The 139,557-nt window shown below is 44.4% G+C and overlaps 4 protein-coding genes across 29 annotated transcripts; 3 read left to right on the forward strand and 1 right to left on the reverse strand.

Moving 5' to 3' along the window:
* Positions 1-890: 890 nt before the first annotated feature.
* MAPK8IP3 (mitogen-activated protein kinase 8 interacting protein 3) lies at positions 891-60,436 on the forward strand. 21 transcript variants are annotated; one of them, XM_056503314.1, is made up of 32 exons: positions 891-2,431; positions 9,373-9,493; positions 10,220-10,290; positions 11,112-11,203; positions 12,945-12,968; positions 16,811-16,955; positions 22,176-22,425; positions 24,985-25,087; positions 28,108-28,226; positions 32,272-32,283; positions 36,236-36,293; positions 37,250-37,402; positions 38,697-38,751; positions 40,523-40,653; positions 41,229-41,285; positions 41,777-41,947; positions 43,371-43,497; positions 44,783-44,878; positions 46,088-46,249; positions 47,190-47,355; positions 47,790-47,975; positions 48,583-48,766; positions 49,552-49,671; positions 49,927-50,007; positions 50,694-50,761; positions 51,843-51,991; positions 52,814-52,985; positions 53,086-53,199; positions 54,420-54,458; positions 55,996-56,175; positions 56,431-56,574; positions 57,578-60,436. In XM_056503314.1, the coding sequence occupies exons 1-32, from the start codon at positions 2,114-2,116 to the stop codon at positions 57,697-57,699; spliced, it is 3,990 nt and encodes a 1,329-aa protein (XP_056359289.1). In that variant the 5' UTR covers positions 891-2,113; the 3' UTR covers positions 57,700-60,436. The 21 variants fall into 21 exon arrangements, with proteins under 21 accessions (XP_056359289.1, XP_056359279.1, XP_056359280.1 ...); XM_056503304.1 differs by lacking the exon at positions 32,272-32,283 and having other exon boundaries at positions 36,200-36,293; positions 38,697-38,778; positions 40,505-40,653; XM_056503305.1 differs by lacking the exon at positions 32,272-32,283 and having other exon boundaries at positions 36,200-36,293; positions 38,697-38,778.
* A 1,844-nt stretch (positions 60,437-62,280) lies between these two features.
* On the reverse strand, positions 62,281-65,265 carry MRPS34 (mitochondrial ribosomal protein S34). Its single transcript, XM_056503333.1, has 3 exons — positions 63,938-65,265; positions 63,802-63,844; positions 62,281-62,959 (listed from the first exon to the last, which is right to left on the reverse strand). Exons 1-3 carry the CDS (start codon positions 64,250-64,252, stop codon positions 62,682-62,684), a joined length of 636 nt encoding a protein of 211 aa, XP_056359308.1. The 5' UTR covers positions 64,253-65,265; the 3' UTR covers positions 62,281-62,681.
* A 66-nt stretch (positions 65,266-65,331) lies between these two features.
* GLYR1 (glyoxylate reductase 1 homolog) lies at positions 65,332-91,633 on the forward strand. Of its 5 annotated transcripts, none has more exons than XM_056503327.1 (16): positions 65,332-65,612; positions 67,656-67,692; positions 68,610-68,689; positions 75,894-76,032; positions 76,603-76,845; positions 79,773-79,859; positions 80,740-80,796; positions 81,840-81,890; positions 82,029-82,102; positions 83,831-83,930; positions 85,152-85,262; positions 85,552-85,653; positions 86,684-86,846; positions 87,252-87,431; positions 87,897-88,021; positions 88,360-91,633. In XM_056503327.1, the coding sequence occupies exons 1-16, from the start codon at positions 65,341-65,343 to the stop codon at positions 88,432-88,434; spliced, it is 1,896 nt and encodes a 631-aa protein (XP_056359302.1). In that variant the 5' UTR covers positions 65,332-65,340; the 3' UTR covers positions 88,435-91,633. The 5 variants fall into 5 exon arrangements, with proteins under 5 accessions (XP_056359302.1, XP_056359303.1, XP_056359305.1 ...); XM_056503328.1 differs by having other exon boundaries at positions 85,555-85,653; XM_056503329.1 differs by having other exon boundaries at positions 65,528-65,655.
* A 964-nt stretch (positions 91,634-92,597) lies between these two features.
* Positions 92,598-106,680, forward strand: ROGDI (rogdi atypical leucine zipper). 2 transcript variants are annotated; one of them, XM_056503335.1, is made up of 11 exons: positions 92,598-92,776; positions 95,038-95,109; positions 96,392-96,474; positions 97,804-97,858; positions 98,373-98,453; positions 101,140-101,235; positions 102,519-102,593; positions 103,075-103,188; positions 104,619-104,668; positions 105,181-105,307; positions 105,810-106,680. In XM_056503335.1, exons 1-11 carry the CDS (start codon positions 92,735-92,737, stop codon positions 105,849-105,851), a joined length of 837 nt encoding a protein of 278 aa, XP_056359310.1. In that variant the 5' UTR covers positions 92,598-92,734; the 3' UTR covers positions 105,852-106,680. The 2 variants fall into 2 exon arrangements, with proteins under 2 accessions (XP_056359310.1, XP_056359309.1); XM_056503334.1 differs by having other exon boundaries at positions 92,611-92,776; positions 102,495-102,593.
* Positions 106,681-139,557: the final 32,877 nt, after the last annotated feature.

A 139,557-nucleotide genomic window follows, 5' to 3' on the forward strand; every position in this document is an offset into this window, starting at 1 on the left:
CTATAAAGTTTCTTATACAAGACAGTGTGAATCAAGGCCCAACATGAGTGACTTGGATTTTAAATTTTGAGCAGGAGTTTCTTCACATTTGTTGCACATTTGTTTCTTTTATCTATGCACGCAGTGCCTCTGAGACAGGGCTGGGCCTGCTCTGTGTGGAAACATTTGAAAATCTGTCTGCTACATTCAGATGCCTCATGATCTACTGGTGATCCATCCCATAACTAAATTACACCTCAGCCTCAATTATTGTAGGACCCTTTCAAGTGAACTACACCTATTTCATTCAGTACCATTCCATTCCATTCCATTCCATTCCATTCCATTCCATTCCATTCCATTCCATTCCATTCCATTCCATTTTCCCTTTTTTTAGAGACAAATAGGTTTTTGCTATACAAGCAGCTATCTAAAAGCTGCTATGCTCTGAATCTATAGTCTATCAGTATGTAGTCAGCTATAATGATGTAACATGCAACAGAACTGTCATAAAACTTAAAATTCTTAATTACCAGTGAGATGTGATATTCTCATTGCAACTAGGCTTTCTGGGTAGGGTTAATGTTCTTTGTGAAATGTTTTAGGGTCATTGCTAGTCACGATTTTGGAACTGCACTCTTTTTCAGAGCTCTAAGCCAAATGAAGGTGTGGGGAGCCTTTTCCCAAACCAACCCCTTATTTCTCTCTCCTGCCAGGCTGGCCTCACTACAGAGAAGAATGATTCTTGCTGTCTTCCTCCAGCTCTACAGCACAAACTCAGCTGAGCCCAGGATGTGGCAGATGCTGACTTCTGTGTGTCACGATCCGCTCAACGCGAGTGGGAGTCGTGATGGTTTGTTCGACCCCAGGGTGCAAAAGACAAAAGTAAGAGACTCAGGTTTGTTTAGCAGAAAGCAGTAATACAGTTTATTGCATGCTAACAATCAGGTTTTGTGAGAGAGAGAGAGAAAGGAGAGAAAGAGAGGTAAAAAGGAAGTGAAGTGAAGTAAAAGGAGAGAGGGAGAGAGAAAGGAAGGATAGGATATAGCTACCAACAGACGGGACACATCCTCGTGGTCGTCCGACGAGACGAGATGCGTCTTCAATCCATTGGGGAGAAAGAGATCTCAAAGTCTTTTTGGGGAAAGTCACTTTTTATAGCCCTTTTCCAAAGCGAGTGGCTTCTGGCCAAAAGGTGAGAAGATTTATGGACTATTGTATGTGGAGATCGTAGCCCCGTTACGCAGGTGTGGGGACAGGGTGCGATAACCAGTACCCTGCAGCGTACCATGACAAGCACCAGGCACAGCTACAAACAGTCCTTGGCCCGCAAGCATCCACCTCGGCCAGGCCAGAGCTCCTGTTCAGGGCAAGTGGTGCAATCTCAGGTCCCAGTCTCTGATGATGGTCGTGAGGCAGATCAGAGAAGACTTCGGACCGACTCTTACACTGTGACACCTGCTGAAGTTATTGGAGACTTCCGAGGGTGTTGGAGCTGCTGCCCGTAATTTGGTGTGTGTTGCCGTTGTTTTGGGAAACCTACTGATGAAATTCGGTGCTTGTGCTGGATTTTCTTTTAGAATTTGAGATGGCCAATTTGGCCCTCTGGCTTTCAGTTCATCCCTGACTGGACAGGTCCTTTTCTGCTTTCTCTGTAGCAACTACGGCTGCCTGATCGTGGAAGTACAATTCCCGCGGCTGTGACGGGTGTATAACGCCACTCCCAGAGCCAGTGCGTGTCCGACCCGGGCATGCGCTGGCTCCTGCTCGGTGTCCCAGCGCCTGACGCCGCAGCGTGGGGCCCCAGTGCGCGGCGCTTTGTGTGCCGCGGCGGCGGCGGGCTCGCTCCCGGCGGGCGGGCTCGCTCCCGGCGCGCTGTGCTGCGCGGGCGGCTCGCCGTCACCGCTGCCGCTCGTGTCTCCAGTGCAAGAAGCGCTGCGGCGCCGGGCCTCCTCTCAACACGAGTAGCTCACGCCCCCGATCCAGCAGCTCTGGGCGGTGCCGCCGCACTCCGCCCCGACCGGTGCCCGAGGATCGTGACGCGGCGTGCGGGGAGGGGCGGGGCAGCGCCCGGTGGCGGCGGCGGCGGCATTAGCGGGGCGCGGAGCAGGGCCGAGAGTTGTCGGCCGGCAGGATGCTGGAGATCCAGCTGGACGATGGCGGCGTGGGAGGGTACCCGGGAGATGATTACTGCTCGGGGTCGGTGATGTCGGAGCGGGTCTCGGGCCTCGCCAACAGCATCTACCGAGAGTTCGAGCGGCTGATTCACTGCTACGACGAGGAGGTGGTGAAGGAGCTGATGCCGCTGGTGGTGACTGTGCTGGAGAACCTAGACTCGGTACTTACCGACAACCAGGAGCACGAGGTGGAGCTGGAGCTGCTGCGGGAGGACAACGAGCAGCTGCTCACGCAGTACGAGCGGGAGAAGGCGCTGCGCAAGCAGGCCGAGGAGGTGAGTGCCGCCGCCCCGCGACCATCTTGGCCACGGCCGGGCGGGGGCCCCAGTGCAGGGGAGCGGGAGGGCCGAGGAGGTGGCGGGGCGGCTTAGGGCTGCGGCTGGGCCAGCTCTCACAGGCCTTCGCTCCGTTGCCCCGATCGCCACCACTGGCGGGTCCCTGCTGCCCGCGCCGCAGCGGTGGACGCGGCTTGAGGCGGGGAGGGGGAGCCTGGGGGCAGCGGCCGCCGGTACCTTCTAGAAGCGGAGTGCGGGGGCGGGCCCGGGCCTGGCGAGGCGCATCTCTTCCCGCGGGAGCGCGGGGCTCCCACCCTGGGACTTCTCCGGCCCCGGCAGGCCCGGCCCGGCCCAGCTCGGCTCCTCCGCCGCGCCGCGGGGCCGGGGCCACTGCGGCTGAGCTGCCCCGTGACAGCGGGAGGAAAAAAAAAAACCGAACCAAAATAGCTGCAGTCGTGTGGAATTCCTGTGGAATTAGGAATTCACTTTGCAATGCGAACAGCATCCGGAGGGGTCGGCATAATTTGTGGTGTAAAAATTAGTATTTAAAATTTGTGCAGCCGTCCAGCATTCTCAATGTCAGCTGTAAGCTGTTTCATTGGGGCAAGGAATTGCCTTTAGAGTATAACCTCTTATTTTTGAAATTTATTTTTATCAAAACTGTGCCTTGAGTTTTAATAATATTGTTCCCAAGTCAGCACCTTCCGTTTCCTGGAGTGTGGATGCGCTCCTGGGAGAGTCGAGGAAGGGTTGCCCAGCTGGTGGGGCTGTTTGGAAATGGCTCATGAGAAATCCAGATGGAGAGGAAGGAGAATCCTAGGGTTGCAGGGACTCGGATGTAGACAAGACAGAGGAGAGGTGATCTGCATTCTGTCATCTTGCTGCATCTGCACCTGTCCGTGCTGACATTCAGAGCATCCTTTCAGCCTTGAAGGCTGGGAGCCATAGGGCTTGCTGTTCAGCCTCTTGGAGTGACAGTCTGTGAGCTGGGGTAGAGCTTTGGTGCTGAAAAAAGTTCATCCTCAACACATCATCTCCTTTAAACTTCTTAAAAAGTGGGGTTTTTCTATCTTTTAGATTAAGGAAAAGCAGAAGATTTAAGATTCAGTTGCTTTCCTAGGATTCAAGTTCTGATTTGATATGGGGTAATTCATCAAATGAAATAAGTGGTAATTAATGAAATAGTTCTTGAACTGGAGAATGGTGTAAAGCACATGAAAGATTTTCATAGACATATATTCTTTTTGCTTAATAATCATGTGTGAGAAGCTTGGTAACTCAGTGGGGAGGACACTTGTGGTCCATTATTGATACTGAAAGCAAGAGTCAATTAAAAGTTTTACTCCCAAGTTCTAATTATGTATTAATGGACTAATAAATGGTCCTAAAATTCTTTTCAATGTTGATAAATTTATCTGAGTACAATAAGCTTATTTATGTTGTGTAGAGACAGCATTTCACAGTTTCTAAGAAACGTTTTTCTAAGAAAATTTTTAAAGTGCACTATTTGTGGGAAAAAAATGGGACTGCAAATGGGGGTTGGAACAGTCCAGTCTTGTATCTTTGGACTGAAATGGATTTTTGTTCTGGGTTTACTAGATATGGGATGAGTTTTCCAGAAACAACTGTACTGATAGCTGTTACATTCCCTGCAAGGAAACTTGGGAACTGTGGCAGAATACCATTTGCCAATGGTAATTTTAAAAAGTGAGATTTTAAAAAGTGCCAGTGATGATACTCTCTCATCTTTACACACAGTTCAGCATAAGTGGGAGAAATGTCTGCAAGGAGACTTCTTATCAGAAAGGAATAGAAAATGTTTTTCTTATAAGAATAAATGAGCATTCTGCCTCTACAAACCCGCTGTTACAAGGTCATACATGAAATGCACAGCTGCTGTTTTCCTCAATATATAACAAAGTACATTATTTATTTGCACCTGTTTCCATGCACTGCTTACTCTGTAAATTACATGTTATGGGGGTGAAAATCTGTGTATGACAAGGAATTCTAGTGTCTACCAGGTAATTGTACACAATGAAAAACCAGAAAACTTTTTTCTTCCCAGAATATGTATTGCTGCTCAACATGTGCTCATGTGCTGCTCTTCCCAGAATGTGCTCATTGCTGCTGTTTCAGTAGTGCCATAGTGACCACTAGTCCATCCCACCTCTCCAGCAGCATCTGTTTCCTGGGCTGTGCCTCAAGCCTTGGATGGGATCTTCAGTTCTGGGAAGAACTGGGAAGATCCTCCCCTGGTAACAGTATTTGACCTCAATTTTGATTCCTCTCTATGTATGAGTGCCAGTTACAATAATTAAATTGATACTGAGAGGTTGGAGATGAAAAAGAGATCTGTTCTTTTGCAATACCCTGTCAAAGGATCCTGAGTTATAGTTGCTTTATATTAATTTATTAAACTCAAAGTAACTGGAACCACAGGTGGGCATTGTTCTGGCATTAAAATGTGCAGACCCTGGGAATAAGAAGCTTTTGAAATCAAGGGCAGCTTCAGTAGCAGGCTCAACCTGGTATGCTTCACCACCACCAGATTTTTCTCTTGCCTCTTGGCAGCACTAAAGTGAAAGAATGCAGTCAACAAATTTGCAATGCAGCGTTCAAACTTAGTAGCTAGCCTGGGCACTGGAATTGTGGCATAGTGCTTTGTAAAGAGTGTATTGAGTTATTTCTAAGATGTGTTTTAAAAGTCCGTGAGGCAATGCTGTTGAGTTGTTTCTTTGGGTTTTTTTGGTCCCCTACTTGGCTTCAGACTGACAGAGGGCAGGGTTAGATTGGATATTGGGAAGAAGTTGCTTGCTGTGAGGGTGGGGAGGCCCTGGCACAGGTTGCCCAGAGAAGCTGTGGCTGCCCATCCATGGAAGTGTTCAAGGACAAGTTTGGACAGAGCTTGGAGCAATATGGTCCAGTGGAAGGTGTCCCTGTCCATGGCAGGGTGTTGGAGCATGATTCTTTTTAAGGTCCCTTTGGACCCAAACCAGTTGTGTGATTGTATGCTCCTGTTAAATGTTTATAATGAAAGAGCAGTATTTGTAGAGTCTACTTTCAGAAGTTGTTGGAATTGTACTATTCTGAGGCCAGAATTGTGAATTTGATTCCTGTGAACATTCCCTGCACTTAGGAAGGCTTGCTGGTTAGCACAGAACTTTGGAATTTAATCTTTGGGCATCAAATGTCTGTACAGCATTTAGGAAGGATTGGCTAGACACAGATGAAGAAAATGAAAAGTGGGAGAGTAAATCATAAGAATTCTTTCTCTATTATAACGGGATTTGATGCTTTTTGTAAATATTACAGCCAGAAAATGTTCTGATGGGAAGGAGACTTGAAGGTTAGTGTTCTCTCTGCCTGGTTATTTTTAGGAGGTTTAAAGGGTTGGGGTGATATACTGGTTCCTCTTGAAGTTACTGAGAAATTCCCACAGCTTCAATGGGGCCAGGATTGTACAGTCCCTCTGAAAGAAAGGAAAAAGTGAAATGCTGATGGATATTTGTTTACCAAGTTGCATTCAGTCAATAACAGGCGCTTGCAGTATGACTGCCTCTGGGAGTCCGGTTAGTAAAAAAAAGTTAAAAAAAATTAAAGCACTTTGTGCAGTTTATGTTCTCTGTTTCTCCTGCCCTGCTGTGCATTTCCAGCACAATGGAAAATCAAAGTTTAATGTAGAACGTACTGTGTGACTGGGGATTTCGCATGTGCTGGGAATACACTTGGTAGATTGAGTTCAGGCAGGAGAGATGCTGTAGCTAGTCTGGCTGCTCATCTGGGCCACCTGCAGCCACACGCCTTGGACTGCAAGCCACAGCTTTGGGCCTGTGGTCCAGCATTGTGCTGAAGTTCTGCTATCTGTCTCTGGAGGCTCGGCTCTTGTTCAGAAGAGTAACTCAAAATGAACACCAGGTGCCTGTTTTCTCCAAAATTTGGTGCAGTTTAGTTGTACTTTTGGGTATGCTCACGTCTCTGACTAAAGTTAGTTGAATCTCTGCTGCTTCTAGTGGCTAGTGAGGTGTTTCTCTGGGTTCTGTATGGAATGTCTGTTGTAGCTTACTGGAAAAAAATAAAGCCTGCCTGGATACTCTCGTGAGAGCTCACTGGTGCCATGAAAGATGAGCAGCAGTGACATCTGGACATTAGGAACATCTTCCTTAGTCAAAGCCCTGGCAGGAATCCTCTACCTTATTCTGCTGTGTTGGCTGCTCACTTTACTCTGCATTTGGGACTTTTTCTGCTGTCAGAGCTTGTGATGAGCATGGAAGAGCTCAGGTGAAATGAGTTCTGATGTCAGAGCAGGTACAAGGTGCTGTAGAGGCAGAAACTGGGTCAAGCCCTTGGGCCCATGCACACAAATGCCATTGTTTGATCTCCTCAGCACCAGGATGGGCCATCCTGCAGTGCTTTTATCCAAAATGCTGTTCTGCCCTACAAACACTTAAGGCAGTATTCATTTTTATTATCGTTGTCTCCATGTCTCTTTCTTTTCCAGGTGCTTAATTGATCTCTAGTTTTATGTTTCTTTGATTACTTTTGGGTTGCAAAATAGACAGGTATGAGAAAAAAGACCCAGCCATATTTGTAGAAGAGTTAATCTTTCAATCAGTTTCCTCTGAATTAAACCAAAACAGCAGTAGCAAATCTAGGAATCCTATTAAAGGTGACCTATGTTACTGGAATAGAATTAAGCTTGTACCTTCTTTTCCTTTTTAATTTACTGTTGAGAAACCCGTAAATTATTTCCCTAATGTGCATTCATTTTTATGGCTTCTAAATCCCTCATTCCTGCTTCCTGCTGGGTGGGTGTGGGTGTGTGTGTGTGTGTGTGTGTGTGTGTTACATTTCCTGGTTGGAGAAATGGGAGCAGGAAGGTGGTGCAAGTTGAGCCACTGTGATGTGATGGGGATTTAGCCCTTGGCCGTAATTAAAAGGGTTCATCAATAAAGCTTTAGCACAGAGTGCTTCCAGCAAAATCCTATGAGGAGATGGAGATTATACCAGGAAAAGATGCTTTGCTGGAATAGTTTCCATCAGCCTCCAGATGGAGCAAGTGAAAGTGCTTTTTCTCAGTTCTGTTGCTCATTGTCAGCATCTGTTAGGACTTCTTTTCCTTTTTTATTCATTCTGAAATTCTGGTGTTCTGAAGAAGGTTTCAAAAATAGTTCACAAATTTACAAAGCAGATTGTTTTATAAAAAGTTCTCAGAATCCGTAAAACAGGTTGCTGGGTGAGTGACTAAAGGATGTAAATGTTTAATTGACTTCTCAAGAAGAAACGCATACTTAAAAATCTAAAACCTTGAACAATTTAAAAATATAATTAAAAAGAAAAAAGTAAATGTTTAGCTTCAGATGACTTCTTTATAGAGGAGGAAAGGTGCTGCCATTTGTAGAAAATTCCATGCAAAACAAAGTGGAAAAAAACCCGAACTCTTATTACAAAAAATTTGAGTAGGAAGGGGAATAAAATTAAAAGCTCAGTTAGAGGTTAAAGGCGCTGCAGAATGCTGTGAGTGCAGGGAAGCAAGAAGTGGCTAAAGTATCTTAGATTGTTTCTATAAATACAGGTATGTAGGAATGCAAACTGAGTCATTGCTCCCACCAATTTAGTAAGCAGTTCTAAAAGTTTGCAAGAATCATAAATAACGTGGCTTTTAGTCACCTGCAGAAAGGATCTAATTTATAATGATGGCTCCAGTGTTCTTGCTGATAATTCCAGTAAAAGCAATAGGGAATGTGCAATAGGGGTCTACCCTGAAAAAGCAATAGGGAATGTAACTCCTGGGGTTTGCCCTGAGAGTGCAGCAGTGCGGATTGGTACATGTGCAGGATTTAACAAAATAATCCTACTGAGCATTTAAATGTGTTCGTTTCCCTGGGAGTCTTCACCAGAAAAGATTCTTACGGGTTTCTGTCTCTTTTGGAGTAAAACAGCTTTAATTTGTTTAATTGAAATTCTCATGCCCAAAAGCAGTGGCGTTTGTGGAGACAACACTTCCCTCATGCAGAGGGAGAGGGATTTTCCTCCTCAATATCCATGCTTTTTGACAGAGGAGGTTTCTCCAGCTGATGTGCATGTGCTGGTCAATCTGATGGGCCTGGGCCTAAGAAGGATTTGGCAAACAGACAGGGAGAGAGAGGGGCAGGGTCAGAAGCAGAGCCTTGTGGGCTCTTCACAGCCTTCTGTCACTTCCTGTGGGCTCCTCTTGGCCCCATAAACATTTTTAAGGCTGGATTAAAGCCTGCATGGCTTAATTTCCTTCTCGCTGTCATCCTCAGCAGTTCCAGATCCAGGGCTGCTCCCAACCCTAGCTGTGCTCATGCAGCTCAGCTATTGGGTTGGTGCTCTAGTCACTGAACTGGTTGCTGCAAATAATGCTGTACTTCTGGCTTCCTTGGATGGAACTATTCAGTCGTAATGTAACAAGACTTGAATTTTTGGGTTTGTAAGCCAGCCCAGAATGTGTACTGCAGCTGGTGGGATAGCTCTGCAATACTGTGGCCTTGTGAGCCTCGTGTAATGTTTCTGGCATAGGTATTTTTAAATACGTGACTGTGGAAATAAAATTTTCCTTCTGTGACATCAAATTAACAGGAGTCAAAATTCAGCCTGGCACAAAGAAGACCAGCATTGCTGAAGATGATAAAGTTCTGCTGGTTAACAGAACTCAAGTTGGACCATAGTTTATATATTTATTATGCATTAAAGATAATACGTTTCTAATATAAAATAGATTATTCAGTTTGATTAAATACTATGGTGCTACTTACAGTACTTAAAAATGCTTATTTCTGATTTTGTAATTTATATTCCCTCAGTTTATATTCTCTCAAATTTCTGTTTTTGTGAGGAGGAGAAGGGTCATGGTAGGGCAAACCCACTTTATATATAATCATCATCTGTGCTTCCTTCTCCACTTCTTCCCTATGCAGAAGTTCATAGAGTTTGAAGATGCACTGGAACAGGAGAAGAAAGAATTACAAATCCAAGTGGAACACCTTGAATTTCAGACTCGACAGCTGGAGCTGAAGACCAAAAACTATGCAGACCAGAGTAAGCAAAGCTGTGCACTAGACAACATTGTACACATGCCTTTCACACACTTACAGAGCTACTTTAAAAATAATCTTCATACTTTTTTGTGGAAAGCTCAAAATACCTGATGGTCCCTTACTTTAATGTAAAATTCTGAGCTTTCTGATGGGTGGGATGTACCCACACTAGTTTAGTAGAAGCTACATTTCTTCTCTTTTATGGTCCGTCTGTCCAGATACAAGGTGCAAGATTCGGGCCTTTGGAACCTAGTTTCCAGTTGCTCCTTGTAGAATCTTCCATTCATATTAATAGTCATCATATTAATTAGTTAGTAAGTTACTTAGTTTGTGGGTTTTTTTTTTTACAAATACTTCCTTAATATGTGCAAGTGAAGTTCCCCTCAGAATTTGTTTGTGTTTTATCCAATACTTCTGCTCCTTTAGTAGGCAGAAGAGTCAGTCCCAGAGGACTATAAATTGTTGCCAAACTAAGATGCTTACAGGGCACCAGTCTACTGCTAAAAAACTTCTGTGGTTTTATTGCATTTGTGGTACAAAATCGCTGGTATTGGGAACATGCAGGTACCATTAACTAAGTTTGTAACAAAGACCAAATCCCACAATTCTGTTTCTGTTTGTTTTATTCAGTAGGTGTAAGTTAATGTCTAAAAAAATAGGCTTTGTTTCTCAAGTAGTTTGAGAGCCAGCTGTGTGTTAGCTAATAGTTGGGATCTTCTCTTGGCAGTTTCTCGGCTGGAAGAACGTGAATCAGAAATGAAGAAGGAGTATAACGCTCTACATCAGCGTCACACAGAGGTAGGATATCATCTTCCTAAATAAATAAACTCTTTACCTCTATGCACATGACTATATCATGTGTCACACAGAGGTAGGATATCGTCTTTCTAAATAAATAAACTCTTTATCTCTATGCACATGACTGTGTCATGTCAAAGAATTTGGCTCTGCAATCCTAGTGATGGCTAGAGCTTCTGAACTTTGGGAACATCTGAAATACCTGACTGGACAGTGTAAAGAGGATGGAGCCAGGCTGTGTTCACTGGTGCCCAGTGGAGACAGCTGGCACAAACTACGACACAGAAGGCACATTCTGAATAAAGTAGTAAAAACTACTTTACTGCGAGGACAGTGAGCCCTGGCACAGGTTGTTCAGAAGCGTGTTGGAGTCTCCTTCCTTGGAGATAATCATAAGCCACCTGGATGTGATCTTCTGGCAGTCAGCTCTGTGTGGCCCTATTTCAGCAGGGGGTGAACTGATGGACCTTAGGACATTCCTTACAATCTCAGCTGTTGTGTGATGCTGTGCACAGTGCCCTGCTACCTTATCTGCCATTGCCAATGAGCCTCCAGGCTTATGTTGTTTTGGGATATGCTATTTCAAGACTCTTTGGTTATGAGATTTAGCTGAAGTGATTTCTGACACTATTTGCTGACAAATTTTCTATCAGATTAGACCATTCACTTACATCATCAGCTTAGAAGTCAACAGTAAAAACAAGGAAGTGTGCAAAAAAACCCCAGGGAATTTGAAATGGTTGCCACAGAAAATTAAGCAAAAGCAGAAAATGAGCCTTTCCTTCTTACCTGTTTGCCTCATAGATTTTTCTCTCTCACAGATGATCCAGACCTATGTGGAACACATTGAGCGATCTAAGATGCAGCAAGTTGGGGGAAATAACCAAACTGAGGGCAGTGTACCTGGGAAAAGGTAGGGCCATGACCTCTCCATGTAACACATGTCACCTGGGAACTTACACACTGAGTATGTGTGTTTGAGAGAGAAAACAGAGCAGGACCTTTCCCTGGGGACACAGATTGTAGCTGAAACTGTCTTTTAATAGGTTCCGGGTGAGTTGTGGACACTTGATGGTGAGGAGCTTTTTATGTTGTTTTACAAAGGTGAGGCTTTATCATGCTGCTATTAATGGGGCCTCTGGGAAACACATTTATATTCTTAGGTAGTGTGTAAGAGTTTATCTGTAGAATGGGTGGAGGTGTCAAATAAAGTGTTTGTGTGTGTATGTGTCTTTGTATGTGAGATAAGCAGCAAAACCATAGCAATTAAGTGCATTAGCCGTTACAGGATTTTTTCACCTGTTGTTCCTTCAGAGAAAGCTTTCTGTCAGTCATCAGAAATCCTACTGATGTCCAAAAAATGGATTTTCCTCCCTTTCTGCAGTGTTTGGATTCTGACTAGAAATAGATTGTCTCAAATATATATTTTCAATTGAGAAAAACAAAAAAAAGCTAAATGTCAGCTTTCTTAGGCAGAAGAGACTGGTTCTTTTTGAACCAGTAGTTTGTGTTGCTCATCTATTCATAAAATCTCCCTTACCGGATTATTTTTCTTCCTTCTCCTATCCTCACAGTCTGGAAATACAGAGTATGCTCCCAGAACATGATCTGAATCCTAGTGTTAGCAATGGAATAGGATAAGTGTGTTAGGCTTGTTTCTCTCTCAGTTACACTTCTGGAAGTAGGAATATATCTGTGGAAGCTTATACAGTAAAATCTAAAAGTACCGTAGGCAAAAGCAAACTTAGGTCTTAAAGGGTGAGTCCTCTGTGCATCTGCCAACTTTGAGTCATAGAATCATAAAATGTCTTGAGTTGAAAGGAAGCCACAAGGATCATCAAAGTCCACCTCCTGAACTGGACTGCATAGTAGAAATGGTTTTTAGTTTCTTCCTTTCTTAAAAGCTTCAAAGCTTTTCCTTCCCTGACTCTCAAATAAGCTGATATTAATTATGGGTTTGTGTTAACATTCCATGAAAGAGCTGCTCAGTGAAAAGTGTTGCTGGTTGTATCTGCAAAACTGCCAGACTTAGTGGTGAAGGGCAAAATTTTCATCAAGAATTACATTTTCATGTCAGAGAAGTTAGTCTTTTACCCTTTGAGTGTGGCATATTGCTAATGTCCTTGGAGAGAAACACTGTATGTCTGTGAATAGCCCATGATGCGACTCTATAGGAGCTACTAGTGGGAAATGGGAGTTTTTCCTGACTTTCCAGCTTTGCACTGTTTGTGTGGGTGCATGTGTAGCTCTCTGTTCGTTGTGCTTGTTCACAAGCACCTGGGACAGGTGTGTTTTGATGTCATTGCACAGCTGGAGGGAGGAGCACCAGTGTTTGTGGATCATGGTGCACTGGGTGGGGGGACAGGCATAATTTCTCATGACCTGTGAAACAAATTTGAGTGCATTTATTTAAAATAAAGGGGACTAGGGAAAGTTTGTGCTGCAGCTTTTGTGGGGGTGGTATGTATCGATGGCCTTCCAAGAGGTGGTAATGAGTTTGTACCCACTTCCACATGGTGTGGGTTGCAGTGCATTCATACCTCGTGTCGGTGGTAGGTCGCGTGTTTGCATGACATTTGCTCTCTAATGGTTGTTCTTTTTGTCTCGCTTTTTGTGGGATTGCTGCTGTTTGGCTGTTACGTTTGTCACTGCAGTCATCGCCAGTCCTGGAGGAAAAGGTAAATCCTATTGCTGCATCTGAACTTCATTAATCCAAGTGTTGGAGGTTGCTGTGGAGTGGTGACAGTGTGATGCTGGGAATGTATTGTACTCTTGTGTTTGCTCTCTGTGTCTACTGATACCTGTGCTGGACTTGCTGGTTCAGGGGTGCAGAGGGAACCATGAAGTTGGGATAACACATCAGGGAGGAGTTGTGCATGCAAATGCAGAAGGTACACAAGTTTGGATCAGATGTCTGGGATGGGATGTTTACACTTCGCATCCCCTGATGTTTTAATAAGTCATAGAATCATAGACCTGTAAAATCATAGAATATCCTGAGTTGGAAGGGGCCCATAAAGATTATCAAATCCAGCTCCTGTCCCTGCACAGACACCCAAACAATCCCATCCTGTGCCTAAGGGTGCTGTCCAAACACTCCTGGAGCTCTGGCAGCCTTGGGGCTGTGACCGTTCCCTGGGGAGCCTGTTCAGTGTCCGGTGCCCTCTGGAGGAAGAACCTTTTCCTGAAATCCAGCCTAAAACTCCCTTGACACAGCTTGATGCAATTCCCTCAGGTTCCAAGAAATTTCTTCTCCCGTAATTTACTCTAGAGAACAAGCCATGCCTGATTTCTGAGTGCAGCAGAACAAATGTCAATGTCATTAGGTTTCTAGAGGTACTTTAGGTTGATGGTTGGGCAGGAGTGCTTTGCCCAGAGCTTTCAAAGAGATTAGCTCTCCTCTTTAAATGCTGGATAACAAACTGTAGTTTGTTTTGTTTTGTAAACTTCTGGACGTTGCTTGTAGAACATCTTAATCCCAGGGTTTGGCTACTGCAAACTTTTAATGGAGAGCATGCTTGTAACTCAAGGTGGAATTAACAAGTGTTAAGACTCACCCTAGCTGAGTCCTGGAAAGATTTGGGTATATGAGGGCAACTGCAGCACTCAAAATTTAGACCAGCCCTAAGGATACTTTAAATTTATTTGCATTTAAATTTGGTAGCCAACTCCAGGATTGCAAAACTGGAGTTAGCTCTTCTGGACTGTTTGCTCTTTCCCCTTCCCTGGGAGGTTTTGAAAAGGCTTGAAGGTGTTTCCAAAGAAATTTAGCAAGGAAATGTCCTAACAGTCTGTGCTAAAATTCTTTTCTGAATATTCTACAGCTTCTGATGCTACAGAGACCCTGTACTTCTGTCTCTTTAACAGGGGCTGTGAAATTCACACATTTCCCTTCCATTTGGTGGCTCTTGTATTTCCTTGTGTGTTAAGTTTGTGTGTATTTGCATATCAACAAAAAAAGGAGAAGGGAAGGTATAATTTGATGTCTCTCAGCATACTTCTGGGGCAGCTTTTATGTCTCAGTGTTGTCATTGAGTTACATCAGATCATTCCAGCATTGTCGCTAAGATATTCTGGCTGCACCAGAGGTGCAGACAAGGACTGTTCTGCAGTTATAGGAAACTTTCTCCTGCTCCATTCACCCATGAAAGCAAGACTCTTAAAACCAGCATTCAGTCCTGAAGAAAAGGGAATATACAAAACAAATGGTTAAAGTTTTTTTTTTGTTTATTTTTTTTTTGGAAGTAGACTCTTGGGGACCCTTGGGTTATTTCTTAAACTGTAAAACTAGGAATTTTCTGATTTTTTGGCGTAAAATGGCTCTGATTCTAGTTTTGAATCCCTTCACAATCTCTTACACATAATTAACTCTGCTTTCTGTGGTGCTTGTATCAGTGCCAGGGTGAAGATTTCCTAGGAGGGGAAACATTTGCCTAGTATGTTATTTAGAAACTTTTGGAGAAACTTGAATCTCAGCTCTTAGAAACTTTCAGGGTCTTGGAATGATAGCAGTGTGATAAAGAGAGGTACCTACAGCAGACAGGCAGAGGTAATTGTCCTTTGGCATCATCACCTAATAGGAGCAGGTGTAAGTGGCATGTTACAGTCATAAATTGGGATTTAGACAAACAGCAAAGGAATGTTTTCACTAAGCCTTCAGCAGTTATTTAAGTCACAAGCAGCAAGATGCCTTTGATAGTGGAAAGGAAAAGCTACAAGGAAACTGACAGTTCCTGTCACATAGAAGTCTGGGTTTGAATTTGTGGAGAAAGAATCATTAAGGTTGGAAAATACCTCCAAGATCATAAAGTCTGACCTTGAACTGGATACCCTCGTGCCCACTAAATCATATCACAAAGTGCCACATCCACACACCTTTTGAATGCTTCCAAGGATTCTGACTCCACCACTGCCCTGGGCAACATGAAGAAATTTTCTGCAATATCCAGCCTCAACCTACCCTGGTGCAACTTGAGGACATTTTCTTCTGTCCTATTGCTTGTTACCTGTGAGAAAGTTAATGATATTTTATCAGTGATCTGTGTTCCTCCAAAATCCAGTTACATGCCTCCTTTCTAAGAGGGTTTGTGTATGAAACTTCCATGCACAAGTCTGAAATCTTCAGGAGAGGATTTTAATGCAGATTCCTAGGAAAAGTGCATCCCAAGCAGGCCACACTGGAAATACCTTTCTGCCCCATCTTGCCTACCCAGGATGGCCACAGTTGCTTATTCAAGGAACAATGCTGTGTTGGCTGGGCAGTGCTGAGAGTGAGAAGGTTGGGCATTGTGGTTTTTCTCAGCAAACATTGTCTCCTCTGCTGGACACTCCATCTCTGTTCTTCCTGAAAGACCTGGCTGGTGTACCATCCCCTGTGTTAGTGTGTGCTCTGTGCCAGTGGCCTTGTAACAGTTGTTTGCCATGGTCACAGGTGAGGTGGCTCTGCTTATTTCCCAGCCTGGGCGTGACACCCAGTGCTGATGATCATGACAGAAAGGCACTTGGAGGTGTGCTGTTACTCACAGCTACAGAAGGGCAGGTTTCATCACACCCCCACAATTAAGGAAACACTGTGCAGAAGTAGGTGAAGTATGACTGAATCCAAGTGTGGGTGCACATAACACAGAGAATCAATTTAGTTTAGCTCTGCAGGGACTGGAGTCAATTAGTGATACCCTGAACCATTTGCTGGGTTCAGCAAGCTGCTGCCACAGCCTTTCCACCTCCACTGCTCTAGATTTTCTCCCACTGAAGCTTGGTCTCAAAATCTGTGCCAGCTTTTATGTTGAGAATCAAACCCAAAGCTAGTGAGTCACTGCAGTTGCCAGAAAGGAGAGGATGAACAGAACACACTTAGAGACACCTAGCAATATGCACATTTATATATTTTTTTTAGTTTCTGAATTGCAAGTGCGTTGTAGTATGGGTATGGAGCAAGGTCAAAGAGCACAAATACTCTCCTGCTTAAAATTGGAAGTGATCCAGCCCCTCTGGTTCCTGTTGTTAAAGCTCACCAGATTTGGAGTGGAATGTCATAAGTTTCATGTTGATGACACTTAAAAGCCTTATTCCTCACCCTGTGATGACATCTCTAGAAGCTATGTAGCTTTTATTTTTTTGCTGTGAGGGTTGTTTGCCATGGCTTATTTTCCTCCAATATCTTTGTTTCTCAGGAGAAACACTGACTTAAATTGGCTGGTGGTTCCTTGCACTTGTGTGTTCCTCCAAATTTCTCATACTGATTGAGCAGTCAGTTTTACCTGTTAGGGCCACTGACTCCCTCCCTCTTAGAGTTTTTTCAGGAGGAAGTATTACTCCAGCAGTAACACCATGGGACTGATCAGCCAGCACCAAGGAAGTGTGGAAGCTGGGAGTTCAGACAGCTGCCACATGAGGATAACAGTTGTAGTCCAATTTCTTGTAACTAGTATTTCACATACACTAGTGTGCTGTTTGTTTTCTGTCAGAACCTTGTACACGGCTAACATGCTTTCCTCTCTCTCCTTGTTTGTCTCTTTAGCAGGAAGGAGCGTCCCAACTCCCTGAATGTCTTCCCCCTCGCTGATGGCATGGTACGTGGGCAGATAGGGGCCAAGATCGTCCCAACACTGGACCACTGGCGCCTGAGTGACCTTGGCCAGCTGCAGTCCAACTCCAGCTACAAGGTTTTCTAGACCATCACAGAGCAAGGGTTTCCCACTCTCTCGCTGTTGATAACATCTCACATTTTCATAAGCTAGAAACAGTCTGTGTCCGTAACCCTTTGCAGCCTCTCCCTATGTGTTTGCTCCCATAGTAGCTGTGCTGGAGGTGGGAGGATATTATTCTGCAGATCTGGCATATGGTGCAGGAAGGATTTGACACAGCTCTCATGCTGCTTTGTCTCAGGGATAATCTCCTTTACTTGGCTGGCCCCAAGCTAAGAGGGATGTGTGTGGAGGCTGTTAGGGATTGAGCGAAGAGAGAAATCCTTCACTTCTTAATAGCTTATTTGGGAGAGGATATGATGGAACCTGTCCCTTCTCTCCACTTTGATAAGAGTAATGGTTCTGCAACTCAAGTGTGGCCAGGCATTGGGTTGCCCTTAAGTGTTTGTCATTTTTGACTGATCTCCTGGCCTTCCTGTCTTCACTAGTAAGGGCTCCTTCTTACCCTGTCTGGATGCCCAAGTCTTGCACTGCACTTGAAAGTCTTATGTTTCTCCTAAGTCTAGTCACTGCTCTAGACTTGCACTGTCTACCTTCAGTACAACTGTCACTCTTACTGCTCTGCCTTCTGCACCAGGTCTTCCAAAATCCTCACAGCATTGCAGCTGCACTGCTGCTGCCTGACGATCTTGTGCTTTGCTCTGCCATTCAGGGGTCTCCACTCCACTATTTCAAGATTGGTGTGAGCTCCAAGGCACAAGTGGTGTGCTTTGAGCTGACAACTCACTGCAGCTGTTAACAGATCAGGTTATGCATAGTGACCCTCATTTCCCATGAGGTGTATGTGTAGACTTTGCAAAGTCTTTGTGCTCAGGATCCCACCAAATTCTTCTCTTTAAATGATTTTCCACAAATGCCTGGTGACAGGTCTGAGAGCCACTGGTTTCTCTGCTGGGTGCAGCTGAGTGTGTCCACTGGTATCTCACAGAGCTTCTGCTCTAATTCAAAAATGTCTGATTAAACTTATTTTCACTCTGCTTGGAATTTGTAGAACATCAGCTGTTTTATGTGTCACATGTCAGGCCTGGTCTCCTTTTGAAAAATTGTGAATCACTGATCCTGTAAACTACATTGAGGCAGTAAAGGCAAAGAGGAGATAAAGAAAGAAGAAATGCCCAGCTTGTTGTACCCATTCTGCATGTCTCCAGATGAATGGGCTTTCACATGAGGGACTCTACAGCAGTGGCCTTTTTGATGCATAGACAAATTCACAATTTACTCAGAAAACAAAGCGGCGAGTTAATTTTTTTTAACACTAGATTTGTAAAGCAGCCAGGCCTAGCACAGCACAAATGTCAGCACTTTGTCAGCTCTCTGCCATTGTGGAAGTCAGAAATCCAAAATACCTTTGCCTAGGATGGAGGGTTGGAATCCAGTCCTTGTTGTAGTGTTAGAGGCACAGAATTTTAGGAAATGTAGCAACTTGCAGAATGCCATTCAGATCCTACAGTCGTTTCTGGAAAGCTCTGCCTGGAATTAGGGAATAGCAGTGCCACAGTACAATAACAGAATAATGGATGGTGGAAAGGAGTGAATGTGTTTCTTCATACTAGTGCTGTGCCAGCATAACCAAAATGTACAGAGCCCAGCCCACCTCTCGAATTAGTTGTTCCTCAGGCTCTCCAGGCAGTGCTGCAGACCTTGGTGTGAACAGACCTTCCAGTGTTCAGGCTGGGCAGTGGGGGTTAGTTTTTAGAGAAGAGCTGAGTGGACACTGTGGTTAGATCCATCTTCCACAGCCTCGCTAAGGTCTAATTCTTTACGTGGTCCCACTGAAAACTTGCAAAAGAAGTAACCCAGCATCTATATTGCAGGGGAATGCAGCAGCAACCCAGATAAATGGGAAGCTTTGGTGTCCAAGTTCAGGTAATAGTGGTTGCTTTGGGCAGGGAAGACACCCTACACAGGGGTTAGAACTAGGTGGTTCTTAAGATGCTTTCCAACTTACACCATTGTTCACCATTGATTACTGACTGGATCTCAGTTATTTGGTGGTGGTGGTGGTGATATCAGGCCAAAAAAATCCGGTTCCAAGAAAGCTCTGTGCAGAATTAGAAGTGTGCTGCTCCAAATGTATTGTGCTGGGATTCATGCTGGTGCTCATTAGGGAGACTCAGAATGGAATGCTGGGATAAAGGAGGCTAGATGGTATAATGGACCTAAGGAGCTTGTGCTGTGGAGGACTTGGATGGGTAGTCCGTTACGGAGAATTTCCTGAGTGTGGAGAAAATTTAATGAATAATTAAAGGATGTGATTAACTGGCTTGCTAGCTTGGAATGGAGATTTTCCTCCTACAGGCTTCTTGTGACTGAAGTGCTATCTCTTAAATCCTCTTCATGACTGACTTCTCAGAGATGTGGCTCATGCCTTCCTTGCCTCTTCTTCAGAGCTCTGATATTTTGCTGACATCACTCACACACGACTCACCTTCCCAGTATGTACCTGACTATTCTCACTAGTTTTCCTTCTCCATGGGACTATGCTGTACTTATATTTTAAGTGTCCTTGTTTACTTTTTGCTGCTATTTTAGTTGCTGTCTTTATTTTATTTTTGCATTCAGTTGTATATTTATTTTATACAGTGTTTTGGAGATGAAAGTCCTTAACGTTTTTGTTTTTATGTACTATGCTTTCAGTGTTATAACCATACAATTATGGCTTCTCATGGTGACATATGACTGCTATGAATGTTGGGCCTTTACACAATGCATTTTGGAGGTCACTACTACACAGTTGATGTTTAGGAGGTTGACAGGTATGGCTGTAGGTAAGTGGTGGCTGTGGAGATTATTCTTTGGGTGAGCTATGGGTTTTGGAGAATGCCTCCTGTGGTGGAGAGAAGAGCTGTACTCTTAGTACAATAACAGAGTTAACAGAGCACTCAGACAGTAGTAGGAAGATACCAGCTTCTGGGCTGTGAAGAGGAGAACGTTGGTAGTATATACATTTGGAAGGAACTTCTCCAATAAAGGCTGGAAGGTTGATAAAAGATGTTTTCTAGGTAAATACAAAACGCACATCTGTAACCAAAAAGTAGTGAAAGACCAGGGTAATTACTTTTTCATGTGTTCAGGGTAAGGGGCAGGTTATGTCAGTAACAAGAGGTTACAGGATACTGGTGATACAGGTATCACCCTATAGACACTGATGATCCAGGGCTTTTGAATGACATCTGTTTCATAAGAACAAGGAATGACAAGTGGAGTGGACCTACCTGGGTATCTCTTACACAGCTGAGATGCTTCGGAACTTTGGTTATTCTTGTAGATTCGGTCCAAGAACATCCCTGAATTCTTTCATCCAACAGCAGTTCTGTTTGAGGAAAGAGGTTTTGTGGTTGCACTTCACACTTCATACTCTTTGCCCGTTTGTATATCTGAAAGCACAGAAGACAAACTGCAGTTGAGGTGGTCCAAAGCTTATTGGAGCCTATTTATTATCAAAAATCCCATTTGATTATTTCTTTTTTCTTTATATACTTTCTTTATATACTTTCTTTAGGAAAGTAGCTCCTAAACCAATAATATGAAGTAGAGGTGGAAGTGGGGTTTTCACCTGTAGCAGCCTAAGTTCAAAGTTCTCATCTCAGTCTCGATGCTAAAACCAGCATATGTGCAGGGAGATGGTTTGGTTATTCATGTGGGAATGTGGGTGCTGTTTGGACTCACAATGTGGAAAACATAAAAAATGTGGATTGCATTTAATGGCAGTGCCTTTTTTAAAAAGCTGAATTTCCAGTATAACTGTGCAGATGCAGTGTAAACCCTTTGAATTCCATGGTGCTGTGTACATCAGGGCATTCTAAGATTAGCGTACAGAGGCCAGTCTAATTAAAGGAAAATCTTAATAAAATTCCAGATTTAACAAAAATAAGGCTGCAAAGGGTTAAGTCACCATCTTTTTTCAGTCTTCTCACTCATCCCATATTGAATTTTTTTGTCATGTTGTGAAGCTGTTACTAGAACAAGAGAACAAGACTTCCAGATGAGCCAAGTGAAACCGTGTCACCTCTCCAAGGTTGGGGGGCTCAGAGCAGCCTCTGAGCAGAACCAGGCTCCCTCTAGCACAGGAGGTGAGAGGCCAGTGGTGAAGATGAAAGCTGGGTCTGGAATGCAGATGCCAGATGACACTGCACCCAATTGCAACTCACTGTTGTATATAACTCTCAGCGTTAATTATGTCACCTCCCTGCAGGCAGTGATTAGAGTGGGCTACCCTTAAAACTGGGGAGATCTCATTTGGGTCTGAGAGAGATCACTGCACTGGTCAGGGCATTCCTTGTCTGACTGAAGCAGTGCTGCTTTAATTGACAAATAGGTCACAGTATAAAACTGACAAAGCCTTCAAGTCTCCCTGTTACCTAAGAGGTGATGGTTCAAAAAGTGGGGCTATAACATCTGTTGGAACCAAGAGCCATTCCATACTGAGAATCCATCTCCTGTGTTCGTTTCTCACCTTTCTGAATGATTTGGTATTGTTATCCTGCCATTTGGAAGTGGGAGACCACACCTGTTTCTGCTATATTCTCAAGCAGGACCCATGCCTGCCCAGCTTTGCATAAGATGGTTTGGGGGCATAGGTCTCCTGCCTCAGACAAGCCAGAGCATCCCAGATCAGTGTCCACTATGCTTCTGCAGTTTAGTGGGAAAACCAGTTTAGTTTGCGGCTTCCTCATCCAGGTGTGTTGGTAGCTTACAGTAATGACATCTGCCAAGACTTCTAAGAGGCCTCTTGAAGTCCTTCCCAAGCAATATCCATGTTGCCTTCCAGCAACATGTTGGGAAACACTGGCCTAGTTTGCTGCAAGTACCAAAGCCCTTCAGTTTTCACTGTAGTCAGTATGAGCTACAGATGCTTTTCACCTGTGATGAGGTCATCTTTCTTGAGATCACATACCAGTGTGATTTGTGAAGACCAGTATTCGATAGTGAAGGAGGAAAGTTCTCAGCCTTTTCCACAGGTGGGATTTGCTTGTTGGGTTCAGCACGAGAACTTGGCTGCTTCACTGTGGTGGTAGTGCTTGGTGTCACCAGCAAACAATGGGACATGTAACTAGTACAGTGAGCAAGAACCATGCTCATAATGCTTTAAGGCAGCCATACACCAGCAAATGGGACTTACTGAAATATATAATTGTGCTTTTCCCTCTCTGTTCTGCTGCCCTGGAATTGCCACAGTGCCCCCAAGAAGAAATGTCTGAATCTGGGCAGTCCTCAGCAGCTGCCACACCAAGCACCACGGGAACCAAGTCCAACACTCCTACGTCATCTGTGCCCTCTGCCGCTGTCACTCCTCTGAATGAGAGCATCCAGCCTATCAGCGAGTACACCAATGGCACCACCAAGAGCAGTAAGAGGGCACGAGAAAAGCGGAACAGCCGAAACATGGAAGTCCAGGTCACACAAGAGATGAGGAATGTCAGCATAGGTATGGCAGCTGGATCTCAGGTACTTGGTCACTAACATAATCAACTTCTCAATGCTTGTGTCTCTCTGTTAAAGGGAGAGGCTGGGAGACTGCACTGTAAGTATAGAATTTGAAGAAGCCTGACTAGGGAAGGTACATGAATGAGACAGGGCTAATTGGATATTAGCAGTTTTCTGCATAGTAAATTTTTGAAAACATCAGTTATATGAGTAATTTCACAAATTCACAAAATGGGAACAGGTTACTGAGTTCGGTTCTTTGCAGTGACATGCGTTCATGTCCTGGTGTCTCTTTCATGAGCACTCAAGACATGCCTTACGCTGAGCTTTTGGAAAGCTATTTCTGGACCTCATCAGTATGACAGCTAAAAGCTTATATTTAATTTTCTCTCTGGATTTATTTATAAGTATTTTATATCCTGTTGTTCAAATGCCAACTTTGTCAGTTAGATTAAGTAATTATTTTCTCTCTGTGCTCTTTTCCCACACTCTGATCTGCTTAAAACAATTGTATCCAGCTGTTTTCCCAGCTAAGTGAGCTAATTTCTTTTAGCCTCTTTCTCATATAAGAACACTCCCAAATCTGTGGGAGTTGTCACAGTTGTTTTCTCTCTGTTTTCCAGAGTCCTTCAGTAATTTGAATTCATGACTTCTTGTCAAGAAAGCCACTATCTAAGCTTTAGCACCAGGCTGTTAAATAAATGAATGATATAATAACATGATAGCTGTGCTCATGTAGTGTCTGAGCAGATCTACCCTGGATTGGAAGATCTGCTGTGGCTATCAGAAATGAGAAGTGATCTGTTTTACAGGTTTTAAAATACCAAAGGACTATAAGATTTATTAAAGGTCATTAGGATAATCTGCAGGAGCACAGGAGTGAACATAGGTCTCTGAGGTTGGCATCTGAACCAGCTAATGATCTTCTTACCCAATTTATTCCTTGGGAAGGAGAAGTTACAATTAAGTTATTACTGTAGCAGAAATTCCTCTGCTAATGTTCACAAGCTGGTTCCTAACAAAGACCCGTAAACCAACATGTATCATCTTTTACTGTAGCACTGAATGAGAACTGCCATGACTGAGTCCCAGTCTGTATTTTCATGACGGGGTGCTCAGGGTCACAGATGTCCATCTGTTAGAGACTAGGATAGTTGTCCATGGAAGCATATGGGTTCTGCATAGCCTGCTGTTAGATTGTGGTCTGGCTGTGATCCTGGCCAAGGCAAGACCATGAAACACTTGTATAGAGAAAGCTAAGCATGGATGTCAGTAATTTGAATGCCCTATAAATACCCTGATTCTGCTTTACAAGCTCATTTACTTGGGTCAAAGTAATCTTTTTTTTATGTGTGCAATTGTGAAGTGGAAACTTTTTTTTTTTTTTTTCATTTTCTTGGTGGAAGTGTGATATTGTGGAATTTGCTCAAAGCAGATAGCTTATGTGCTGTGCATATTCAACCTTTCAGCTATTTCTCGCTTCTAATGCGAAATCAATTCTGCATACTTAGAAGTAATGCACATACTTGAATTTTAATAAGGTATTTTATACATCTGTAATTAAATTGTCTGTAAGTGATGCATGTGCCTTAGAGCTGAGCTACCAAAAGTGGTACTCAGAGGTACTTGCAGAAAAGCTTCCCAGCCTGATAAAGCTGAGAAAGGCTGTGTTTGTGTTAGACCCGCTGGGTGTGGATGTCTGCTTTGGCAACAGATCCACATCGCACTTTGTCTTCCAGCCTGGGTTTGCTGCCAACTGGTGCACAACTCGAGCCTGAAAGAAATTAACATTTCAGTTGTCATGGACTTTGTATATTTGGGTACTGAGATTGTCTGGAAAGGTCAAAAGTGTCACATCTAAGTACATGGGAGGGACTAATGTAATTTACAAATTAGGTTGTAAATCCTTCGGGAATTCCTTGCATGAACAGACACTGTGTTCATGTTGCTTGTTCAGAGCTTTTGAACAATTTGGTATCCAATAAATAGGACTTGACAAGAGGAAGAAATTCCTTATTCTTTAAATATTGGCTTCAGGCTGTAGATTACATACAAACCAAGTTTCATTAGTTTTGAAGTCAAATTTCTCTGTAATGGGTATCTAAGCCAGTGTAGACTTGAGAATTTGTATTGAAAACCTGCTTCTATTAAAACTAAATAGTGCCAGTTCCTATCAATAGTAATTTCTGTGCAGCTGTACAGAAAATCATTGTGTTGCCTTCAGTCTCAGCTAATGCTGTATGGGGATGGAGGAGTTTTTTATTGGCAGATAGAAAGGAAGTTTTGGAATTTATTTCAATGGATAAAATATTTCTGCTTTTCGCATTTTAGGAGTATTCAGAGCAATGTCTTTAGTGATACTCTGGAATGGGGGTGGGAAGGGGGATGCTTATGGCGTTCCTCCTCTGGTATTGGGAGACACCACCTTCTGATTGTAAGACTTTGAACATGGCACCATGAAATTTTCAAACCTCGATATTCAAAGCTATAAAAGTCCCTTCAAGAAATAGCATTCTCTGAAGGTCCTGATCCTGTATGTGATATGTGCTGTCTTCCCTAGGGATGGGCAGCAGTGATGAGTGGTCCGATGTGCAGGACATCATCGATTCTACCCCAGAGCTGGATATGTGCCAGGACCCCCGCCTGGAACGCACGGGTAGCAGGTACCGATTGTGACTTTTCCCTGTGTGCTCTGTCACTCACAAGAATGAGGAATGGATGCTCTGGCTCATAGTGAGCTCACAATGCAGCTATTTGAGACAGTCCATATATTCTGCCTAGTATCAGAGGTCCTGACCTGCTTTGGGTTCTCCAAAAGGCAGATGCCTGCTTGTAATCATCAGGAGGATGTGTACTACTGACCCAGGGCTAGGCTTGTTTTCCTTACTGGTCAGGGAGTTTGGAGAGATGATGGAGCAGCAGAAGGTTTAAGACAAGCAAAGAGAACATGGGCTTAAGCTGTCAGGAAGAGGGAAAAGGTGCATTTGTCTAATAAGAGTTCAGTTCAGAATTCCATTTTAAAACCTCAAATTTTTTTCAGTTCTAATTTTTTTCAAGTATTTGAGGAGCAGAGTCAGGGCTGTGCCCCAAGGAAAGACAAATAGAGGTAACCTCAGCAATCCCAATCCCACAGGCTCTGAGCAGGATGGCTCAGATCACTGATGCTGAGCCCTGTCAGCAGCTCCAGACAAGACAAGGATGTGAATTCGGTCCCAATGCTACCCATGAGCAGCAGGAGACAGGACTGAATGAATACAGGTGCATCTTAGCAAAGAACTGAAGGCATAGGCCTGAGGTTGGAGGGAGCCCTGGGCCCAGGGAGTTCCCAGGCAAGGCTGGTCAGAGTAATTGTAACCCATCAGTGCACTGAGGAGTGGTTACAAATCCTCAAGAGAGTTTTCAGAAGAATCATCAGACTTTTACTAAATTACTCTGCTGCTCTAGTCCCTACACATCATCCATTTTGTTCTAAATAGGAGGCTTCCTAAAGGCTACTAATTTTGGCACCACATTTCTGTGAAGCATAGGTTTTTGATTTGTTTTTAATAAAGTTTACCTTTTACTCTTGTCCAGTGGGTAATTTGGCACTGTACCAGCAAAAAAAAACCAAAAAAACAACAAACCCAAAATCTTACAGATATGCAGAAAATATAGTACCTTGGCAGAGCGAAGGCAGGATTATCTCATGGTCCCAGTCTGGACTAGGTTTGCCTACCCTGTTGAGCACTCCCACTGAGAAGGGTATGAGCAGCAATAACACCTGCATTTCTCAGCTGGGAAGGCACACACAGTTAATCCCCCCTTGGGACATGTAGGATGCCTGGAGTATTTTTAGGATCAGGAGGAACCTAGGGAGTTGAAACCGCTCTATGTGGGGAAGATGAAAGTAACTGATGAGATCAGATAAAAAAATGGTCAAATCCAAGAGAAAGAAGGAAACAGAGAGTATTGATGCACCAGAACTCTTCAGGCAGGAATCTCTGCTCCAAGTGGTGAGACTGAGAGTTACAGGAGACAGAGCCTGATTTGGGCTGCTGATAGTGTGTGTGCTGCTCTGAAAGCAGAGTGCTTTCATGAAACATATAACTGAAAGCTGAATGCTGTACAGGAAAGTTCAGTCTGAATTAGGTTTCCAGGTCAGACTGAGTGCTGGTTTCTCTCGCCATTTGTGCTGTCCATCAGACTGTGTAAACTGATTAATTGCAGTGCCATCAGGGCACCATTTGTACCTCCTCAGTACTCTCAGATGTCCAGGTAGCTCGAATTTTTCTGTAGTTGAAAAGCCCATTTTTTTCCCTCTTCTTTGCAGTGTGCTGTAGCTGCAATATCAAAGGCAGCTACTACCATCCATATGTAATCACTACCATTATTTATGTGATACATACAACTTGAGATCATCTCATTTGCTTTTTGATACATTGTTGGAGAAATTGCACAGCTGCTGTTCCTGCTGGTTGATGTCACTCATACAAGGCAGGGCACTACAAAGTGTTTATAACCCACATTAAGACAATTTTTTAGACTAACAGCCACAATCCCAGAGCTTGCCTTGCCTGCCCATCCTGTAACAGCTGTTTGCTGCTTTGAGCCATGAGACTGTCAAGAAATACAAGATTCTTGATGGTATCAAAGACACTGAGAGGTGGAAATGTGCCGTCACGTGATAAGACTAAAAACTATTAACTTTGATTTACCTTCAGTGAAATACATTTGGGGACATGTGAAGAAGCGTTTTGGTACGTAGGCTTACCCAAAGGGAAAACAGACCCTACAGGCTGATGGCACTTACTGGTGGGCCAAGTATAAAGGCCATTGCTGTTTTCAGCATTGAATTTCTTATCTGGTCTTACTGCTGTCTGAGGTTTCTATCTGGATTGGTAGGAGCATGGGAATCCTTGCAGAATCTGATTGAACTCTTCTGAGAGTTAAAATTTTTCAGTGAAGTACTGAACAGTCTTTAACTTGTGTGTCTTTTAAATAAATCATCTGAGTGAGCTTTGAGGTTGTGCATGATAGATGCACAAGAAGGACATGAAGCTGTTAAAGCAAGTCCAGAGGACGCTGTGGATATGCTTCAAGAGCCCCTCCACTCTGGAGCCAGGCTGGGAGAGCTGGGGGAGTTCACCTGGAGAAGAGAAGGCTTCAAGGATACCTCAGGGCCCCTTCCAAGGCCTAAAGGGGCTCCAGGAGATCTGGACTTTGTGACAAGAGCCTGGAGGAACAGCACAAGGGAGACTGGCTTCCCACTGCCAGAGGGCAGGTTTAAATGAGATATTGGGAAAAAATTCTTGGCTATGAGGGTGGGGAAGCCCTGGCACAGGTTGCCCAGAGCAGCTTTGGCTCCTCTGTCTCTGGAAGGATCCAAGGCCAGGTTGAACGGGGCTTGGAGCAGCCTGGGATAGTGGAAGGTATCCCTGCCCATGGCAGGGGATAGAAACAAGGTGGTCTTTAAGCTTCCTTCCAGCACAAATCATTCCATGATTCTATGATATGGGGAATAACACATGCTGCTTTCTTTACTCGGTGTATTCCCTGGTTCAGCCAATGGTGAACAGATGGAATGTGCTCTCAGGGTTTTGATTGCAACAGTCTGAGATGCTCAGTATTTCAAAGATAGATTTTTGAGCTTAAATGTTGCAAAATAACAAGATTCCTTCTGTTTTTTTTTTGCTTTCAACAACAGCCCAACGCAGGGGATTGTGAACAAAGCATTTGGCATCAACACAGACTCTCTGTACCATGAACTTTCTACAGCGGGGTCTGAGGTCATTGGAGATGTTGATGAAGGAGCAGATCTGCTAGGTAAAACCTTGTTAGAACCATTCTGTTTTCTCTGGTACAATGACACTATATTAAGCTTCTAGAACTTTTAAATTCTCTTTTTCTTTCAGAGCTTGGATGTTTAGCTTTTTTAAGAATGCAGGGAAATAGAAATGCATGCAGGAAATACATGTGATAGAAGCATGTACCTGCAGTACAGTAATGATTATTTAGAAAATAATCTCAGCTCTTAGGTAACTTTTATTTGGGTTGTCATTAGTTATTTTTCTGCAGGATTCTTCCACACAAATAATTTGAAGACAAAATTTTCTGCTTCTGGCCAAAAATTCTTCCCCCAGTAATTTTATATTCAGAGTAAAAAAAATATTTGAAATCCGTAAGAAAGGAATTAATTTGTTTTAAGTTTTTGATGTTTAAATGATGTGGAAATATTATGGTCTGTAATGCAGTATTTACTGTTTTACAGTAAGAGATGTAATAATTCACTTTTTAAGCTGGTTTTGAAGATGTTTGTAATACCTGTAGCCAGGCTGTGTTGGCTGTGTTCTATCTTCCTGGCTGGGATTCTGCTGCAGTCAGAGAAGCGGCTTTGCATCAGGGAGCACTCTGAGCCCTCTCCATACATTTTCTATTGGATTCCTGAGTATCTAGATCTTGTTTTTTGACAGAATTTAAGTATGTCCTTAATTCCTGTTTTCCTGCATCAGGGCAGAACAAGTGGTCTTTGAATACTCATGTGACATGGGCAGCTGATAGAGTTTATAACAATGTAGCTCATTTTCTTTGTTACTGCTTGCTTTAAGGAGCCTTAGGACTTGTGAGGACTCCAGAAAAAACCATTTATGTGCCCTTAGTGGCAGGAGAGATGATCTGAAAGCAAACGTTTCCTTTCTGGTGATTACTGGTATAGATGTGTTTGTGGAAAATCTTGTAAGTTTGGTTCCTGTGTGTGTGTGTCCAGAACAAATGAGCTGAAGTGTGTCACACAGACTTCACACAGCAGCTCACCTTTGCCCAAATTAGAAAAGTACTTATATCAGTTTCGATATATATTTTATCAGGACCAATAAAAAGTATGTTTCTGCAGGGATGATGTATTTTGCCCTATTAAACAAAAACTTAACCTTGAAGATGGGGACTGAAAACTAGAAAGGAATTAATATAATACTTCTTGTTTGATAAAAGAGAAATATCTGTGAAATTGTACTATTATAGCCAATAATGTACTGGAATTCAGAACATGAACCAGACCATCATGAGAACGCTTGTAACAGCTTTTTGATATGGGTAGGTTTGGGCCATTTTTTTTTTGTTTTTTAAATCATGCTAGCCCTGCAGCATGTATAATAACCCTTGTACCATTGCCTAAAGCATAAAATCATTTATTGTTTTACATTCAACTCAAGATTGCCAGAAGAAAAAAAATCTGCAGGAGACTCAGGATGAACACACAGGCTTTCTCTGCCTGCAGTGGGAGCCAGTCTGTGCAAATATTTACAAAATTAAGAATTTTGAAGGAAAAGCAAGATTTCCAGGTTTGAGAATGCCCTAGATGCTGGTAGCCATTTACAGAAAGGCTGGGGCTCCTGCTTAAAGGGAAGCTTGACAGTAGGAACTACATGTGATGGTTAGAGCTATGGAATGAATTTTGATTAACCAGCTCCATACATTATCAGGAGCTCTCTGCCTAGCAGAATCAAAGCACTAAAACTGTGGATAATCTTCCACTGATTATCTGTTTTCTCTTGGTCCTTGTGTCCACTCCTTCCTTATCAAGGAGTGTTGGGTTGGTTCTGTGGCTCTGTCTGCCAATCACTGTGCCAACTGCTGCTTTCCTTCTCCCCCCCAAAATGGCTGGGGTATCAGGTATTACTGACTTGGAAGAGTTACTATTCTGGAAAATTACTTGGTGTGTCAGCGGTGTATGATCTTGCATGGTTGTTCACCACAGTCTTGGATGAAGTCAAAGGTCTCATCTTTCTGCTCTAAGTCTGCCCAAAGACTTTGGAGTGGTGAGATGTCTGTTGTTTGGGAGTTACCACTTGCAGTAAAAATGTGCAAAGACTTTCTTGAACAGTGCCCATGTAAGTATGGGCCCTGAAGATCACATTGTAGTTTCTGGAGACTGCAGCGTAGCTTTTCTGTGCTGGGACCATTTGCTAGCCTGAACAGAACAGCAGAACCCTTTCAGGTGATCCCATGGCAGGCCAGTAAAATAGGAAGGCTAGTTCCTTTTCAAACCTGGGAGATGGACTGTGATGAAATCAGGTCATTCTGTGCCTTGTTTTGTGGTAAACATTGATCTAATTAATTCTTTTGCTGAGTTCTGGCCACTGACTCCAGCACATAAGAGTGTTTTTTAAATGGACGCACACATTGCTGGTTGTACAAAGGGAGGAAGCACAGAGATATCTCAGGAGGTCACATCTCTCGACATAAACTGGTACTTTTTTTTTGGTTTTGCAAAATAGAAGGCACAAAAGAAAGTCTGGTAAAGATAGAAGCAAAGGGCTAGATCTTAGGGTTGACAAAAATTTGTGAACATAATTCAAATTTTTGCCTTTTTTGTTGGGTAGAATGTTCTCTCTTTGTGCTGTACCTTTGAGTCTGAAGAGACACAGAGGAAATGGTGCTTTATGAACATGATGTAAGAAACAAGATCCACAAGCTGAAAGAGTTCTCTCTAGGTCATATTTGGAGTTCGATTCTCTCTGTAAATCAAATTAATGAATGACTCTAAGCTCACTTAAGTGAGGGCTTATTACTTCCTCCAGTCTCTCAAAGCTTGGCAGTCAATCTGTAAAGAATATTCTCTATTTTTTTGGTCTCAGTTTCTTAAAGAGAAATCTCATTAAAGGGGACCTTAAAGACAGGACTTACAGAAATTACCCTTGATCAGTGGCTGGCATGCAGGTGTAATTCTGGAATGGAGAATCTCATTTATTCCTGGTACGTAATTGGCACTCTTCATATTTCATTATTTTTAATAAACACACAAAACTGTGTGGGTTTCCTCCCACCTCTAATACTGCTTTACATACATGGGTTTGTATAGGAAGTATTTTGGAGAAAAATATGGAGTGAGAACAAATATTTTCTAATGAGAATTGAGGACCAAATTCTCTTTATTTCTCCTACAGACTTAGGAGAACTAGTTGGTGTTCCTCTTTCTACCAGAACCCCTTTCTGCTCTTCCCTATCCCAAGTATTTCCAGACACAAACAATCACAGCAGTTTGGTTGTGCTCAGGGGACAGGTCCTTTTACTGAGTGTGGTAAGCCATTTGCCCAGAGAAGCTGTGGCTGCCCCATCCCTGGGAGTGTCCAAGGCCAGGTTAGAGGGGGCTTGTAGAAAGCTGGGATGATGGAACATGGCACAGGGTAAAACTGCATGATTGTTCCAACCCAAACTGTTCTGTGATTCAGGTTTAGGATAACCAACTATATTTGCTTTGGAAATTAAAGAACAGGGAGTCTGTGGTTAGGACAGAAATGCAGCCTTATTAGTGGTAAGTTTATTTACAGTGTTGTGTACAGAAGTTGAATGGAGATTATCAAACTAAGTCTGTTTGATAGATAGATAAAAGAAAGGTTTTAAATGCAGCCAGTTGCCTTTTGCAAGCTAAGGTGTCACTGAAGAGCAGTCATTGTCTCTGTATGATCTCTCAGAGGATCCAGCTGTTAAAATCGAAAGGGGAGTGAGAGGTAGTTGGAATGAGCTGTTCTGCATTTAGTAGTAGATGAGTATAGGTTTATCCTGTCCAGGAGGATCTGAGTGCCTCAGATCCATCTCTGGAAATCTGGGGGATAGCTGAGGTGTGTGGTTGCAGTTGTACCGTGGGTTACCTTTCCTTGGTTTTTTTTCTGTCCTATATGTAGAGTCATGCCATCAACAACTATGGCAGGTCCTGTCCTTACTATTTCATGCCTTTTGACATTGAAATGGCTGAATCATTGTTAATTTTTTTGAACAAAATTTTGATTTTGTTGGTTTCAGTTCACTGATGGATCCTTTTTCACTTCCTTTTTCCCTTGTCTCTCTGTGCTTCGCTGGACATGGCGCATAGGGGAGTTCTCAGGTGTGTATCTCCTGCTCAGTTTTCCTTGTTTCTTTTTTTCTGGTTGAGGTTGGATGATGTGGTATACACGTGTGATACTCCCCTACTCTTGTCCAAACACGGTTGGCTTTGCAGACTTCTCCCACCTTGCCTTGCTTGGTTGCCTCACACTGGTGGGTCCCTGCAGCAGGAGGAGGTCCCTGCTATGCTCACGTTCCTGCTACCTTTCAACCCGCTTTCTCTTGTGTGGCTGTGGGCGGGTTTGCTCCACAGTGTCGCATTAGCCTGCCACATGAGGTCTTGGGGCTCAAAGGGCTTTTTTTCCTGCCAGGAGGGCTATTTGTAGAGGTCAGGTGGGCACAGACTGAGTGAGGGTCCCACTGTCCTCTCCATGTCTTGTGCTGTGAGGAGTCCCTCCATGTGCCAGTGGTGGTGGGGGTTACCTGGTGCAAACCAAGCCCCTTCAGGTATTGTGGTAGTGACATTAAAGATACTTTTGTGATGGGTTAGAGTGGCAAAACCTCTGTCTTTGGTGAAAACTTTGTCTTTCTGTCTCAGGAGTTGGGTGATGGCTCTGTCCTTTGTTGGGGGAGGCTGATTGCTGCCCTAGAGCCATGCTCTGCCATCAGGTTTGCACCTGCTTGTAAAATACACCCGGGCCTTGATACAATTTCAGTTGAAGTCAAGGGGATCTCTCTTCATTGCAGTGCAAACTGGGTAAAATTTGCCCTGTAGTAAAGGAGGTGACCTGGCAGCTGCAGTAGTGTTATATGCCAACAAGCTCTGCCATGTCCCTGTGCCCGGCACTGCTCAGTGTGGGATCTGTGATGATCCCAAGAAAGGAGTGGCATCATCCTTTCTTATCATTCAAACTGCTTTTACTGTAAGCAGCACTTTTTGTGAAAATTCCTCAGAAAACCTCCCACTGAAGTTGGGTTGTATTTTGTTGCAGTGTAGAGATGGACTTGAGCCTTTTTAGGCTAGATGAAAGCTTTGATACTCAGCCCCACTTTTGGTTTTTTCCCCCTGCTACTGTCCTTCCTTCACTCTGTTCATAATGTCTATTGACCTGCCTTTGTTGTTCTGATGGGAAACTCAAGGATTTATCATACAGGAAAAGTTATGAAGATGAGGGGAGCAGATGAGGTCATCTTAAGCTTATCCTGTCATCTGTTGTGGAGGGTGATGGTTTAAAAAAAAAAAAAAGGAAGATTTAGATTAGATCTAAGAAACTTTTTTTTTTTTTTTTTTTTGCAATTAGGGTGGTAAGGCCCAAGCACAGGTTGCCCAGAGAAGCTGTGGCTGCTTCATCCCTGGGAGTGTTCAAGGTCAGGTTGGATGGGGCTTAGAGCAATGTGGTCTAGTGGGAGATGTCCCTGCCCGTGGCAGGGGACTGGAAATAGATGTGTTTTAAAGGGCTGTTTCAACGCACACTATTCCATGACACTCTAAGGTAAAGTCCCCTTTAGGTTAGGCTGCAGCAGAACAAGATAACTTTCTACCAAGCATCACGTGTGCTGGCACCACACACTGTACATGTGCTGATGAGCTGCTCTGTTTGCTGTTTACAGACTGGTACTTAATGGCTGCTGTTTTTCTCTTCCTTTCTTTCCCTTTTGTCCCCATCTCTTTCTGTTCCCTTTCTCGTATGGGATGGCTCTCATAGTACGGGATGATTTCTTTGGTAAGGCGAAGGCCTTTTTACCTTTTTTTTTTTTTTTCCTTTTCTTTTCCTTTTTAATGTGCATTTTTTCCGCATTCCTTTCATCCAGTCGTCATTCGTCCATATGTCTTGCATCACCTTGGTTTGGTTTTTTGTGGTGGTGGCAGCACCTCTCCAAGAAGCAGTAGCTGCTCTGTGGAGGTCCTTTGGGGATTCCTGTTTCATTGTAGTTGATTATCCGCTTTGATGCTTCACACTGTTTGCTTGGCTGTGGGAGGAAGATGGTGTAGGTGCTTTGCTGGACAGGGCTTTGCCCAGACCTCACCTCCCTTTGCTCCATGCCCCAGAGGGTTGAAGAGGTCTCCTTATAGTCTCTCCACAGTGAAAGTTTTCTTCCCATGAGCAGAGCTGTTCAAGATGATCTTGTAGTGCCATTCCATGGCTCTGGGAGGCTTCCTCCTTTATTGCCAGAGGAGCCTTTCCAGCCTCTAGGTGGTTAAGGCATTGGGCTGTCACTGCATTACACACAAGTAGATGTGGTGAAGGATACTGCCAGAATACTGTGTGGCTTTTAGTTCTAGCATGATAGTTCACCTTCTCCCCCAGAATTTCTTTCTCTCCCAAAAACAGCTGCAGAGAGGGATGTATGACTCAAGAATATGAAGGAAAAAGATTTAATCCAAAAAAGATGGGGATGAGCTTTTCCCTGGATATTCTTCAGCACCTTTAATGTTCTTGTGCCAATTTAATGCCTTACAGGCTAAATATTTAATTGATTATTTGTAGAATCACTAAAAATAAGCAAGAAAAGAATTTAGTAAACTGAGGACTTCAGGGTCTTCTGACCTACATGGGGCATTGTCACAAAAAAAAAAAAAAAAAAAAAAAAAAAAAAAAAAAAAAAGGCTATAGATTCTTCACCTTACCAACCCGAAATATGCTGTAGTTTGCATTGCAATTAATGTTTCCCACTTTTGTGCTGTTGGAATATTCTCTGCCACACATTGCCTGAAACATCAAAATGATTAATTATCTGTCACTAATTTTTCAAAAATTCTTTGAAAATGCTGCTTCTAACTCATTCTTGCTGGGAATTTGCATTTGTCATCATAAATTCATCCCATTTAACTGTGAGAACAGGATATTTTTGTTGGAGTGTTTGTGGTGTGTTCTCACTTCTCATGCACTACCATGTTCCTCTAACTTCCATTTAATTCAAGTTGTTTTTATTTTCTGCAAATACTAATTAATCCACAAATGATGTATCATGAAGACTGTTGATGTCTTTGCTGTGAAGGAAGAGAGAAGGGCAGGACAAATACTAATTGTGGGGAGACTTCTTCATACTCTGGGACCTGTGGTGAGATACCAGCTGCACCCCTCAGCACTGTCCTCCAACAGGGAGAGGCCTCTCCGTCTTCAGCTCTCAGGTGGCCTCTGTTCCTCACTACAAGACAGAGGCTGACCATGGGACAGCAAGTCCCTGGTAGCAGGAAACAATCCAGATATGCTTTTAGTCCCTAAATGTCATTGGTTTTATGAAATACTGTATTGAACCTTTTCTCTTAGCCTCACATGTGATTACAAGATCAGTGTTCTGCAGCTGTACGTGGATGCCCAAGTGCAAGTGCACAGTGTCTGCTCTAGGTATTGAGTGTGGGTCTGAAGTGGTGGCACTAAGACTTCACATTTTAAACATCTGTGAGAAAGCCGTTAGAGCTAGATATAGCAAGGAACAATCCATAGTCTTATTAAAATTGCTCTAGCAGAAGGTCAATAATGGGAAAGCCTTTCATGTGCATGAAAGGCGTCACAACCATGATCCCAAATCATGCAAACAGAAAATTTGGTATACACTAAGAAAGAAGAAAATCACTAGTGTGCTGATCAGGACAGCAACTTGGACAGTGTTCTGCTATCCTCTGTGAAAAACCCATAAACTCTACTTTCATTCTGTGTGAGGAATGATAAAAAAATGTTTGCAATAGCTCAGGGCTGAACCAGGTGTTATTGCCTTGACTTCCCTGATTGGTGTTAGTGAAGCTCTCCCCTCTGTCCCTCTCAAAGAGGTCTGTGAAGGTTAGAGTGAGAAGCTAGGTCTGAATTTGGATTTTCTAGAGGACACATGGGTGTTTTTGCTGGTGCTGTTTGGTCATTCAGCTAGAGACACTTCTCTTTCCACACAGGACGTAGGAATCTAGGGAAGCCTAACAAAAGTGATTTCTTTTCCTCAAGCATAAGTTAGGCAATGCCACAAAAGCTGCATGTTTCTAGGAGAGCAGGTGAAAACTGCCTGGCCTTTCTTTTCAGGAATGGGCAAAGAAGTGGGCAATCTGCTGTTGGAGAACTCTCAGCTGCTGGAGACCAAGTAAGGAACTGTTGCATGCTCTGACCTACCTACCTGGTTATAAATAAGATGTCACCTTGGAGTAGGTCTTGGCCAGGACTCCTTCCTCATTTGTTTATCTAACTGGTTGTCTTGAATACTTGTTATTTCACTTGTAGAGGAAGAATTGCGCTCCTGAGCTGTTTCCTAACTGTCTTCCTTTCTGCAGGCACTTGGATAAAGCCTCTAGTCATGTGCTTCTAGGGCCCGATGCCATCTGAGATCAGTTGCAAGTTTTCAATTACCTTGACTGGGAATTCTTGTGTTGGTCTGAGCCTCTGTGAGGATGTTGCTAATAATAAGGTTTTATTTGCAAGGTTTGTTATTAGGAAAAAAATCGTCACCGTTGAGTTCTCAAATATTTTGTAGTTGATGGAGGAGAAGCAGACAATGTAATGGAGTTGGTTTTTGAGAAAAGCTGGCAAACCAGCTGAGGAGCTGGGAAGAGGAAGGCAGAGTACTCCTAGGGGAGAGCTGGGTAACCTACTGTGATGGGAAGATACTGATTTTATAAATTTAAGATGTTTTGGAGCTGATTGGCAATGCATATTTCTGTTGCCGTCATCTGCAGTTATCCTCAGTTGCAGATGACAGCAGTTCTGAAAGGTGTATTTCAGACTTTCATTATGTCAAAAATAGATAGGTTGCTCTACACTGCCTTCTGCAGTGTTCTGCCATCTTCCAAAGGAGAGGTTGTATTTTTAGTCAGGATACAGGAATGGACAAACCTCATCCTGAGCAATTCTGGTGACTTATCTGTTCTTTTGCAGCTCCATCTTCCCAAAGTTTAATTTCCCTTGAGTCATAGCTGGACTGAATTGTTAAACACACTTGTTTCAACTCTCTTTGTAGTGTCTGTGACTTTAGTTAAAGGTCTCTTTTATGGACAGCTGCTGGTTTTGAGCAGTTTTGCTTATTGTCCCTTTCACACCTTTAAGAAATGCTTTGAACGTTGTGAAGAATGATTTGATTGCCAAGGTGGACCAGCTGTCTGGGGAGCAGGAGGTGCTGAAGGGAGAACTGGAGGCAACAAAGCAGGCCAAAGCCAAAATAGAAACCAGAGTCAAGGAGCTGGAGGAGGAGCTAAAGAGGTGAGTGGTTACCCCCCTGCCCCAAGGAGCTGGGAGTGAAGAGTGGTAAACCCACCTCCTCTTTTACTCTGTTTCACTCATGGGATTGGCATTGGCATTCAGAGGTACCTTAGAGAGCACAACAAGACTGGATTAGGATTCTGAAGCAGCAACTCCAAACCCAGGCTCCCTGGAATGAAGCATTAAGGGTTTAAATTTGCAATTAAAAACCAGCCAACCAACCATAACAACCAAAACCATCCAAAACAAATAGTTTTGAAGGAAACAGCCAAGAGCTTGATCCTCCTAGCAGCCAGGATAGCTCTGAGAGAAGTGAATGCCCATTCATTTACTGAAAGAGCTCATACGGAGTTGCACAAGAAATATTTAAATGGCTGTATCAGTAATTGTTTCATTGCTCATGTTAAGAGTGAGAAGAGGCAGAAGAGATTCTAAAGTCTGATACAGGAAGATGGCACTTTTTACCTTCCTTTCAAACTAGATAAACTATCCCTACTGCACAGCAAAGCCTGGGATGGTTTCACATCTGTATGCACAAAGCTGCCTCCTGGAGCTCTCAGAGCAGAACAGTTCCATTGTCACTGGCTGTGCATGACTGCAGGTGCTCAGGGCAGAGGACAGGGCTTTTTCTCCAGCTGGAATCTAGAAGGTTCTGTAGTCTGAGCTCAGAATCAACAAGAATAACAGACTGATCTCTTCGTTGTTCAGAATGTCTGAAATGAAAGTAGTCTTGCAAGCAGGGAGATGTTTTTTAATGTCTTTTGTAATGCCTCAAGTAGGAGTTCAAAGAAACTGAAAGCACTCACTTAAATACTTTCAGTATTTTTTATCATGATTTGCTGTTCTTTACCATTTTGGCAAACTGTTCTTCATGTTCTTTTTTCACTGCATTGAATCACAAAGAATCAGAGAATCTACTGAAACTGGAAGCAGTCCAGCAGAAACATTTAAGCCAGCATTTTCCCTGTTGAAAATGGCTCAGTTCTCATCAGATATTTGAATAGCAAATATTTGAATGTAGATGCTGGTTCAGAAATAGAAATTGGCTGGATTATTCTAGTGGTCAGTATTTTGGTACTCACAACAAATGTTTGAAAAAAATGGGGTGAGGTCAGTGAGGCTGTTCAGAGTAATGTGCTGGAAAAGGGAGTGAAAGTGCCAGAGAAGCATCTTAGAATTTGTACATTTGATAGACATGGTGATGGATGCAGCCAGACTTCCCATAGCTGGTTCTCTTCCCAAAGCCAGCCATGGTGTCACTTGCTGTTTTGATCCCTTTCTTCCTGTTTCCTAGAGTGAAATCTGAAGCAATTGTTGCCCGACGAGAGCCCAAAGAGGAGGTGGAGGATGTAAGCAGCTATCTCTGTACAGAATTGGTATATGACATTACTAAAATGCCTGCGGGGAAAGGGGGTTGATTTACTTACCTATATTGCTTCATGTATACAAGTCCTGAGATGCAGATTGATGTGCCTTTGTTAGCAGTGAGGGCAAGGGTGGTGAATGGGTTGTGGCTGATGGGCAATGAAATACCTTTATACAACCTTCAAACCAGAATTCTGGCACAGAGGAGCAGCCAACCCAGTGGCAGTACCACTGTGCAGGAAATAGTTTCTGCAGCCAGGTGCTAGAGGACTGCCCTGCTCAATATCATCCTAATTTAGAATTAAATTCAGTGTGCAGTGAGGATTCTCTCAGGGTGTTACAACTGTCAGGCTTTTCCAGAAGGGCCTGTCCCCATGTTGGCAGTAAAGATGTAGCTGTGAGGACATCATGCAGTGAAATCCAGCTTACACAGCCAGGTTTGCAACAGTGACTACCATCGTGTCTTAGTGCTGCGTTTTTCTTGTTAATTCTTTTCCATAAGCCAGTACTGCCTGTTACAGGGTACAGGCAGAGAAGGCTCATGGGCTGCTCTTCAAGGAGAGCTCTTGAAACGGTTTTGGCTGGGATAGACGCTTTTCAGCAAAGACAAACTATAGCTGAAAAAAAGAAAGGAAAATCAAGCAGTAACTATATTTTCCTTGTAAATGTCCCTGCTATGCCAGGGAATTCCATGCATTGCTTATCAGTGTTACTGTTTTCTTTCTTACACAAGGTAGCAGAGCAGGTTCAATTTTAGCTTAAATCTCTTAATTGGAGTGAACTTGGTCTGTTGAGAATTTAGGTAGATGGCAACATTTTGAAGTTGTGTTTATAAGCCGCTGAAGAGAGTTGGATTTGTTTTCAGCTGAATGGACAGGAGGCCTGGTACTTTTTTAAATTAAATAATTGAAAAATTCCTTTTTGTTTATACAGTTCTTGTTTTGACTAGTCATACAGATTTGATTCGAAGTCCAAGGAGGCTAGAGAGGGACTTGGTTAATTTGTGCTGTTCCAGCTCTCAGCAGCACTTACTGGCCAGGCTGAGCTTGAGAATTGCCAGTCTAGCACTACCCTGTGCCACCTCCTAGTAATAAGTTCCCAAAACCCTTGCAGTCTTTTTTTTTGTTTGTGCAGATATTTTCTGCAACTTAGTCATGTTCTGATTTTCCACTCTTCAAAAGAGACAGACTTTCACTCATGTTGTTCCCAACCCAAAGCTGTCTGTGCCCTCATTGGAAGGTCAAGTTGTGTCACCAAAGAGGAAAAGACATTTCCTTAGTTTCCTGTATCCTATCTTTATCCATCTGTACTAACAGAATACCTCCTTCCAGTCCTCCTGAGGAGGCAGATGGCATTATGTGGTGCTTCCTGCTGCATGTGAATGGCTTTGCTACTGAATCAAAACTTTCGTTTCCAAATTTCTGGACTAACAGACCACTCTCAGTTCTTACCATTCCTTGCAGACTGTCAAAGCACATTGCTGGTCCCACACTGGGGTGTGTTTATGTGAGGGCTTTGTGTTCAAGTTGGTGGTGATCCTCATTCTAATTTCCATGGGTTTGCCAAACACTCAGAGGTCCATGGCCATAGTTTAGAGCTCACGGTCTGAATTAGCTCCTCGTGTGGGGAAATGGGGGTGAAATCAAGCTCGACAGAAGAACTAACAAATACATGTCTTTCCCCTGATTTGCCCGGTACTAACCTCAATCCCATTCCATCTTTTGTTGGCTGAAGCAGTGCTCCTCCCCTCTGCAGGACAACATTCCCATTGCCCAGCGCCGACGCTTCACCCGTGTGGAGATGGCCCGGGTCCTGATGGAGCGCAACCAGTACAAGGAGAGGCTGATGGAGCTCCAGGAAGCTGTCAGGTGGACAGAGATGATCAGGTGAGGCTAGGTGTTGGGTAAACATCCCTGTTTAAGACAGAACCTGTTCATGTTTTACCTTGTGGTCAACACACAACCCCTACCAACATAGAGTTGAGACATACTGGGAGTTTTCCGACTGGAGATGCTTCTCTCCTAATACCAATTCTTTCTATCTTGTTCCTGGGCTGCAAATCTCATGTTGCTGCTGTTATTTGGAGACATTTCACGGTTGTTTGTCTTGCTTGTTTCTTGTGTCATTATTGAGTTGGGAGAAGCTCTAGCTTCTGATTGATGAGTTCTAAAGGCTACAGCTTGAAGTGACTCTAATGCTGAGTTCTGTAGTTCCCACACTGTGGCAGACAGTGTTACAGAGACTTGATAAAACTTCATGTTAAACACACTTACTTGCCTTTCACATTGATACTTAAAGTGGATGGGTGAGCTTGCGTTGAAGACCAGTGCATGTCCCTTTCCCTGTCTTTTGAAACATGATAGAATGAATTCTGACTTTCAACATGGCTTCCTTGATGGAAATGACCTGCTGCTTGGCAAAGATGCAGAAATTAACTTGGATCTGCTGTGTTTGTCCGTAGAGCTTCCCGTGAGCACCCATCTGTCCAGGAGAAGAAGAAATCCACCATTTGGCAGTTGTAAGTTCTTTGGTGGTTTTTGCCAGATTAAGAAAAGCGGGAGTGTTACTGTGTCTACTTCAGACAGCAACTTAGTAGACTCTGACCTTAATGTCAGAGTAGACTCTGACCTTAATGTCAGAGAGAAGTGTTGTTGGCTTAACCTTTTGCGTTCAAGGGCTTCCTTTGTTCCTAGTGAAATTAAAATCAGATCTGCCCATGCACATTGATTTTATTTCACAAGCTGAAAAAGTTCATGAGCATCAGGGTATGGAAACTGTCTTACACTCAGTTGTAATATAGGGCTGTTTTCAGCAGGTGCCTGTTTCTGGAAGCTAAAAACACCTTTTGCTAATCAATCTAGGGATGTAGGTCTGGATTTGAAGTAGAGCAGTTTTTGTGACAGGCTTACAGCCTTGGATCCCAACCTCCTGTTTCCCCTTTTGTGTATCTATGATGCCTGTCACCCCAGGCGCCTTTTCTCTTACTTGTTGGCCTTTTTCTGTCCCTAGCTTCAGCCGTCTGTTCAGCTCTTCCTCCAGTCCTCCCCCGGCAAAGAGGACCTACCCCTCTGTGAATATCCACTACAAGTCTCCCACCACAGCGGGGTTCAGCCAGCGGCGCAGCCACACCATGTGCCAGATCTCCTCTGGCAGCCGTACCCTGGAATTCTTCCCTGACGAGTGAGTTGCAGGGCTGTGTGCCAAGCCAGGCTCTCCTGCGGCTCGCCCAAAGAGCAGCAGTGTTTTCCACTTTGGAAATAGTCTGTGTGATGTTAGTATGTCTCTGTTCTCTGTGGTTTATCTCCCTGAACTTCCACTTAACAGTTACTGTATGGATAGGTTCAGCAAACTTGTCCTCCCAGACATACAGTACCTACCCATGGCTTTTCAGGCCGGGATAGATCATCTCAGCAAGGACCATTGAAGCTGGCCCCATGGTAGTTCTGCAGTTGTATTTGCAGACTGGGATGGAATGAAAGAGGGTTTTTGTGGTGTAGTGTGATGGCAGCATCAGGACAAAGGGATGGAATGTCTGCACAACCCTTTTGATAAGGGGTTTAAGTGATGATAGAAGTTCTCACCACAGCACATTTAAGTTCTAGTACTTTGTTTTAATCTTAACTAATCTTTAATCATGCTAAAAATGAGCTTCTGGGTATCGCTACTACAGTCTTACCCAAATTCTTTGTGTTTTGTTGCTGACTTGAAAGGAGAAAATTCTTTAGTGCTTCACATGAATTCACAACATGTTCTGCCATTGCAAGGGTTGTGTGATTTCACATGGGTGTGTTTTTGTGGAAGGACTTTGAAGAATGTGGTGGTAAAGTAGGATAATTTCTACAATAAAAAGAATTTGTTAAAAAGACACTGAATCTTGCAGAAGGGTAAATTTAAATTTTTTAGATACCCACTGCCCTTATTCTCTTTCTCTCTGATGACGTCTCACAGTCATGCTGTAGTGTCAGAGTACTTCCCAGCAGTGCATTACATAAGGGGCTGCCCACAGACTTTAATTTTTCTGCTGATGTTTGTACCTCAGAATGATACTTCAAATACCTTTTGAGAGCTGCAGCTGGCAAACAGCATTTGATTATATTAAAATGCTCACAGATCAAGTTTTGGTTTAACCTTTGCCATTTCAAAGCTGGAGTTGTTCTGTTGGAACCAGCAGTTAGTGCATATTTTGCTTGTCAGCAGAGAAAGCTTAATAATGGACAAAAAAATCCAGAGTTGATTATAATGAGGAGGGAAAGAACTGAAAATGCCTTCCTGATGGAGACACTAGTGAATTGTAACAGTGCTGCAAAAATTGGTGTGGTCTCCTAGATAGGTTCTAGAGAAGGATTATTCTGTCTTTCTGAATGGCTCTTGGAATATTATAAGAGAGGATGACAATGACTTGGCTTGCCACATCGCTCAGGTGACTGATCAAAACTGTCTGTGTCTGCTTCTGAACAGTTTTTCTGTCTCTGATTCCCTACATCTATTTCCACAGCTGGATTTGGTTTGCTGTGTGTGCCCTCTCTGATACTGGCCACACTCCCTTCACCCTCAGCTCCTGTCTTTAACCGTCAGCTGGGTGACGCTGTGCTTCTCTCCTCAGTGACTGCACGTCCTCGGCACGCCGTGAGCAGAAGCGAGAGCAGTACCGACAGGTCCGGGAGCATGTGCGCAATGACGATGGGCGGCTGCAAGCCTGTGGCTGGAGCCTCCCAGCCAAGTACAAGCAGGTAGGGACCATGCTCTAGACAGGCTGAGTGGGTGTGATGTTAGTCATTAACTAAGGACCTTAGTCATTAACTGTTCTATTTAGAGGTACCATGTGCATGTTTTTTTGGTATGATAATTGTAGGCACATACGGAATTAATGTTCTGTGTATCTCCAGCAGTCAGTGGAGGGACATAAAGTTTCTTTTGTTATAATTGGGTGTAATGGTTTTGAAATCAAAACCAGTGAAAGACTCCAAGTCAGAAGTACAATTTAACAGGAGAAAGGAGAAAAAATAAAATACATGCAATACTACAAAAGAAAAACCACTGACAGAGTCAGAATACAACCTGACACCCTGCTAGTTAGGGTGTAGTAGTCTTCTCAAAGCAGTGATCCTGCAGAAATCCTGGCAGTGATCCTGGTAGCTCTTGTCCTCTGGAAACCAGTGGGCAAGGGCTGCTTTGGTGTTCCAAATCTCAGTTTTTATCTAGGTAGGAAAGGCCTAGCTCCTCCCCCTGGGTGGAGCATCTCACAATGGGATTATGTAATTTTATCAGTCATGCAATGGGACTCATTGGCCCATTAACAGAAGATACGTTCCTGGAGGAAAGGTGGGTTGTGGTAAAGATAAAGAACCTTGTCACATCTGGTTTTAACAGATGGCCCATTAGCAGAGAGTATCTCCCACAGAGATAAGAATCACTGCCCTACCTGGTTTCAGCAGATGGTGAGCGTTACATTGTAATGTAGGACATTGGGCTGGAACATTAGTTATTTCATTTATACTCTGAAAACTTTAACAGTCATTTAGTATGAAAAACAAATACAGTTTCTGCCCACTTCTTCCCATCAGTAACACAAAATCAAACAACATCAGTCTCATTTGTTGGCTTATGACAACGTTTAACTGGTCTGAGACCCCCTGAAAGGGAGGAGACTGGCAGCATGGCTTGGAGGTTTCAGGCCATAGAATCATTAAGTTTGGAAAAGACCTTTAAGATCATCAAGTCCAGTTGTCAGGATGGAAGGGAGTGCTAGTATCCTGGCTCTTTGCAGGGACCGTAATTTTCCTGTCAGCAGGGCAGTGTGTAGCCTGTTGGCCATCACTGGGACACTGATGACTGTGAGATGGTCTCTTGGGTGCACTGCTCCTCTCCCCTTAAGGACTCTGTTTCACACAAGATGTGATAGGAAGCCTCAGCAGCAGCCACCTCTGGTTGGTTCTGCTACATTGATTCCACCTCTCTTGCCATAGCCCGGTGTTCGCAGCTTTGTACTCTCTGTTTTGTCTTTTTTCCCCCTAGCTGAGTCCCAATGGTGGTCAGGAAGACACTCGCATGAAAAATGTCCCTGTGCCTGTGTATTGTCGCCCACTAGTAGAGAAGGACCCAACTATGAAGGTATGTTGTTTCTCCTCACCATGCAGTCCAGAAAGGGGACATGAAACAAGCAAAGAATTTGGGTCACTAAACCTGCAGTTTTTACAATAATCTGTTTTCTTTTGACATTATATATTCCAAAGTCTATCATCCACTTCGTTTTTATGGATTGTGTTTTGTAGTGAATGTAGGGAAAAAGTATTTTTGGACAAAATTCTCAGCTGGTTCTGGTTGCTAGGTCCGCTGCTGCTCTGTGACATCTTTTGCTTTTTTGAGACAATTCAACAACAACAGCAACATTTTGTGATTCTAGTCCTTTCGCTAGGACTCCTAAGGGTGTTATGGAAGCCGATAAAATAATTCAGGAAAATGACCAAGTGAAAGTAAAAACGTATTTCATCACTCCTTAGATTCTACTGTTGACCAGAATTTATTGGTAACAGGCCAGTATAATCTGGATTCGATTTTTGTGAAGCCACGTCTTAACATTAGAATGTTATGAATTGCAATTGGGCATCTGTGCAGGTGGCAGATTTACCTACTGTACCTGGTTGTTTGAAATAGCCAGTTTGTCATTACTTTATTCAGAGATGATTTTTAGAAGTCATCTTGATGGTTAAATTGAAAAAAAAAACCAAAACAAACATACTGTTGTTTCTAGAAGGTTCTAGGTGTGATCTTTAGATAACGTGATGTGCCGCATCTTTCCCTAAAGTTTTAGATAAATCTAGTATTTGTTTCTGTATTCTTGTTCCAAGTATTTTCTAAAAAAGCTTCCTGGAAATAATTCATAGGAGGTTAGCTGGACGTGATTTCAGAAAACTGCTTATGTGGGACGTAAACTAGCAGACTGTTTTTCCTCACTTCCAGAGATTGGGCAGCCACAGGCTTCTCAGGGCAACCTGTGCAAGGGCCTCACCAGCCTCACACCCTCACAGGGAAGAATCTCTTTCTAATACGTCATTTAACCTGCCTTCTGTCAGTTTGAACACATTAAACATCTGCCATGTCCTGGTTTGCTTTGCTGCAGTGATATTACTGGGTACAGAGATCCTCTGTCTTACCTCCATCAAATCTGATATCTTCTAGTAGAAGTCATCAATATCTGGTGTTTCCAACTAAATGTTTTGAGTATTTCACATTTGACAGTTCTCCACAAAGGTGCCCAAATTCAAAGAGACCATGAAGCCTGCAGAATTCTTAGTTCAGATTCCTGCTTCTGTTTCTTAGCTGTGGTGTGCAGCTGGAGTCAATCTCTCAGGGTGGAGACCTTTGGAACAGGAGCCTGGGAATGGGCAGAAACTAGATCCTGGGCATGATCCCCTCACCTGTGATAGGGAAGTGGAAGGCGAGAACAACAAAAGTAACCACACATCTCCAGAGAAAAAAAAGGTCAGAGAATAAAATGTGGGGTTTTTTTCCTTCTGATGTTTTTTCTCATTTCATCCCTATCATACCCCTTCTCTTAGTACCTTTGTACTATGCCATAAAATACTCTTGTACCTGTGGGGCAGTGCTGTGGTGTGCTGGCTCTTCTGTGATTTTTGGTGTGATTTGGGACAAATCATCCAGTATAAAGTTTTCCAGCTTTTGCTTTTAAAATGTTTGGAATTCTGAATAAAATGCTAATAATAAGGGCAATTAAATGCTTGATGAGGTTGCTAGAAAGAATATAAAGCCCTCATCATTGTAAATTAATAAAATAATAAATTCATTCAGGCAAAGCTTTGTTAAAAGAGGAGACTCAGTGGGTTCATTTGGGCCTCTTGAGATTTAATCAATTTCTGGTTTCTGGTAGTCTTAAGTGATTTTTTTTTTTTTATTTTTTCCTATTTAAAGAACCGAGCTTTTGTAATTTGCAGATAACAATAGAATATTTTATGCCATCTGGTTTGTAGAGTTTTTCTCCACACCTGTCTTACACTGCTGCCTTATACTCTCCCGAGACCAGCTTGCTTAAGCTGATGAGTGGGTGCACCCCAGGCTCAGGGCATTCTGGATGACTGAATATTCAGTGATACATTTGTCAGTCATCTTACCAGAAAAACTAGTGGCCAAATTACTCTTGCCCTAAGGAGTCAGGCTCTTTAGCCAGTGCTCTGGATACTAGTGCAGCAACATGAATGGAATAAAATTAATAAAAATAAAAATTTAAATATAAATTATTAGGCAGCTGTATAAAAGACAAAAGTTTCTTCTGTAGTTCTACTGTAGAATAGAATATGTAATTTAAAATAAATTACATCATGTGTAAATGTTGCCAAGCACTGTTGGTCTCAGGTTGATCCAAGAGGAGTGCTGATTGTGCCTGTGTGTGTCTGCTCTCCCGAAGGCAAAGGAGCTCCATGAAATGGATGCCACATCCAGCCGTGTCTGGATCCTCACTAGCACACTGTCAACCAGTAAAGTCGTGATCATTGATGCCAACCAGCCTGGCACAGTGGTGGACCAGTTCACTGTCTGCAATGCTCACGTGCTATGCATCTCCAGCATCCCTGGTAAGTGTGGTCCTGCCCCACTGAGGAGTAACAGACATCCTCACTTGGGAACTAATCCCTGGGCTTTGTTGTGTTCTGCAATTGTTCCTCAAAACCATAACCCAGATCTTGCCTTCCTGTAGGACCTTCCTGTGGAGATCCGTCCCTGTTCAGTGTTCAGTAAGTCATTCCTTTGGTACACAAAAGGTGTTTTTTGAAAGCAGAAGTGAGCCTTGTCTGGCGTGGAAGGGCTCTGTACCTGCCTTTCATACTGATACTAGGGATGGAGGGGATCTGCTGTGGATCAGGCTGCTGGTTGATGCTGTGGTGCCTCCACAGGGTGGTAAACCCCGAGGATCAGCATCTCCCATCATTAGGGTGACCTCAGGAGTACAGCTACGTTAAATTAGCAGTGACTGCTTGATTTACATGAGAACCTGTTCTCTGCCCTTCAGCGGCCAGTGAGAATGACTATCCCCCAGGCGAGATATTCTTGGAGGGGGATGTGAATCCTGAAGAGTCAGCTGGAGCAGATGGTGTCTTGGCAGGGATCACGTTGGTGGGCTGTGCAACCCGCTGCAATGTGCCACGAAGCAACTGTTCCTCACGTGGGGACACACCTGTGCTGGACAAGGGACAGAGTAAGTTGTGGGATGTAAAACTTAGTGACGTATCAATTACAGCTAGTCCTGTACAAGCTCATGCTGTTCCAGCCACATCCTCCTGTCCCTGGTTAAGCACTTCAGAGACCACCAGAATTTTATTATGATACAGGAGTACCAAAGGCCTTTTTGGTACGTTTCTTCTTAAAGCCCTCCTTTTTTCTCTGATTCACATACTGCAGCCTGATTACAGGAGTCATACAACAGAGTATTTTGGGCATGTGAAATGTTTGCCCTGCTAGAAGTGCTGCTGTTCTGATGGCTTTGTTCTCTGAGCCTTGGGAAGCCAAATAAACTCACATGCAAATCATACTGTTGCCCTTGCTGACTCCATACTGTAGAGACAGCCTTGGAGCCCTTCCAGTGCTGTGCTATGCTAATCACAGATCAGGCCTCACTTCAAAATAGTGTCTGTTTCCTATCCAGGCAGAAGATACTGGATGAGCTGCTGTGTCTCTGGCACAAGCTCAGGGCTTGACTGAGTTTGGCAAGGAAAGATAAATTAAAAAATTAGCAGCCTGATGTCTATATAGTTAACTTATGAACTGATTCTTCAGCATGTCTCATGCTGTTCATTGTCCTCCAGGTGAGGTGGCTCCTGTCTGCAATGGGAAGATCAACCAGTCTCAGTCTACTGAGGAGGCAACAGAGGCTACAGAGGTCCCAGAGAGCAGTGCCAGCGAGGCAGAGCCAACGCAGGCCCGGCCTGGGCCCCTCACTGAGCACGTGTTCACAGACCCTGTGCCAGCCCAGGCACCCAGGCAGAATGGGTAGGTGGGCTGGGGTCAAGAGTAATGGTTCTGTTCTATTACTGATCAGTTCTGTTTTCATAAGCTTAGTGATATGAGAAGCAGCCTGATCTTCTGATAAAGTGTCAGACTTCTATCAGTTTTGTGCCCAAGCAGTATTATAGATGGGATAACAGGGAAGGAAAAAAGTGAAATTAGAACAGACATGGCTCGCCCTGCAACTGACTGGGTCAGCTGTTAAAATGCAAATATTTGGCCTCTCACTATGAAGTTAGGCCTGTGGTTAAGGCAGGTCTCCCGAAGCTCATATACACTTCATGTTCTTACTGAAGGAGCTTGCTGATATGTGTGTAGAAATGATGGTTGATTTATTCTAGTAGTACCTCTGATGTGCTGTAAAAGGAACCAAGAAACTATATTCACCACTCAAAAAGTTTTTGAGACAAACAAAGCTGAAGTGATGGCCTGAAGAACAGGGTGGAAGTCTTGGATACAGATTGTTCCTGAATGCCCGTGTTGTTCTTAGTTGTTTCTGTTGAAGTTGGAAATGAACAGAGAAAATACTGTTTGTGTACTAGTCTTGCTAAAGTCAGGGTCTGTAAATTTGAAGTACTTTTTATTTGTAAGGGGAGGAGAAAGGAAATCCTTTAAACTGCAGATTTGCAGTTGAAAACTACCAAAGAGAAGGGAACTGTTTGTGTTTTCAAGGGCCCATACCTGTCCGTAAGTGCCAGGCTGTGGGCCTAGGTGGGCATTCTGTGCACTGCCGCTGCTAAATCTCTAACACTGTTCTTTTGCCTCTTCAGGGAGAATGGGCACATGAAGATGGAGCCCAACACAACACTGCCAGATCAGGAGTCAACCAAGGATGCTGGGACCTGCACCAGTGCTGCCCCCACCATGTGGCTGGGAGCTCAAAACGGCTGGTATGTTCCCCTTGGGCTGGCAGATCTCTGTGTCACCTCCCTGCTCTGGGCTCTTATTTTTCATGTCCACACACCTTTGGTTCACTGCTTGTTTCATTCCTCACTTCATTGCTCAGCTCACCATAGTCTCAGGGATTTAACATCACTTTCTTACCTCACTTCCTCTTTTCCTACCAGAAGGGAAGAGTCAAACCTGGGCAGGCTGAGGGTGTGGGGCCCTGCTGCTAACCCTCTCCAATCTGTCCTCTCTCACAGGCTTTATGTGCACTCAGCTGTGTCCAACTGGAAGAAATGTCTGCACTCAATAAAGCTGAAGGACTCTGTGCTGAGCCTGGTGTAAGTGTGTGTTCCAAGGGACCTGGAGGAGAAGGTTCAGGGCCTGAGCGATGCTTTGAAGGGGGTTAGCAGCTCTTTATCATAGACTTAAAGAAACGCAAAATGGTTTGGGTTGGAATAGACCTTAAAGATCCTCTTGTTTCAACTCCTGCCATGAGCAGGGATTCATTTCACTAAACCAGGTTGCTGCAAGCCCCATCCACATTCCTAGCCTTGAACACTTCCAAGGATGTGGCAGCCGCAACTTTTTCTTTGCTTTCCTGAGTTTTGTGAGAGAAGTTTCCTGAGGTTTTTGTAATGGGAAAGCCTCATACCAACCCATTGTCCGGCTCAGTTGCAGTCCTGACCCGATTCAGTGACTACATGTCTAGCAATATCAGGAGGGGGTAACTGGGGAGGAGAAAGGCAGAATTTCACTGAGGGGTAAATATGGGAGAATTAGTTGAAATTGATGATGTTCGTATTGTGAAGGGGAAGAATTTCCTCAACAGAAAATTTACAGATGTGATGATCTTACTGCAGTGAAGGTAAGAGGTGTGACCTCTTGCAGGATGTTCCTGCAATGCTGAACTGGCTGGGAATTCTGGAGACTGTGTAAAGCTGGTGTGTATGGATGGCAGGAAGAGTTTTTGAGTCACTCACTTCTGTGGTGTTTTAATGTATTTTAATGTATTCTGTTATTTCAGGCATGTGAAAGGGAGGGTCCTGGTTGCTCTGGCAGATGGAACACTAGCCATATTCCATCGGGGAGAAGGTAAGAATCAATGTAGAGAAAACAAAACTGGGCTGAAAGTGTTGCAGTGGATTAAATGCTCTTCTGAGGTGAGAAAGTTGCTCGCTGTTGGGGCACAAACACTGAGTTAAAACACATAGCTATTGTACACATAATCACTATCCTGAACTATCTCAGGTGTACTCAAACACCACTTCCTGAGCTTTTCTGAACAAAAATGTGTGTATGTGCTGTGTAGCTCATGTGGAGTAAACATGATACTTTTAGGAATACATATGCTGTGCAGTTGTTTGAGGTACAGTTAGTAAATTCAGTTTCTGATCCTCTTCACTCGTGTGGGTTTTGTTTCCTTGTGGCTCAAACAGTTTCTTAGCTGTGCTCACATCTGACAGCACATGGAAATTTGCTGTGACAAATGTTGACATATAAAGAACTTAGTTATTCATTGAGTAGCAGTTCATTCAGTAAGCAGAAATATAGATCTTTCTGGGCTTGTGCAATTCAAATTTTGATTCAGCCTTTGTCATAAGTTCAAGCCTGACCATTGATGCATCAAAATTGTTCACATCAGAAATAAGATAAAGTGTCATGACATTGAAGCTTCCTGTCTGTGAAGGACACAATATTTGCCTGGTTAGTTAAAAAATAAGAGTGAGAGAAGGGAGATCTGATTTCTTCTTCTGGATTTGACACTTTGGGGGAATTACGTTGTAGGTCTGTGATGTGAGGAAACCTTACCACAAAGACTGTATGGCCCATTTCCTTTTAAGTTTCCACATAGTCTCATTCAGCTGTGTTCCATTTTCTCCCACTGGTTTTGTTGCACTTGTTAGAGAAGCTTGTTCACTTCATTGCAAGAAAGGATGTTTAAATTGGCCTGATTTGAGAGCTGTTGGACACCAAACTAAACTTTACATGTTTCATGAGTGTAAGGCTGTGCCTGAAGCAGGAGTCATGGGAAGGTCACAGACATAAGCAAACTGAGCATTTGAGTATCAGCTAAGCCTGTATACCCAGATATATATAGAAAGGTAGAGGATTCTATTTTATGCTCACATGTCATGGAGGAAATGCATCTTTCCACACTTGTTTTTCACCTCAGATGGTCAGTGGGATCTCAGTAATTACCACCTGATGGATCTTGGCCACACTCACCACTCCATCCGTTGCATGGCTGTGGTCTATGATAGAGTCTGGTGTGGCTACAAGAACAAAATCCATGTTATCCAGCCGAAGACAATGCAGATTGAGGTAAGAGACCACATACGTGTCTATGCATACACACACTTGTGTTGTATTTGTTCTTAGAGCTGTTCTGTGCTGCAGTGTGTAAAATTCAGAACCTTTGGGTTGTCATTGCTGACTGCAAGACCAAGACTGTCAGTCTGGATCATGTTATGATCTAATCTGCCAGGGGATATTTGTTCCCTCCTCCCTTTGCAGAGCATAGTTCCATCAGTAAGTCTAAACTGAGAATTTGCCTTTACTGGGGAGTCTATGAGGCCATATACTGTCCAAACATAGGTGTTGGTTTTACAGTGACTCTTCACATATAATCTGAGGATTCTCCATCTATAGGCATAACACAAAGCAACAGTACAGTTAGCAAGCCCCCGAGATCCCACTAAAGAAGAAACAATGTTTAGAGGCTTTTGGGTGAAAATCAGTACAGTGGTGTTGGTAAAAATCTGAGAGTGCTTGAAATAATTCTAATTGAGGAGAGAAGTGCTGGATCTGAAGTTCACATTAGTGACCCAAAGAAGTTTGATCTTTGGAATTTATCCTGGAGTTGTGTGTTTTCCTTTTCTATCAAGTACATTGAAAGCTATTGGCATCTAAATGTTCTTGCTCCTGAAGTGGTCTGAAAAGACCATCAACTCTGCAAAGCTGCCATACAGCTGCTCAAGCAAAGGATTTTTTGAGTACAGTAGTGAACTGCTGGGATCAGCTGGCATTAGCACAACTTCTCCAAGATCTTTGGAACCCAAACAAGTGATCTCAGTTGGAAATGGAGTATATGTGTATGGATAATGGCAAAACTTCTGTGAACTCACATTGGTTCACCTCCTTCAGAAATCCTTTGATGCCCATCCTCGTCGGGAGAGCCAGGTGCGGCAGCTGGCATGGATTGGAGATGGAGTATGGGTTTCCATCCGCCTGGACTCCACACTGAGGCTCTACCATGCCCACAGCCATCAGCATCTGCAGGATGTCGACATTGAGCCTTATGTCAGCAAGATGCTAGGTGAGGGTCTGTTGCTTACTGAGCTCAAGGCAGAATTTACCCAAAGGACACCTTGCCCAAAGTCATCACTGACTCCCCAACTCTCATTCCTGCTTCCTAGGCACTGGAAAGTTGGGCTTCTCCTTCGTGCGGATCACAGCCCTGCTCATCGCTGGCAACCGCCTTTGGGTGGGCACTGGGAATGGTGTTGTCATCTCCATTCCCCTAACTGAGAGTAAGTGACATTTATTGAAAGTATTCTTGCATCCACCCTAAAAAAAAGAAGCTTTTAGGTGTTATTTGTACAGCATGGCAGGTGATGCTTTCTGGATATTTGACACCCTTTAATCATAGCCGTGTTCAGGGAGAAAAGCCCAGAGTATGAGCAGCCCTGGACCTTGACAGAGCAGAGTGATGTGAACTGATTCTGTAGCTACTGTGAAACAGGAGAAACAAAGCTTTGGGAATTGTAGTAAGTTTCCAAAAGGAGGCCATGGGATGAGAACTCACCGGAAGATCTCCCTGGAAATTCCATTTTGGCCTAGTCATCTAAATGTCTCCATAGCAGTATTTTCCAGAAACTGAGCTTAGAAGAGCTCCATTTACTCAGATTAGGGCTCAGCTTTATCAGTCAAGTAGAAATAGGTGTATCCTACACCATATCCAGCCTGGTGAGGGGACCCAGAAGTAAGAGTCAATAGGTGAGTCTCTGGAGCTGGAAGTTTAGTTGAAGCTCTTACTAGTCCTGTTCTGTACCTGCCTGTCAGCATCTTATTTTGAAGATCTTACCCAGATCACCATGGGGAAGTAGGATTTGAGGCTGACTGCAATTGCTTTCAACAGAAAGCAGCCAAATGTATGTGTTCTCACCAATGCTCACATGAAAGCTGAGAAACAAATACCTCAAAAGAGCAAACCTCTTGTAATCCTCCTGAAAGTCAGGCTTGGGATGGTCTCCTTTGAGGGCATTGAAGCTGGATGTGCCTGGGGTTGACAGCAGGAGGGCAGTGACATAGTCCTGTTCATGCCTTGCAATTCTAGTCTTGGTTCTGAGTTCCTTTCTGAAGCCTATTCTGTCTTAAGGCTGCTGTCCTTGTTCTGAGTTAAACTTTTTCCCTGCTGTAAACCAGTTGCTTTATCTTTATGTGTTCCTGTAAAAAAAATGTGGTAAGCAAGAAAATCTCACTAAAAACGCAGTATTGGATCCTTGTGACACAGTCCCTCCCCCACCTCAGATACCATGTCTGTCCCTGTATGGTAAGAGCAAAGTGAGCAAGAAGAGAGTTAGTATGAACTCATGGGAGCTTCTGTGGTGGTTTCATAAAGTTTTATACTGTTTATACTATTTATACTATTGCCCCCAAATTATCTCCCAGTAATCAACTTTTTCTTCTCTCCCATCCTACCTGTCACTTCCCGTGCCCCTCTGTGTTCCCACTTCCTGCCTGTGCCTAGCTGTAGTCCTCCACCGTGGCCAACTCCTTGGGCTCCGGGGTAAGTCCATTGCCTCCCCTCCACAGCTGTCATTCCTTTTGTACCCATCTCCCTATGTAGTCATTCTCCCACCTTTCCATCTGCCATTCAACTTCTCTCCATGCATTTTTCCTCATCACTCTCTTAAGTTGAATTAGAGAAAAGCAACGAGAGACAGTCACGTAAATATACTCATATCCCATGGCTGTAAACAATTTTTTCCATCTCATGGTTGATCCTTCTGGTTTTTCATGTTAAGAATAATTATTCTTCAGCAGGGGTTCCTTTACTATGGTAGACCAGTTTGAGATTGGGACTGGAAAGATTCATTCAGTCAGAAGCAGGAGTAGAGTGCTCCCTTGGTCATCCTTTGTTCTCCAAGGATGCTTCTTTCATCAGTTTCAGGCCAATGGCAAGCGGTGCTATGGCATCTGCCAGCTGTAAGTCATCATACAAAATGTTGAACCCAAGGAGATTTGATAAGCATGAAGAATTGTTCAGGTTTGTGCCATTTAAGGCAGGATCTGAGTTCAAATTCATGCCATTTTAGAGTCAAAAATTTTTCTCAGAAACATTCATGTGGCTGTCCAGATGCATCATCAACATGTGTCTTCTTCTTTCAAAGCATCTGATATTAGTTGCAGTAAAACGCCAGATACTGCACACACACTGATTCATTCTTCCATCAGTTTGTACTTGTGCCACTGCCCTGGCTCGAGCCTGATAGGGAAAAGTCTCTTTTGCCCAAGTCATGTAACTGAAATTCACCCCAAGTTAAAACACAGATCTACAGATAATTAATGAAGCAATCAACCTCTCTCATAGAGAAGTGAAAGCTGCCTGATTTAATATTGTTCCTGTTGTACTGATGTGGGTGCATGCAGAAGGAAAGCCTCTCCCACCCTGAACTCAGAGCACTGGTATCTGTTGCTTGGTGAGTGGAAACTGTCACATTCTCATAGCCTGGTTGTGAAGGATGCAGGCCCCTGAGTCTTCCTTGGAAGCTGTGGATGGTGAGCATCTGAAAGATGCTCATTGCTGAAGTAGCTGGCAGTCTGGTGTCATGGTTAAATCCAGAAATGAGGAAGGATCTCACTCCATTTCTGTGATAGCTCTGAGTGAGCCAAGAGGCTTCACCAGACCCAGAGACTGCTTTCAGCATCATGTGTGCTCATGACTGGGCATGAGCAAAGGACTTGACTTGGAAGTTGAGCAGCGTCACTGATCCAGAGTAGTAATTCTCCTCCAGGTGCCTTCTGGGGACAGTGGACACTTTAGGTTCCCTGCCAGCTACCAAAGACCAAGGTCGATCCGAGGACAGTAGGTTATTTCTGGAGGCTGGACAGGATCACTGCTGGTGACACCAATTTAGCTTGCCTCAGTCTAAAAGAGAGGGACTGTGTAATCTTCTCCATCACATCATTCATAAAAGACCTTTAAAGAGACCTGCACCTTTAAAGGTTTTCCTTCACAGCTCATGAGTTTTCTCTTTGATTGAGTCCCTTCTTAAAGAGGACTCAAAGTTATCACTGATGGTGTTCCTGCTCTCTGTCCCCAGCAAACAAGACTTCACCAACCTCTGGAGAGGGGAATCGCTCCGGTGGGATCATCCACGTGTATGGTGACGACAACAGTGATAAATCTGCCAGCAGCTTCATTCCCTACTGCTCCATGGCTCAGGCGCAGCTCTGCTTCCATGGCCACCGTGATGCTGTCAAGTTCTTCGTCTCTGTGCCTGGTAAGGATGTGCCCAGCCCTCTGTCAGCAGGGGTTTGTTCCTCCATGCCTTTTGTCGCATGGGCTGGAGCTGGTCTGGAGCAGACTGGGGTCCAGGCTACTGATGGCATTTCCTATGGTTCACATATCTTGTTTAAATTGGAGTGACTGCCAGATTTGACTAGCAGAAAGAATTGGTCTGCGCAATGTATTTGTCTGCATGTAAACTGCAGAGGGGCTGAACAGAGGCACCGACAGTACCTCTGTCCTCTTGTAGGTAATGTTCTTGCGACCCTGAATGGGAGTGTGTTGGACAGCCCTTCGGAGAACCCCAGCACAGCAGCCACTGAGACGGAGGGTCAGAAGCTAAAGAACGTCCTGGTGCTGAGTGGAGGAGAAGGGTACATCGATTTCCGGATTGGTAAGTGGCCTTGGTGGGAGGCATTTTGAAAGGTAGTGGGTGCACAGCTGTGGTCATGAAGCATGGCATCACTGTTGTGGGTAGCCAGAGGAGAAAAGCCCCGCACTCCTGTTTCTCCTGGATCTGGCTGTGAGGACAAATAAGGACTTTCCTTGCACAGCACAAGGCTGTCAACATGTGCCCTGTGGCTGCAGTGCCACACGGTTGTAGTGATGCCTACAAAATCAAGAACAAAACGACACACTTTTGAGATTATATTAATACAGGAAGTAATATAAAAGCAGGTCTTTCACTGGAGGCCTCCAGGTGCAACATACAGACGCGCATACAGGACTTACACACTTTTGTAAGATAAACCAATTAGCATATTTAACAAATATTGTCCAATTAGAAGAGCAGTTGGTGAGGTAATTTTCCCCATGTTCTGCCCCACTGGAGTTGTTCCAAGAGCTTTGCCCCACATTTATTACGTCTATGATACACGTTAAAAAACAAGATCTCCTCAGTTAACTAAAGAGGCAAGATAGTATTTCAAGAATGTGTTAGAACGTTAGCTTACTGTTCTAAAATGTAGGTAAAAAGGGTAGGAAAAGTAGTGGGAGCTACAGCCATGCATTAGCAATCTACAAAGCTACAAATACATGAAAACTATTATAAAATAGCATCAGTATGAATGCGTTTGGAAAGAACAAATGGATCTGTGCCACTGACTCCAAACATTGCTGCCCCACAATGATCACCCATGCTGCTGAGGGTGCTGTGTGTGTAAAAATTTACTTCCCTGAAAGGAAGGGTGGTTTTTGCTGCTGCTGGAGCTAGTTTGTCCCATCCATGCAGCCCAGCTTCAGAAAAGAATGGGCACAAAGAAACATCTTAGCTCACAGTGTCTGTTATCAGACTGCTGGGACTCTAAAAGGGGTATTGGCCTCTATTGGGTATTCCAGAGCGATGCACCATGGCATTTTCTTTCCTGACATTTTGGCTCTCTTTGTTCTCTCTTCAGGGGATGGGGAAGATGATGAGACCGAAGAGAATGCAGGAGATGCCACCCAGGTGAAACCTGTACTTTCCAAGGCTGAAAGGAGCCACATTATTGTGTGGCAGGTATCATACATCCCTGAGTGAGAGTTCCTCTTTTCCCACAATGTAAGTGTTCCTCCTCCCGCCTGAATGCCATGATGTACATACAGAATGCCTGCGTTATAACTCCTGCTGGAAACTGACCCTGGACAACTGCAACGGTTCCTGCCTTGGACTATGACCCCCCCTTGAACCTCTGAACTCGCAGCTTTCTTCTCAGGCCCGTATGCTTTTGGCGTGGTTAGGTTCTTGTTCTGCTCTGGAGCTGGCATCTACAAGGAGAGAAATGGCAGTACACCATTAAGTGAACTTGGAACCAAGACTGTGGGAAACCTTTGCTCAATATGAGGAGGGGCAGCTGGAGGAGGGTGGCTCAAGTTCTTGGGCAGGTCGCCACACTCCCACCTGCATGAGAAAGAAGTGTGTCCTCAGGCATTCCCTGCCAAAGCAGTGATGGTGAATAATTTTTGCAGCACCCCAGCAGAAATGCTAGTTCACCAGTAGACTCTTCATCTTATCCTTATTCACCCTTAAGCACAGAATAACGTCCTCTGGACTTAGAGCAACTAAGGGTCCAAGGAACCCTCCAAAGAGCATTATGGTTTCAGCAGCACTTCGGCTGTGGGGCTGGAGAAGGCAGCAGCACCCTTACAGTGGGGATCACATCATCCATCTTTGCAGGGGGAAAGTTCTTCCTCTGCTGCTGCTGTTGCCTCAGCGTCACCATTGCCCACCAGTAGTGCTAGGTGCCTGCCTCTGAGTGACCCAAGAGGTTTGGTGGGCTCACCATGGGAGATGGGTGTTTGATTGTTAAGGCCAAACAGCCGTAGTGACAAAAGGGTACCAGAACATTGCTTTTTTTTTTTAAGACCAGAAAAGGCAACACTTTTAACTCTCCCTTCCAAAAATACCATACAGAAAAGAATTCCTGAGTTCATTCTGAAAGGTTCCTGTGGTGGTTATCTCTGCATTGCATTTGGTAGCTTTTAACAGACAGGTGAGGGCAGATGGTATTGATCTGCTGTGAGTTCTGCATTAACGCATTGAGATTGCCTCATCTTAAGGCTGTGTCTCCTTTTTAACACCTGCTGGAAGGAGATCTCTTTTCACAAAGACTTGGAAGTTGGTTAGGGAAGACTGGACAAGTGCAGTCAAGACTATGTCTCATCTGATATCACACAGAAAAAGGAATTGAGTCTAGATTCCTGACATCTTTTACCTCACATCACAAGCACTGACTATGCTAGTAAGTAGTTTGAAAACCTGGAAATTTTTGACTCCTGGGAAAAATTGACAGCCCCCAAGAAAAGTGGTGATAGCCCTTTCTGTCTAAGCAATGCTGAGTGATTGCAGATGTGCATTACAAAAGAAACAGCAAAAAATGGGGCCAGAGAGAGTGGTTTTGAGCTCAAGATGAAGAATATGGAAGTTCCAGGTGTAGAGGCAATGGTGTGTTCTCCCTGACACAAGGACAAATTCTGTGTTCCTTGAACATTATTTTCTGGGTGTGCAGGACTAAAGTTGCATTGGTTAGTGATGAATTTGGAATCTCCTGGTGGTCATCTTGTTTTTTCCCTGACCTGTATAACACTCCAGGGTTCACAGAGATATCCTTGTGACAGTATGGGGCCAGCTGGGCAAGCCTCCATCTCCTGGAAGGCTCCCTGCTGTGCCCTTTGCTTGCTGCTATGGACCTTGCAGGTCCTGGTGTGCTGCAGGGATGCCATATTTCCAGGGGATGCTCTAACATGTGGCATCTCTTCTGACACAGGAGCACTGAAACAATTTTTGTATCCAGAATAATTCAAGAAAGGTTTGAGGCATACATTTCCCCTGCAAGAAGGCAAGAGATGTATCTGGTGAACAGAGGCCTCAGCCAGCCACGGTGGTGCCCATGCTACATATGAGCAGTGCTGATGACATGCAGTCACCACACCACTCCTCCCCAAGGCAGAAGTCTAGACAGAGGGCATCTTCCAGGCATCTGAATACTGGGCTCTCTGACTGGCATGAGGTTAAGGGATACTTGGAGCCAACCTGCCAGGGACATTTTGCTGGGGCACTGCTGACGACGCCAGGCTTCTCATTCACTTTCACCATATACCTTCTGCTAGGAAGACTTCTTTGGATCCTAACACAGAGTGCATTGAAGTTAACAATATCACATTTACAGCACTGATTCCACTGTCATGTAATAGTTCATCAGTTAGGGCCAGGCAAATTTCAGAATTTGGGCTAGTTGAAGGAAAAAAACAAAAACGGGTAGAGTCCAGTTCCTTAGCTCTGTCAGCTCTTTCATAGCAAAGTCAGAATTGCACCATTTGTACTACTGACTCTTCTGTACCTGGTTTGAGAAGTTGAAGGGATAGCTTGGTCTCCTGTCACCCACTGGGCCGTAACAACATGAGGTCATCTTCCATCAGGTTACTTTCCAGCTCAACGCCATGTTTTCCTCCAAGAGAAGCACATGGTCCGGAGGGGCAGCTGCAGAGGGGAGACCCAGCCTCTGCTGAAAGCTCCTATGGCTTTGGGTGGCTGCTGGGCATTAAGGTGAGAACTGACTGGCTTCAGTATGCTTCTCTGTCATATCTCCACTGTGATGTATGTAAAGTATTACAAATGGATTTTTAAAAGTGTCTTTAAGGCCTGTAAACTCCGCTGTTTGGTCTGAAGGTGGCATTCTGTAAAGAGCCTGCTGTACGAATACGTTCCCGTGCTTTGTCCCCTATGCTATCAACAACAAACTATATCTGTTCTGTATGTAGTAAACATGTTAACATCAGCTTGGGCAGCGTGTTGTGTTCCTGTGAAGGCACTGGGATTGCTGCTCAGTTTTTAACAGGACACTTGCAAGGGTGGGAATGCAGCTCAAGTGTTCCCTGTTGAGCAGCTCAGTGGCAAGAAATGAAATGTGGATAGCTCACAAGGTTGGAGCAGAAGGGGCTGGTCCAGCAGCAGTGCAATCTGTAGCTTGTACCAGCAGCAGAAATAAAAGGTGGAAATATAAGGTGCCACAATTTCAGAAATAGAAGCTGGAGCAGAGAAGCATTCACCTGCTGGCTTGCTGCAACTTTAGTCAGGGTGGCCCTTTCAGGTGAACTGCTAGGGATAACACACCCGGTCAGTTTTCAGCACTACGGGTGGCACTTCACAGTCTCATAGGCATCGGTGATATCAGCATCATTCGACTGCAGGAGGTCTCTCAGTCCCAGAAGCATTTGGACACCTTCATAGTTATTTTGTGGAACTGCACTGATTCAAGGCTAAACATGGCTAGATCCTGCCTCACCCAAGCTGCTGGGTGAGTCTATGCCTTATCAGCTCCATCTGCTTTTGCTGCTGGCTTGGCTGCCTGCTATACTTTGGTCATGGGTCATTTTTTGCCTTTCTGGGGCTGCTGTGACCAGCACTTGGGTCTCCCCACTGTGGTCAGATTCTGTGTGCCCCCTCAGGGAGGTACTTCCTCTGCTGGTGCTACATTCAGATCCCAGCTGTGCAGGACAGAGGACTAGACTGTTCCACTCATCCCATCTGACTCACAACTACACCTCTTTCCCATCTATCTTGGTCTTGGTTTGTGTTCAGTAGTACCTCAGTCATGGCTGGGACAGGAAGACACCCATCTCAGCTCAGTGGGCAGCAGTGGAGTCTGTGGGAAACTACGTTCCAGCCACAGCAACTATGATGAGAAAGCTCACAGCCTCAAACTCTGCCTGTAACACTACTGATTCTTCCTCTCCTGGATTCTCCCATTCCTTCTAAAGCCAGAGAACTAGATCTGGCACATGCTCTGCAATGCTCCTGCCACAAGAAGGCAGGCTTAGGCTTCCCAGACTCTGCTCCTTGTCACAAGACCAGCTTCTGACTCGCAAGAAAAGCCATCCTTCATATCCCATAATCCTTCAAGAGCCTCTGGTGAGGAACCTGATGGAAATACAGGTAGCTGGTGTCAATCTGTGTGCTCCTGCCTGATGGACAACCATTTTCTGCTGCCTGCAGCCACGTTTCCAGCCTCATCCAGGCCGCACACACTGGATGGAGTAGAGTCCAGTTTGTATTCTCCCTCATTAAATCCCTTCAGGCTATTTGTGATTTCAGGATGCTGCGGTAAATGGAACACCACCTCCTGACTACCTGCAGACATAGGACCTAGCCAGTTACTTCTGCAGGGAAATGATCTATAGAGCTGAACAGCTCTTGTGCTGTCTTCACCCCCACCCAGACTGGACCCTCCAACAGCCTTTGACACAGCTGCAAGAGATGATGAAATACCAGGAACTGTGCTCAGGAGCTGCATGTTTTAACGTTCACAACATGCTACCCTGGAACAGGGGTAATTTACAACTGACTTCAAATGGTAAGAGTCAATTCCACCTCCTTTGCAACACCAGAACTAAAATAATTTCTCCTGTTTCTTGACAGACATCTTTGGGAGTAAGAGATGGATAACTTTGGTTTATCTTAGTATTGAAGGCATGTTCCTCTCTTCTTATTCACTACCTTCACGTGCCAGTAACCCACATCATTCTACAGTGTTCAGAGAACCAGATGCTGTGCCTGAGCTAATGGCTGTCAAGATGATGTCCAGGCATTGAAAAAAATTCATGAGTTTTTTCAGAACTGTGCTGCAGAATTAAGAAAATATTTATTTCCATTTGCAGATACATTTTTTCACAGCTCTATGAAATACTTTGATGTTTGCAGTCATTTTTCTGTGATTCATGCAGAACCTAAGTTGTGTAAAAAATGTTATGCTCCAAAGAACTGCAACTGGCTGACTGGAGCTGTGTATTTAGAGACTATCCAGGGAACCAAGAAGACTCCTCTGTGACTGAAACCAAAGTGATGGAAGAAGAGTCTGAATGTATGTGCATCTTCCCTTTCGGACTAGGTGACTTGCAGAGCTGAAGAGAAAGCTGGAAACATCCTACCACAATGGGCACAGAGGGACTCTGTAAGACCCCCTGTGCACTGAGCTTCTAACAGGCAGTGAGAGCATGTGGGATACTCGGATACTGAACAAGTCTTTATAGTGGTGTCCCTGTAGCTTTTTTCTTTGCCCGCTCTTGGGGAGAGGCCAAGACCTTCTCTAGATCAATTATTGGCTCTTCCATGATGGGTCTTCCCTCCTTCTGCCACTGTGCAAGGATCATGGCTCGGAGCAGTGGTGGGTATGGCAGGAAGTGAACGGACTCCTCAGGCACTGGGGTGAATGTCTTGAAGGCCTTCTCCTCGTGTTTGGGCACCATACGCCAGTCATGGTACATGGCTTTGTCAATCTCCCTCACTTTCTCTTCAGTTTTGCCTGGAAAAAGATGATGAACACCACTGGCTAACACCATCACAATAAACTGCCTCCAGTCACAGGAAGTGTTGATTCTTTGGCACCCAAAATGCTACAACAGGCAAGAGTAAACAGAGTTTTCAAATTATTCCGTGCTATACTACAGAATCTCACTTCTGTCCTTGAGAATCAAAATAGAAATAGGCTAGGAAGACTACAGACAAGATGTTCCAGCTGTGTGGGTGACTCCCTCTCTTATTTTAAAGTTTTTCTTTGTCTCTCTCAAGTTCCATTTCCATGGCTAAGGAACAAGAGTAATTTCTCCTTACACTGATGAAAGCTTCCTGGAAAACCAAGTGTTAAAAGTGCTCAACAACTTAGAAACCTTCGAATTACTACTATTTCAGTAATTTCAGTAAGGGAAAACTATATTTAATATAAAGCAGCTCTAAAAAGAAAAATTTGCTAATACAACTCCAATCACTAATTTAAAATTCCAGTAACACAACTTACTTGCCGTTGCACTTTTTCCTTTTCAGTGACAATTGTAATTGGAATACTCTCATGCTCATACCGTGTCTTGCTTTGAAAGTCTCAGAATAGTCTGTCTAAGTCACCTAATATGCTTTTAGTGCTGCTGTTCCCCAAGGTCATACTGCACTGGCTCTCCCATAGTATTCCTTGGGAAGACATTCTGAAGGGGCTAGATCCCAGCTTTTGAAACGCAAGGAACTTCTTTTCTCATTAGAAGATCTGAAAAAAACAAATTTCCCAGGCAGGGAGCCCGTGGTTTCCCTGCTACCCTCACGCACCCGGTGCTCTCTAGCCCTGCCCCCGCGTGTGGGAAAACGAGCCGGATTTACCTTTGAAGGTCAGGTAGCCCCAGGCTCTTCCATGGTCCATATTCTGCAAAGAAAAGAGGAATCTGTTGAGGGTGGGTCGTGGCTGGCGGGAGCTGCGCCGGGCGCAGCAGGGCGGCGGGCGGGACGGGACAGGTACCTCGGCCATGTAGTCCGCCTTCACCTTGGTGATGACCCAGTAACAGGGCTCGTCGTGCGCCCACAGCCAGGATTTGCGGGTGACGGTGCGGCCCACGCCGAACCGCGGCAAGCGGCAGAGCAGCGCAAACAGCCGGTTCTCGTTCCGCACGTCCTCCCAGGCCCGCACCGGCAGCCGTTTCTGCGTCAGCGGCCGCCGCATGGTCTCGTAGTCCACGGCGAAGCGCTGAGAGTCCCGCGGCCGATCCTTCAGCGCCCGGTACTCGCGGATCTTCTTGGCCATGGCGGCGATGGGCCGGTGCAGCTTGCGGGCCATGGCGGCAGCTGACCAGAACCGAGCGCCGCACCCGGAGTCGCCGCTCCTGCCTTTCCCGGAAGCCGCGCCGGGCCCCGCGGAAGTCGCCCCGCCCGTCGCCCGGGACAGCAGCCGCGTTCCGCGTTCCGCGTTTCGGCCGCCCGCGGTGCGTGGGTTCGGGCTGCTGCGGCCCTCGCCACGGGGCGGACCCGCCGGTGCCAGCAGGCCTGACGCGGCCTGACGGTCTTGTGTACTGGGCGGCTCTCGGGGGAGCGGGCTTGGTTGTTGAGATGCATCTGAACGGCCTCTGGTTTAGAAAAATCTGAGCAGATTCAGCTGTCAGGGAACGTTCAAAGCCTGAATAAACCAGGTTTTGGGAAGATTAAAGCAACAGGTCTGGCCCAGGTCTTCAGTCAGGGGAAGGGCCACGAGCAGCAGCCGGGTCGTGGAACTCCATAGCAGGATGAGACAAAATTCCTCTGAGCTGCTCCAGCCATGGAATGCTAGTTCCGTGAGGCTACACTTTCAATGAGTAAACTTGAAGTGAAACTGCATAGGTCAGCGCCTGGATTTTGGCTGTAGACTGGTAAATTAATTCTGACAGAAGACTTTTCTTTTAAATCCGATTCTTAAAGGAAGCACAGCAATTCCAGCATTGCTGGGAAGTCCTATATTGAAGGCATTCAGGATACTGACTGGGTTTTCCAGCAGCCAAGATCAGTGTGTGAGGAGGAAGGGTGTGTTCATGTGTGCTACACACAAGAAAAATAAACCACACATTAAAAAGGCTGACAACGCTCTTTAGACTAATATGGAAAAAAGACAGGGGCATAGGAGTAAGCAGGTGCTTTATTCTAAAGAAGGGTTTAGAATAAAATACTTGATATCAATCCACCCAAGTTTGGGGGAAATAGCAAAGCAGTTAAACCACTTATTACAGGGTACAGAGTTGGAAGCTTGTACCCAGAGGTTGTGCAGCACAAGGATTAAGCTCGTGCGCGTTTAAGGCACCTACACATCAGTTTCTGTGAGTCCACAGAGCGGAACAGGTGACAAGAAACATTTCGGACGATGCGCTCCACACCGAGCTCCTGCGCAACAGCCCCTTCATGCCCATGTCGGGCGAGTGGCCCCGAGAGAGTCCGACAGAGCGGCTGCATAGAGCCCCGCTCCTGGCTCGGCTCGGCTCGGCTCGGCCCCGCCTGCCAATGGGAGCCACCGCCGTCACGACGAGGAGGAAAAGGGAGGTGGCCGCTGACAGCCCTCAAGCCCACGTGACCGCCTGCCCACGTGACGGACCCACCCAATGGGCGCGGCCATCGCCCCCCTCCCGTTGCTCGCGCTCCCGGCAGCCCCCGCGCGGTGGGACCGGTCTGTGTCGGTAAGATGGCGGCCGTGAGTCTGAGACTCGGAGACCTGGTGTGGTGAGTGGTGGCGCGGGCTGGGCGGCGACCGCGGAGCATGGCGGGCCGGGAGCCTTTAGCAGAATCAAGCTGCGGCTGCAGAGACGCAGGCGAGGCTATACGCGGCCCTGGGAGCGACGCAGCGGGAGCCTAGTCGGGCTGGGCCGCTCTGGGCGCTGTCAGCCCGCGGTCGACTCCGGAGAGCGGCTGCGGGCAGGGTGGGGCTTGGCAGGGCAGGGCAGTGGTGGGGGCTGCTGCCGAGTTTCAGATATCGCCGCCGCCGTCCCTTGGACAGTGTGGGAGGAATGGCGGGAGGGCACCGGGCCGGCGGGAGGCGGGCTGGGCTATGAGCCGGGCCGGCGCTGGAAGCTGGCGGGGGCGGCGCATGACGGAAGCTGTGTCAGATGGAGGGATGAGGGAAGCGGGACGAAAGGGCGAGCACTGCGAGCTTGCCTTGTAAGCACGGGCTTACCTCCCGAGGGATACGAGAAAGGTTAAAGATAGATGTTTAGGACGAGCCACGGCACCGTTTCTTGGCAATGCTTTAATGATGCAACACAACAATGCAGCGTTTCGTTGCAGGTTGGGGTGTCCCTGTGGAAACCCCCAGAAGCCGTTTTCTCTTGTCACTGTGGTCTTACCCTCAGATAGTCAGAGCTGTGATTTTGTGTTTCCTGGTCGGGAGAAGTGAGAGCATTCCACCGCGCGCTGTAAGCACCGATTAAGTGCATAGGTTGTGCTGGATGGGGTAGGCTATCCTGCCAGAGCTGAAAGAAGTAGCTAGTTCCGAACACACAAATGCATGCATTTATACTGATAACCCAGATAAAAAGAAGCATGTGCTTCAGGCTGTGACAACTGCAGGTCTCATCTGAAAAATTTTCAGTGCTGGGAAGTAGTCTAATTTATATAACAAAGTAAGTAAGGATTTGTTACTTTTAGCATGTTTCTTTCAGATGAGAATTTGGGGAGTGTTCTGCACATAGTGTTGGAATGCAGATTATCCTGCTTGAGTTTTGTACATGCCAGCCAGATGCTGTCCTTAGAGCACTTGCAGGGAACTTTAACAATCATATAGGAGCAGCAGAAAGGGTTTGCTGAATTTTTTTCTCGATACAGAAATTGGAGCATTGAATATGAGATATGGTCATTATCACGGCTCTTGGCAGTGTTCCTGCCGGCCCCAGCTTCTGAATCTTCCGTGCAGCATTGCCATCTTATGGGGCTGCAGTGCCACATGCTAAAAAGTTTTGTGTCAGGAGCTGTTGGGCCCCACAGGTTCTTTGCCCATCTCTTGCAAGATAGTTACTAATGGGGTTTTGTGAGAACTGCAGCACAAGTCCATGACAAGAGTGAAATAAGGATAAAGCTCACCTGTTAACCTAATGAGCTGAGAGCTAAGGCTAATGTCTCGTCCTCTTCTGTGATTATTTCTACTATTGCCTAGTTATCATAATGGAAATATTTGCAAGTGTAGAAAGAAAGCTTTTCTGTCTTTTGTTTATGGCTCTTCATGTCTTCGTGTCTTAGGTGGTGAGCACTTAAAGAAAGTGATAGTGGAACACCTGTGGAGGGGATCCTGCCATCAATGCTTTCTTGCAAGAATCAGAGCCTCAGCTTCTGAGCTGGGAGTTGGTGGCTTCTCTGCTCTCCAACTGCTCTAGACAGGTGGCTAGATGTTCTCGACCTGAACTTTAGTCTGACTGCCTGCATCAGTGCTTTTTTTTCAGTTCCATGTGAACTGAAATGGTGCTGCAGTGCCTATTACTCTTGTATCTTGCTGGCAGTGTAGCTGCTGCTCTTCTCTTCAGTTCTGACAGTCCAGCAATATCAAACAGACTGTCCAAAGACCTGAGTTAGGTGCAGGTGTCAGCTATGTGTCCTGCCTTGCACAGAAGGTTTTGTCTGCAAATTGTAACTCTCTTAATATGAAAAGTGTGACATAATGTGAAAAAGCAGACACTGGGATAGTTGTTTTTTTCTCTGGTTCTGGTTCCTAATACTTTTTTTTTTTTCTCTAGGGGGAAGCTGGGCCGTTACCCTCCATGGCCAGGGAAGGTGAGATTTATTTGTATTTATTGTTGCTTTCTTAGTTTTTCATGGTTTATGGGGAGTTTTTTGGTTGTTTTGGCTGGTTAGTTGGTTTTTTGGGGGTGTGGGGTTTTTTTGTGTTTTCCTTCTGTGTAGGGAAAGCTTTGCTTGAAAGCATTTCAGTTGTAGATTAATACTGGTTTTCTTGTTTGCTTTTAAAACACATATACTCCACAAATCTAAAGTATGAACTAGTTTAGGGATTTATTTGATCTCTTATCTCAATCTGTCAGTAACAGCTGGAAGTTCATGTGGAATGCAAAGCAAATGAGAGCATAAAACTGATTGTGTTTCCCAAATTTAGTTGTTTAATCCCTGTTACTTTCTGCAAGACACATTTTTCTTCCATAGTAAGTTGGTTAACAGTGCTGTGTCAAATAATGGAAATAAGGAGTCTGACTTCTCAAGATACTGTTTTAGAGCTGTGGTTTTTGAGAATTATCTGGGGCAGTTTGACCCTGCTTCTGGTTTGGTTGGGATTTTTTCAGATAAAAGATTTTTAAAAATTAATTTTATATGCCACTTCTATTGTTTCTGCTTCACTGAAAGACTTTTCTTTTATGTCCTGTGAGGACTAAGCATGCTGAGGTAACAGCATGAGTCAGGGAAAAGAATTGTCAATGTGGCTGACAACTATAAACGTTTGGTTATTGGATCGTTAACACCAGGCTCCTCCACACTGAATGATAGCTTTTCTCCTTACTAACATTTTAAATTTGGTAAGCAATCTATTTTGGGAGTAAAGACAAAATTTAAATTTTAAAGGCTACCCAAGTGGAACAATTTTTTATTAATGCCGGTTATCCTCATATTTTTAAAAAAATCTACAATAGCTGAACACTTTGTCACTGTGCTTTTTAATTTTGATTTCTAATCACCTTTAGATTGTTAACCCACCTAAAGATCTGAAGAAACCTCGAGGAAAAAAGTGCTTCTTTGTGAAGTTTTTTGGAACAGAAGATCAGTATGTACCTGCTTGTTTTCATCTGGGGAAAATATTGTACCACATAATGTGTATCTCTTCTGGAAGAAATACTTACGAATTTTTTTTTGTGGAAGAATTATTTACTAATATTACAGTGCAGTGTGGCATTGTAAAGGATTCCCTTTGAACCACACCATACAAGAAATTCAACTATTATTGCATGCTATAGCTGCTCACTGAGGTGTATGAAGGCTATAAAAACCTAGCTTAGAGTTTGAGTTGCTGCTGTGGTTATAGCTTGCCACTTTTAGGTGTGACGTGACTGTGTTAGATTTTTAGCATGTAACCATGAACGAGAGAGGTACAGCTCAGAGTATTCTTCTATTTAACTGCCAGAGGAATAAAATTAACTATATAATTGCCGTTTGTGAAAGAATATACCGTCCTACCTGCTGACTGAAAACTTTCTTGCTGTGCTTTTGGAAGACTTCACAGTATAAGAGAGCCAAAACTGTTTTAGACTTCCTTTTTGCCATTGGCAGAATTTAATTCTTTCAAAGGTGAAAAAAATCATAGTTGTCTTAGATTTAAATGATTGCAAACTAGGGAAAAAAAAAAAAAAAAACAACAGAAAAAGCCCATTAGGACTTGGATATTTCATGAAACGAAAATTATTTTGATAATTTTTCAGTTTTCCTCTTTATTTTCTGCTATTTCCTATCAAGTGATGGAATAAAGAAGAAAATTGCAAATATCTGTGGAAGACTAAAAAAACCCTTTGCGTTTTGGAAGAAGGGTGACAAGAACTGAGACCATTTGATGAGTGTAAATAATTTTTCACTGCTAAGTTATTTTTGCTTAGTACTTTATAAAATATTTTTCCATTAAGAAATTAGGTCTGAACTTGGAGTAGTAGTGAATGCCACATACTAATGGGAATGTTTGGATCTCTAGTAACTTGAGGCAGGTGAAGGTTGATTTGAGAGTTTTTTTGGTGGTGTTATTTGATCTAATAAATTCTGAGTTGAAGTGGATTATTTCTGTCCCGATTATTTGTTCTCAAGTCTTCTATTTCACATAACTGAATCAAATACAGATTTTTTTTTTGATATTAAGAGAATCGGTCAAATGTCTTGGATACTAAAACTGAGATTAGTAACATGATTGCAAATGAAGAGCTCAGAGCTGGAAAATAATTGGGATTTATTACACGATTCTAGAGGTCTGACCAGGACAAATTCAGTCATCTGGTACAGTAAGGTGGTGTGGTTATTGTGGTGTAGCCCCTTTCCCCAATCTTTAGCTTGTGAAATTTAATCATATCATGCTAGATAATAATGAATTAGAAATTTGCTTGCTTTGATTGGCAAGCAAATCCTACCTGAAAATTGAATAGAAATAAATGCTGTCACCCTTCTTTCAAATAATGTTGGTAGAGGAGAGAGAAGCTTGTGTGCCTGTTCCGTCCTGACTTGGAACTTTAAAAAGCTGTCCTGGTTAGAACTGTGCTGTTCTAACAAGTGTGTTGCTTGAGAAAGTTCTCACATTTGAGCATAATCAGTGAGGCAAATCAGGAAAAATATAAATTATTTCACTTAAAATGTGAAGATGAAGAAAAAGTCCCTTTTGTTATTTCGTATAAGTAAACTAGTTGAGTTTGCAAATACTTTTTTCAGGTGTGTGTATAAACAGGACTTGGAAATACATAACTGAGAGAATGTCACCACCTTATGAATAGCCCTGAGGAATAGTAGAGTGCAGAGCTGTCCCTGTTCGAGGGGTGATGAGGAGCGCAGTTACCCATACTGATGGTCTAGTGCATGTAGTTCTTTTTTTAGCAGTTTTTCTGCCATGTTCACGCTGTATGATGGCATTTCTGTACCATGGATCCATTGCTGCATCTCTTGTATTACTGCCTTAGCCTTTGAGGTTGAACAGGCGAAGGTCTGATCGTCAGCTGTTCACCTCTTGTCCAGTATCTGTAAGGCAAAGGTAATGCTGGTTGCTGGGTACAATCCCTCCCATGAACGTCTGAGGTTTGTTGCCAGCCAGTTTGTGGAGAGGTAGGCAGTCTCAGGCCCTATTTCTGTCTTACTTCTTTTTGAGGATTCCTAGGTGCCTGCTGTGGCCAGAAATGCCCCTGTTCCAGGCTGGTGCAAACTGTTCCTTCCTGACTCATGTGGCTTTGGTTTGTTATACTAAAGGTTAAAGAGAAGGATGTTCAGAAGTAAAAATGGATGTGCATGAGCAGAGGAGTAAATAAAAACATACTGATGAGTTTAGCAGTGGTTTTAGTGTAGTATGTAAGTTTTGATTATTTGTGAAATTCTAGCTAGCTTAGGATACAGCACAGAGGAAATGCGTTTTCCTTTTCCTGCAAATTGAATATTACCATGTACTGGGCCTCTGCAATGCTGCAGTGGCTTAAGGAAAAGATTAACTGGAAAGCCGTGAGTATTTTTGTTCCAAGACACACAGGTGAGGGCATGAATGCCTTCAGACTGTTCTCTAGGTCCTGGCTTTTGATAAATTTTCTACTGAGCTCTGTGTGTTGGTTGTGTTGGTGATGTTAGTTTCTCCTATTACTTCCAAAGGAATGGGTCTTCTGGAAGATAAGGATTCTCTACCCATGGAAGCAGATTTTGTTTGTGTTTAAACTGTGAAGTACATATAAGCTTTACCACAGTGAAAGCCACCTTGCTGTTCATAGTAGTGATGTAATATCCATTTTATTCTAAGTGGTTGTGTGCATCATAATTAAGGCAATCATGTAATGTCTCTTTATTACCTTGTTCTTCTGATTGATAAGGAGATTTTTCTAGTCTGCTTAGGAGTTATTTTTCTGAGTGTCTCTTCTTAGAATGAGTTACATTAAAAAGATTCTTTATCTAAAATCAAAGTTGATGTTTCCTACCCATAGACCTGACAAGCATGTAATAACATCCATTACAGGAATTTAAACAACAATTTTAGTTAAGTTTACAAGTGGAACTTATACCTCTTGTCTGTATTTCTAACTGTGCTTCTCAGATAGTATTTAAAATCTCCTTTTATTATTTCCATGCTACAGTCTTGTTGTAGAAAATCTTTGTAGATATTTCAGTAGTCAGGTAAGAACTTTTATTTTGCTTTAATTATGTACATTTATTGCTTTTAGTAGTTAAAACTAATAGACTGGCTGGCCCACAGTTCAAAATATTTTTGCATTTTTTGGCCTGCTTAGGAATTCATTACAACATTTTTCAAAACTAAAAATATCATTGCTTTGAAGGTATCTTTCTACTATGATTCTATAGAAATACTAGTGAGAGTCCTGTGCAGCCATCAAAGATATGTGTACAAGCACAGCCATTCACCTTCCTTCCTCCTTTGGTATTCCCTAACAGCCAAATGGACTTGCAAGTCGTGTATATCACAGTCTTGTCAGGAGGCTGGGATGCCCCATTATTGCTTACAACCTTTTGAAGCATCAGTGTGAAACTAAATGTGATTTCAAGAGACGCTTCCTGACTTTATATATATATATAAAGGAAAAAATGGAGGAAGCTTGCAATCTAAAATAAGTGTAATAATTTGCAGCCTGTTTCCATCAAGTACAGTGATTTTAACGCAGCTCTCCTTACCTTTCCATCTTCCATGTCCTATTGGGATGAAAGCACCTATCCTTTTCTTCTGCCATTTTTTTCCCCGGTTTTCAAGGAGAGAGTCTTTCTCTCTCATCTTTTCAGGATGTAGTCTTTCTGAAATGTTCCTTCAGGTCCTGACATCGGAAAACACTTGCTTTATATTTGCCAACTGTTGGAAATACACCTTAGTAGTCTGAGGGGCTGGAGGGATAGGCTGAGCTGATGGAATGAATGAGCTGGTGTTCCTGGTACTTCTCAGTGAGACATATTATCCCATACAGAGCTCCGTGTTGCTGTAGCAGAGCCAGCTGGAATGTTGTTCGACATCCCTGCAGGCACAGTACCGTAGCTGAAAATCACTACAGAAAAAACTCACGTCGTACTGAGGTGGTATTTTATTGCACCATTTTGAAAAACCTGATATTAATTTCCTTCAGTATTGCCCTGCTTCTGGGTTTCTTCTAAATATCCCTTCCTTTATTCTAGTATGATATGGTCATTTTTGTATTTTTTTTCTGGGAGTTTACGTGCTAAGTTGCAGAAGTTAGTTATTAATTTATGAGTATTGGGATGTTCGCTTTTAAACAGGAGGAAATCTGTCTTTATGTTATGTGCTCACATACACTGGTAAATAACTAATTTTCTTTCAGCTTTTAAACTGGTTATGTTAGCACTTAGTGGGGGCATCTAAAGTGCTAGTCTAAAGCAATAAAAATTTTCCCAGACTGTGGTGAATAGAAATTTGGAGTTAGAGTGCCATTCCTAGCTATATGGCATGCGAAAAGCGAGGAGGATTGATGGATATTCTTCCATCTCTTTACTGCAGTTTATCATTACTTCCTGTTAGTAGACAGGAAGAGAGAGGCTGGAATTGTGAGGATTTGAAGATCTCCTTGCCTGTGCCATGCGTGTGTCAGGGATTTAAGTCTGGTGTCTCTGCATCTCTGTGTCATTGTTTGTGTGTGGCTGCAGGTCACTTTCATGCTTGCCTCTGCATAAACCAAGTTTTATATATTGTTCATGTTTATAATGTGGATTTGACATGATTTTTTTTTTATTAAGAGTGGTATTTTGTAGAGGATGAGGAACAGTGTGGAGAAATGAAAAGAGAAAGTCATGGCTAATGGGTATTCTTGCTATATCTTTTCACTGTCCATGTAGCCCATTTCTTTACAGATGCCTGGTGATTGTGCAGTACTATGAATGCAATTTCATCTTAAATATGACTTCAGTGTCATCGTTAATGTTTTTTTCGTGCTTTGATTCACTGCTGAATCAGGAGAGAAACAATAGGAACCTTTTTTATGTTGCATCCTCAAGACTGATCTAAATACTAAGCTTCATTGGCCTTGAGAGTTTTGAGATCTTGTGTATAAACATGAATGATTTTGTTTGGTTAAAAGTTCTTTTGTTTTGAAGTGCAGTGCAAATACTGCATGCAGTTGGTTCGTATACATTGGTGTCGTGTCCAGGTAGGTGATGCATAAACAAACTGGAAAGGAAAAGACCAATTTAATTTTTTTCCTGTTTTTTTTAAAGTTATTTTTAACTGAGGCAGCATTTAAAATTGTTTTTCACGTATTAGTTTGTCTCTGAGATCTCTAGTTCTTTGTCCTGGAGGATCACAGGTGCCAAGGTGCATCTCTGGGGCCCCAAACCGGAAAGCTTTGTTCTTTGGACTTTCTCCATACCAAAGGAAAAGGAATGAAAAAGGAATCTAATGAACATGTGCAGTGAGGAGGGATAGGATGTGCAGAAACCTAAGTGAATGCCTTGAGAGAAAATACTTATTTTTATTTAGAAATTCAGTCCTGCAACAACATTTAACATGCTTTTTTATATTGTGGTCCAAAATTTTGTTTCCTTTATACACATAATGAAAGACTTCTCATGAACTGCTGCTGTGTGGTACCTAGAGAGTTTGTCATTGTTTGTCATACAGGCAGGCTTTACAGTGTAAGATAATTTTAAGATGTGTTTCATTGTAATGTCTGGGCAGCTGGGAGAGAGTCTATGAATAGGTGCTGGACTCAGACTCTAGTCTGAATGCAATGATTTGACTTGTTATATAAAGTCAGTTCTTACAAAAATTATGTAAACTAAGAGATTCAGCTTTGCATGCAGGAGCACTGGGTTCTTTGGAAAGGATGCTGGCGTTTTCCACAGTCAGCTCTTAGCAGGAGGGCTTATCGATGCAAATGAGACCAAAATGTTTCAATCTACTTTCTTAAAATTGATACCTGATTGCAAGCAATTTACAAACAATTGCTGTTGCCAGTGAGGAGAAAAGTCATAATGAAGTTAGAATTTATTTTGTGAAGAAAGGACAATCAAGATTCAGCAATACATTACTGTTATTTTTTGTTGTTTTAATCTTCATGTTTCATTTAACTGTATGACATGGTGCTTACAGTGTCTGAAAATGCAGCTTGCATCTGCTTGCAGGAGCTAGACTGCACTGGGGAATATTTAAAACCTGTAATCATGGGTAGTCTGTGTAACATAGGGATATCTGGGGGCATGAGAAAGTCTGATTGTGCCATTTTTGCTGTGTGCTAAGTACCATTGGCGATCCTAACTGAAGGAATTATTTAATTATTCAAAACTTACACAGTTCTGTTTTCAGTAGGGTGGAAGTATTAATATAACAGTGTGGTTGATGAGCCTGGGCTTGAATCTGGGGAGAGAAAAAAGTGGTTTAATCTTGAGAGCCACAAGGAATTCAGACATCAAGGGAAGCAAAGGCATTCCCTTAAACCTCACTGAAGAAGTGGTAGAAGAGCTTGTTTACATAAAGGAACGCGAAGTTGTCACCAAACTTGGTGACTTTACCATTCGGTAAATGTCAGGGAGTCTTACTTAGCAGGAGTGGAAACAGGGAAGTCGTTTTGATTTTCCTCGAAGGACTGCAGTCTTAATAGGACTGCAGGTTAATACTCTGCTACTGTACAAGTCAGGTTATCTTAAAATAGCAACAGTGAAGGAAATAGTTCTTTTGCCTCAAAAACAAAATTGTTGTTTTCATGCAGAATACCTGGATACATTAGAAATAAGCGCAGCAATGAGCTGTGGCTTTTGTATTCACTCTGTGTGGTCACCTCTATAGTGAGATACATAATTTTGGGGTTTTTTTCCTACTGTATTGTTTAGACAGCAGTGTGCTCAATGTATTTGAATCAGGAATTGATAGCTGAGAATTGTTAGGTGAACTTTGCTTTCAACAACTCTTGAGTAGATTTGTGGTATTGGCTTTACCTGGAGGCATGGGACTGTGGGTGTTCATCACGGTGAAACAAGTGCAGTCATTGGGCCGCCATTGTTTTAAATGCCTCCTGTGATCACATCCAAAAGCTGTTTTGCCAATAGAGAAAAATGCTTAGGGGGGGCACTGCTAGAATGAGAGGAGATAAAACTTAAGAAATAATGGAGTAAAAGTGCCAGAAGAAAATTCTTAGTGAATGCAGTAATGGCAGCGCTTCACTTTCTAGATAGGAAGTGAGTTTGGGTTATTGTCATCAGTAGATCTGGGGGAGAAAGCATAGTTGTGTGTTTCTCAAAGTGGGATGATTAAGAAAGCTGCAGTTTGGAGAATAACTATCTTCTCTTTTTGTTTCAAGTGCTTGGATCAAAGTGGAACAGCTGAAGCCTTATCACCCTCACAAAGAGGAAATGATAAAGATTAACAAGGGTAAGCGCTTCCAGCAAGCTGTGGATGCTGTAGAGGAATTTCTTAGAAAAACCAAAGGCAAGGACCAGGTGAGTGGGTTTTCACTGTGTGCATCAAAATAGGTCTTGGCATGAATGATGATTAGATGCCTTGTTATGTGAAAGGAGTTTGTTGCCTCTGGCAAGTTGAGGAGGATTTTGTTTTACTTCCTTTGGTTTTTATAGGATTTATTTCCTATCCTGTCTTCTTCCCCACTTAATCTTGTTTGGTGGGGAAAAGTGATTATTGGATTATTAAACTATGAAGAAACTGATGAGGCTGTTTGATCTGCTTGTGATGATTTTATAAATCAGTCTTAAGAATTTGGTATCTAGTAATCTTGTCTTTAGTATGTTGGACGTGCACACAGTCCTGGCAAGTCTTCAGGTGGCCTGTTCTGTTATGTACTTGCTTAAACTGCTGTGTTTTTGCAGGAGAACTAACCAAGAACTTCACTCACCAACTCCAAAGGGCTAACAGATATGTAATTTTCAAGTTACTGTGCTGTTGTTTTGCTTGATAGTGATCAGCACAGGGTCCTTCACATCCTTGGTTTTGCATGAAAATCATTCCATCTCTTCTCTTCTTTCCTTACCATCTTCTATTCTATAATCTCTCAGGCGTCTTCCCATAACTCCACTGAAGAGAAGAATCGGCGTAATTCCAGTGAAGAAGGAGGCAAGCAATCTGCTGGTGAAGAGAAACGCAAAGCCAGTTTTTCTGAAGGAAAGGTGAAGAAGAGCACAGGGGAAGGAAAAAAGAGGGTCTCTTCTGTCTCGTCAGAGAGAGGATCAAAGTCACCCTTGAAAAGAGCCCAGGATCAGAGCCCCCGAAAGCGGGGGCGCCCACCCAAGGATGAGAAGGTTTGTGTTGTGCATGACCACCAGTGCCCGTGGACTTGGCAGCTGGACTTGAGGGCTGACTGGCACCTTGACTAACAGGCCAGCAGGAAGAATCAGTTCAGTATCCCTTTTTTAAGCTTTTCCGTGTTGCTACTTCTAGACCGTTTGGCTGCCTGATACCCTTGGCAAGCATATTGTTGATTCTTCCTGTGATTTTTACCAGTTAGTTACTGTGAGTGGCTCTGTTCCCATCTTTGAGAGGGCTTTGACAGTTGTACCGGGAGACTCCATTCTTTCATCTTGCCATCCTCGAATTCTATTTGTGTGGGAAGGATTAGCAAAGAGATACAGGTCTTCATCTGGCTCCTGACTTCTCCCATCTCATCTACTTTGTATGATCAGGAGATAAGTGGTTGCTCAGCTTCAACCTCAGTACTCACAAAGAGTGAGATATCCTTAAGGGCTAGGGCTTAAAGAAGAAATTTGTAGCCTGGAGAATCCACCAGAAGAATTGTCCTCCTTTCAGCTTCTGTTCTTTAGGATGTGTTCCCATCCTCCATTGTAAAGGAGCCTTAATATTTTATTCACACTAACTTCCCTGATATTTCTCGATGTTGTGGCAGCATTTTGCCCTCATTTAGAGTTCCAGGTTTTTTATTATGGAACTCACTGTTGTGGTCTAGATCTTCCTATTCCAAATGGATATTTATTTTGGTGGATTATTGCAAAGCACATCCTCCACTGGAGACTACATCTGAAGACAACTGGGAGACCTCAATTGAAACACCATTCGGCAACATACTTGCTCACCTGTGCTTCAAGGGGATCATGTTGTGCTTTTTCTTTCAGTTAGGATGCAAGTCAAGATGGTGGTCTTTGCTCTCCGGAATTGTGAATAGATTGGCCTTCGCTGGTTGAACAGCAGACTCTCTCTTGATGTAAAATGAAGCTGATCATCTCAAATATTAGTTGTGGAGGCATAACAAAATAGAGTCACAGAATATCCTGATTTGGAAGGGACGCACAAGGATCATCACGTCCAACTCAAAAGGGTTTAAAGGAATTACTGGCTCTATTTTAGCACCAATGTCTGTGAAATTAGGCTGTGCAACAGATCCCATCAGTTTCTTCTTTTGAGGGGAGGAATGGATGCATGTTTATGAAGTATAATAATTACAGAACTTGTCTTGACTGATGCAGGAAAATGTTTCATTGACAACACAATTTTCACTTTTCTAAGTACCTTCCTATAAGCAGGTTGTGTCTCCACATATATTCTGTTAAAATAAGCCACAAGACCTTTTTTTTACTTACAAAATGATTCTGTGTCTTTGAGCTAGATTCATTCCAAAATTGATCAAAACTAATGGCTGGGAGAATTCTGATTATGCTGACACAGTGTACGCATAGGTTTTACTGTGTTAACTGCCTCAGGACATTGGCGTGCTTTGAGTGAGCTAATTGTGGTAGTAGATATTATTTTACTGGCATGTGACAGGCAGACAGGCAGGTTTTCAAGTTGCCACAAAGTGGTGGCCAGCTGTGTGATAACTGCCTGGCCACAAATGAGGAAATTAAGCAGGATAAGGTAGGAAAGTAATCCTCATAGCTTCTGGAAAGTGACAAATAAAATAATGTTATATGAAAATATAACAATATGCCTTGATACTGGTTTTCAGCCTATTAAATAATTTTTAAATCTTGTCTTCTTGCCTGGTTCTCATAAATTCCTCAAGTTCTTATCCCTAGAGTAGGAAACATATTGTTGTCCTGAATTAATATGATGCTAGGATTTGGGTTTTTTTTCTCCATCCCAGTCCAATTTCTGGCTTCCAAGCAATAAGGATGCATAAAAATCAAGAATCCAGTTGTTGCTGAAGTGTGCTCTGTCTAGAAAGGCTCTGTAGCCATATATGATCATTCTCATACTCTTATTTTTAAACTTGTATGAATATTTTTGAACGAACAACAGAACTTCATAGGTACCAAAGCAGGTTTTATCCACACTTTACCAAGATCGGAGACTGATGTCTGCATTGTCCTGCTAACACTTGGACAGTTGCATCTTCTGGGTTACCTCCAGGAGTCTTGCTCTGGCCTTTTTTGCAACAGTGTTCTTCTCTTGTGCTTCTGTGTGGATACTGAGGTATATCGTGCATTTTCAGGAAGTAATTTTGGCGGGGAGATAATGTGACTCTATTTCTGAACCCTCATATCAGAGCACATATTTTGCAGAAGTCCTGTGCATTCTCTTAATGTAGCATAAAAACCTAGATGTCTGTAGCATGTGTCTATGACCTACAGCATAAAGACCTATTTTAATCTATATGTCTTGGGGAAATAAAATATTAAGTTTAATCTGCTCAACAGTAAAAGCCCCAGTATGTTAAGTACTATCATGATACTACAAACCAGGGCCTGTGGAGCAGATGAGGCAGCCCACATACCAGTTTGTCTCATGGATTCTGCAAACCTGAGCAGATGTGGCTGTCAACCTTATGCTTTGAAGGTTCTCCTGAAAACAGGTAGGCTATTTTATTGTGACAGAGTAGGATTAAAAGAGTTCAGACCTCTGCTTGTAATGATGTTCTTCACTCATTTGTTAAGATTTTTGCATCCACCAGAGGAGAATACGGGATCAAGTATGTTTCTTTTTTGCTCATTGCAAAAGTGCACAAGTGCAGTGGTTCCTCTTAGGTATGAAGAATGGACTCTCCAGAAGCCATAAATCTGGTTGAATTCCTTAATTGGCAGTTGATGTTTTCCTCACCTCACCTGTGCTGCTAATACACTGTGTTTGAATATAAATGCTCATGGAAAGGCCTGTGAAATGGAAAGCGTTTGTTGTGCTTTCAGAGCTTGCTCTGTGTGCTCAAAGGATGATCGTGCTGTGACCAGCCGCTGAGCCGGGTTTTAAGCTCTTTCTGATCCTTCTTCTGTCTCCTCAGGACCTCACAATTCCAGAGTCAAGTACAGTGAAGAGAGTGATGACTGGAACAGTGGCTGGATTTAAATGGCCACCAAGTGTGAGCGAGGTGAGAAGCTCTACAACGTCTAGGATCTGAGTTTGTGGCAGCAAATCTACAGCCTTTTGTCTGGCTGTAAAACAGTGAGATCTTATCTTCTTGTGTCAGAACATACTGCAGCATAACAAAGCTGAACAATATCCCATTCGGTTCAGAAATATGCTGGGAAATGAGATTTCTGTCTCTGTGGAGCTATTTGCAGATGTCTCACTTACTAAGTCACACTTAACTTGGTGTACTAATGTTTACACTTCTTGTTTCAAAAGCATTTCTGGGAATGAATTCCCAAAAGTAGAGGTGGTCTGGATAGTCTCTCCCTGTGAATACTATCACATAGGGTGCTTTCATTTGATTTCCTTCACAAGCAGCTTTTGAAAACATTTTGATTTTGTTGAATAAATGAGTGATCAGTAGAGCAGAGTAAGAGCAATGTGATTCCAGGCTAGTATGTATGATGCTTACTGGGGAGATGAGGTATCTGGGCCTGCAGTCCTTGTTGCTGTTAGGATGGGTTTGCTTGGCATGTGACAATCTCCAGTCAGTTCCCAGAATGCTGTTTTGTGGAATTCCTTGGAAGCTGGAAAATAAGTGTTTTCATTTGCTTGGGAGAGGAAGGAGCAGAATATGAATTTTCTTCCTCTCATGTTAATCTTGCTTTTCCTACAGATATCCAAAAACGAGGAATTTGGTTTGAATGGCTTTGGTTTTGAGAATGAAACACTGTGTAAACTACTGAATTGAAACTGGCTCCTTGTGACAGCTGATACATTTTATATTTTCTCCCTTATGCGGTTGTTCTCATGCAGCTTAGGAGAGCAAGGGAATTGTGCTGTGATCGCTCAGTGGCTCTCTGGATTTATTTCTGAGGCTGTATTTTCTCTCTTTGTAGCCTGTGAAGGACAGTGATCCACACTTTCATCACTTCCTGCTGAGCCAGACAGAGAAGGTAAGGATTTGGCAGACAGGATCATGCTGCTGGGTTGCTTGGAATCCTTGCTGGTTCTAGCCAGCCCTTTGCTGGAACTGAATACAAGGAGTATGCATAAAGAGCTCCAGAATTCTGTTCTTTAGGGGCCAGCAATTAGATAAGTTGAAGTACGTCCAAGTCTTTAAATTAGAGTGATTTAGCCTTAAGTATAGTGAGTAGTTTTAAGTAATTCAGGATTATCTAACACTAGTTTTTGACAGATCTTATGTAATAAATTGTGTAGAATGAGCAGGATAGACAGGAAAGGCTTTTTTTGTGTCCAAAAATGCTGTTGTTTGGTTATTTTTTATGGTTGGCCTTTCAGTTTATTCATCTGGATAGGCTTGTCAATTCACTGAATGTTGCAGGAAAACTTCAAGGACCAGAAAAACAGGCTGTATTTTACATGGAGCTTATCTTCTGAGAGTCAGAAGCCTTGCAGGATTTTATATTCAGCAGTGAACATCAAGAAGAAAAGAAGAGATCAAATTAAGCATAAAAGGATTTATGTCTTGCTGGGGGTCTGGGCAGAGCCAGAAGGATTAAGAGCTGCTAACAGTTTTATCTAGACTCACAGTGAGCAGCATGGGAACAGCCTTTGCCTTAGCATTTGTAGAAAGCCACATGCCTTCTCATATTAACCAGAAGATTTTGGTTCCACAGCTGTGGTGACAGTGACCATACATGTGAGGCTTCATGGCTTCAAAGAGCTAAATGTAGGAATAGGGATGGCCCAGGTTCTGGTGCCTCCAGAGGAACCTGTCGTAGGAACTACAGAAGGGAGTTTGCAGTGCCTCTGTTAGAAGACAGGCTGAATTGCTAGGGCAGGGTGGGAAAGAACAATCTTAATATCTTGCAGTGTATTTTAGGGGATTTTTCTCCCCTTGAGGGAAGAGTTGTCCTGCTTTGAAGGTGGTGGTGGGTGGGTGAGCTGCCTGTTTCTTTGGAACAAGGATATGGTCTGTTTGCTCAGGAGAGTAAGTCAGCACTGTCCTTGCCCTGAATACTTTTTCTCTATACAGCCAGCTGTCTGCTATCAAGCCATCACAAAGAAACTGAAGGTTTGTGAAGAGGTAAAGCAAATCTTCATTTTGATGGATTTCTATTGTTATGAGGCCTTGCAGTTCTTCCAGAGCTGTGCATTATATTGCTTTCATTATTACTTTTCCCCTCTCTCTTCCCCCACCATTCCCCCCATCCCACTCCCTCAGGAGACAGGATCCACCTCCATCCAGGCAGCAGACAGCACAGCAGTCAATGGCAGCATCACGCCTACAGACAAAAAGTAAGATCTCCAATATACTTCAGCCATTTCTGTCTCAGCTCACACGCCAACCTGAGAATGAATAAACCTAACATTTCCCTTTAGCTGCACATTCCTTCTGTCCTTTTGTGCAACTGTTTTGAGGGGCAAGGTGGGAGGGACGCAGCTAAAAACAAAAGGGGCTGTGCAATAGAAAATTCAGAGTAAGTTTTGTCCTGGATACATCTGCTATTCAGAGTGTTTCTGCAGTTGTCCTTTTCAGCAGGTCCCACTGCTTAGCACATGTTAGCAGCATTATTCCCGAGTGTCACATGAGATTGGAAAATAAAAGGGAATCTGTCTCTAGTATTGCCTGGCAGTTGACTAGGGTTATTCAGTCGCTCTCATGGGCATGCAGAAGACAAGAGGAAGAGGGAGGTGTGTTCTCCCATCGCAAGAACTTTGCTGTGTAGCACGTGAGCTTTCTGGTTTCTCCTAACACCCCTGTTCTCCTTTTTAGAGTGAGAGAAGCATAACTTGAGCTTCCTGTTTTGCTCTGTAACTTCTTCTCTGTTCAAATTGAGTTCAGGCCACTTTTGCAATTTGCTGTTGGGGCAGTTCACACAGGATGTCAGTTCTCACCTGTACTGCAGGGGAATAAAAATAACAGTGAAGCTGTTTAGGTAAAACGGTCTCTGAGGACAGTGCGTCTCAGAGGTGGGTTGGGAAGGAAGGAATATCTCTGCTGCTTTAGAGACTTGAAAATAGGTAAACCTTATTTGGGCCATGTAAGGAACCTGTAGTGATTTGCTCTGCCTGTCTGAATTAGTTTGCTTCGAGAAAAGACAGCATGGCTAGCTGGAAGAGGACAAGTGGCTTGTGAAAGCCACAGTGCAGCTGTAGTGTGGCTAATTCTGCAGAATTAACTGTAGGTTTGCCAGATTGTGACATGGCCTTGAATGCTGAATTCTTCAGAATCTCTCTGAAAACTGGGTTTTGTGGGAAATTGCAGGATGGATGAAAGAGTTCTTGCAGCAATGCCTGCAGAGGAATTCCTGTTGCAGGTGATTGTAGGGACTTGGTGGCATATTGTGTTTTTTTTGAATGGAGGGAGCAAACTCTTTTCCAGCTTGTGGGAGGAGGGGAATGCTGTTTTCCAGAACTGATGGGACCTGTACTGGCCTAATACGTTCTTTCCCTCAGTGTCTGAAATGGCAGCTGTGGAGCAGGGTCTTGATCTTTGGTCCGGCATGATGTTTAGCCCAGCAGTCTTTGCTAGGCTTTATTAAATCTAAGATACTAATGTATCATGCAGTTATACAAGCAAGTACTTTATGCATGACTTAGCTTTAAAGTCAGAAGATGAATTAGAGAAGCACATGCTCATTTCCAGATGTTCCCTTTAACTTCAGTAAGGCAATGACTGTCAACAGAAGGCACACAAACAGCAATTTTAATAAACAAAAAACCACACACAAACCACCCCAAAGAATCCAGACCATCCAAACCTTTAATATTTAGGTGATCTTCTGAAATAGGCTAAAGACTTTCTTCAAGAAATTGTTTGGGAAGCTTGGCACGCAAAATAAATTCTAACTTGCTTTTAAAGCTCAGTATTTGCCCACTGTAGCTGTGGCTGCAGTGGAACTTGTTTGTTTGGCTATTTTTTTTGTGCTGGTGATGCTCCAGTCTGCTCTTCATCATTTCCAGCACCATGAGAAACTGACACTGATTGCTTTCTCTTGCATTAATATTTATCTATACCCTCAGGATAGGATTTCTGGGTCTTGGTTTGATGGGAAGTGGGATTGTCTCCAACTTGCTGAAGATGGGTCACACTGTCACTGTCTGGAACCGGACTGCTGAGAAGGTAGGCATGTGCTTAAACCTCTCCTAAAACATTCAGATACCCCCTGGAATCACTTGTCAGTGTTGCCTGGGAGAGGATGCCAAAGAAACGCAAGGATATGCTTGCCACCTTGTTCTGTCCTGTTTCCTAAGTGCTTGTTGGTGGGCACATGTGACTAGGTGCAGCTGTGGTCTGTTCTAGTGTGGTCCCTCTTATGTCAGCAGTCCTGCCTCGCTGCCTTTTTGTGTGAGAGAGGAGAGCTGTCAGAAAAAATGCATCCTTGTGTGTGTGTATATATACGTACATACATACATATATATATATATGCATATACACACATAAATGTGTGTGTGTGTGTTGAAGGATGGGATGTACCATGCCTCTGAAAATACTGCTGATGTGAATAGCCATGTCAATGTATTATACCAGAAAGATCAGGTGCAGAGAGTTTTCCCACAAGATTGGGGTATGATAAGATGAACTGCTCCACCATAGGTTAGTCTATACCTATTGTGCTAGTCATGTGGCAACTTGCATTCTGTCAAAGACTTACTGTGTCACGAGACTAGGATAGAGAAGGGTTTTTTAGGAGTATTCAAAATGAAAATTGAGCTTATATTGCATTGCACTTACATATTAGATAGTGTTACTCTTCTGGTGGAGGGGGAAAAGTAGGTAGCTGGGGGAGATGTGGTACTTGGAAGATGCTTTGGAATAGCAAAGCAAGAAGGGCACTGTGGTTACTTTGTTAAGAGGGAATTTAAAGATGTATCTTTTCAAGAGCAAAACATGGCTGATATGAGGGGATAGGGTAAGAATGAGCTAAGATTTTGAAGCAGCAGCCTTCTGAAACACATCAGTCTCAGCTGTATGTTCCTGTTACTATCCAGTTACACATTGTGCTATGTCCTTTTACCAATTTTTTCCCTAAATCTCCCTTTTTTCCCTAATAATTTCTTTTCAAACCCACAGTATTCTTACTGTTTCATCTAAGAGTTTTGTTTATTTGTGCCTTTCTTTCAAAGTTCTTCCCCTGTTCTTCAGAAAAGCTGCTAAAGTGCCCTGCATGCACACATGGTATGTGTATGTTTGTGTAGACAAAGCAACAAAAGAAGACGAAGTTGCTGTGTAATTAACATGCCTGACCTCTTTGGAGTTGTGTCCAGCAGTGAAGTTTTTACAGCAAAATCCAAGGAATCCATTTGCTCTATTTAATTTTTTTTGGACTTGTGCCTTTTGCAGTGTGATTTGTTCATCCAGGAGGGTGCACGACTGGGAAGAACCCCTGCTGAAGTTGTCTCCACCTGTGACATCACGTTTGCCTGTGTATCAGATCCAAAAGCAGCAAAGGATGTAAGGATTAGCTCTTACTTTACCTCTGCTGGTTAGACTCCGAGATGGCAGTCACTGAATGCCAATTCTAATTCCTGCTAACTACAGTAGCCTGGGTCATTGTACATCCTGAGCAGTGCAGCTGTGTAAAAATAAATGTCCCAACAAAAATTAAGCATTTTAAAAACTATATCTTTGAGGGCAGGTTCTGATAACCCTCTGGGGATCTGCCAGGCTCAGCTGGACTCCTGTACAACTGGGGTTTCTCTGCAGACACTCTATTGCTTTACCACTCTTCTGTTCTCTACAGCTGGTGCTTGGTCCGAGTGGAGTGTTGCAGGGGATTCGCCCAGGGAAGTGTTATGTGGATATGTCCACTGTGGATGCAGATACAGTCACAGAGCTGGCCCAGGTAATCACTAGACTGTTAACAGCAGCAGTGCATTCAGCAGCAGTTCTGCAGTTTGTGTTGCTTCAGGAACTTTATTACCTGTTGGTTATAAAACTGCTTTTAGAGGTCTTTGGGCTTTTTCTCAAGTTCCAGGCAAACAAGACAAAATAACATGTCAAATCTTGACAAGCAAACAGTGTTGGATGTTCCCTGCTGATACCAGCAAAACCTGTAGATTTGGCAGAGCTGTTACCTGACACCAGTGCAAACAGCCAAATTTTGATCCCCTAAGAAATATTTGTAGACAGGTTGGTATTCTGCAGCAAACTGGAAGATAAAACCCTGTCTAGATTAATGACTGATAAAATGCATAATCTGCCCAGTTTAAATGCTCTGGGGAAAATTAATGTCTTCACATTTCATTCTATAGAAATATTATTGTAGGATTTCTATAAAGATGTTCTGATTACTTCTGCTGTGGTATCTGTGATTTCTTTTTGACATCTTGATTGCTCCCCACTGCCCTAAGGCAGTGTGTGTGGTTTTACAAGGAAGGGGAGCTGGTTTTGCTGAAGTTTTCAGTAGACATGTTGGTGATGTGTACTAACGCGTAACATTAATTCGGAGAATGCAAATCACCCGTTTAGTAAACATCTGGCTGAAGAGATCTGTCAAAGGCCTTTCCTCTCTGGGAAAGAGGGGAAAATATAATGATCAGTCATCTGGGATTCTTATGCCACATACATAACTTCAGCATTGATCCCTTTGCCGGTATGGGGTGCCATGACTAAAGCATGTCAGTTCAGCTGCTTAAAATGTGTACAGTAGTGATGGGTGCAGGAGGGTCTTGCCTGGAGTGTGAGGTCAACTTTTGGTCTTAAGCACACTTTGCAGGATACAGTGTGATACATCATGTTAGTACTTTCCTCTCCTGTTTATATTTTGGAGCTATTTGTTGTGCTTTAAAATTTTATCCTTAGGGGCAGGAATGCCCTAAATGATGTTGCTGCTGCTGTTCATGCACAGCTAACCAGAGATGCTCTTCTCCCAGGTGATAGTGTCCCGAGGTGGTCGCTTTCTGGAAGCACCAGTCTCAGGAAACCAGCAGCTCTCTAATGATGGAATGCTTGTGATCCTGGCAGCTGGCGACAGGGGTTTATATGAGGATTGCAGCAGCTGTTTCCAAGCCATGGGGAAAACCTCTTTTTTCCTAGGTAATTGAAACATGGAGGGCCTCATAGCAGTTTCTTAGTCCAAGGACTGGGAATTTCAGCAAGGAGTCTGAGATGTATTTGCCATCTTTTTCTTTTCTCTGTGGGCAGTGTGGGAAATTGGCCTGCTCCTCTGGAACTTGGCCAGTTTCAGAGCCTGCAGGCTACAGTTTCTTTTTTGCATTTTAGAGGATGTATGATCCTTTTGGTTTTAAATTGTATTTTCTTACGATTTTTCCATTATTTTGAGTGGTTGGAAAATGGGGTTATTTTCTGAAGTCTTTCACGGCAAGGGAGTGCTGCCAAGTGCTTGATGCCAGGAGCCAGCAGCATTACTGCTGTGTGGCCTGGGGAAGCAGGGCTGCTATTTCTCTTCTGGAGGAATCCAATGGTGTGTCTCGCTCCCAGGTGAAGTAGGCAATGCTGCCAAGATGATGCTGATTGTGAACATGGTCCAAGGCAGTTTCATGGCAACAATAGCAGAAGGACTGACTTTGGCTCAAGTGACTGGCCAGTCCCAGCAGACCCTTCTGGATATCCTCAATCAGGGACAACTTGCCAGCATCTTCCTGGACCAGAAGTGCCAAAGTAAAGTTCTCTTACATTGTTTTCTTACAGGTCCTTTTTTTGCAATCCAGCAGCTTTTCAGATAGTGGCAAAAGGTAGAAAATAACACTCCCATCTTCATCAGCCTGGGATTATGGTTATTTTAAGCATTCTGGAAATGAAGAGTTGAGTTCCCATTCCTTCCCCTTCACGGCTAGAACTTCTGAGAATCTGAGTTAGGACTGCTTAGGGCTTAAGTTAGGATTTCACTGGGGCAGGGTAACAAGTTAGTGGAGAGCAAGCTGCTTAGAAGTCTGAGCTCACTTCGTCAATGGGCAGTAGCAATATCATCAGCTGTGGCCAGATGAAGATAGAGAGTAGAGACAGGAGAGCTAAGAGTAGTGATCAGCAGTTGAAAAGGAGATTGGTGTTGAATTGCAGCCCCCTGCAGCATGGGCTTGGCTTATTTTTGTCATACTTACTTTTTGCATGGGTTCCTCTCCACAGATATCTTGCAAGGAAACTTTAAACCTGATTTCTACCTGAAATACATACAGAAGGATCTTAGATTAGCTATTGCACTGGGCGACTCTGTCAACCACCCAACTCCCATGGCAGCTGCTGCCAACGAGGTAAGAGTTGTTCAGTGCTCAGATGTGTTCATCAGCATTTATTCAACAGAGCCATTTGTCAACCAGAGACACGGATCTAAGAATTACATCATCTCTAGGACAAGGGAACAGTAATTGAAATATATTTTGACTGGGTGGCATTGAATTTGTTTTGATTGTAGAGACTCTTAGAATGTTACATCAGGAAACACAGAAAGACCTGGCATTTTCTGATCTGCACTTGGATTATTTGACATACAGTGCAGGTCTCTGGTTGCAGTGGTCAGCAAAGGAGTTTTTCTGCTGGCAAAAGGCTTCACACAAGAGCAGGCTCTGATCCTTTTCTGATTTCTCTTTAGGTCTATAAACGAGCAAAAGCATTGGACCAATCTGACAACGACATGTCCGCAGTGTACAGGGCCTACATCCATTAGGCTGCGCCCATCTTACTGTTCATATGATGATTATTGATTAATATTATTATGATACTGGGTTTTAACTCTGGACCAGTCCATCTCTGTCTTTCCATTTCCTTTTGTACACAAACTTTAAGACCTGCCGCAGTGAGCCTTCCACTGCTGCAGGAGGGGGGAGGAGGGGGCTCGGATTGTTGCGGTCTTAATTAGAAAAATCCATGCCATGCACTGACAGTCATGAGACGGAACGGCGGCAGTCGTTCAGAAGCTCTGAGGCAACTCTGCCAGAAATCTGCTGCTTGGCTGCTTTAATTTTCCTCTTTATTTGCTTGTCCAAGATGCTGTTTCTAGCAATCCCTTTTCTCCTTTGCTGTGAAATAATGCAAGTGTTGGACTCTGCGTCAAGGGGACAGGATGACTTATATCCCATCTACCTGTGAATATCACTCGAGTCCTTGGTCCCAAGTAAGGTGAGGAGCATTCCTGCTGATAAGCCACTGTTAGAGAACAAAGCACCTCCCATGGAGGAGAAGGGCAGTTCCGGAGGGTAAGGGGAGTTGAGTGCAACACTGTCTTGATTCAGTTTCTTTTTAGACTTCCACTTCCCCAGCACCTTGATGGAGGAATTCCTGTACTGTTAAAGACAACACATTGCATCCATGTCTTCCCCTGTACAGACAAACTACAGCTTAGGGAACACAAACTGTACTGAAAATAGGAGAATACAAATGTCAGTGAGGCTCTTGAAAGGCTTATCATAGCCCATCCAAAACATCACTAGAAAGTAACATGTTTGCATAGAAAACTGCAATAGAAACATAAAGCCTGTAAAACTGGACTAGAGAGTTTACTTGTTCTGGGCCTTAGCTTATGTTACTACTTGGTTTTTTTAACCCTTGTAGTCAATAATTACAAAGGTGTCTTGGATTACAGCAATGTCACAAGCAGAGTGGTGAGTCTGAAAGGGAACAGAAGAATGATCCAAGAGATTGAAATTTCTGAGCTCCTTTCCACGCTCTCTGGCCTTTGCAGGGTTGTCACATCTCTCAGCGTGTTTGCCCATCTATAAAGGTGGGTGATGGTTACCTACCTCACAGGGATACTTTTGTGTACTGACTAGTGATCTTTATACATGTCAGATTTTCCATACATGTTCTTACTGTTATTACTTTGGGTACAAGATAGCACAGCATATGCCTTCTCCCTGTATCTGTGAACTCTGCTTGTGGCCAGATACCAACTTCTAGAAAAACCAGTAACTGAAACTGGGGAGGTTAAGACCACTGCTGAGCTTTAGTGTAGAGATGGGTGACATGAACTAGAGATGCCAAGGCTAGAGATGAGAGATGCTCTCAATGTAGATAACAGAGCAACCCAGAGTCCAAAGGATGCCTGTCACTGAAAATGCACAGTGTGGCTTGGTTTTTGGTTTGTTAGGGTTTTGGGTTTTTTTTCCCAGTTCTCAGTATTAGCCTTTTTGGAGTGTTCTTGCATTTTAAATTCGAGTGTTAGAAAAATGACAGTGAGAAACTTTGGCCAAAATAACTTCTCAGTGGTACAATCTCCTTCCTCCCTTGGGCTGGGATTCTGAAAGGAAAGAAGACAGATTCAAATTAGGCTGTATTCCTGACATCTGCCCCTTATCACCTTATTTTTTTTCTAGGAACTTAATGGCTATGTAAGGAAATTTCCCCTGGGTTAGGATTTCTTACCAGTCCTGCTTTGTGCAGCATGTGTTTATGGTTCAGGGGCACTTTGTCAGGAGAGTGTCACATACTCATTTTGAATCACAACATCTAATGCCTTATGCTGTAAATGTTACTTTGAGTATTTCACCTCCTATGATGACTGTTCCCTGTCGGCTAATGCTGTATTCTGCGTTACTTATGTCCGGTGGTGAACACCTGGCAACAGAGCTGTCAGACCTCACTGCCTGTTGGCCACTGCGTGTGAATGGTGGTAGTTCTACACCCATGTTCCTTTGGCAATGCCACTGCCATTCTGCCTGTAGATATTTACATTAAAGACAAATAAAATTGCCAGGAGTGCTAGCCATTGATCTGCTTTGGCACACTGTTCTTCTCCACCCACAACTTCACTGTTAGCATCTGAAGTCCTTTGTTAAACATGGCACAGTAAAAAAACCTCTCATATGAATTACACATTGAGGGCATTTGAGGGAAGGAGATGAGACTAAAGGAAAAAATCTTGTGAGAGGAAGAAGGAGGTACTGTCCCATGTGCAGTTGAGAGTGAACTGTGCTGAGCTAGTTCAGTGGCATCCCCCACCTGTCACTCTCCTCTTGGGAGTGATGGTGAATGGGTGTGAGCAAAGGTAATGGAGGATCTGCTTTAGTTCGTGTTGCCTCCGGATACAGAAAGAATGCTAAAGGAGCTCTCAAGTCCTGTGACAGGCATTTCATAATGAATTCAAAGGACCAGTCCCTAGGCAGCTCACTGCTGCAGGGTTTGTTTCTAGAAATACTGTAGTTCCCAGAATGGAGATGGTTATTTCTGTGGGAGTGGCAGATGTGGACTAGTTCAACACTGTAATTTATCCTGGGAGTGTCTGACTGCAGCTTTCAGCCATTATGGGTGGCTGTAGAGTGGCTGCAGTCCTGCTGGGACAGCTGTGCAGTCACAGGTGTGCCCAGGAGGAGCAGGAGGAGACCAAGAGTTCTGATGTGGCTGTGAAGAGGAGGGATGGAAATGGGGGAATCCAGACTGTTCCAGATGCTGGTTGAGATTGCTGTCAGTCTCACTCAGATTCTTGTATTTATGTCTGTAGCCTTGGAACATGGATTTGATCTGTTCCTAGGCCTGAGATTTGGGGGAGGGAAGTGGGGGAAGCAGCGGATTGAGAGATACTCTTACAAAACTGGCTAGTTAATGTTGTCCTAATATTGTTGACAATTCTGTAAAATTTCTTTTTATTATTTGTTTTAGCAGTTTGCTTTTTTTTGACTCCCTCCTTTTTAAAGAGAAAATGTGACACTTGTGAAAAGCTTCTAAGAAAAGCAATTTCCTTTTTCCTCAATGATAGATCCTGTAGTTCATTAAGGTTGTGAATTTTTATTTTCCTGCCTTGTTTTTAATTAACATTTGTCATTCAGAATAGGATGTGTGAAAATGTTTAAATGGCAAAGATTTTTTTTTTTTTTTTGGTGCAATTAACAAAGCTACTGGCAAAAAGAATAAAGCCTTTCTTGGTAACACAATGGTCTTGTGACATTTTCTAAACCTGTCAGAGTTGTCTTGGTGCATTAAGGAAGTACATGTTCCTCAGAACATTAGAAACTCAGAGCTGCTGAAAACCAAGTAATCCTGAAAACACTTCAGTCATTGCTGAAGCCTGGAATTGTCAGTGACACATTACAGAGGATGAGTTTGGATAAATTCCATGCTCTGTGTGCAGAGGACTACATGCATCTGGGATGAGAGGAGGATGCTTGATTTTAATGTTCTGGTGTTGATGACAACTTCTGTTAAGTTTTGGGCTAAGATATCCATCCTTCTGGTATTTGGGGGTTTTTGAGTCCAGTGGAAGATTCCTGTTCATCCCAGAAGGGTGAAACGACATGAGCATTAATGATCCACTCAACCCCAGCCATCCCATGATTCTATGAACACTATCTCAGCAGTGAGTTGGGTATTCTAAGACATGATCCTTTACTGAAGTATTTACAAGCTCTGAATACTGCTTATGGATAATCAGACAGCTGGACAGCAGTAGCTGTTCCTGCCCTGAGGCACGAGTCTGAACTTAAGTGTAGATGAGAGTGGGTTTCAGGTGCAGTGAGGTGTAGGTACCCGAGGAAGTACTCCTTTTGATCACTGTCATTACAAGCAACGGGTAGGAAGACAAGAGCTGTGCTTGCTCTGTTGGAAGCTTTCCCTACCCTGGATATGAAGGATCGTTCCTATCTTCCATCCCTCAGGGGCTGGTGTGGTGAAGGTGCTATGCCTTCACGTCTCGCTCGCAGTACAGCCGATGTGAAAGGAACTCAACGACTTCTGTGCAAAGACCTCACTGCCAGGATAAATGTATTTATTTTAAGAAGTGATGAGATTTCCTCGCTTCCACGTCTTCGCTCATTTCTGAGTAGACTTCCACGGTTCGATCCTCGCCGCTCTGCGCTCGGCTGGGGGCAGGCAGGTCAGACCCATCTTGCGGCAGCGCTAGGCTCGGGGGGTGTGCGGGACCGACGAGTCAGCCGTGCTTGACGTGGCGTGCGGGACTCGCCCCCGCGGCCGGCAGAGGGAAGCGACGCTACCCAATCAGCCGCTGCTGGGCCGGGGGCGGGGCCGGCGGGGTCAGGATGGCGGCGGCGATGGCGAGCCAGGGGGAGCGGGCGGTGCTGGTGAGTCGGGCGGGCGCTTGGCGGGGCCGGGGCGAGCGGCAGCGGACTCTCCCTGTGCATGACACCACTGCCGGGTCCCCGCAGGCTCTTTCTGTCTGGTCGGGCTCGGGCGGGGAGCCGCGGGATGGCGGCAAGGCCGTCCCCTTGCGCCCGGGTCCGGGCCGAGAGTTGTGCGAGGGCGGCCCGGCCGTAGGGCAGCTGCCCTGACTGCAGGCGCTGCCCAAGTTCGGGCCGTAGTGTCGGGCCAGGCTCTCGGGCTGGTGCCCGGGCTCCGTCGCCGGGTGCTCGGAGGCCGCGGCCTCGTCCCGCCTCGCCCTGCAGCAGCGCCCGGGTCTCTCTGCCTGCGGTGCCGCTCCTCCGACGGGCCGGGTGGGGTGGGGCGGCAAGGCCGGGGCCGCTCTGCTCCCGACACACCGTGAATGTGCCCTTTGGCCTTGGTGCCCCGCTGAACTGCCCTGCACATGACGGGTGGCCGAGCCGCCCTAGTGAGCTGGTAGCAGCAGGGACAGCGCAGAGCAGTCGTCACTGCGGCCTCCCCGGGACAGGATCTCCGAGGAGGAGTGAAATATCCAGTGTGGAGAAGGGGTTCAGCGATCCATCGGTCTGGGTGAAAATCCACATAGGAAAACAGAATTTTTTAATGTCATAGGGTTCAGAAGAGTATGACCAGCATTCTCCAAAAATACAGCTGTGCAGTGCACGGATATGCATGAACTTGACTTAGTCCAAAATTAATGGGCAGGAAAAGGTAGATTTCTTGCTGTGATTAAAGGGAAGAAACACACCAATCAGCATTTTGAGTAGAAACACCTGCATGGTGCTGTTGGGTGTTGGAGGTACTAAAGACATCTGCTGCACCCATGTGATCACTTGGAGGAGGGCAGACATTACAGAGTGAAAGAGCTGCAGATCCATCTTCTCTCTAGTGGTCAGTGACAGGATCTGAGGGAACAGCGTGGAGCTCTGTCAGGGGAGGTTTAGGCTGGATATTTGAAAAAGTTTCTTCACCCAGAGGGTGGTCAGGCACTGGAATAAGCTCCCCAGGGCAGTGTTCACAGCACCCTATCTGACAAATTTCAGGAGGGTTTTGACAACACTCTCAAGCTCATGGTAGGATTCTTAGGACTGTCCTATGCAGAGCCCACACTTGGACTTCATGATCCATGTGCGTCCCTTCCAGTTAATAACATTCTATGATCAGTATAATTCCCAGAAAGCCAAAATAGTGTTAAAGGGTAAAAGTCAGTGGTCCTACCTCCAAACTGCTTTGAAGGGAATGAATGAACATGAACCATCTAGCAGAGGAACCACAAGCTTAAAGTTCTGAGTTGACCATAGCTTGCCTGTTTTTCTGTGGGCAACCTGCTCAGAACTCTCCCCACGGAAAATTTCTCTTTTCTTACAGGACGACAAGTGGCAATCTTTTCTTTGTCCCATGCTTTCTTCTGTCCCCCACTTCTTTGATGACCTGCATGTGGACTCATGGTTTAACAGGAGCATTAGATGTGCTTTGAGGGTCTGCTTTATACAGGCTTCTCTGTGGCAGCAGCCGATGGAGGCTCAAGGCAGTGAGTCATCAGATCCAAACTTGTTCGTTACTGAATTTGCCCCAATGATTGGAAGTCCCCAGCCTGTGTCTCCGTCCACCCCCTTTTCAGTTTAACTTGTTTTGGTTTTAGACTGCTATTGCTTGGGGAAGTGCTGGGGATAGGGGCAGGGGATGGCTCATTTTAGTGTTTGTCTTCGTTTCTCATCACCTGATTAGCAAAAAATTTTTCCGCAAGTTGATTCAGTTTTGCCTGGGCCAGGAGTTGGTAATGGATCTCCCTAGCTTTACCTTGGCCCATTATCTTATTTCCTCCCCTGACCCATTGAAGAAGGCGCAGTGAGGGAGGCTGGGTATGTGTCTGGCAGCCAGATAAATCCCTCCCAACAGCTTAAAAAGATGCCCCAGCTTTTAAAGCAGTAGCATTTTTACTTTGTTCTGAAAGTAGCATTCAATTCTAGGTTTTTTGGTACAGTGCTGTGAATATTGCTTTCTTTAAGTCAGGGCAAGAATGAGGACAGTTCATTGGACTGGAGTGGAGATATGGAGACTGAGGTGTTTCAACAAATCAGGAAGAAATCTTTTGTTCTCCTTTATTTAAACAGTATGGAAACAGCACTACGCTTAGAACTTACATAATTTTCCCATGTGTCTGAGAGATTTGCTTCCAATGTTTGAAGTCTAATGATTCCACTGCTATATTCCCACGACATAGGAAGAAGAATTTAAATGGCTTTTACAAGAAGAGGTCCATGCTGTTTTGAAACAGCTGCAGGATATCTTGAAGGTAAGGTTAATTTTTTCTGAGTTTTGAGTTGTGGCTTTGCTTGACCTTCTGTGTAAGGAATGATGATAGGTTTTCCTTGCAGTAAAAAATTCTTGGTAGAGGCTGAACATGAAGGTCATCCATGCATGTCCAGTTCTGTCCCTAGTGCTTGCTTGCCCTCTGCTCTTGAGGACTCCCAGTAAAGCTGATTTCCCCAAGATTGCTCTGTTCTCCACCCTCTGCTGTGAGTTGCTTTGAAAAGGCACATGGAGGCAGCCAGACCTATATGCCAGGCATTTACCTGAGCTATCAGTATTATCTGGAACAGAGAATCTGGATCTGCCTGTAGCTCTGACGTGTTGTGCAAGCAACATGGCCTTTAGCTGACAGCTGCTACTTGTGTAGTAATTACTAGCTTGCACTCACCTTCTTTAAAGCCATCCTTTCTTCAACATGCCCACTCCTCTGCTGGTACCTGTCCGTTTCAGAGGCCTGATATGTTCAACTGAAGCAAATGGACAGCACTTTTCTCCAGCCTGAGCATGCGCTGCAGGGCCGAGTCTTTCCAACCAGCCATGGGGTACGGGCCAAAGGGACTTGTGTGCACTGAGAATGCACTGTGTGTCTGCTGGGTCGGTGTTCAACAGGCCCACCCCCTTAACACTGGTTTTTGGAGGTTATGGAGTGATAGAAGAGCAGGGCTAAAAACGTGGATGTGAGGGGCAAGTGACAGAGCAGGCGCGAGTGCCGCAGTGCTTATTCAAAACCCCAAGACTGGAGTCAGTACAGAGGATGATAGACTGCAGTAACTGTATATATGGTACCCATTTTGAAGAATTTGCTATAGTTTTGAGGGTGAAGTGTATGAAGGGCATCACCAGCCAGTATAACCAGGTGGAGGGCTTGGGAGGGTTAGTTTTCACTCCAGACTTCCTTCATATGTAAAGACCATCTGTGATAAGGGGCAGCACCGTGGTGCCTGAGGGTGTGCAGAGCTGAGCTTTTGAGTGCTGCTCCTTCTGTGGGCAGCTTGGGGATCCTGCTGGCATTGCCCAGTTTTGGAGTGTGGGATTTCCAAATGCCTTTCACTATGGGTTGCACGTGCTTAGCCTTCTCTTTGGCTTCACCAGTCCTGCAGTAGGATGAAATCCAAGTGCTCTGTTTGGTGGACTTCAGGAGGCTGGCAGAGGTGAATGCTACATATTCAGCCACTTGCTAGTATCCACATTATCTTTGTTCCTGGCTCATGGTGTGCTGGGCCGAGGCAGGTGCTCTAACACTCATTTTGTCTTCTCTTGGGCAGGAGGCCTCCCACCGCTTTGCCTTGCCCTCCAGTGGCTCAGGAGGAGCTGCCAAGCAGGAGAGCTTTGTACTAAGCACATCAGGGTAAGTAGTGGTGGTCAGCAGGTCACTTACCTCTGCAGCAAAGGGTGAAGATCCTGGAGGATCTGTGGTGAAGGGCTTTGTAGAAGCCCTGGAGCAATGAGCTTTCTTTAATAGAAGATTTTGCCTTAAGGAAAACAAATTAACTCTCATGACAGGTGAAGTCTCTCATGGCTACTGACAGTTTGTAGCTGTGCTCCAGGGCTGCCTGAGCCAGCCTTGTGCCATTTCCTGCTGACACCCAGAAGGTAGTCACTGGTTCCTGACCACATGCTTGTGTGTTGCCTTAGTGCTGTGGGCAGTTTGCCAAGGGGCATTTTTCTGATTATGACACTGGGAGTTGGAGTTGCAGGATCCGAATTCTGGTCTTGGCTCAGTTTCTGACCCTAAGTATGAAGAAATCTTAACATTTGTCATAATCTCCCTAAAACAGCAATAGTAAATCTCCTTCCTGCAAAGCAAACTGAGGCTTGTGCACAAGATGCTGTAGCTGTGCAGTTATTCTGAAATGGATATCAATTTTTTGATCCTCATTGTGGCCCTTGGTCTCAGTAGATACTCTGGCAGAGTTCACAAGCTTGTCACAAAGCAGTTAACCTTGGTTATTAGGAATGTTACAGCATTGCAAGGAGTCATGCGGTAATTCTGCACTAAGTTTGAAGGTTGTCTTCTTCAGATCTTTGTTAAATTTAGTTTAGTTTTCATTTGTTGTTGTTGTAAGGTGGATCTTGCATTGTTGAACTAAGGAGTCTCTAATATTGTAAAACGTAAAGTATGGCCCAACTGGGTGCTTCACTCCTCTCCTCACACTGTTCATTGTAGGTGGGAGTCATCTTACAGGACCTTTCAAAGGGTTTGGCATGTGGGTTTTTTATTTATTTAAGGTTGTGGGGTTTTACTTATTTAGAGTCTTTTTCCTTGGAATGGGGTGTGATTTGTACCTTTCAGCTCCTGTAGGAATCACCTAACACTCCAATGTCAATAATTAATTTATTGTCTTGTGCTTGTGTCTGCTAGAGCTGTTTGTAACAGCAACCAAATTGTTGACAGGTGATAAATGGAATAAGGATGGGATCAGAAATGAAGGTAATATTTTAGGCAGAGCAGTTAGAATGAGGTGGCCTGTAAGGAATATGACAGGAGTTTACCATAGTCCAGGAACTGGGGACTTCAAAGTGTGTGTGGTGTTCAGCTACCAGGCAGGAGTAGTGCTCAGACTGTGGGCAGGAGGAGCCGTGCTGGCTACACAGGACGAGGAGGGGAGGTGTTAGGCTGGCAGTCTATAGGCGCCTCTTGTGACATGTGTTACCCAGATGTTTCCTCTCATTCCAGCACAGACCAGGTGAAAGGTGTGATGACACTGCAGGGAGATGCACTGTGTCAAGCTGTGAGTACTTGCCACACTTCTTGCTTTGTACTACAAGGGATGTATCACCCTTTGATCGCCTCAGAGAGGGAGGGAAGTCACCCTGGTTATTTGTTACCAATGATCAGTATTCTTTGCCAGTTCTCCCTAATTGGCCTAGATATTTCAGCAACCATTGAAACTTATCAAAATCCAGCATCTGACATCCCTTTCTACCACCACCATGTGGTGGTGAGTGCTGTAGTCAACTTCCACGGGATTCCTTGCCTTTACCACCTTTGTTGTGTAATAACAAGTTTCATAGGGGAGCTTCTAGGCTGAGGTCATGTGTCCTGCCTGGATCCTGATTCCACTCAATGCCTTTCAACCTATTCTTTATATTAATATCATCTATGGAAGCACTGAGGTTCTGGCTGTGCCAGCACTGCAGAAAGCAGTTTGCCAGGATGGTCTGGAGGAAGGGAATGCGACTGCCAGCCCCCATCTTCTGCGTACAGGCATTTCTTGCTCACATGTGTTTGTTTCTTTTTTCAAGGATGTTAATCTGAAAATGCCCAGAAACAATCAGCTTCTGCATTTTGCATTCCGGGAAGACAAGCAGTGGAAATTGCAGCAGGTACCTGTTGGCTCTAGATGCCCACCTGTCCATAACCTCAGTGTTCTCTGAGCAGTAACTTTTGTCTTTCGAGAGAGACTATTATGTCCATTCCACATGAGTTACAGTGGTAAAAGCAAAGGAGGAAGCAGGTGCAATTAAATCAGTTAAATTCAGTTGGGGTGCCTGGGTGGGCTTATTCCAGACACACTAGCTGGTCTGAAGGCTGTCTGCATTGCAGGCATGATCCTTTAAAGGAGTGCCTGAGGTGCCTGTGCAGGACTGTCCCATGTCATCCCAGGCTAGCAGGGCGCAAAGAGCAGCTTCAGGGGCTTTGAGTAGCTTGCTCTCATTCTCTTACAGATGCATTTGTTTGCACTGAGAACAAATTATTGTGTTCTGGTACCATGTCTGAGTTCCCTCAGGTAAGGAGTTAAAAGAATGCAGCTGTCCAGAACCAGAATCTCTTTTCCATCATTTTGCTGGGACATACATGATTTCAGGACCTGACCTAGTGTCTGAAGACAAGGTTTTCCTCAATTACTTTGTCACAGCTGAGTAGTTTGGAGGAAAATGGGTTCAGTGTGCTTTTTTGTGCCAGAAAAAGCTTGAGTTTTTCAAGGTGATGAGTGCATTTGGTGTTTAGTACAGTTCCCAATGTCTTCTTTTAGCCGTGAAAGCTCTACCTAGTAACTTCATAGAAATCTAGAAAATTATGTACTTGGGATGTTAATACCAAAGTTGATTTTGTTTATACCTTGCAACAAAACAAGGAAGTTTTTGTGACAGCAGTCAGCAGTGCCTTCTCTTTTGTTGCTCTTTTGTACTGCTGCCTGGTTGATACTCTTCTACTAGCTTTTATGGAAAACAACTTCCTTTATTTACTTACATCATGTGTTCTAACATCATTCAGATACAGATTGTGAGTGCCTAAAGGACTGGGTGCAGAAGCATTTAAAGTGGTTATATGGTCACCTGTCTGAATTAAAAATTAGCATCTCGAAGGAAATTCTTCCCTTAATGAGCGATTGCGGCTGCGGATAGCTCTGAGAGCTCCCGAGGCAGATTGCCAGCTACAAGCTAGCAAGGGACAGAGACTCCGGGAATTGCTGGTGAGGTTCCAAGCAGTTTATTTCTCCAAAGGGGTTCCACTAGCAAACCCGGTTACATAGCATAGGAAGGGGTCTTTATAGATTTCAAAGGGATTGAAATTCTAACCAGTAAAATTATGAGTTGAGAAACTATCCAATTACTTTAAGATTCTAGGTAAGAAAAAGACCAGTCATCTAGTAAAGTTAAAAACCAATAGAAGTCCTAAATGATAACAGGGATTTTGGCAGGGAGGGGGTGCATCTCTCATGAAAGGTTCCATTGTCTTAGGGCACAAAATCCCAAGGGCCTTTTTCAGGCACCATATCATCCGCAAGTGATGTCAGTTGAAGTTTTGTTTCTCTGTACAAAGTTAAGCCATGGGTAAGAAGTTGCAGTGTAGGCACGTTCTTGAGGAACCCAAGTGCAGGCACATAAATTTTGAGGAAGTTGATTAGGAAACAAAGCAAAATCAAGCGGGAGTATGAATGAAGCAAATCATAACAACAGGGTTTGCATTGCTTGATTGGGTAGTGCTTCCAGGAACTGTTTAGCTTGCTCAGAAGCCTCTGGGAGATGTAAAGCCTGGAGGTGGTGATATTTGAAGATGCCCAACTACCTGCAGTCTCACAGTCTGACAGTGGACTTACCATTCTCACTTTTCTCTCTGTGGCCTCCAGTGCAAGAGCTTTCTAAGAACAGGGCTGTTCCATATTCCCTGAGTTAGAAGGAGCCAGAGCCAGGTCTATGCCAGGGAGACTTCTACACAGATTCAGAGCTGGGACCTGCGACAGCTGAAGGGCCTTGTAAATATATCCAACTACAAATACGCAAGCTGTGTTGCCCTTTTCCCAAAAGACACTTCTTGTACAAGCTTGTCTGCTTGGCTGTTTCATTTGTACCCTCTAATTTACTCCTTGGGCTTGTTCTTCAGTTTTCATGCTGCTGCCTGAAATTGAGCACAAGTCAGCTTCTCCCAGGGCCATTGTCTTCCTCTGGTTTGTCCTTGCTTCCATGAAAGCAAGGATACACCTATCAAGTTTGGTTTTATAACTGTGTTCCTCTTACTTGAGAAGAACTTGAGCCAGTTGTGTCCTGAGTCTGGTCCAGTCCCACACCATGGCACAGCTTCTTGATGCTGGAGATAACTCTTAATCCCAACAATTTTACTTCAGAAGGACTCTGGGATACTGACACTGTATTAGAAATCAGTGCTTGCTGCTCATTGGCTTAGTTTGTTTTAGTTCTGATAGGATGAAATAATTGTTCATGGTGCTAGAGCTGTCTGCTGTATGCCATTAGCAGTGAGAATTCCTGCCAAGCAGTCATGGTCAGAGCGCTCCCAGGATGAGTGCCTGATGTCACTTCAGGAGCAATATCTATATTGACAATCCAGGATGTCAGACTGTTCTGCATTTCCAGTCAATGAGTGGAGAACCCAGTAATGCTTCTGGGCAGCAGTGGCAGGTTTGTAGAGAGTGTCTGGTGTTTAGATATGGCATTACATTTGAGAAGACACCATTCTTAACGTCAGTGAGATAACTTGGAAAGCCTTTTCTTCCCAGCATGTGTTGTTATGGAGTGTTTCTTTCATAAGGCTGTATTTGTACCTTTGCAGATCCAGGATGCTAGAAACCATGTGAACCAAGCCATTTACCTGCTTATGAACAGAGATGTGAACTACCAATTCAAAACAGGCTTGGAGGTGCTCAAGGTGAGGAGAAAGCCCCTACTGCTTGAGTGGGAACATTCATTTTTCTTCCCTCCATTTTTTGTTTTAAACTCAGTTAATGCACATTACTGTCTGAATCTCTTAGTGGAAACAGACTTCACACTTTTACCTGTATATACCCATGTCAAGAAATGTCTATGTGACCTCATATTTTATATGAATCTGTACTAGTTTAGCATTAGTAAGAGGGCTGTACATCCTGGTGAACAGTAATTTGAGCAGTCAGTGCCCTGTTACCCACCAGTGATAATCTGGGAGGATATTCTTTGGACTTCTGTGGATGATGTTATGTAACTTATGGTCTTTGTTGGTCACTGCTGCTCTCACCAGCAGCGAGGCAGCCATCAGTAAACAGAAGATGAGAGTACTTGTGAGTTACTGAAAATCTGAAAGTGACCTCTCTTGCCAGTAGTATTTTCTAGGATCTAATACAGAGCAGCCACTGCATGGCAGCGAAGCCCAACCTTCTGCTTGGAAATGCTCTCTAAAGGCACCAGAATTTTGGCTTGCTTATTGGAATCCATCACATCAAATCTGAGAAAACTATACCTTTTTAGTTTCTTTATGGGCAAAGGCTGCTCATAGGAAGAAGTTAAGTAATAAAACTATTTCCTTTTACTTTCAAGTGGAAGTAAAGGGAGGTATTAGTCATAATACAAAGTGCCTTCATCTTAGCAGTCATGAGCTCTATAACAGACACGTTTTTTTCTGGAAGGGGACGTCTGCCTGAATAGTGCCTTTGAACTGTTGTTTCTGGCAGGATTGACCTCACAATGAGCTGGTTCTTTATTCTACTGCCTTGCTTATAGCTGGTTATTAACAGAGAGAACCCATGCAGCAGTTGTACCTGTGATGTGGGAGTGGGGAGACCAAGAATGCAGCTTGTTTTTTCCTTAATGCCTGCTCTTGTGAAGAGCTGCTGATGAGTTTGTTGATGCCTCTGTGACATCAGTAATTGGTCTTATGTTGCCTTGGTATTCTTATCATGAATAGCTGTTCTCCCATCAGTCACTGGTACTGAACACACCTGACCTGTCTCATAGGTCTCTGACGGTGGTAACAGTTAAACTCCATTTATGTGGGAGCCACCCCTTCCCAATAAGTTCCTAAATTCCTGGAAGGGTGAGGGGTAGTGGCAGTTGTTGTATTAACACTTGTAGAAGGCTGTATGATTCTGCAGCACATTGTCCAGAGCTGTCCAGGAATCACACTCAGCAATGGTTCTGTACATTATCTTGTAGCTTATGGATGCTGTGATGTTGCAGCTCTCCAGAGCCCGAAATCGGCTGACCACTCCTGCCACTCTGACACTACCAGAAATTGCCTCCACTGGTCTCACAGTAAGTGTGTGTTGGTCTTGATCTCTATACAGCTCTGGCAGCATTACAATAGTGTGGATACCAGTCTGCATCCTAGTGGAAGTGGGTTTCTGAAGTGTCTCCTGAGGCAGAACTAAAGCAAATGCAAATCCTGAGTAGTTTTGGATGCTCTATATCTTCCTATGGGAATGCAGATGACTCTGCATGAGGACTCTGGTTCTCTGAGAATAAATTGTGTTCTCTGCCCAAGAGTCTTGTCCAGGGATGATTTGCCTTTGTGAACACTGCTCCATCCATTCTTGTCACTGTCATGCACATACCATTTGATCAAGGATAGCGAGAGCAGCAATGGTTGCCTGCAACTACTCAGTCTTTGTTTCTCTTCTAATGATTTTTTTTTTTGCCATGGGGTAATTGTAATGTGGCTTGGGAAAAGGGAATGATTTCCCAGCATTAGAAATTACAATCTTTTCACTGACAAAGAAAATAATTTTCTTGCCAGAAAATGTTCACACCTGCGCTGCCTCCAGACATCCTTGTGAATTTCTATATTAACCTGAACAAGCTGTGCCTCACTGTCTACCAGCTCCACATACTGCAGCCCAGCACAACCAAGGTGATGTCTTCTATCTCCTGAGCCTTGTTTAGTTTCCTCTCTTTACATTCCACTGTGAGGAGGAGATCACACTGCTACCTGGTCCAATGTAATGTTCATAGGATAATGAAGAAGTTAGTTCAGCTGGTGCTAAGTGTCTGTGTTTAGGTCTGCTGCACACAGAACACTGGCTCTACATGGGGCATGGCTGCTTAGCCCAGAACATACCAGTGCTCTGGAGTAAGCCATTTTTTACCAAGTACTTAAAATATAGTTTGATAATTTTGTGTAATTTTGCAAGGGCGTGATTATATTAATCCAGGTTACATCAGAGTAGCATCTTACGTTTCCTAATGGAGTTTTGATGGATACTTTTCTGCTTCACCTGTCAACTTGATGTCCAGTAGAAACAGCATGTCCTGGTTTGAAAGACAGGTGTCTGCTAAGGAAGGCAGGAGCCTCTCTTGAAATGGAAAATGTAAACCTCCTCCCTCCAAACAACTATAATTTTGAAATTAAGGGGCTCTCAGGCAAAGAAATGGAAATAGGAATAACAGTTTTTTAATATGAAAATTAAAATAAAAATACAGTAACAAAAGAACAAAAACACTGACAGAGTCAGAATACAGCCTGACACCTCGTCAGTCAGTCAGGGTGTTGGTAGCAGTCTGATTAAATGGTGGCTGCAATCCTTCTGGAATGACAGATGTGGTTCAGTTAAAGCAGTGGTCCTGTGAAAGAGTGCAGTTTTCCTCTGAAGGTTCAGTGATGATGTAGAAGGGTCTAGTTTTCCTCTGGAATCTAGTGGAAAAAGGCTGCTCTGATGTTCTAAATCTCAGTTTTTATCTAGGTGGGAAGGGCTTGGCTCCTCCCCCTGGGTGGAGCATCTCCCAGTGGGATGATGTAATTTTATCAGTCATGCAGGGGGCTCAATGGCCCATTGACAGGAGATATCTCCCTGGAGGAAGGATGAGTTGTGGAAAAGATAAAGAACACTGCTCCACCTGGTTTTAACAAATGGCCCATTAGCAGACGATATATTATACAGAGATAAGGATCACTGCCCCACCTGGTTTCAACACATGGTGATAGAATACACACCCCTGGTCACATCTTGCATTGCAACTCAAGACACAGCTTTAAACTCTTAAGCTTTATGAATTGCATTCCTTCCATAAGGAAGATTTTTCTAAAAATCTAGATTTTCTTTTTCTTCTGGATTTTCTCATTTCTGTAGTGATAAAATTTGTAGCTACATTTAACTCAGCCAATGTGTAGAATTTCTTTCATGAGGAACAGGAAGGGTTCTTACAAAAGGGATTCCATATTGATGGAGTGTCCAGGCAAATAGAGTGTGGGTGTCAGGCTACTGCAAGTGTAAACCTTAAATGTCTTTCTTCTAAGTGGTTTGTTTACCACATCAAAATCCTAATGACCTTTTCCTTCTCTAGAACTTCAAGCCTGCTGGAGGGTCTGTTTTGCACAACCCTGGGGCCATGTTGTAAGTACAGGCACTACAACGGTAGTGTACCTGGATAACAGGTGTTGGTATACCTTGAGGGTGAAATCCAAACAGCTTTGTACAGTTTCCATTGTATCATCTCCAAAGTGGAGAAGCTGGACTGAGTCACTTGCTGTGCCTGTGAATGCTCTGTTGTGTCTCTTTAATGACTTGGTCCTAAAGGCTGAAATATGTGAATTTCCAGGATTCAGCCTACCTGGACAGTGCCACGAGTTTATGTAGAGATGAGAGTTTACAACAAAAATGAGTATTTGGTTACTGACATTGCCATTTGCATTCCCTCTGTGCCATCTGGAATGAAGTTCCTACCTTCGCCCTTTAGCTTAACTATAAATCTGGTCAGAGGTGGACTTGAGTGTTTGCATTCTGTAACTTTGCCAAGCGCTGATTTAAATGTGATAGGATTCATCATCATCTCACCTATGGAAATGTATGACAGTTGAGTTCTATGCTGTTGTGTGTGAAGCTGTGCTCTTTCCCCCCACCTCCAGTGAGTTTGGCAGCCAGCGATATGAAGTCAGCCATGTGCATAAAGTGGAATGTGTTGTCCCATGGTTAAATGATGCCCTTGTCTTCTTCACAGTTTCACTGCAGCTCTGCCAGCAACTGAAGGACAAGGTAATGGCCTTGAAATAGGGGCTTTGTTTTTAACTGTGGATTTTGAGAGGACCTCACATCTAGTGTAATGTTATTCTGTTCAGCTTGCTGAAAATAAGTGATGAGTCAGTGTTCTGGAGCCACTGGAGTTGGCTGGCACTGCCTAGCAAACAGCCATAGGATAAGTATAGTGGTGTGGCAGATGTCTGCTGAGCTGGTGACTAGATGGAAAGGAGCAAACAGATATTTCTGTGTTCTCAGTCATGAGCTGGATGAGAGGAAACAACCAACCTAGATTCCAGTAGATCAATGCTCAGTTCCAGCTCTGCAACTGCCACCTTGAGCAAGTAACTTTGTGCTCCTTGAGTGACAGCAGCAGCAAACCTGCCCTTTAGTAGTGTGCTGAGGTGTTTATATTTCATTATATGCTATGAAGCTAAGTCTTCCCTCACAAATTATGTGCTCATTTTTTTGTGGTATAAAGGGGTATAGGAACTTACCTGCTTTTGTTCTTGCTTTCCAGATCTCCGTTTTCTCCAGTTACTGGAACTACAGGCCATATTAATTCTCTGTGGGATGGTCTAAGCCTGTAGAGTACTTCCAGTGTCTATCTCTGTTCTCTCATGCCAGCTGAGTCCAGGTCAGCCTGAGGAGTGCTGGGGTTCACTGCCAGATGCCCAGCACAGGGCAGGGTCAGTGTACCCAGAGACACAGCTTTAGTAGCCTTGCCTGGGATTGCTGCATAAACAGGGCACCAAATAGTGCAGGGTGGTTGGCAGGAGCTTCCATTGGTCCCTCTTGTGCATTTTGTGGCTCACACTTCCCAAGTCCCTGATGAGTTACACGGGTCTGTTAAAATGAATAGGTGTTCTGGACCACCCTCACTAACTAGATCTGTGCATTGTGCTGTAACTAACTGCTTGAATGTGAAGTGGATGGGAAGGGGGGAAAAAATAGACTAACACTCTTCTTAAAAGGGTAGGACATATTGCTCCATGTAGTGAAATAAGTTTCTCTTATCTGATCAAGCTGTGCTTATAACTAACCCTGAGTGGCTCCTTCCCCTGCCTGTTTTGCCCATCCCCATGTTAATGACTCCCCTTTGGGGATGCTCTTGCTGCTGTTTGAATTTTTTTTCCCCCTCATCCAGCATCAGTGTGATAATTTTTTTTTTCCTAAGCCCTAGTTGGGCCAGTTAGTCTTTTCCAGGTTTAGTATCTTGTTTTCACTGCCAGCCTTTGGAGTTGCCTTCGTGTACCTTGTGCAGTCTTTCATCTTGTCATTAAATGCAAAGTGAGTACCACATTGCTACTATGATTTGCTGCCTATAGATGCTACAATGTGTAACTCATCCCTTTAGCCACTGCTGTGAAATAAAGACCCTCATACCTGCATTGCTCATGTGGGCTGTGAAAGAATGAGTATCTGAGATTCTGTGCTCTCTCACAAGTGAGTATGTTGGGTTGTCTTTTTCTGGGGAGGACAGTAGTGGAGGCACTACAAGCTGGGCAGCTCTTCTAAGGCTGAGGCCTGTTTGCATAGCCGCAGCCCAATGCTGTCTGATACTTGAATATACCTGAAGTAGTTTTCCAACATGCCTTGACAGTCTTGTTTGGGAGAGGCTGTAGGCACACAGACTGGAGTGGGTTGGCTCATAGAGTCATTCAGAACATCTCTGGCAGACTGGGAAGTCTCCAGGTCGCTGTTCAGGATTTTCTCAGGAAGCTGCCACCTACCCACATAACTCTGCTGCCCTTGGAAGTCTTTTGCAACCTTCTCATACACCTTTTTGTGAACAGGTGTTTGTAAATGCTCCTTAGTTTCACTTGGTTCTGAATAGCCTCGGGGAACAGTGCTGCTCTTGACAGGAAGTACGATGGAGAGCACAGGCAGTCAAGTTCTTCTCCCGCATCTGCTACTCAAACTAACAGGGGCAGAGGCAGTGTGATAGAAGTAGAAATTCCCAGGGATGAGATCCCATCCAGTGGCAAAGTTGGGCCTCAAGACCTGGTTTTGCTAATGAGGGTTCATTAAGGGATTGGCCGGGAGAGCTGTTCCAAATACATAGCTGGTGGGGTTAAAGCACATACAGAGCCCTAGTAGTGGCAGGCAGCATATCATGCGTGCCAGGCATGCTGTGGGCCTGTACAGCCAATATCCTGGGGCAATGCAAGACACCTTGCTCCAAATATTACTCCTTTTATTACAAGACATCCATACAGAGTCTCAAGGGAGATTAAAATACAGGGACAAAATAAAGCTAGAAATTAAAAAAAAAAAAAAAAAAAAAACCATAAAAATGAGATAAAACCAAATTATGATACAACATTTAGGAATATAAAATTTATTATTATGCAATACAGAGAATCAGCTTGTCAATGAGATACCGTACTCAAAATAGGGTTGTTCAGAGCCAAAGAAATAAGATGTTGTTGGAAGCAATTATAAGTAAACTTACTAGACTTGCAAATGTACATGCATAATTAAATGTAATCAAATGTGTAAAATTCTCTCTCAACTGATTAAGATAAGGTTTCTTTTTCTTTCCTCATTTAAATCAGAAGCCTCTCCATTAGCAAATAGGGAAACAGAACAGTTGTTTCTTTACATTCCACAAATAAATGGCTCACACAATGTCAAGCCTGCCACCTTTCTAACACAGTAGTTATCACAACAGATTGACTTACAGAGGATGGCCACAGCTCCGGGCCTAAACATGGGACATTCTTCTCTGTTCCTGGTTTCCACAATCACGCTGAAGGGAAGTGGGTCCAGCTTGCAACAAGACACGGTATCCTTTACTGAAAGCCACTTTGCCTCAAACACAGGCAGCCCTGTCCAACACAGTATGATGTTAGTGAAATTTTCCTGTGCTTCCAGACATCTCCTGCAAAGTGGGTTTGACTCAAGTCCTTTCCTAGGGATTTTATATGTCCAACAAAAACAAAACCCCCTGCTCCCTCATTCTACCTCGTGAGACTTAATTTATCTGTGTTCCAAAACAAATACAGGGATTATCTAAAGATGACATAAGAATGTTTCAAAACCAGAACTATCCAGAGAAACACTGCAGGAGACTCCTGGACTCTTTGAATCAGGGTGGACGCGAGGAACAAGACTCAGACGCTCTGTAAATGCTAAAAGCTACAGTTGCAGTTTATTATAAGGGAGTCTGCTAGGAGCTGCCCGGCACAGCCACGTGCAGATTAAAGAGATAAAAAGGGGGAGAGAAAGAGAGAAGAAGGAGGGTATAGAGAGAGAGTAAAGAAGGTAAAGAGGGGAAGAGAAGAGGAAAAGAAAAAGAGAGAAGAGAGGAAGAAGAGGAGAGGAGTAATGGGTTAAAAGGATATTGGGGTAAAGGGAGAGGGAAAGGAGAGCAGAAGTGGGAGAAGAAGAGCAAGGAGTAAAGATAGGAAGAAAAACAGAGAAGAGAAGAGAAGAGAAGAGAAGAGAAGAGAAGAGAAGAGAAGAGAAGAGAAGAGAAGAGAAGAGAAGAGAAGAGAAGAGAAGAGAAGAGAAGAGAAGAGAAGAGAAGAGAAGAGAAGAGAAGAGAAGAGAAGAGAAGAGAAGAGAAGAGAAGAGAAGAGGAGAAGAGAGAAGAGAAGAGGAGTGACTTCCCGTTTGTAACACAATAAATCCACTTCCATCATGAATATTCTAATCCCTAAGAACCAATCTAATACAAAATACTAATTCTATAGCATTTACATACAGCTTATAGGAAATCTTACATTAGCATAGCATGTGACATTCTAAACTCTAAGATCTAATCTTTGGGTGCGGGTCAGTCTTTTGTGTCTTTTGGCCTTGCCCTCTGGCCAAAAGCATTGTTTAATTAAGAGTGGATTAGCTTCGGTGAGCCATCCTATTGTGTTTATGGTAATTCAGTAACTAGGGCTTTCCTGTTCTACCTTCCCCAACAATTCCCAGAATCTGAGCATTCATATTTGCAAGATTCCTCAGTTTCATCTTCCCCAACATCTCCCCCGTTTTGTTTAACAATGAATACATTGGATATTGCTTTGATTAGTATTTGCAGGGTACAAATATTAAAACTAAAATTAATACTACTAGAATACACAAACTTATTTTAGAGTTAAACAGAGTTTCTTTAGCCAAGAGGCAAAGCCTTAACTTTGAACAAACTGTTCAGCTAGGTAGTAACTTTTTGTAATTTGGTCAGCCAAATTTTTTAAATTTTGCAAAATAGTTTGATAACTTTATGCAGCAAATTTGTGAAAATTTTTACATGTGTTAAATAGACAGATGATATCATAGCTTGCGGATTTGGCTAAAGCAACCCAGGCATTTATTTTAGGTTGATTTACAGATAAGGTTTCACTAGAAAAACTAAAACAAAGGAAGAAAATTAGCATGCATTTGCGAAAACTATAAAATTCAAATTTTTTCTTGAGGTGTTTTTGAGTTTTTAACCAAAACCGGGGGGTGCAATGCCGTCAATTCCCCCTCTGTTTTGCATAATATGTGTGCCAGGTTGCGATAACAGGGCTGAACTGGATAAGTCCGGCGGTGGATCTGGCTTTGGTGCGGTAGGCATATAGAGTACTGGACAGCGGGCTGCGGAGGGGTACTGCTGAAGGGACGCTTTGGGACATAGGAGAGACGGGGACAGCGCAGATGCAGGAGGCGCTGGCGAGTTGTGGGCATGGGGGGTGTTCGTGTCCAGTGTTATGTGGACAGGCATGGCATCTGTGATTGTGGCGGGCTGCTTGCTGACGGCTTTTCGGTGAACGCTGCCGACTGGGGGTGGGGCACTGCCGAGCACCGGGAGTTCAGGGGGTGAGCTGCGATGGTCGCCGGGCAGAACTGAGGCAGGAACGCAGTGGCTCGAGGCGGCACAGGAGGTGGGGGAGCTCCAGGCTGAGCGTCTCCCACCGCCTGCCCGAGGACTCGGCTGGCCGGAGCCTGCAGCGCTGGCGTGGGAGCGACAGGCACGTCTCGGCACTCCGGGACCGCGGTCAGCGCTGACGTTGTGCTCCGCGCATCCGTGGAGCTGCGCGCAGGCAGCGGTGCATCGGTGCGGGCCAGCTCCGACGGCGGGCTCACTCCGCACCAGGCGGCTCCCGGGTTGGGAACGGGGAGCATCTGTGCTGCCGCCGGCAGCGCCGGTGTGGAGCCGAGCGGCGCAGCCCGGTCCGTCAGGACGCTGGACTGCACCGATGCCGTAACTGCAGGGACTATGGATTTAGCGGACTGGTGTGTCTGCAACGGGGTGGGAACGAAGGGAGCCGCGGCCACGTGCGTCATGGCGGCGGCGCCGGGTATTGGGTGAGGGGCTGAGGGACTCGCGGGAGCGAGGGAGGGGGGCGGGGTCGGCGTGACGCCAACAGCGAGGGGCGGGGCGGAGGCGATGACGTTGGCGGGTGGGCGTGCAGGGGCGGAGCCAACGGGCGGGGCCATGGCAGTGACGGGCGCGGGGGCGGGGAGAGCAGGGGTAAGGGACGGGGACGGGCCAGGACCGGGGGTGGGGAAAGTGCAGATTGCGAGAGGAGGGGCGGGATTTGGGGTTGCTGAGGAAGCATGAGAGACAGGAACGGTTGTAGTTACGGGGACGGGAGGGAGATTAGCAAGATTGGGTGCGGACGCGGCCGGTGGGTTTACGGGGACGGAGTTTGGGGATACGGGAGCGGAGGGAGGGGGAGGAGGGGCGGGGGCCACATGGGTCGGAAGCGTGGCGGCAGGAGTTTGGGGAAGCAGGGAGACCGGCGCTGCGGGGCCCGGGGTTACGGAAACTGCGGGGGGAGGGGCCCCGGGGGCGTGGGGGATGGTGCCCGCCGGGGCGGTGGAAGCAGCGGGAGAGGCTGCGAGGTCCGGGGAAGCTGGATGGACCGGGGGAGCGAGTTCCGGGACCACGTGGGTTGGAGGCGCTGCGGCCGGGACTCGGGGTAGCAGGGGAACCGGTGCCGCGGGGACCGGGTTTGTAGAAACGGAGGGGGGAACCGCGGGGGCATGAGGGGAGGTGGCTGCTGAGGACTTGTCCACAAACAACTCAAGCAACGCGCGACATGCCGGGACTAGTTCTGCTACAGCCATATCTCGGCGGGAAATGCGGTTAAAAAGTTTAACCCCCACTTTCTCCCAAAAATCTGTGGTAAAAACTACGGAACGGTCTGCATGAGGAAAATTAAGCAAAGTCCACTCCAAAAGATTTTTTAACTCGTGCTTAGGCAGGTCATGGTGATGAGAACTTAATAAATGTTTCAACTGCTTATACAGGTCTCTCTCGTGAGCGGAATGAGTCTGTCCCATTATTAACTTTTATATTAACTTTTAACTACTAACTTTTATATTAACTTTTAACTACTAACCTCGGTTTGCCGCTGATACAGTGCGAAATTTCCGGGGTCCCACGAAAGCGCTGGCCAGGTGTCCTTTCTGGGTGGAAGACACTGTATTTCTGGTCCCCTCTCTGAGCACCGCTGTATACGTCGCTGTGCAACGGCGTAGCGGACTCGGGACCTCCCTCCACTGAGTTACAGCTCACACACCTCCAGGCAGCGTGTGGCTGTACTCGATGCCACGGCGGGGAGTGCCGCGGCGGTTCCCTCAGAGAGCTCCAGGCAGTACTGACCGGCAGTAACTGTGTGCTCGAGGGCTGTCAGAAAGTCCGTGCAAAGCTTGGCTCCCCTTACTCCACGGCTTTCTCGACAGTAAGAATATTTTAAGAGCTCCAGCCCAATACGTTGCTGAACCAACGCAAAGCTTTGCTCACGGCAAGCGAGGAAAGTAGGTAAAAGTAGGTTTAATAATTACTGTCCAGGAAAAAACGTCCCGCAACCAAAAACAGGTGAGCTGGTTCTTTAAATGACGTTGGGCGCCACTCTGCAGGAGACTCCTGGACTCTTTGAATCAGGGTGGACGCGAGGAACAAGACTCAGACGCTCTGTAAATGCTAAAAGCTACAGTTGCAGTTTATTATAAGGGAGTCTGCTAGGAGCTGCCCGGCACAGCCACGTGCAGATTAAAGAGATAAAAAGGGGGAGAGAAAGAGAGAAGAAGGAGGGTATAGAGAGAGAGTAAAGAAGGTAAAGAGGGGAAGAGAAGAGGAAAAGAAAAAGAGAGAAGAGAGGAAGAAGAGGAGAGGAGTAATGGGTTAAAAGGATATTGGGGTAAAGGGAGAGGGAAAGGAGAGCAGAAGTGGGAGAAGAAGAGCAAGGAGTAAAGATAGGAAGAAAAAGAAGAGAAGAGAAGAGAAGAGAAGAGAAGAGAAGAGAAGAGAAGAGAAGAGAAGAGAAGAGAAGAGAAGAGAAGAGAAGAGAAGAGAAGAGAAGAGAAGAGAAGAGAAGAGAAGAGAGTGACTTCCCGTTTGTAACACAATAAATCCACTTCCATCATGAATATTCTAATCCCTAAGAACCAATCTAATACAAAATACTAATTCTATAGCATTTACATACAGCTTATAGGAAATCTTACATTAGCATAGCATGTGACATTCTAAACTCTAAGATCTAATCTTTGGGTGCGGGTCAGTCTTTTGTGTCTTTTGGCCTTGCCCTCTGGCCAAAAGCATTGTTTAATTAAGAGTGGATTAGCTTCGGTGAGCCATCCTATTGTGTTTATGGTAATTCAGTAACTAGGGCTTTCCTGTTCTACCTTCCCCAACAATTCCCAGAATCTGAGCATTCATATTTGCAAGATTCCTCAGTTTCATCTTCCCCAACAAAACACCTTTCAAAATGCGTAATTTTGAAAAAGCTTCTTTGAGACAATTAGGATTTTATAGAATCCCAGACTCGTTTGTGTTGGAAGGGACCTTAAAATTCATCCAGTTCCACTCCCTGCCATGGACAGGGACACCTTTGACTATCCCACGTTACTCCAAGGCATGTCCAGCCTGGCCTTGGACACTTCAGGGATCCAGGGGCAGCTTCTCTGGGCAGCCTGTGCCAGGGCCTGCCCACCTTCTCAGAAAACAGATCTAAATCTAATCCTACTCTCTTTTAGTTTAAAGCAGTTTATTTCCCAATACTTAATTAGTATGATTTCTTCTTAGGGAAAGAAGAAAAGAAAGTTTTATAGCTACCAGCAACATGGAAGAGCAGCAACCTTAATGGTAAACTGGTGTCAAAAGCAGAGGGGGAGCCTTCAGTGTCTAGATCTATTTTACTGATTCTAACCTTGTAAAAAAGGAAAGTATATTTTAAACACTGAAACTGTTAAGATATTTTTAAGGATCGTACAAGAATGTCAATCTATCTATTTTTGGCTACCCCCCGCTTTTTTTTTTAAACGAAAGCAGGGTTTGGTTTCGATTTAAACCCTGCCCTGTGGCGGCTGAAACATCGTAGTGTCGTACCGGTGACGCTGCCCGCCAGCCACACGCGAGTGGGATCTTTAAAAAATCCCCCACACACTCCACTGGAGCAAACCATAAACAAGTGAGAGAGCAGCCAAGCTTTCCGTGCTGAGGCTCGGGAACACACAGCGAAGGAGGACGGCTCCGGAGCACCCGGGGCGGGGCTTTCCGCGCTCCGTTCCCGGCAGCTCCCTGAGCTCCGGAGCGGACACGGCACCGCCCGCTCCGACCTCTCCCCGCCCCCTCCGCGCCCGGGCGGGCTCAGGGCACGGCCAGCCCGCGGGGCCGCCACAGCCGAGCCGCCACGTTTCCACAGAGCGCAGCGGGACACCCCCGGCAGCGCCTGCCCCGCCTGGCCTGGCGCCTGGGCCCGCCCCGGTCCCGCGGTACCGCCGCGCTCACCGCCCGCGGAGCCGGCGGCATCCACCGCACCCACCGGGATCTGCTTCCTCCCGGCCCCGCGTCCTACCACACTGCCCGCCGCCCCGGAAGGGAAGGCGAGGAGAGGGCCGGCGCTGGGACCACGGCGGGACAGAGATGTGGTTTGAACGTACCGAGCCGTGCATTGAACACAGCCAGCCCCAAGCCCAGCTGCGGGCTTATTACGAGGAGCAAAACCCAAGGGACAGCCGTGCAGACCGAGCCACCCCTGAGTCACTGCGCTGGATGAAGGGCTGCGACACTCACAGCGCCTCGGGTCGTCTGGGAGCCGGCGTCTTCCCGACAGCAGTCACGAAATAGAACCCTGCAATATCCCGAGCTAGAAGTGACACGCAGGAACCATCCAGTCCAACACCTGTCCCTGCACAGACACCCCAACAATCCCACCCCGTGCATCCCTGGGAGCGGTGTCCAAACGCTCCTGGAGCTCGGGCAGCCTCGGGGCCGTGCCCGTTCTCTGGGGAGCCTGGGCAGTGTCAGCACCCTCTGGGGAAAGAGCCTTTTCCTGATACCAACCTAAAACTCCTCTGGCACAGCTCCAGCCATTCCCTTGGGTCCTATCACTGGTCACAGATAGCAGACATGAGAGCTGCCCCTTGGGAGGAAGCTGCAGACCCTAAAGAATTTTCATCTCCATCTCTTCTCCAGCTGAACAAGCCCAGTACCCTCAGCCGCTTGTGTGGCTCAACACGGTCTTAGTGAAGAGCGCGGAGTTTCGGAGGCAGATTCCACAGCTGCCCGAGCCAAGGGGATTTTCTCCGTTCCTGGCGCAGCTGCCGCTGGCACAGCAGGAACAGGACAGCCGAAGGAGAACGACCCCGCGTCCTGCGCTGTGGGGCGGACGTGGGCAGGGCTGGAACCGCAGGCCCCGGTGCCGCACCTGTTCCGAGGCTCCGCTCCTGCGGTAGCGCCCGCAGCTCCCACAGCTCGGCGCATCTGCTGCTGGCTGATCAGGTGTCGCTGTCCCATCTGTAATGTCCTGTTTTGCTCACTGCCTCTCACAGCTTGTTACAGTAGCTGAAATCCCAGCTGTGCAGTCCTGCATCGGAACTTCCGGATTAATGTTAAGTCTTGCCAGACGATTTTCTTCAGTGTAGTGTTTCAAGGAAGGGTTGCAGTCAGTGCGTAAGCTGAAGTGTACTGTGTGGGAGAGTTTGTGTCTGTGTCTGCTTGTGTCTGCCTGTGCCTGTGCACTGACTGGTTCTAACTTTCTGTATATGACTTTTGCCATTTAGGTTTTTCAACTCATTTTAAAATTCAGAATAAAAAATCCCCGGCTGGGGGCGTTGGGTTTTTTTCCCCCCAGGATGGGGATTTTTTTTACCTCGGTCCCAGACGGTCTGCGAGGCGACGTTCATCGCCAAAGTTTGGGTGCAGACGGTCCTGGGACCGGGGTTTTTGTCAGGCTCCGGGAACCCCGTTCCCGTGGAGCACCGACGACCATAGTGTAACGGAGAGTAACGGTGAGTTTGTGTGTAAGCTGAAGGTGGTGTGTGTGGTGGATGAGTGTTATGTTTTGTGTGCTGCTTTTCTTTTAGGTTTCCTGTAACAATAAAACAAAATGTAATGAACATTTCAGAAAAAGAAAAATGGTTATATTGTGTTAATATATATTTGGCTTGTATTGCCCTGTATTATTCTGTACTTGCATTTGCTGCTGCGTTTCCATGTATTGCTCTGTATGTAAATTGGACTTTTACCGATGGGTATATGGATTGTATTTATATTTGCATTTGTATTTGTACTTGCATTCGTATATATTGTTTCCATGTGTTTTGCTGACATGTAAATTAAAAAATTCACTCATAAATTTGAATAAACTCTAATAATGATACCCCCTTCCCCCCTCCTTTGGCTCTGGTGTGATTTAATAATTTTTTCACTGTATTTCTTGCTTTGCTTCTCACTTTATTCTTCAGTCTATTTCTCACTTTTCTATTTCTAACTTTATTTCTGTTTCTAACTTTTTGTCTCTCTGTGTTTCTCTTTCTCACTGCTTCTGTCTCTGTTTTTCTGTCTCTCACTGTTTCTAACTCTCTGCTTCTCTAGCTCTATGACTATTTTCCTCTACCATTATTTCCCTATTACCTTCTATTTCTTTTTCTGTTTCTCTATTTCTTTTTCTCTCTAGCTTTAAGTCTCTTTCGCTCTATTTCTCTCCTTCTTTTACACTTTAACTCTATTTCTTTTCCTCTTTAACTCTATTTCTCTTTATTTCTTTTTCTCTCTAACTTTAACTCTTTATTTCTTTTTCTAACTTTGTTTCCCTTTCTAGCTTTAAAATAAAAAAGCAGCAGTAGAAACTTTCAGGCTCCCTGGGATTAAAAAAATCCCACCTCTAAATAATGATTTAAAGAAAAATATTTATTCCCCGTGAGCCTGAAAGTTTCTACTGCTGTACCACACATATATTTTTTCTTCATTTTTATATATATTATATATAGTTACTACTCCAGATAGGAGTAACTAATAGTTAACTTGATTAAGCATTACATCACAACTCTCATCTGGAGTACTAATTAAATAAGACAATTAACTAATAAGACAACTAATTAGTTAATTGGGTAAATACTTCATTAGATAATTACCTTACTAGCCAGTTTTCATCGCTCCGCCGCATCTATCACTCATCCTAAGCCCCACCCATCACACAAACCCTGCGACTGGCACCAGCCCCCGGGTCCCCTCCTCAAACCACCCCCTGTCCCACCCGCACATGTCCCCATCACGTCACCACCGCCGTGTCGTTGCAGCGCTGCCCCGCCCCAGCTCCTCCCCCCATCCTGCCCCTGTCGCATCATCGCGTCCTTGCGGCGCGCTGCTCCGCCCCCGTCCTGCCCCCTGCCCCACCCCAATCGCATCATTAGAATAACATGGCGGGGGCGGGGCAACTTAATAACGGGATAATGTAAACGGAGTGTCCATTTTGTGTGCTGGCAGAAGCCACTTCCAGGCAAGTCCCCATCTTTAGCGACGCACTCCATAAACATCCAGCACCTTATCACTTTTCAGCTGCCTGAACGCAATTCCAGCAGCGATACCGCGCTTTCGGCGCAATTTCTCTCGTCTGGGGGCACAGGTGATGAGGTCAGCAGCACTGGGGGCGCACAAGAACCACGCGGTTGCCGCAAGACACCAGAGAGCCGGCTCCATCCGAAGCTGCCGTCTTTGTCTGGTATCACACGACTTCCTGGAAGCTGCTTATTTGTCCAATATCACATGACATCCTCGAGGCCACCATCTTTGTCCAGTAACACGTGACTTCGTGGGGGCTGCCATTTTTGTCCAGTAACACATGACATTCTAGACGCCACCATGGTTATGGAATTTAGGGATTTTTTATAGATTGTATACAGGCCCTAATTAGTACTGCACATGAAACTAATCAAAAACTTGATTAAGCATTGCATCCCTACACCCATCTGGAACACTAATTTAATAAGCCTATCAACTAATGAGACAACAAATACTTAACTGCATAAAGATTTAATTAGATAATGTTATGAATGCATGACATGTTGTTGGCTCTTTGCAAGTATTGGGATAAATGCTATATGCATAATGTTAAAATAGCATTTCTATATGGATATAATCTTGGTTATAGTAAAAGTTAGACATAAGATTTTTAGAGATAGTATGCTTAAACTACCCAGTTAGTCAAAGATAACAGCCCTTGAACATGTGATGGGGACCCCTGTAGCGGACAAGACAATTATCAACACTCACCAGCTGTACCACCACCCAAATTAAAAGCGATAAGGAGAAGAATAAAACCACAAGCCAAGAAACACACATGCTCTAAAAAGGCAGACCCAAGGAGTGGCCATGCTAAACAGTTCCCAGAAACAGTTGACTATGCACGAAGGTCTATGAATATGTAATGGATGGATTATAAAACGTATTTAAAGGAGCATTCCCGAAGCAGCGGTGTGCTCTTGGCAGCATGCCAAGCACCCGGCCGTTTTAACCCTTTCCTTTATGTATGTCTCCTATTGTCTTTTTTTTTAATCAAACATTTTAATTCTCCAAAAACAGTGAACCGTGTTTTTCACAGATAATTGCCATTAGGGTTAGGGTTAGGGTTAGGGTTTAGGGTTAGGGTGAGGGTTAGGGTTAGTCTCCTCCAAACTGATTTCTGGAAACTATTAGGGCTAATTTTGTTTCACAGGGAAACAGGCCACCATTCGTGTCCAGGGGCCAGAGGCCAGCAGTGGACTTCTGTCTGCTTGTATTCTGAACAGAGCAGGATTTCTCCCAGACGCAAGCTGCCACCACCTAGAAGCCTGGCTCCTTTGGGTTGCTAAACACCTCCTCCAAACTGTCATCCGGAAACTGGGGGCATGAACTTTGTTTCACAGGGAAAAGGGCGACCATTCTTGCTCAGGGCCCTGTGCCTGGGACTGGTTTGTTGCTTGCTAAAATTCCGAACGACGCAGGATTTCTCACAGACTCAAGCTGCCACCACTGAGAACTCTGGCTGTCTTCGGATTGCTAAATGCCTCCTCCAAATTGATCTCAGGAGCCTGGGTTGGTGAGTTTTGTTTCCCATGCAAATAGGCCACCCTAAGTTCCCTGCTGCATCACCCTTTTCCTTTCCCCATTGGCTGAAATAATTGGAAGGTACAGACTTCTTGAATTACCTACTCTATGCCCCACTTTAATATACATCCTCATTTTTTAAATATAAAATGAAGAAAAATAAACTCTTCCTAATTCTATTGTCTCTCTTGCTCTAGTTTCACAAATATAACACAGCCTTTGATGAGCAACAGTCTCTGTTGATTGGTAATGGTTTTGTTATAAATGAGAAACAAAGTCTCGATATTGAGCAAAATTTAGATTGCTTTCTTTTATATAGATAGAGCTAGCAGCGCGCTGGGGAAAACGTGAGGGGTCACTGCCCACTCCACGCTTCCATCGAACTTGGTTTGCAGTTCCCTTTTTATAGTATGGTTTTCCTTGTAGTAATCAATAATTGTTATTGTTTTGTTGCAGTAATTCTGCAAGGTAAGTAGTGGTGGTCAAAGAAAACTTCCAAACTTCTGTGGGACAGCTCTTCGGACAATTGGTCATTTGGTCTTGGTAGATAAAAAACAGGAGAAGTAGGAAGTCTGTTCTCTAGCAGATAGTTTGTGATTGATTACACAAAGGCAGGACATCTGATTCTGCAAAAAACCTTTCAGACTGTGGAAAACCCTTTTTTTTTTTTCTTTCACAAACTGTTATACAATATTCAATATACAAAAATTCATAACAGGAGTATTTAAACAAAATGGGTTTAATCATATATTTTCCTTTATCTAGGTCCATGTTCTTTTCTTATTTTAAGAATTCTGGTTTATACAAACACCAAAACTTTTATGATTAACACAAATCATTTATCAATTATCACAGTTTCTAGAACTAAGGGTTTCTTCACTAACTACAGGTTCCTAGCCTTGTCTACTAGCATATTCATATGGTCTATTTGTAAAGAAATATTCATCAGACTCCTTTTCCTCCCACACATTCTCAGTGGTGGAGTAGTTCGCTCCACACTCCTGCACACAACACCAACACACACACCTACTCTCTCATGCACACATACACATACCCCAAACAGCTCGACACACAACCTTCCACATGCACACAGGCTTTTCTCTACTGCCTTGTATTGACTTGCTCATCCATCTTGCACCTGAACTTCTTACCCATTTGTCTAGGTCTGGCCTTGCATTTGTGCTTCTCCTTTGAGAAATTACGAAGAAGAGTATGCAGCTAGAAGGGGAAGATTGGGGAAATCTTTTTGTGCTGGCATTTGAGTGCAGAGACGTTTGCAACTTGGCTCTGCACTCGGGGCTTTCGAGCCTAGCTGGGTGCGTTTCCTTCTTTTGCGACTTGATAGCACCACCGTGTGGTTGTTTTGATGAGCGCTGGCAGTGCCAAGGAAAAGCTAGGCGCATTCCTGGCCCGGCTCCATTCGTGTGGAGGCAGTGCAGTGAAGAGCGCCACTGTGGTTCCTGGCTCTTGGAGACTGACAGAATGTGGTCCTACATGTAGCAGGGAAGGAAGAGGAATCGTTTCATTGGTTGCTTAGCAGTTTATAAGCTGCAAAATGAGGTAAATGCAGCATGGCCTCTTCCTTTCATAGCATGTTCTGTGTGATCCACTGTACAACACGTAACTCACTGCAATGAACTGCATTCACCTCCCTAAAGACACGCACTGTGTCTCAAGCTCTATGTACCATCTACCCACTCATTCTCACAGATATCAATCCCCTTCAAAACAGCATGCATCCACTTGCAAAGAAAAAGTGCTACAACAAAAGCTCCGTGCAGGCTTTCATAGTTCCTTTGAAGTCTGTAAACTAGAGAAAACACACTAGTGATTCGCACTTTCCTTCTCAACAACATATATAGCATCAACAGGTTCTATCAAAGTGGCAGACTCCATTGCTACAACAAAGGCTTTCCAGCTGCAGTTCAGACCGAGACATGTACTAGGACAGCAGAGCTCAATCAATTTCACACTCTTTCCGTGTTGCTGAGTCTAGGAAGTTAGAGATCACACAGAGGGAAGTGCCAGGATAAAAGATGTTCTTAATGTAACCCTTTTCACTTAGCAGCATACGTTGAGCATGATGCACTGCGGCTCTGTAAATTCTTTTCTAGCTAGACGTGAAAGACAAAGGCTATAGAAGTAAAAGCCAGTACACAGCTGCAGCTTCCGCTTACTCCACATAAGCGACATCAAACTCACTTCTGCACTGTCTATCCCTTTTCCACTGGATCTGTTATTGTGTTGTTTGGATATCAAAGCGTGAAGGTTAGTGCATGAGTTGCCACAGAGGGCAGGAAGAAGAATAGGCAGCAGCAAAGTTGTTCTCTTTCAGCAGCCTCCGTACAGACGTCACTGTGAATTTGGCTGACAGGCCAGTAGCAGCCACACTTGTATTTCAGCCACTATGCTGAGCACACCAGCCTGGTGCTCTGTGGCTTCGTTCTTCTTGTAGATACAACCCCGTACTGCACCTCCCAACTGGGTAGTGCTGCCCCTTGTGGACACAACCCCTGACTGCACCTCCAATCCAGTAGTCCTGCCCCCATGTGGACACAACCTGGTACTGCACCCACCAATCCGGTAGTGCTTCCTCCTTCTGGACACAATCCGGTACTGCACCCACCCTCCCAGTAATGTTGCCCCCTTGTGGACACAACCTGGTACTGCACCCAACAATCCAGTACTGCTGCCCCTTTGTTGACACAACCCGGTACTGCACCTACCCTCCCAGTAATGCTGCCCCATTGTGGACACAGCCCAGTACTGCACCCCCCAACCCAGTAGTGCTGCCCCCTTGAGGACACAAACCAGTACTGCACCCAACAAACCGGTAGTGCTGCCATCTTGTGGACACAACCCGGTACTTAACTCGCTCTTCCAGTAGTGCTGCCTTCTTGTGGACACAAGTCGGTACTGCACCTCCCAACACAGTAGTACTGCCCATTTTTGGACTTAATCTTGCACCCCTACACATTACTGCTGCCCCCATGTGGACACAAACCAGTACAGCACTTCCCAACCTGGTCGTGCTGCCTCCTAATGGACAAAACCCAGCACTGCACCCACCAATCCAGTGGTGCTGCCCGCTTGTGGACACAACCCGGTACTGCACCAAACAATTCAGTAGTGCTGCCCCCTCTTGGACACAACCCAGTACAGCACACCGCAACCCAGTATTGCTGCCCCCTTGTTGACAAAGCTGGATACTGCATGCCCATCACTGTAGTGCTGCCCCCTTGTGGACACAATGCTGAGCTGCACACCCCCTACACAGTAGTGCTGCCCTCTTGTGGACACAAGCCGGTACCGCACCCACCCTCCCTCCCAGTAATGCTGCCTCCTTGTGGACACCGCCTTGTACTGCACCCCCCAACCCAGTAGTGCTGCCCTCTTGTGGACAGAACTTGTACTGAACCGGCTCTTCCAGTAATGCTGCCACCTTGTGAACACAAGCCGGTACTGCAACCCTGAACCCAGTAGTGCTGCCCCTTTGGGGACTTAACCTTGCACGGCAAAACCCCTACACAGTAGTACTGCCCCCTTGTGGACACAAACCAGTACTGCACTTCCCAACCCGATAGTGCTGCCTCCTTGTGGACACAAGCTGGTACTGCAACCCCCAATCCCCTGGTGCTGCCACTTGTGGACACAACCCAGTACTGAACCTCCCGAACCTTTAGTGCTGCCCCCTTGTGGACACAAACTGGTATTGCACCCACCCTCCCAGTAGTTCTGCCACCTTGTTGACAAAACTTTTTACTACTCCCCCAACTCAGTAATGCGGCCTCCTAGTGAACACAACCCTGCACTGTACACCCCAACCCGGTAGTGCTGCCCCTTGTGGGCACAACCCAGTACTGCAATCCCAACCTAATAGTGCTGCTGCCTTGTGGACACAGCCCGGTCTTGCAATTGCCCTCCCAGTAGTGCTGGCACCTTGTGGACATAACTTGGTACTGCTCCCCCAACCCAGTAGTGCTGCCCCCTTGTAGACACAACCCTGCACTGTACACCCCAACACAGTAGTTCTTCCACCTTGTGGACACAACCCAGTACTGCACCTGCCCTCTCAGTAGTGCTTCCCCCTTGTGGACACAACCCAGTACTGCACCCACCAATCCGATAGTGCTGCCCCCTTTTAGATGCAACCCCATACTGCCCCCACTCTCCCTTTAGTGCTGCTTCCTTGTGGACAAAACCCAGTATTGCACCCCCAAACCAGTAGTGCTGCCACCTTGTGGACACAACTGGCTACTGCACTTCTGGACCCGGTAGTTCTCCTAACTTGTGGACACAACCCGGTACTGCTCCTCCCAACGCAGTACTGCTGCCACCTGGTGGACAAAACCCTGCACACCCCAATAGAGTAGAGCTTCCCCTTGTGGACACAACTTTGTACTGCACCCAGAAATCAGGTAGTTCTGCCCCCTTGTGGACACAACTTGGTACTGCATCCACCCTCCCAGTAATGCTGCCCCCTTGTTGACACAACCCGGTACTGCACCCCCCAACCCAGTAGTGCTGTCCCCGTTTGGACACAACCCGGTACTGCACCCACAATTCGGTAGTGCTGCCCCATTGTGGAAATGACCTGGTACTGCACCCTCTCTTCCAATAAATCTGCAACCTTGTGGATAAAATCCGGTACTTCACTCCCCAACCCAGTAGTGCTGCCCCTTTGTGGATTTAACCCTGCACTGCACACCCCAACACAGTAGTGCTGCCCCTTTGTGAACACAAACCTGTACCACACTTCACAACCTGGTAGTGCTGCCTCCTTGTGGACACAGCCCGATACTGCACCCCACAACCCAATTTTGCTGCCCCCATTTGTGTCCCACCCTGAGGGTCTCTCTAGGTGTGAGACCTCCTCAGAGAGGACATTCAGGTGGTCAGGAGTCTGGCTTCTCTCGGAGTTCCCAGCAAGAAAGCTTCTTGAGATGACCTTGTGTTGTTGCAAGGCTATTTATTTATCTTCTGAAAGGTTTCAATCAGCCCAACACAGGTCCGCTTTGCAAAGCGACCATCACAGAACTGCCCCCGGGCGGGCTGTGCCAAATCTTTTATACCTAAAACTACGTATACAATGTTTACAGACTCTTTCCAATGCCATGCAATCTCTTTACAATGTCCAGTTCTTTCCCCATCCAATCTGTGGTTCCCAGGATGCCTCCCCAACATGGATGACATGAAGAAGAAGGAAGAAGGAGCCCACCACACCCAGGTTCCTCCATCTTGACCACATGGCCCTTAATATAAACCATCTAAAAACCTACTTATTCTACATTCTAATATTCTAATTTACACTCTGCTAACTTTCATGTTCTGCGATTCTTCCCTCAGTGTTGGCAAACTCTCCCAAGTAGCTAAATCCAGCCCCTGCAGCTCTTGGGCACCATTTGGGGGTCTCAGAGGGGTCTGCCATGGGGGTTTTTGCATCCCCAAAGGAGTCAGGGAAATACCCTGGACTCCCACACATTTGGACTCGGTACTGCTCCTCCCAACCTCATAGTGCTGCCCCCTTGTGGACAAAACCTGGTACTGCACCTCCCAATCCGGTAGTTCTGTCCCCTTGAGAACACAACCCGGTACTGCACCCACCAACCCAGTAGTACTACCTCCTTGCGGACGCAACCTGGTACTGCACCTACCATCCCGGTAGTGCAGGCCCCTTGTGGACATAACCCGGCACTGCACTCGCCCTCCCTGTAATGCTGCCACCTTGTGGACACAAACCAGTACTGCACCCACCAACCTACCAGTGCTGCCCCATTGTGGACACAACCCAGTACTGAACTCCGCAAAAGAGTAGTGCTGCCCTCTTGTTGACACAATCTGCTACTGCACAACCCAATCCAATGGTAGTGCTCCCATTTTGAACATGACCTGGTACTACACCCACCAATACGGTAGTGCTGACCCCTTGTTGACACAACCTGGAACTGCACTCGCCCTCCCAGTATTGTTGACCTCTTGTGGACACAACCAGGCAACTGCAACCCCCCCACCTCGGCAGTGCTGCCCCCTTGTGGACACAACCCTGAACTGCACACCCCCTACACAGTAGTGCTGCCCCCTTGTGGACACAAGCTGGTACAGCACCCACCAATCAGGTAGTGCTGCCCCCTTGTGGACACAGCCTGGTACTGCACCCACTTTCCCAGTAGTGCTGCTTCCTTGTGGACACAACCCCGTATGGCACTCCCCAACAAAATAATGCTGTCACATTCTCTACACAACTAGGTACTGCACCCCCAAACAAGTAGTGCTGCCACCTTGTGGACACAACCCGGTACTGCTTCCCCAACCCAGTATTGCTGTCGCCTTGCGGACACAACCCTGCACTGCACACAACACCGTAGTGCTGCCTCCTTGTGGCCCCAACGCGGTATTACACCTCCCATTTTGGTAGTGCTGCCCCTTGTGCACAAAACCCTGTACTGCACCCGCCCTCCCAGTAATGCTGTCACCTTGTGGACAGAACTTGGTACTGCACCTATCCACTCAGTAGTACTGCCCCCTTGTGGACACAACCTGGTACTGCACTTCCCAACCAAGAAGAGTACTGCATCCACCAACCAGGAAGTGCTGCCCCCTTGTAGACACAACCCGGTACTGCACCCCCCAAACCATTACTGCTGACCTATTCTGGAAACAACCATGCACTGCACACCCCAACCCGATAGTGCTGCCACTTTTGTGGACACAACCCGGTACTGCACCTCCCAAAATTGGAGTACTGCCCCCTTTTGGACACAACCTGGTACTGCAACCCACCAATCCGGTTGTGCTGCCCATTTGTGGACACAACTAAGTTTTACACCCACCAATCCAGTAGTGCTGGCCGCTTGTGGACACAATTGTGTACTGCACTTCCCAACCCAGTAGTGCTACGCCCTTGTGAACACGCTGTACTGCACCCTTCCTTCTAGTAGTTCTGCCACCTTCTGGACACAACTTGGTACTGCACCCCTCTTCCCTGTAGTGCTGCCCCCTTGTGGACACATCCTGGTACTGCACTCAGCCTCCCAGTAGTGCTGCCACCTTGTGGACACAGCATGGTACTGCTCCCCCAAACCAGTAATGCTGCCCCCTGGTGGACACAACCATGCACAGCACACCCGAACACAGTAGGGCTGCCCCCTTGTGCACACAGTCGGGTACTTAAACCCTAACCCAGTAGTGCTGCTCCCTTGCGGACACAGGTCTGCACTGAACACCCCGACACAGTAATGCTGCCCCCTTACGGAGAAAACCCAATACTACACCTCCCATTTAAGTAGTGCTCCTTCTTGAGGACACAACCCGATACCTCACCCGCCTTTCCAGTAAATGTTGCCCCCTTGTGGACACAACCCAGGACTGCACCCTCCAAACCAGTAGTGCTGTGTCTTTGCAGACTTAGCACGGTACTGCTCCTGCCATTCAAGTACTGCTGCCTCCTTTTAGACACAATCCAGTACTGCACCCACCAATCAGTTAGTGCTGCCCCTTGTGGACAGAACCCGATACTGCACCCAAACTCCCAGAAATGCTGCCCCCTTGCGGACACAACCCGGTAATGCACCCACCAATCCGGTAGTGCTGCCCCTTAGTGGACTTAACCCTGAACTGCGCACGCCAACACAGTAGTGCCAAATCCTAGCAGTCCTTGGGATTTTCATAGATTTTAGGTGGTTTTGTAGAGATTCCAGGAGTTTTTGGGCCAGTTTTTGTGCCATTTAAGGGGGGTTTGGGCCATTTTAAGTCGCATTTACTCGGGAAATTTGCCCACTAGTTTTTCCAGTTTTTTCCTTAGAAATCCCTGGACTTTCACTGGGTTTTGGGGCAGATATTAGGAGCTTTTCTGGCCATTTTTTGTGCAGTTTCTGGGGGATTTTTGTGTTTCTCAGTGCGAATTTTGTTATAAATGAGAAACAAAATCTCTGTATTTATTAGGAAAATTACCATAGGTTCATTTTGTATAGACAGAGCAAGCAGCGCGTTTGGGAAAATGTGAGGGGTCACCGCCCACTCCACACTTCCACTGAACTTGGTTTGCAGCTCCCTTTTTATAGTATGGTTTTCCTTGAAGTAATCAATAATTGTTATTGTTTTGTTGTAGTAATTCTGCAAGGTAAGCAGTGATGGTCAAAGAAACTTCCAAACTTCGTGGAACAGGTCTTCGGACAATTGGTCATGTAACCATCTGGTCTTGGTAGGCAAAAAACCAGAAGAAGTAGGAAGCCTGTTCTTTAGCAGATAGTGTGTGATTGACCACACAAAGGCAGGAAATCGGATTCTGCAGAATGTGTTGGGCTGTGTGAAAGCCTTGTTTTGCAAGCTGTCAGTAGATACAACATATATAGATAACATGAGATTTAAAATAAAATTATTTAATCATATATTTTCCTTTCTTTAGAGTCTTGCTTAATTTCAGACCTAAGTATTCTGGTTTATACAACCCCCCATACTATTATGATTAACACCCATCTTTTATCAATTATCAGAAATCTTTCCTGGTTTTAAGGCAGATTTTCCTGGGTTTTTCCAGATGTTTTCACAATAATGCCTGGAATTTTGATATCTTTGGGGAGTTCCAGTGCAACTTTTGGGAATTTTCGGGTCATTTTCAGTTTGATTCTTAGGGGATTTTTCGTTCCTTAGTGTGGATTTTCAGGGACTTTTCTGGTTTGTTAGGCTGAATTTTTCCTGGATTTTTCGTGATGCTTTTCCCAGCAATCCTTGGAATTTTGGAAGAGTTTAGGTGTTTTGGTATAGATTTCAGGAGTTTTTGGGCCATTTTTTGCTCCATTTGAGGGAGGTTTGGGCCATTTTATGTCGCATATCCTCCGGAAATATCCCACCCATTTTCCCCCAGTTTTTTCCTCAGAAATTCCTGGAAACTCGCTGGATTTTGGGCCATGTTTGATTTTTTATTGCAGATGGTAGGAGGTTTTCTGGCCATTTTTTATGCAGTTTCTGGGGGATTTTTGTGTTTCTTAGTGCGAATTTTAAGGCATTTTCCTGGGTTGCTAGGGCTCAATTTATCCTGGATGATTCCTGATGTTTTTCCCAATAATGCTTGGAATTTTGACCTGTTTCGGGTGTTTCAGTGTCGATTTTAGGATAATCTCTGGTCATTTTCATATTGATTTTTAGGGGATTTTTGCGTTTCTTAGTGCAAATTTCTTAGGCTGAATTTTCCCTGGATTTTTCCTGATGCTTTTCCCAGCAATCCTTGGGATTTTGGCAGAGTTTAGGTGTTTTTCTAGAGATTCCAGGAATTTTTGAGCCATTTGTTGTGCCATTTGAGGGGGGGTTGGGCCATTTTACGTTGCATTTCCTCTGGAAATTTGCCCAGCCATTTTTCCACTCTTTTCATTAGAAATCCATGGGACTCTCAAAGGGTTTTGGGGCAGATATTAGGAGTTTTTCTGGCCATTTCTGTGCAATTTCTGGGGGATTTTTGTGTTTCTCAGTGCGAATTTTAAAGGATTTTTCCTGTTTTTAAGGCAGAGTTTTTCCTTATTTTTCCAGATATTTTTCCCAATAACGTCTGGAATTTTGACAGCTTTGGGCCGTTCCAATGGAACTTGTGGCAATTTTGGGGTCTTTTTCAGTTTGATTCTTAGGGGATTTTTTGTTCATTAATGTGAATTGTAAGGGACTTTTCAGGTTGGTTAGGCTGAATTTTTCCTGGATTTTTCCTGATGCCTTTCCCAGCAGTCCTTGGAATTTTGGCAGAGTTTAGGTGTTTTAGTATGGATTTCAGGAGTTTTTGAGCCATTGTTTGTGTGCGTTTTTCAGGCTTTTTGGACCCTTTTAAGTCGCATTTCCTCCAGATATTTTGCCCACTCACTTTGCCAGTTGTTCCTCAGAAATTCCTGGAATCTCACTGGATTGTGGGGCCATGATTGGTTTTTTAGTGCAGATGTTAGGAGTTTTATCTGACCATTTTTGGTGCAATTACTGGAGGAGTTTTGTGTTTCTTACTGCGAATTTTTCCCTGCATTTTCCTGGGTTGCTGAGGTTGAATTTATCCTGGATTTTTCCTGATGTTTTTCCCAATAATGCTTGGAATTTGGACAGGTTTTGGGTATTTCAGTGTTGAGTTTAGGAGTATTTCTGGCGATCGTCCTATTGATTTTTATGCGATTTTTTGTGTCTCTAAATGCGAATTTGTTACTCTGAATTTCCTCTGGATTTTTCCTCATGATTTTAGTAGCGATCTTTAGGCTTTTCATAATTTTAGGTGTTTTTCTATAGATTCCAGGAGTTTCTGGGCCATTTTATGCACCATTTGATGAGGGTTTGGGCCATTTTAAGTCGCATTTACTCGGGAAATTTGCCCACTAGTTTTTCCAGTTTTTTCCTTAGAAATCCCTGGACTTTCACTGGGTTTTGGGGCAGATATTAGGAGCTTTTCTGGCCATTTTTTGTGCAATTTCTGGGGGATTTTTGTGTTTCTCAGTGCGAATTTTGTTATAAATGAGAAACAAAATCTCTGTATTTATTAGGAAAATTACCATAGGTTCATTTTGTATAGACAGAGCAAGCAGCGCGTTTGGGAAAATGTGAGGGGTCACCGCCCACTCCACACTTCCACTGAACTTGGTTTGCAGCTCCCTTTTTATAGTATGGTTTTCCTTGAAGTAATCAATAATTGCTATTGTTTTGTTGTAGTAATTCTGCAAGGTAAGCAGTGATGGTCAAAGAAACTTCCAAACTTCGTGGAACAGGTCTTCGGACAATTGGTCATGTAACCATCTGGTCTTGGTAGGCAAAAAACCAGAAGAAGTAGGAAGCCTGTTCTTTAGCAGATAGTGTGTGATTGACCACACAAAGGCAGGAAATCGGATTCTGCAGAATGTGTTGGGCTGTGTGAAAGCCTTGTTTTGCAAGCTGTCAGTAGATACAACATATATAGATAACATGAGATTTAAAATAAAATTATTTAATCATATATTTTCCTTTCTTTAGAGTCTTGCTTAATTTCAGACCTAAGTATTCTGGTTTATACAACCCCCCATACTATTATGATTAACACCCATCTTTTATCAATTATCACAGATTTGTCCTGTTTTTAAGGCAGTTTTTCCTGGGTTTTTCCAGATGTTTTCACAATAATGCCTGGAATTTTGATATCTTTGGGGAGTTCCAGTGCAACTTTTGGGAATTTTCGGGTCATTTTCAGTTTGATTCTTAGGGGATTTTTCGTTCCTTAGTGTGGATTTTCAGGGACTTTTCTGGTTTGTTAGGCTGAATTTTTCCTGGATTTTTCGTGATGCTTTTCCCAGCAATCCTTGGAATTTTGGAAGAGTTTAGGTGTTTTGGTATAGATTTCAGGAGTTTTTGGGCCATTTTTTGCTCCATTTGAGGGAGGTTTGGGCCATTTTATGTCGCATATCCTCCGGAAATATCCCACCCATTTTCCCCCAGTTTTTTCCTCAGAAATTCCTGGAAACTCGCTGGATTTTGGGCCATGTTTGATTTTTTATTGCAGATGGTAGGAGGTTTTCTGGCCATTTTTTATGCAGTTTCTGGGGGATTTTTGTGTTTCTTAGTGCGAATTTTAAGGCATTTTCCTGGGTTGCTAGGGCTCAATTTATCCTGGATGATTCCTGATGTTTTTCCCAATAATGCTTGGAATTTTGACCTGTTTCGGGTGTTTCAGTGTCGATTTTAGGATAATCTCTGGTCATTTTCATATTGATTTTTAGGGGATTTTTGCGTTTCTTAGTGCAAATTTCTTAGGCTGAATTTTCCCTGGATTTTTCCTGATGCTTTTCCCAGCAATCCTTGGGATTTTGGCAGAGTTTAGGTGTTTTTCTAGAGATTCCAGGAATTTTTGAGCCATTTGTTGTGCCATTTGAGGGGGGGTTGGGCCATTTTACGTTGCATTTCCTCTGGAAATTTGCCCAGCCATTTTTCCACTCTTTTCATTAGAAATCCATGGGACTCTCAAAGGGTTTTGGGGCAGATATTAGGAGTTTTTCTGGCCATTTCTGTGCAATTTCTGGGGGATTTTTGTGTTTCTCAGTGCGAATTTTAAAGGATTTTTCCTGTTTTTAAGGCAGAGTTTTTCCTTATTTTTCCAGATATTTTTCCCAATAACGTCTGGAATTTTGACAGCTTTGGGCCGTTCCAATGGAACTTGTGGCAATTTTGGGGTCTTTTTCAGTTTGATTCTTAGGGGATTTTTTGTTCATTAATGTGAATTGTAAGGGACTTTTCAGGTTGGTTAGGCTGAATTTTTCCTGGATTTTTCCTGATGCCTTTCCCAGCAGTCCTTGGAATTTTGGCAGAGTTTAGGTGTTTTAGTATGGATTTCAGGAGTTTTTGAGCCATTGTTTGTGTGCGTTTTTCAGGCTTTTTGGACCCTTTTAAGTCGCATTTCCTCCAGATATTTTGCCCACTCACTTTGCCAGTTGTTCCTCAGAAATTCCTGGAATCTCACTGGATTGTGGGGCCATGATTGGTTTTTTAGTGCAGATGTTAGGAGTTTTATCTGACCATTTTTGGTGCAATTACTGGAGGAGTTTTGTGTTTCTTACTGCGAATTTTTCCCTGCATTTTCCTGGGTTGCTGAGGTTGAATTTATCCTGGATTTTTCCTGATGTTTTTCCCAATAATGCTTGGAATTTGGACAGGTTTTGGGTATTTCAGTGTTGAGTTTAGGAGTATTTCTGGCGATCGTCCTATTGATTTTTATGCGATTTTTTGTGTCTCTAAATGCGAATTTGTTACTCTGAATTTCCTCTGGATTTTTCCTCATGATTTTAGTAGCGATCTTTAGGCTTTTCATAATTTTAGGTGTTTTTCTATAGATTCCAGGAGTTTCTGGGCCATTTTATGCACCATTTGATGAGGGTTTGGGCCATTTTAAGTCGCATTTACTCGGGAAATTTGCCCACTAGTTTTTCCAGTTTTTTCCTTAGAAATCCCTGGACTTTCACTGGGTTTTGGGGCAGATATTAGGAGCTTTTCTGGCCATTTTTTGTGCAATTTCTGGGGGATTTTTGTGTTTCTCAGTGCGAATTTTGTTATAAATGAGAAACAAAATCTCTGTATTTATTAGGAAAATTACCATAGGTTCATTTTGTATAGACAGAGCAAGCAGCGCGTTTGGGAAAATGTGAGGGGTCACCGCCCACTCCACACTTCCACTGAACTTGGTTTGCAGCTCCCTTTTTATAGTATGGTTTTCCTTGAAGTAATCAATAATTGCTATTGTTTTGTTGTAGTAATTCTGCAAGGTAAGCAGTGATGGTCAAAGAAACTTCCAAACTTCGTGGAACAGGTCTTCGGACAATTGGTCATGTAACCATCTGGTCTTGGTAGGCAAAAAACCAGAAGAAGTAGGAAGCCTGTTCTTTAGCAGATAGTGTGTGATTGACCACACAAAGGCAGGAAATCGGATTCTGCAGAATGTGTTGGGCTGTGTGAAAGCCTTGTTTTGCAAGCTGTCAGTAGATACAACATATATAGATAACATGAGATTTAAAATAAAATTATTTAATCATATATTTTCCTTTCTTTAGAGTCTTGCTTAATTTCAGACCTAAGTATTCTGGTTTATACAACCCCCCATACTATTATGATTAACACCCATCTTTTATCAATTATCACAGATTTGTCCTGTTTTTAAGGCAGTTTTTCCTGGGTTTTTCCAGATGTTTTCACAATAATGCCTGGAATTTTGATATCTTTGGGGAGTTCCAGTGCAACTTTTGGGAATTTTCGGGTCATTTTCAGTTTGATTCTTAGGGGATTTTTCGTTCCTTAGTGTGGATTTTCAGGGACTTTTCTGGTTTGTTAGGCTGAATTTTTCCTGGATTTTTCGTGATGCTTTTCCCAGCAATCCTTGGAATTTTGGAAGAGTTTAGGTGTTTTGGTATAGATTTCAGGAGTTTTTGGGCCATTTTTTGCTCCATTTGAGGGAGGTTTGGGCCATTTTATGTCGCATATCCTCCGGAAATATCCCACCCATTTTCCCCCAGTTTTTTCCTCAGAAATTCCTGGAAACTCGCTGGATTTTGGGCCATGTTTGATTTTTTATTGCAGATGGTAGGAGGTTTTCTGGCCATTTTTTATGCAGTTTCTGGGGGATTTTTGTGTTTCTTAGTGCGAATTTTAAGGCATTTTCCTGGGTTGCTAGGGCTCAATTTATCCTGGATGATTCCTGATGTTTTTCCCAATAATGCTTGGAATTTTGACCTGTTTCGGGTGTTTCAGTGTCGATTTTAGGATAATCTCTGGTCATTTTCATATTGATTTTTAGGGGATTTTTGCGTTTCTTAGTGCAAATTTCTTAGGCTGAATTTTCCCTGGATTTTTCCTGATGCTTTTCCCAGCAATCCTTGGGATTTTGGCAGAGTTTAGGTGTTTTTCTAGAGATTCCAGGAATTTTTGAGCCATTTGTTGTGCCATTTGAGGGGGGGTTGGGCCATTTTACGTTGCATTTCCTCTGGAAATTTGCCCAGCCATTTTTCCACTCTTTTCATTAGAAATCCATGGGACTCTCAAAGGGTTTTGGGGCAGATATTAGGAGTTTTTCTGGCCATTTCTGTGCAATTTCTGGGGGATTTTTGTGTTTCTCAGTGCGAATTTTAAAGGATTTTTCCTGTTTTTAAGGCAGAGTTTTTCCTTATTTTTCCAGATATTTTTCCCAATAACGTCTGGAATTTTGACAGCTTTGGGCCGTTCCAATGGAACTTGTGGCAATTTTGGGGTCTTTTTCAGTTTGATTCTTAGGGGATTTTTTGTTCATTAATGTGAATTGTAAGGGACTTTTCAGGTTGGTTAGGCTGAATTTTTCCTGGATTTTTCCTGATGCCTTTCCCAGCAGTCCTTGGAATTTTGGCAGAGTTTAGGTGTTTTAGTATGGATTTCAGGAGTTTTTGAGCCATTGTTTGTGTGCGTTTTTCAGGCTTTTTGGACCCTTTTAAGTCGCATTTCCTCCAGATATTTTGCCCACTCACTTTGCCAGTTGTTCCTCAGAAATTCCTGGAATCTCACTGGATTGTGGGGCCATGATTGGTTTTTTAGTGCAGATGTTAGGAGTTTTATCTGACCATTTTTGGTGCAATTACTGGAGGAGTTTTGTGTTTCTTACTGCGAATTTTTCCCTGCATTTTCCTGGGTTGCTGAGGTTGAATTTATCCTGGATTTTTCCTGATGTTTTTCCCAATAATGCTTGGAATTTGGACAGGTTTTGGGTATTTCAGTGTTGAGTTTAGGAGTATTTCTGGCGATCGTCCTATTGATTTTTATGCGATTTTTTGTGTCTCTAAATGCGAATTTGTTACTCTGAATTTCCTCTGGATTTTTCCTCATGATTTTAGTAGCGATCTTTAGGCTTTTCATAATTTTAGGTGTTTTTCTATAGATTCCAGGAGTTTCTGGGCCATTTTATGCACCATTTGATGAGGGTTTGGGCCATTTTAAGTCGCATTTACTCGGGAAATTTGCCCACTAGTTTTTCCAGTTTTTTCCTTAGAAATCCCTGGACTTTCACTGGGTTTTGGGGCAGATATTAGGAGCTTTTCTGGCCATTTTTTGTGCAATTTCTGGGGGATTTTTGTGTTTCTCAGTGCGAATTTTGTTATAAATGAGAAACAAAATCTCTGTATTTATTAGGAAAATTACCATAGGTTCATTTTGTATAGACAGAGCAAGCAGCGCGTTTGGGAAAATGTGAGGGGTCACCGCCCACTCCACACTTCCACTGAACTTGGTTTGCAGCTCCCTTTTTATAGTATGGTTTTCCTTGAAGTAATCAATAATTGCTATTGTTTTGTTGTAGTAATTCTGCAAGGTAAGCAGTGATGGTCAAAGAAACTTCCAAACTTCGTGGAACAGGTCTTCGGACAATTGGTCATGTAACCATCTGGTCTTGGTAGGCAAAAAACCAGAAGAAGTAGGAAGCCTGTTCTTTAGCAGATAGTGTGTGATTGACCACACAAAGGCAGGAAATCGGATTCTGCAGAATGTGTTGGGCTGTGTGAAAGCCTTGTTTTGCAAGCTGTCAGTAGATACAACATATATAGATAACATGAGATTTAAAATAAAATTATTTAATCATATATTTTCCTTTCTTTAGAGTCTTGCTTAATTTCAGACCTAAGTATTCTGGTTTATACAACCCCCCATACTATTATGATTATCACAAATCTTTTATAAATTATCAGAAATCTTTCCTGGTTTTAAGGCAGAATTTTTCCTGGGTTTTTCCAGAGGCTTTTTCCAAAAACGCCTGGAATTTTGACATCTTTGGGGAGTTCCAGTGCAACTTTTGAGAATTTTCGGGTCATTTTCAGTTCAATCTTAGGGGATTATTTGTTCCTTAGTGTGAATTTTCAGGGACTTTTCTGGTTTGTTAGGCTGAATTTTTCCTGGATTTTTCGTGATGCTTTTCCCAGCAGTCCTTGGAATTTTGGCAGAGTTGAGGTGTTTTAGTATGGATTTCAGGAGTTTTTGGGCCATTGTTTGTGTGTGTTTTTCAGGCTTTTTGGACCCTTTTAATTCGCATATCCTCCAGATATTTTGCCCACTGACTTCCCCAGTTTTTTCCTCAGAAATTCCTGGAATCTCACTGGATTTTGGGGCCATGATTGGTTTTTTAGTGCAGATGTTAGGAGACTTTCTGTCCAGTTTTTGTGCAATTTCTGGAGCATGTTTGTGTTCCTTGCTGTGAGTTGGTTAGGCTGAATTTTCCCTGGATTTTTCCTGATGCTTTTCCCAGCAATCCCTGAGATTTTGGGAGAGTTTAGGTGTTTTAGTACAGATTCTAAGAGTTTTTGGTCCATTTTTTGGGCCATTTTAGTTGGGTTTGGGGCATTTTAAGTTGCATTTCGTCCATACACTTGGCCCACCCAATTTTTTCCTCAGAAATTTTTGGAGTCTCCCTGGATTTTGGGGCCATGTTTGGTTTTTTAGTGCAAATGTTTGGAGTGTTTCTGGCCATTTTTTTGTTCAATTTCTGGGGGATTTTTGTGTTTTTTAGTGTGAATTTTTTTTTGCCTTTTCTTGGGTTGCTAATGCTGAATTTATCCTGGATTTTCCCCAATGTTTTTCCCAATAATGCCTGGAATTTTGACCGGTTTGGAGTGTTTCAGTGTCGATTTTAGGACTATTTCTGGCCATTTTCATATTGATTTTAGGGGATTTTTGCATCTCTTAGTGTGAATTTTTTAGTCTGAATTTTCCCTGGATTTTTCCTGATGCTTTTCCAAGCAGTCCTTGGTGTTTTGACAAATTTAGGTGTTTTAGTATGGATTTCAGGAGCTTTTGGGCCATTATTCGTGTGATTGTCAGGCTTTTTGGCCCATTTTAATTCGCATTTTCTCCAGAGATCTTGCCCACTCACTTCCCCATTATTTTCCTCAGAAATTCCTGGAATCTCACTGGTGGTTTGGGGCCATTTCTTAGTTTTTTTAGTGGAGATGTTGGGAGTTTTTCTGGCCTATTTTTGTGCAGTTTCTGGGGGATTTCTGTGTTTCTTGGTATGAATTTTTTGGCATTTTCCTGGCATTTTAAGACTGAATTTATCCTGGATTTTTCCTGATTTTTTTCCCAGTAATACCTGGAATCTTGTCCGGTTTGGGGTGTTTCAGTGTCCATTTTAAGAGTATTTCTGGCGATTTCAATATCAATATATGCAGTGGAAAGGAAGAAATTCTGTGTGGTGTGCACACTTTCGTCATTAGCTGTAAGTACACTTCCATACTATTTGCTATTCAGACTTGAAAGAGTGCATGGCACTTTTACAGGAAGCCAGGCAGGCTGGTGCGGTAGAGGTGGCTTAGAAGAAAAGTGCACCTCCCAGTCTGCCCTGCTTCTTCTAGGACTACCATGCAGGTTGATCTTCCTTCTTACCAGGAGGCCCTAACAACTTGTACGCCACGCAGAGCACTCTGGAGCTCTGCGACTTCCTTGTTCAGCTATGTATCCTGCAGGGATTTCTCTCTAACCGAGGTGAAGTGTCGTCTCCTGGTCACACAGAGAACTCTGCTGGTAGGTTTTGCTACTGCCAAAACTCGCCTGGCGTCTGCACTTTTCTGTTAAACCCTCTGTACCATACGAGAATGCCCTGCTCCTTGTAAGCATACCGAGCACTCTTTCAACTCTCCATAGCGAAGGGCGCTGCAGTGTACCTAACGCTAAGGAGAAAGCATGCACAGCACACAGTAGTTCTCACTTTGCACTGCACTTAGAAATGAGTTCTCTGAATCACGGATATGTACCTGTCACGGTGTGACTTGGGTTTGCCAACCTTAATATATTAATTTTCTTTTAGAGACAGGACCCAGGACTAGAGACAAGGCAGGCTTAAAACTTAGAAAGGTACAAGAAAAATTTATTAATAACACAAAAAAATTATTCAGAATGAGGTCCCAAGATTGTTCTCTCCTCCCCTTCACTTCACATTTCTTACCAACCAACATACCAAGAGCACTTCAGTCAGTTATACATTCAAATAATCAGTTCAGTTTACTTAAGAGAGAAAAGTCCCTTTTTCGTTATGGCTTAGGGGGTGTTTTCACCTTCATAATCCACATCTGCCTGGGAAAATATTGCAGATTATGACTCTCCTCCCATTCTTTCACAGTCCTTCCAGAGCTGTGCAATGTGTTATGTTACACACATGGTGTATTACTTTTAAAGGCAGGCTGCTGAAAAACAAAATTGTCTTCATCTTCTTCTCTATCAAAAGTCTCTGTTCCGATTCCAGCCCCAGAACAGAGAAAATTCCATTTTCTCTGAGGCAAAAAGTCTTCTTCTCAAGCACTCCAAATCTCCCCAAGTATATTTCACAGTTTAAAGGAATTTTAGTAAAGTCACAATCCCCTTAGCCCACAAAAAAGTTTTTCAGCTACTTATCAGTCTGCATCTTTTCAATCTCTTCCCACCAGGAACTTTATCTTCATTCCGCTGATGTCTGTAGTCTCCATGCTTTATTCCTTCTCATTCAGGGGAGCTTAGAAAATCGAGGCTCTTATCCAGGCATAAAGAAATTACAACTGTATCCAAATCGTGAAGAAACCACATGGGCAGCTGGAGGCCTCTTCTCTCAGAAGGAGGAGGGGAGGGGGGAAGGGAGAGCCTTTGGTGGCTCCCCGATCCCCCCTGCTCGGCCATGCCACATGGAGAGGGGAGCTCCGGGCCATGCGGAGCCATGCAGTCAGGTAGGGGGGGTCGAGACCATGCGGCCGGGCTGGGCCCCCCACCAAGCTGGGGCCAGGGTCCCAAGCCAGGCTCCCCGCAGAGCCAGGGCACTGGGCCGGACTCCAGGCTGAGTCCAGAGCCAGGCCAGAGCCCCCAGCCGGGGACCGCCACCCCTGGAGACCAGAAGCCGAAAGAGGGCCAGCAAACCTGATCCACTGTGATTTGTGAAAGCGACGTAACTTTTCATTGGTTTCCCGAGCTGTCCATCACCAAATCGGCTCTCTGATTGGTGCCAGCAGCTCACAGGGGAAGCTCCCAGAGACAGGAGAGCTCTTCCCACTCCCCAGCCTCATAGAGCCTGCTCTGAGGTGAATCCACCCCTCCCCCCAAGCATGTGAAACCAACACAGTACCACAGAAGGCTGCTTGAGGAATAGGTATGTAGTAGCAAAGCAAGCTGACACTGATCCATTTTCAAACCTCTAGTTATTGACAACTGGCAGGGTGTGCAAAGCATTCCGGTGCTCTGTGGCTTCCTTGTTCGCGCTATGTATCCTGCGGCAATTTCTCTCTAACCAAGGTGAAGTGTCGTCTCCTGCTCACACAGAACACTCTGCTGGTAGGTTTTGCTACTGCCAAAACATGGCTGGCGCGTGCATTTTTCTGTTAAACTCTCTGTATCATACGAGATTGCCCTGCTCCTTGTAAGCATACAATGCACACTTTCCACTCTCCATAGCGAAGAGCACTGCAGTGTACCTAACGCTAAGGAGAAAGCATGCACAGCACACAGTAGTTCTCACTTTGCACTACACTTAGAACTGAGTTCTCTGCATCACGGATAAATACCACAGAAGACTGCTTAACAAATAGGAATATAGTATCAAAGCAAGCTGACGCTGATTCTGCTTCATGCCTCTAGTCACTGACAACCACTATGCTGTGAAGAGCACTTCAGTGCTCTGCGGCTTCCTTGTTCACACTATGTATCCTGCGGCGATTTCTCTCTAACCGAGGTGAAGTGACGTCTCCTGCTCACACAGAACACTCTGCTGGTAGGTTTTGCTGCTGCCAAAACACGCCCGGCACGTACAATTTTCTTCTAAACCCTCTGTACCATACAAGATTGCCCCGCTTCTTGTAAACGTACTGAGTACTCTTTCAACACTCCATAGCAAAGGGCATTGCAGTGTACCTAACGCTAAGGAGAAAACATGCACAGCACACAGTAGTTCTCACTTTGCACTGCACTTAGAAATGAGTTCTCTGCATCACGGATATGTACCACAGAAGGCTGCATGACGAATAAGCATGTAGTAGCAAAGCAAGCTGACACGGATCCTGCTTCATGCCTCTAGACGCTGACAACCGGTACGCTGCGAAGGGCACTCTGGTGCTCTACGAATTCCTTGTTTGCGCTATGCATCCTGCCACAATTTCTCTCTAACCGAGGTAAAGTGTCGTCTCCTGCTCACACAGAACACTTTGCTGGTAGGTTTGGCTACTGCTAAAACACGCCTGGCGCGTCCACGTTTCTGGTAACACTCTGTACCATACTAGATTGTCCTGCTTCTTGAAAGCGTATCGTGCACGCTTTCAATTGTGCACAGTGAATTCCCTTTTTTAAGAAATCCCTTCCCTTCCATTCCCTTCCCTTCCTTTCCCTTCCCTGAAATTTCCCTTCCCTGAAAGTTCTTTTCCAGGAAACTTCCCTTCCCTGAATCTTCCATTCCCTTCCCTTCCCTGAAACTTCCTGGAAATTTCCATTCCCTTCCCTTCAACTTCCCTTCAACTTCCCTTCCCTTCCCTTCCCTTCCCTG

The sequence above is a fragment of the Oenanthe melanoleuca genome, chromosome 14 (genome assembly GCF_029582105.1).
Source record: "Oenanthe melanoleuca isolate GR-GAL-2019-014 chromosome 14, OMel1.0, whole genome shotgun sequence".
NCBI classification, from domain to species: Eukaryota; Metazoa; Chordata; class Aves; order Passeriformes; family Muscicapidae; genus Oenanthe; species Oenanthe melanoleuca.

Bases quoted from the DNA above. Each gene is read 5' to 3' on its own strand.
- MAPK8IP3 (XM_056503304.1), top strand. From the start codon at position 2,114: ATGCTGGAGATCCAGCTGGACGATGGCGGCGTGGGAGGGTACCCGGGA. The intron at 12,969-16,810 runs GTAAATCCTATT...TTGTCTCTTTAG, and splicing joins CGCCAGTCCTGGAGGAAAAG to CAGGAAGGAGCGTCCCAACT. The intron at 28,227-36,199 runs GTAAAACCTTGT...GCATGTTTCTAG, and splicing joins TGAAGGAGCAGATCTGCTAG to GAGAGCAGGTGAAAACTGCC.
- MRPS34 (XM_056503333.1), bottom strand. From the start codon at position 64,252: ATGGCCCGCAAGCTGCACCGGCCCATCGCCGCCATGGCCAAGAAGATC. The intron at 63,845-63,937 runs GTACCTGTCCCG...TTTTCTTTGCAG, and splicing joins AGGCGGACTACATGGCCGAG to AATATGGACCATGGAAGAGC. The intron at 62,960-63,801 runs GTAAATCCGGCT...ATCTTTTTCCAG, and splicing joins GGGCTACCTGACCTTCAAAG to GCAAAACTGAAGAGAAAGTG.
- GLYR1 (XM_056503327.1), top strand. From the start codon at position 65,341: ATGCCCATGTCGGGCGAGTGGCCCCGAGAGAGTCCGACAGAGCGGCTG. The intron at 68,690-75,893 runs GTATGTACCTGC...TTTTGTTTCAAG, and splicing joins TTTTTTGGAACAGAAGATCA to TGCTTGGATCAAAGTGGAAC. The intron at 76,033-76,602 runs GTGAGTGGGTTT...ATAATCTCTCAG, and splicing joins AAACCAAAGGCAAGGACCAG to GCGTCTTCCCATAACTCCAC.
- ROGDI (XM_056503334.1), top strand. From the start codon at position 92,735: ATGGCGGCGGCGATGGCGAGCCAGGGGGAGCGGGCGGTGCTG. The intron at 101,236-102,494 runs GTGAGGAGAAAG...ATTATCTTGTAG, and splicing joins CAGGCTTGGAGGTGCTCAAG to CTTATGGATGCTGTGATGTT. The intron at 104,669-105,180 runs GTAAGTACAGGC...CCCCACCTCCAG, and splicing joins CACAACCCTGGGGCCATGTT to TGAGTTTGGCAGCCAGCGAT.